At 46.5% G+C, this 140,553-nt stretch overlaps 7 protein-coding genes, 1 long non-coding RNA gene and 1 pseudogene across 19 annotated transcripts; 6 read left to right on the top strand and 3 right to left on the bottom strand.

Annotated features, from left to right (window-relative positions):
• The first annotated feature begins 11,586 nt into the window (after positions 1-11,586).
• Positions 11,587-15,172, top strand: LOC125963384 (cathepsin G-like). The gene is made up of 6 exons (XM_049705354.1): positions 11,587-11,934; positions 12,427-12,542; positions 13,280-13,427; positions 13,876-14,011; positions 14,160-14,414; positions 14,862-15,172. The coding sequence occupies exons 2-6, from the start codon at positions 12,488-12,490 to the stop codon at positions 15,021-15,023; spliced, it is 756 nt and encodes a 251-aa protein (XP_049561311.1). The 5' UTR covers positions 11,587-11,934; positions 12,427-12,487; the 3' UTR covers positions 15,024-15,172.
• Positions 15,173-26,744: 11,572 nt separating this feature from the next.
• Positions 26,745-93,430, bottom strand: LOC101287849 (LINE-1 retrotransposable element ORF2 protein). Of its 6 annotated transcripts, XM_049705353.1 has the most exons (7): positions 78,088-78,300; positions 32,569-50,592; positions 29,969-30,319; positions 29,361-29,476; positions 28,476-28,623; positions 27,892-28,027; positions 26,745-27,743 (listed from the first exon to the last, which is right to left on the bottom strand). In XM_049705353.1, exons 4-7 carry the CDS (start codon positions 29,413-29,415, stop codon positions 27,333-27,335), a joined length of 750 nt encoding a protein of 249 aa, XP_049561310.1. In that variant the 5' UTR covers positions 29,416-29,476; positions 29,969-30,319; positions 32,569-50,592; positions 78,088-78,300; the 3' UTR covers positions 26,745-27,332. The 6 variants fall into 6 exon arrangements, with proteins under 6 accessions (XP_049561310.1, XP_049561305.1, XP_049561306.1 ...); XM_049705348.1 differs by lacking the exons at positions 26,745-27,743; positions 27,892-28,027; positions 28,476-28,623; positions 29,361-29,476; positions 29,969-30,319 and adding exons at positions 78,355-82,231; positions 93,308-93,430 and having other exon boundaries at positions 35,488-50,592; positions 78,088-78,224; XM_049705349.1 differs by lacking the exons at positions 26,745-27,743; positions 27,892-28,027; positions 28,476-28,623; ... (1 more) ...; positions 29,969-30,319; positions 78,088-78,300 and adding an exon at positions 93,308-93,430 and having other exon boundaries at positions 35,488-50,592.
• LOC117197894 (ras-related protein Rap-1b-like) lies at positions 66,807-74,179 on the top strand (annotated as a pseudogene).
• Positions 78,381-81,154, top strand: CMA1 (chymase 1). Its single transcript, XM_049705357.1, is given in 6 exon segments — positions 78,381-78,438; positions 79,053-79,203; positions 79,943-80,078; positions 80,291-80,480; positions 80,483-80,544; positions 81,011-81,154. Coding segments are annotated over 6 exon segments (741 nt in total).
• Positions 93,431-93,598: 168 nt separating the features above from the next.
• On the top strand, positions 93,599-96,728 carry SDR39U1 (short chain dehydrogenase/reductase family 39U member 1). 2 transcript variants are annotated; one of them, XM_049705464.1, is made up of 6 exons: positions 93,599-93,674; positions 94,010-94,116; positions 94,213-94,295; positions 94,670-94,791; positions 95,558-95,701; positions 95,976-96,728. In XM_049705464.1, the coding sequence occupies exons 1-6, from the start codon at positions 93,614-93,616 to the stop codon at positions 96,386-96,388; spliced, it is 930 nt and encodes a 309-aa protein (XP_049561421.1). In that variant the 5' UTR covers positions 93,599-93,613; the 3' UTR covers positions 96,389-96,728. The 2 variants fall into 2 exon arrangements, with proteins under 2 accessions (XP_049561421.1, XP_004283159.1); XM_004283111.3 differs by having other exon boundaries at positions 93,622-93,702.
• KHNYN (KH and NYN domain containing) lies at positions 94,552-106,722 on the bottom strand. 4 transcript variants are annotated; one of them, XM_033411682.2, is made up of 8 exons: positions 106,568-106,722; positions 105,550-105,770; positions 103,612-104,732; positions 103,323-103,453; positions 103,142-103,238; positions 100,410-100,517; positions 100,101-100,202; positions 94,552-99,561 (listed from the first exon to the last, which is right to left on the bottom strand). In XM_033411682.2, exons 2-8 carry the CDS (start codon positions 105,748-105,750, stop codon positions 99,309-99,311), a joined length of 2,013 nt encoding a protein of 670 aa, XP_033267573.1. In that variant the 5' UTR covers positions 105,751-105,770; positions 106,568-106,722; the 3' UTR covers positions 94,552-99,308. The 4 variants fall into 4 exon arrangements, 3 of the variants coding, with proteins under 3 accessions (XP_033267573.1, XP_004283160.1, XP_033267574.1); XM_004283112.3 differs by having other exon boundaries at positions 106,433-106,716; XM_033411683.2 differs by lacking the exon at positions 106,568-106,722 and adding an exon at positions 105,860-106,400.
• Positions 106,723-106,808: 86 nt separating this feature from the next.
• On the top strand, positions 106,809-115,895 carry CBLN3 (cerebellin 3 precursor). Of its 3 annotated transcripts, XM_049705465.1 has the most exons (4): positions 106,809-107,930; positions 108,224-108,343; positions 115,103-115,168; positions 115,332-115,895. In XM_049705465.1, exons 1-4 carry the CDS (start codon positions 107,631-107,633, stop codon positions 115,524-115,526), a joined length of 681 nt encoding a protein of 226 aa, XP_049561422.1. In that variant the 5' UTR covers positions 106,809-107,630; the 3' UTR covers positions 115,527-115,895. The 3 variants fall into 3 exon arrangements, with proteins under 3 accessions (XP_049561422.1, XP_049561423.1, XP_004283162.1); XM_049705466.1 differs by having other exon boundaries at positions 106,815-107,930; positions 115,103-115,895; XM_004283114.3 differs by lacking the exons at positions 115,103-115,168; positions 115,332-115,895 and adding an exon at positions 108,683-112,593 and having other exon boundaries at positions 106,822-107,930.
• A 3,665-nt stretch (positions 115,896-119,560) lies between these two features.
• On the bottom strand, positions 119,561-138,338 carry NYNRIN (NYN domain and retroviral integrase containing). The gene is made up of 8 exons (XM_004283115.3): positions 137,827-138,338; positions 129,227-129,870; positions 127,644-129,122; positions 126,560-126,690; positions 126,323-126,419; positions 124,601-124,702; positions 124,278-124,379; positions 119,561-123,063 (listed from the first exon to the last, which is right to left on the bottom strand). The coding sequence occupies exons 1-8, from the start codon at positions 138,022-138,024 to the stop codon at positions 120,222-120,224; spliced, it is 5,595 nt and encodes a 1,864-aa protein (XP_004283163.1). The 5' UTR covers positions 138,025-138,338; the 3' UTR covers positions 119,561-120,221.
• LOC125963398 (uncharacterized) lies at positions 137,605-139,625 on the top strand. Its single transcript, XR_007475316.1, has 2 exons — positions 137,605-137,732; positions 139,438-139,625. It is a non-coding gene; the product is annotated as an uncharacterized LOC125963398 (long non-coding RNA).
• Positions 139,626-140,553: the final 928 nt, after the last annotated feature.

Genomic DNA, 140,553 nt, shown 5'->3' with positions numbered 1-140,553 from the left:
TATGGGCCTTAAATGACACATTAGACCAGATGGATTTAATTGATATTTATAGAACATTCCATCCAAAAGCATCAGAATACACATTCTTCTCAAGGGCACATGGAACATTCTCCAGGAGAGATCACCTGCTGGGTCACAAAGCAAGCCTTGGTAACTTTAAGAAAACTGAAATCATATCAAGCTTCTTCTCTGACCACAACACTATGAGATCATAAATCAACTATTAGAAAAAAACTGTAAAAAACCACAAACACTTGGAGGCTAAACAATATGTTATTAAACAACCAATGGATCACTGACAAAATCAAAGAGGAACTCAAAAAATACCTAGAGAGAAATGAAAACTAAAACACAATGTTCCAAAACCTATGGGATGCGGCAAAAGCAGTTCTAAGAGGGAAGTTTATAGCAAAACAATCTTACCTGAGGAAAAAACAAAAATCTCAAATAAACAACCTAACTTCACACCTAAAGCAATTAGAGAAAGAAGAAGAAGAACAACAATAAAAAACCCCAAAGTTCTTGAATGAAAGAAATCATAGAGATCAGAGCAGAAATAAATAAAATAGAGACAAAGAAAACAACAAAAAAGATCAATGAAACTAAAAGCTCATCCTTTGAAAAGGTAAACTCTAGCCAAACTCATCAAGAAAAAAAGGGAGAGGACTCAAATCAATAAAATTAAAAATGAAAAAGAGGTTACAACAGAAACACAAAGGATCTGAAGAAACTACTACAAGCAACTATATGCTAATAAAATGGACAACTTAGAAGAAACGGACAAATTCTTAGAAAGGTACAATATTCCAAGACTGAACCAGGAAGAAATAGACAATATGAATAGACCAATCACAAGTACTGAAATTGAAACTGTGATTTTAAAATTTCCAACAAAAAAAGTCCAGGGCCATATGATTTCACAGGTAACTTTTATCAAGCATTTAGAAAAGAGTTAACACCTATCCTTTTGAAAGTATTCCCAAAAAAATTGCAAAGGAAAAAATACTCCCAAACTCATTCTATGAGGCCACCATCACCCTGATACCAAAACCAGACAAAGATACTACAAAAAAAGAAAATCAATATCACTGATGAACATAGATGCAAAAATCCTCAATAAAATGCTAGCAAACCAAATCCAACAATACTTTAAGAGACCCATACAGCATGATCAAGTGGGATTTATGTCAGGGATGTAAAGATTTTTCAATATCTGCAAATAAATCTGTGTGATACACCACATCAACAAATTGAAGAATAAAAACCATATGATCACCTCAAAAGATGCAGAAAAAGCTTTTGACAAAACTCAGCATCCATTTATGATAAAAACTCTCCAGAAAGTGGGCATAGAGGGAAACTACCTCAACATAATAAAGACCATATACAACAAACCCAGAGCAAACATCATTCTCAATGGTGGAAAATCTGAAAGTATTTCCTCTAAGATTAAGAACAGGACAAGGATGTCCACTCTCGCCACTATTATTCAACATAGTTTTGGAATTCCTAGTCATGGCAATCAGAGGAGGAAAAGAAATAAAAGACATCAAAATTGGGTAAGAAGAAATAAAACTGTCACTGTTTGCAGATGACATGATCCTATATATAGACAATCCTAAAGATGCCATCAGAAAACTACTAGAGCTAATCAATGAATTTGGTAAAGTTTCAGGATAAAAAATTACTACACAGAAAACTCTTGCATTTCTATACACTAACAAGGAAAGATCAGAAAGAGAAATCGCGAAAACAATCCCATTTACCATCACATCCAAAAGAATAAAATACCTAGGAATAAACCTACCTAAGAAGGCAAAAGACATGCACTTGGAAAACTATAAGACACCGATGAAAGAAATCAAAGACTACTCAAACAGATGGAAAGATATACCATGTTCTTGAATTGGAAGAATCAATACTGTCAAAATGACTATACTACCCAAGCCAATCTATAGTCAATGCAATCCCTATCAAATAATCAATGGCATTTTTCACAGAACCAGAACAAAAAATATTAAAATTTATATGGAAACACAAAAGACCCCAAATAACCAAATAAATCCTGAGAAAGAAAAAAGGAGCTGGAGGAATCAGACTCCCTGACTTCTGACTATACTACAAAGCTACAGTAATCAAGACAGTATGGTACTGGCACAAAAACAGAAATATAGATCAATGAAACAAAATAGACAGCCCAGAAATAAACTTACACACCTGTGGTCAATTAATCTATGACAAAGGAGACAAGAACAGTCTCTTCAATAAGAAGAGTTGCTGGAAAAACTGGACAGCTACATGTAAAAGAATGAAACTAGAACATTATCTAACACCATACACAAAAATAAACTCATATGGAGTAAAGAACTAAATGTAAGACTGGATACTATAAAACTCTTAGAGGAAAACATAGGAAGAACAAACTTTGACATAAACTTCAGCAATATCTTTTTGATCCACCTCCTAGAATAATGAAAATCAAACCAAAAATAAACAAATGGGACCTAATTAAACTTAAAAGCTTTTAGACAGCAGAGGAAACCATAAACAAAATGCAACACACGGAATAGGAGAAAATATTTGCAAACAAAGCGACCAACAAGGGATTAATCTCCAAAATATACAAACAGCTCATGCAGCTAAATATCAAGAAAAAAATCAAAAAATGTGCAGAAGACCTAAATAGACATTTCTCCAAAGAAGACATACAGATGGCCAAAAAGCACATGAAAAGATGTGCAACATCACTAATTATTAGAGAAATGCAAATCAAAACTACAATGAGGTATCACCTCACACCAGTAAGAATGGCCATCAACAAAAAGGCTACAAACAATAAATGCTGGAGAGGGTGTGGAGAAAAGGGAACCCTCCTACACTGTTGGTGGGAAAGTAAATCAGTACAACCACTAGGGAGAACAGTATGGAGGTTCCTTCAAGAACTAAAAATAGAATGACCATATGATCCAGCAATCCCAGCCCTGGGCGTATATCCAGAGAAAACCACAACTTAAAAAGATACATGTAACCCAATGTTCATTGCAGCACTCGTTACAACAGCCAAGACATGGAATCAACCTAAATGTCTATCAACAAAGGAATGGATAAAGAAGATGTGGTACATATATACAATGGAATATTACTCAGCCATAAAATAGGATGAAATAATGCCATTTGCAGCAACATGGATGGACCTAGAGATTATCATACTAAGTGAAGTAAGTCAGACAGAGAAAGACAAATATCATATGATGTCACTTATATGTGGAATCTAAAAAAAATGATACAAATGAACTTCTTTACAAAACAGAAAAACACTCATAGGCATATAAAACAAACTTACAGTTACCAAAAGGAAAAGGAGGGGGGAGGGATAAATTAGGAGTTTGTGATTAACATATACACACTATTATACGTAAGATAGATAATCAACAAGGACATATGTAAAGCACAGAGAACACTACTCAATAATCTGTAATAACCTATATGGGAAAGCATCTGATAAAGAATGGGTATATGTATATATATAACTGAATCACTTTGCTATACACCTGAAGCTAACACAACATTGTAAATCAACTATACTTTAATATAAAACAAAAATTAAATTTAAAGAAAAAGAAAAATAACGCGTGTATAAGTGGAGCCAAGTGGTTCAAACCCACATCATTCAATTGTCAATTGTATTTAGCAGTCTATTTCTCTAGTTTTAAAAATATAAGGATTTTCTTCTCATATTCTTTTTAAGGATTTCTAGCTTAAACTCATTGTGGCCTATAACAAATAATGTATCATTTTAATCCTTTAAACATTTTTAGACCTAATCTATGGCCTAATCTATGGTCAACATCCATCTCTGCTTGTAAAATGTGTAGTCTGCCTTTGTTGGGTAAGATGTTCTATATGTGTTCATTTTTTTATCAGCCATTTTAAATTCTGTATCATTACTAATCAATTTATAAGATGTGTTTTTAAATCTTCCCAAATGACTATGAAAATGTTGCTTTCTAGGTAGCATCCACTCACTGCAGCTGTTGAAAACTTAGCTTTGATCTGCCAGTCACTTGAAAGTAATCTGCCTTTCTTTCTCTAGACGCTCTTAACGTTTCTGCAATATGATTTCTTGATATGGATTTCTTTTTATTATTTTGCTTGAGATTTATCTTTTTAACCTCTAATTAAAAGTTTTTCACCAGTTATTTTAAAAATCTTGGCCAATATCTGATTATATATTGCCTCTTCTCATTGTCTCTCATTCTTCTAGAACTTTAATTCAACATATGTTTAACCTTCTAGTTCTACTGTTTTCTATTTTTTTATCTTTATACCTGTCTGGGATCCATCCTTTACACTTCTTTCAGAACTAATTTATTTACTTTTTTAACATCTTTATTGGAGTATAATTGCTTTACAATGTTGTGTTAGCTTCCACTGTACAACAAAGTGAATAAGCTATATGTATACATACATCCCTATATGCCCTCCATCTGGGTCTCCCTCCCACCCTCCCTATCCCACCCCACTAGGTGGTCACAAAGCACCAAACTGATCTCCCTGTGCTATGCAGCTTCTTCCCACTAGCTAGCTATTTTACATTTCGTAGTGTATATACGTCAATTCTACTCTCTCACTCCGTCCCAGCTTACCCTTCCCCCTCCCCATGTCCTCAAGTCCATTCTCTACGTCTGCGTCTTTATTCTTGTCCTGCCCCTAGGTTCATCACAATCTTTTTTTTTTTAACATTCCATATATATGTGTTAGCATACAGTATTTGTTTTTCTCTTTCTGACTTACTTCACTCTGTATGACAGACTCTGTCTGTAGGTCCACCCACCTTACTACAAATAGTTTGATTTCATTTATTTTCATGGCTGAGTAATATTCCACTGTGTATATGTGTCACACCTTCTGTATCCATTCATCTGTCGATGGACACTTAGGTTGCTTCCATGTCCTGGCTATTATAAATAGTGTTGCAATAAATATTGTGGTACATGTCTATATTTGAATTACGGTTTTCTCAGGGTATAGGCCCAGGAGTGGGATGCTGGGTCGTATGGTAGTTCTATTTTTAGTTTTTTAAGGAACCTCCATACTGTTCTTCATAGTGGCTGTATCAATTTACATTCCCACCAACAGTGCAAGAGGATTCCCTTTTCTCCACACCCTCTCCAGCATTTATTGTTTATAGATTTTTGATGATAGCCATTCTTACTGGTGTGAGGTGATACCTCATTGTAGTTTGGATTTGCATTTCTCTAATGATTAGTGATGTTGAGCATCCTTTCATATGTTTGTTGAGAATCTGTATGTCTTCTTTGGAGAAATGTCTATTTAGGTCTTCTGCCCATTTTTGGATTGGGTTGTTTGTTTTACTGATATTGAGGTGCATGAGCTGCTTGCAAAATTTGGAGATTAATCCTTTGTCAGTTGCTTCATTTGCAAATATTTTTTCCCATTCTGAGGGTTGTCTTTTTATCTTGTTTATGGTTTCCTTTGCTGTGCAAAAGCTTTTAAGTTTCATTATGTCCTATTTGTTTATTTTTGTTTTTATTTCCATTTCTCTAGGAGGTTGGTCAAAAAGGATCTTGCAGTGATTTATGTCATAGAATGTTCTGCCTATGTTTTCCTCTAAGAGTTTTATAGTGTCTGGCCTTATATTTAGGTCTGTAATCGATTTTGAGTTTATTTTTGTGTATGGTGTTAGGGAGTGTTCTAATTTCATTCTTTTACATGTAGCTGTTCAGTTTTTGCAACACAACTTATTGAAGAGCCTGTCTTTCTCCATTGTATATTCTTGCCTCCTTTATTAAAAATAAGGTGACCATATGTGCGTGGATTTATCTCTGGGCTTTCTATCCTGTTCCATTGATCTATATTTCTGTTTTTGTGCCACTACCCTACTACCTTGATTACTGTAGCTTTGTAGTATAGTCTGAAGTCAGGGAGCCTGAGTCCTCCAGCTTTGTTTTTCTTTCTCAAGATTGCTTTGGCTATTCAGGGTCTTTAGAGTTTCAAATTGTGAATTTTTTTGTTCTAGCTCTGTGAAAACTGCCATTGGTAGTTTGATAGGGATTGCTCTGAATCTGTAGATTGTTCTGGGTAGTATAGTCATTTTCACAATGTTGATTCTTCCAATCCAAGAACATGGTATATCTCTCCATCTGTTTCTATAATCTTTCATTTCTTTTATCAGTGTCTTATACTTTTCTGTATACAGGTCTTTTGTCTACCTAGGTAGGTTTATTCCTAGGTATTTCATTCTTTTTGTTGCAGTGGTAAATGGGAGCATTTCCTTAATTTCTCTTTCAGATTTTTCATCATTAGTGTATAGGAATGCAAGAGATCTCTATGCATTAATTTTGTATCCTATTACTTTGCCAACTTCATTGATTAGCTCTAGTAGTTTTCTGGTAGAATCTTTAGGATTCTCTATGTATAGCATCATGTCATCTGCAAACAGTGACATCTTTACTTCTTCTTTTCCGATTTGGATTCATTTATTTCTTTTTCTTCTCTGATTGCTGTGGCTAAAACTTCCAAAACTATGTTGAATAATAGAGGTGAGAGTGGGCAACCTTGTCTTCTTCTTGATCTTAGAGGAAATGGTTTCAATTTTTCACCATTGAGAACTAGGTTGGCTGTGGGCTTGTCATATATGGCCTTTATTATGTTGAGGTAAGTTCATTCTATGCCTAGTTTCTGGAGAATTTTTATAATAAATGTGTGTTGAATTTTGTCAAAAGCTTTTTCTGAATCTATTGAGATGATCACATGGTTTTTATCCTTCAACTGGCTAATATGGTGTATCACATTGATTGATTTGCATATATTGAAGAATCCTTGCATTCCTGGAATAAATCCCACTTGATCATGGTGCATGATCCTTTTAATGTGCTGTTGGGTTCTGTTTGCTAGTATTTTGTTGAGGATTTTTGAATCTATTTTCATCAGTGATGTTCGTCTGTAATTTTCTTTTTTTGTGACATTTTTGTCTGGTTTTGGTATCAGGGTGATTCTGGCTTCGTAGAATGAGTTTGGGAGTGTTCCTCCCTCTGCTATGTTTTGGAAGAGTTTGAGAAGGATAGGTGTTAGCTCTTCTCTAAATATTTGATAGAATTCGCCTGTGAAGCCATCTGGTCCTGGGTTTTTTTTGTTGGAAGATTTTTAATCACAGTTTCAATTGCAGTGCTTGTGATTGGTTTGTTTATATTTTCTATTTCTTCCTGGTTCAGTCTTGGAAAGTTGTACTTTTCTAAGAATTTGTCAATTTCTTCCAGGTTGTACATTTTATTGGTGTATAGTTGCTTGTAGTAATCTCTCATGATCCTTTGTATTCCTGCAGTGTAAGCTGTTACTTCTCCTTTTTCATTTCTAATTCTGTTGATTTGAGTCTTCTCCCTTTTTTTCGTGATGAGTCTGGCTAATGGTTTATCAATTTTGTTTATCTTCTCAAAGAACCAGCTTTTAGTTTTATTGATCTTTGCTATCGTTTTCTTCATTTCCTTTTCATTTATATCTGATCTGATCTTTATTTCTTTCCTTCTGCTAACATTGGAGGTTTTTTTCTTCTTTCTCTGATTGCTTTAGGTTTAAGTTTAGGTTGTTTATTTGAGATTTTTCTTGTTTCTTGAGATAGGATTGTATTGCTATAAACTTCCCTCTTAGAACTGTTTTTGCTGCATCACATAGGTTTTGGGTCATCATGTTTTCATTGTCATTTGTTTCTAGGTATTTTTTTATTTCCTCTTTGACTTCTTCAGTGACCTCTTGGTTATTTTGTAGTTTATTATTTACCCTCCACGTGTTTGTATTTTTTACAGTTTTTCTTTTCCCTCTAAGTGATATCTAGCCTCATAGTGTTGTGGTCGGAAAAGATACTTGATATATTTTCAATTTTCTTAAATTTACCAAGACTTGATTTGTGACCCAAGATATGATCTATCCTGGATAATGTTCCATGAGGACTTGAGAAGAAAGTGTATTCTGTTATTTTTGGATGGAATGTCCTATAAATATCAATTAAATACATCTTGTTTAATGTGTCATTTAAAGCTTGTGTTTCCTTATTTTTTTCATTTTGGATGATCTGTCCATTGGTGAAAGTGGGTTCTATTATTGTGTTACTGTTGATTTCCCCTTTTATGGCTGTTGGCATTTGCCTTATGTATTGAGGTGCTCCTATGTTGGGTGCCTAAATATTTATAATTGTTATATCTTCTTCTTGGATTGATCCCTTTATCATTATATAGTGTCCTTCTTTGTCGCTTGTAGTAGTCTTTATTTTAAAGTCTATTTTGTCTTATATGAGAATTGCTACTCCAACTTTCTTTTGATTTCCATTTGCATGGAATATCCTTTTCCATCCCCTCACTTTCAGTCTGTATGTGTTCCTAGGTCTGAAGTGGGGCTCTTGTAGACTGCATATATATGGGTCTTGTTTTGGTATCCATTCAGCCAGTCTGTGTCTTTTGGTTGGAACATTTAATCCATTTACATTTAAGGTAATTATTGATATGTTTGTCCCTATTACCATTTTCTAAATTGTTTTGGGTTTGTTTTTGTAGGTCTTTTCCTTCTCTTGTGTTTTCTGCCTAGAGAATTCCTTTAGCATTTGTTGTAAAGCTGCTTTGGTTGTGCTGAATTCTCTTAACTTTTGCTTGTCTGTATAGGTTTTAATTTCTCCATCAAATCTGAACGAGATCCTTGCTGGGTAGAGTAATCTTGGTTGTAGGTTTTCCCCTTCATCACTTTATATATGTCCTGCCAGTCCCTTCTGGCTTGCAGAGTTTCTGCTGAAAGATCAGCTGTTAACTTTATGGGGATTCCCTTCTATGTTATTTGTTGCTTTTCCCTTGCTGCTTTTAATATTTTTTCTTTGTATTTAATTTTTCATAGTTTGATTAATATATGTCGTGGCATGTTTCTCTTTGGATTTATCCTGTATGGGACTCTCTGTGCTTCCTGGACTTCACTGACTATTTCCTTTCCCATGTGAGGGAAGTTTTCAACTATAATCTCTTCAGATATTTTCTCAGACCCTTTCTTTTTCTCTTCCTCTTCTGGGACCCCTATAAGTTGAATATTGGTGTGTTTAATGTTGTTGCAGAGGTCTCTTAGACTGTCCTCAATTGTTTTCATTCTTTTTTCTTTATTCTGCTCTGTGGTAGTTATTTCCACTATTTTATCTTCCAGGTCACTTATCTGTTCTTCTGCCTCAGTTATTCTGCTCTTGATTCCTTCTAGAGAATTTGTAATTTCATTTATTGTGTTGTTCATCATTGTTTGTTTGCTCTTTTGTTCTTCTAGGTCCTTGTTAAACATTTCTTGTATTTTTTCCATTCTATTTCCAAGATTTTGGATCATCTTTACTATCATTCTGAATTCTTTTTCAGGTAGACTGCCTATTTCCTCTTCATTTGTTTGGTCTGGTGAGTTTTTATCTTGCTCCTTCATCTGCTGCATGTTTCTCTCTCTTCTCATTTTAACTTACTGTGTTTGGGGTCTCCTTTTCACAGGCTGCAGGTTTGCAGTTCCTGTTGTTTTTGGTGTCTGCCCCCAGTGGGTGAGGTTGGTTCAGTGGCTTGTGTAGGCTTCCTTGTGGAGGGGACTGGTGCCTGTGTTCTGGTGTGTCGGGCTGGATCTTGTCTTTCTGGTGTGCAGGGCCATGCCCTGGGGGGTGTTTTGTGGTGTCTGTGAACTTAGTATGATTTCAGGCAGCCTCTCTGCTAGTGGGTAGGGTTTTGTTTCTGTCTTGCTAGTTGATTGGCATGGGGCATCCAACACTGGAGCTTGCTGACCATTGGGTGGAGCTGGGTCTTAAAGTTGAGATGGAAATCTCTGGGAGAGCTCTCACCGATTGATACTGCATGGGGCCAGGAGGTCTCTAGTGGTCCAATGTCCTGAACTCAGCTCTCCCACCTCAGAGGCTTAGGCCTGACACCAGGCTGGAGCACCAAGACCCTGTTAGCTACACGTCTTAGGCTTCTAAATATGTATCCAGCATCCACTACATAGAAGTCTGATTTTCTCCTGCTGTAATTCACTTTCCAGTCCTTGCAGATTGGCTCTGTTAGATCACTCTTCTGATGCTGAGTAAGGCTGCTCACTGTTCCAGTCGGCAGCTCATTTCCTTCCTTAAGCGGGAAGATCTCTGAAATATTTTAGGTTAGTAATTCTCTTTTCATCTTTGTCTAAACTGTTATTAACTCTATTCACTGAGATTTTAATTTTAGTTTTTCATTTTTTCACTTTTGAAAGTCGTATTTAGTTCTCTTTCAAATGTTATGTCACTTTTTTTAAGGTTCATGTTCCCTGGAATTCTTTTAAGGTTTGTTTTTATTTCAACATAATAAGTTTTTCAATCTGTATTTTATTATGCTAATAATATTATCCCAATAATTAACGGGTTTTTTCCCCCTCTTCTCTTATCTATTGTTTCTTAGTCATGGTGTCTTGCATCTTTGTTTGCTTGTTGATCTGTTTACATTTGACTATATGTTTATCATTAACCTTGAAAAATAAATTTTTAGGTGTCAAATTTTGGAATTAAGTGAATTTCCTCTAGATTTACATTTGACTCTGCCAAGTACTTTGGTACACAAGATATAACCACATTAACGGCAGTTCAATGTTTGAGAGTCCATAAAAAGTCCAGGTAATTACAATCTTTCACGAAATTATTTGCAAGAGCTAGCCCAATACCTCTTTTTGGTTACTTTGAGCATGTAGACTTTTAAGTTCCCAGCTTATTGTGGGGAGGGTTTGACCAGACCTGCTTGTGTGGGTCTTGGTCTTTCATTTCTACACCCCTCACCTTATATGGTCATCAAAACAAAAGTGCAGATTTTGTGGGTTCAGCAAATTACCTCAGAATAATAATAGCTACTGCTGGATTCCCATTATTCCTTCTGTTTTAACCTAATAATCTCTCTTGCTTTGGGAGTTCTTCAAGACTTCTAAGGTTTTTATACATTTTAAACAGCTTTGTTTTGGGTTGTTTCTAGTGGGAAAATTGGCATGGAATCCTAGTCACTGTTGATGAAATCCCCTATCCACATCTCTATTCAGATCATTGGGAGCATATATTTTACTCCTCTTTTTTCACATGGGCAGTCTGTTGTTTCTACTTTCCCCTTTGTTTAAGTTAGAGTAATAATTTTAAAACAAAATTAAGAGTTAAAAATTTAAGTAACAATAAATTAAACTTACCCAAATACTAAGGCACTAATAAAGCTCTTATACTATTTTTGCTTTTTTTCCATTTTCTAGATATTAGTTTTCAGATTCATGAAGAAATTTCATGAGGTTGCAATCATTGAGAGTGTAATAGAGAAGGAATTAAGATCTTTACAGCTTTAAAATTGGTGATAATTGATGTATATTTATATATAGGGAGGAGATCCTTAACTTTCATAAGATTTTCAAGTGGGTTATCACAATCCATAAAAGACTGAGAATTGTATTAGTTTTCAATTCTGATACTTTTGCAAAAATTTTACCATACTATAATGTTTTTCTGTGCCAACACAGTCTTCTAAGTATTTTTATGAGTGTCTCACAGCCCTCTGTGTTACTCTGCAGGACTATGCCGTGCCTTTCTCTCAATGATGAATGCCTGGGTCCACTTCTTCATGTGTTACAGGGAGCACAGCAGTGACGTACCTCCTTCTTAGGAGCTATCACCCCCGGGGCAGAGATGGGATTAAGTTGATGGGACTCTTATACCATGGATGAATAGGATTTGAGATGTTTTTCCACCAGGGTCTGATGGCTTGCAACAAAATCAAGTCACTAGGCCTTTTCTGCATGCAGAGAACCTTCTGGGACATAAAGGCCTTTGCCTTGAGTAGGAAGCAGGAGAACAGAAGTCGTCCACAGTGTCAGGATTTCACTGAGAGTTTGCTGGGGCTCAAGAGACCTGAGAGCATAATGGTCAGTGGCAGAGCCTCATTCTTCCCTTTCCTTTCTCTGGCAGTGCCCTCCACACACTCAGGAGAGAGAGCTACTCAATCTGCATGACAACTTCTAGAAAGAAGTGGGAGCAGCTAGGGTCTCAACAGGGGGCTAAGGCCAAAGGGTGAAGACATGCAGGCTCCAGTCAATGAGGGAGAGGAAGGAGGAAATAGACAGCTCCCAGCTTTGATGCTTGTAGGGATTATTGAATTCGGTGGGTTTGAGGTTCTGGGACACAGTGACCCGGTCCCCATCCCTGTTGCCCTGGGTTCCCATTTCCGCGGCCAGCAATGATTCAGCAGCTGTGCGGGATATTGCGCTGAAGCCTTGGGTTACTGTCTTCCCCCACATCACTGGCAGTTAGTGGGCAAGCCTCTTGGGCAGCCTTGGGTGATGAAACCTAGCACAGCAGCAGGAGAATGGGAATGCGAATTCTCAAGCCCCCACCCTCACCCTTCCTTCCTCTTTCAGGGGCTCAAAGTCTGGCAGGAGGAAGACCAGAAGCAACTGACTGGGCAGACTTCCCAGGACGATGCAGCCACTCCTGCTCCTGGTGGTCCTTCTCCTGCCTCCCAGGGCTAAGGCAGGTGAGTGACCGTCCCCATCCTCAGAGGCCAACCCCATCCCATAGACTCTGGAGCCAGACCACTCAGGCACTCCCTAACCCTGTATCATTGGGCAGCTTGTATGAGTTCAGAGTTCCTCAGCTCCATCATCTATAAAACAGGAATTATGTCAGGCCTGCCTCAGAGAGCTGACATGAGAGTTAAATGACTTAGTGTACATAAAATGCTTGGAGTCGTCCTGGCACGTACTACTTGCTATATAAACACGCTCTCTGCACTCATTCTGCAGCTCCTGTGGCAGAGCCTAGGAGATAAAGATACAGCAATAGGAGGCCCGCCAGCTCATCCTTAGAGCCTTAGATTCATGAGCTGGCCGTGAGCTGGACTCACAGGGATCTGGAGACTCCCTGAGGGAGAAAGTACGACGGGACTGCAGGGAGAGGCTGCTCAGAGGGCTCCGGATCTGCCATCCCCACAGCAGAGGAACCTTCCTCATTATGGGAGGCTGCAGCTGGCCTTGCCTTCTGGGGAGGTGGGAGGGAGCTGAGGCTGGGATGGGGAGCCAGCAGCGTTTCCTGCAGACTCCTGGAGCCTCCCCCAAGGCTGGTGCCCTGCAGACCCAGTTCTCATGAACCACCAGCTTCTCCGGCCCGTGTAGCACCTCTCCTGCCTCGCCATCTTCTAACATTTCTGGAGCCACCAAGCCGAAGCCCACACACCTGTCAGTGCAGAGATAAGTGCCTAATGCTTCCTTCCAGGGCAGATCATCGGAGGCCAAGAGGCCAGGCCCCATTCCCACCCTTACATGGCATATGTTCAGATCCAGAGACCAGTGGGTCTGACCACTTGTGGGGGGTTTCTGGTGCGAGAAGACTTTGTGATGACAGCAGCTCACTGCTTGGGAAGGTGAGTCACTAAGGGGCTTCTGGGCACCAGCAGAGCAGGTCCAGAAGATTTCATGAGAGGAGCCATTGAAAGCAGGGTTCTAGCAATAAAGGGGTGAAAAAAGAGCAGCTAGGGCTTGGGGAGCAGGGAGCAAGCCATTGTAAATGGGGAGAAAGGAGGACCTGATCAAAAAGAGCAAGATGGGGAGATGGAAGGCACGCATTGGGGCTCAAAATATGAATTCAAGCTCCTTTTTTATTGTAGGGGAGGCCAAATATAAGGTCGCTGAGTTTCCCACCACCCCCAGATCAGGGCTGTGGAGACCAAGGGCATAGAGCCCAGTGCCAGAGCCCTCCTGTCCCCACCTCCCTTGGCTGAGGTCTCGCCACCCTGGGCTGTCACGTGACCTGCATCGGGGAGTGCAGTTCCTGCAGCTCAGACCTACTTCTAGGCTCCCTTTCCTTTGCAGACAAATAAGTGTCATCCTGGGGGCCCACAACATCAGGAGGTTGGAAAGGACTCAGCAGCGCATACCGGTGCTCAGAGCCATCCCCCACCCCGGGTACAATCAGCAGAACAACCAGAATGACATCATGTTACTGCAGGTACCGACCCTCTGGTACTTCACCCGGGCGGCTCCCTCCCAGCTTGGGGGACCAGGGAGGGGGAAGCCAAGCAGACTCCCAGGGTGGTGGTAGGCATGGGGTGAGCATGGCATAGACAGTCCCTGAGTGCCTGCATGCTTCCTGCCAGCTGAGAAGCAGAGTCAGACGTAATCGAGCTGTGAGGCCGGTGGCTCTGCCGCAGACCCAGGACAGGCTGAGACCTGGGACCCTGTGCACCGTGGCCGGCTGGGGCCTTCTCGGCCTGAACAGGAGAACAGACACGCTCCAAGACGTGCAGCTGACAGTGCAGAGGAATGGGGAGTGCCGTAGACGCTTCATGTTCTACACTGGCCGAACACAGATTTGTGTGGGCGACCCAAGAGAGAGGAAATCCGCCTTCCTGGTAAGACCACGGGCATCTGCCGACACTGTCCGAGACAAAGGGACGTGGGCAGACTGGGCAGTGGGGACAGACTACATCCCCATGACCTCAGTCTGGGGCCCAGAGCAGAGTGAGGGGGGGGACTTTTCCCCGTCAATCCGGTCTCTGGGGGAATAGCAGGTGCACCAGACACAGGACGTACATGTGCAGCGTTTTCCTGGGGCCGGTGAAGGTACCTTGACCTGGGTTGTTCTGGAGAATAACCATAGCCAGGGCTGAAGCCCAGTGATGGAAAAATCCAGAAGCTCGACTTCTGCTGCCCCTCACCCTCCCATCTCACACACAGCCAGCAGTGGAAGGAGCCCACCCACGCCTGCCTTCTCTGAGGGCGGGCCTTAGGGCCGCAGGAGCGGGGAGGCCTGGAGAATGGAGGCCCGACTTAGTGTCCCTTCCTCTGCTTGCCCACAGGGGGACTCCGGTGGCCCCCTTGTGTGTAACAACGTGGCCCAGGGCATCGTCTCCTACGGAAACAGGTTTGGGACTCCTCCAGCAGTCTTCACCAGGATTTCCAGCTTCCTGCCCTGGATACGGAGAACGATGAGACGCTTCAAAGAGTGGGGGCTGGAGTGACACCCCCTGTCACTGACTCCCCTTCTCTGGGGCAGAGCCCAGATCCAGGGCGGTTCCCAGAGCCTTAATAAACATCCACATCTAGAGTGGAAATAACCGATTCCTCATTTGTTCATTAAACATGATTCAATACACAGCAAATGTGTGCCAGGACTGAGTGTGAGCTCCTCCAGGAAAATGGGGTCTCTTCCCCAGGACAAGTGAATCCCCGTCGCCCCCATCCTGGGAGTCAGGGTGAGCTTCTTCTCTCCTCCAAGCCATGCATTCCTCCATCTCCCCTCCACCCGCTCTGGGGAGTGATGGAAGGACCTATCTCTTCCCAGAGTAAGGCTCCTTATTCTCCACCCTACCAGAGACTCTCCTTTAGGTATTAAAGTGTACCCCAAAACTGTGTGCCACTGGCGTGGGTAGGACAGGCAGATCAAAGGGAGAATTGAAGTTCCATACATTGCCCAATTGAACATATGGTAAACAATTCTCAAATCACTGAGAAACAATTAACTTTTAATAGACGACATTGAAACAAAATAGAGAATCATTGGGGAAAAAAGATAAAGTTGGGTCCACACTTCTCATCATAATCCGAAATAACACTCAGATGGGATCACAGATCTAAATGTAAAAAAATCAATCCATACAAGTACTAGAAGAAAAAAAATAATTTACTTTCTTAAAAATATCTAACAAAACACCCATATCAAAGCTGTGCTATTCACAATGCCCAAGAGATGGGAGCAACCCGAGTGTCTATGGACAGCCAGAGTTTCTGAAACCTTTACCCATACCAGCCCTGAGTGTACTATAGACCAATGTTCTCATTTTCAATGTGATGAGGGTCTCCTTCTGGTTTCGTTACTCTAAAATTATACAGTACAGTATGTTGCCTAAAATAACTTGACTTTATACTAAAGATTAGCTTATGACTGATACATCAATATTATATTCAAATAATTGATTTCTGAAGTCACATAGCTTAAAACCGTGCTTTTAACACGTCAAGGTAACTGTAAAGAATCAGCTGGGAAGTTATTCTCTGTTCATCAAAATGGTAATTACTCCTCGCAGTGTGACATTTCCCACCTGAATTTTTGCAGTTTCCGTAATCTTGAATAATCAATGAACACATGTCAAAGCGACTGATATGCAGAAATGCTTTGGTAAATTCGATCATTCTTTTATAGCTATTTCTTGCCAGAAACTCATTTGCCTAACATTCAGTGTAAGTCACTTATCAACAAAATTTTAATCAATAATACATCTTTGAAATTATTCAGTCATTTTTCCTATATTTGCTCCCACCTAGCCATAGGAATTCTCTCTTGCTTGTATGTTCTGGGGGAAAACAGTCTCATTGTTAAATATTTGCATTGGCAGGTGGAAAGAATACTTGACGATGGAGGGGGGAGGAGAGAGCTGTGGAAGAGCCCTCGTCCAGCCCTTCCTCTCTGTGACATTTACTTAGAGCCCCAGAGCACCGCCCAGGTCAGGACTCAGTCCCCAGGAAACTCCCAGGGCAGACCCACTCTCCTCTAAGCCTCTCCCTGCCAGTCAGCACTTCCAAGGCAGCTCTCTGCCTCCAGCGGCCCTGCCGGAAACATTTCTACAGACCTCACCGTGCTCACCTCCAGAGGACAATTCCCTTCATGACCATCCCAGAAGCCACTTCCACCGCCTCTCACAGCTCAGCACCCTCCCCTGATAAGTAAACCGCAGCAGCAGAGCTTTGGCAAGAAACCATTTTGCACACCAAAAACTAGAGGAAAAGAGCACAACTCCTCCCACTTTCTTTCTCCACTTTCCACCTCTGTGCCTTGGAAGCCCTACTGACTTGTCTGGAAAGTCACAAAACCATGGCAAGCTCATGGACAGAAACCCCACCGGGAACTTCTCTCCTGACCCCATAGCTCAGGCAGGCTTCCGGTCCCCCAGAGGCCTGGTACCTGTGCCCTGGGGCAGAGCATCAGAGTCAGGAGAAGCTAGCCACTGGCAATTTGTCATAACTATAGCAACGTCACAGAAGTGAAGTCTGGTAACCTTGATAATGGTTGTCTGAGTTTGTCTGGGAAATGGTAGGTGCCCCAGGGGAAAGCCACCTGAACCTCGGGTTGGAGAAGAGAGGGCAGCCTAGGACTGCCTAAGGAAATGTCTTTCTCATAGAAATGTGAAAAAACTCTCAGAAGTGGATGAAATCTTCCAAATACATTGTGAACCATTTCAAGATTTTAGTTGGCATGACCCCCAGAACAACTAAAATACCCATTAGTCTGATACCCATCAAGATTGCTTTTTCGCCAGCAGTACCACTCCTGGGCATATATCCAGACAAAACTCTAATCCTAAAAGATACCTGCACTCCTATGTTCATAGCAGCACTATTCACAATAGGTAAGACATGGTAGCAACCTAAATGTCCATCAACAGATGAATGGATAAAGAAGATGTGGTACATGTATACAATAGAATACCACTTGTTCTTTTTTATGACTGAAATAGCACCATTTGCAGTAACATGGATGCAACTAGAGTTTATCATACTAAGTGAAATAAGTCAGAAAATGAAAGACAAAAACCATATGATATCACTTATATGTGAAATCTAAAATATGACACAGATGAACCTACCTACGAAAGGGAAACAGACTCAAACATAGATAACAGACTTGTGATTGCCAAGGGGGAGGGGGTTGGGGGAGGGGTGGAGTGGGAGGTTGGGCTTAGCAGATGTAAGATATTATATATGGAATGGATGAACAGCAAGGTCCTACTGTGTAGCACAGAGAGAACTACATGCAGTATTGTATGATTAACCATTATGAAAAAGAATATTTTTAAAAAATAATGTATTTATGTATAACTGAATCACTTTGCTGTACAAAAGAAATTAACACAACATTGTAAATCAGCTATACTTCAATTAAAAAAATAGGGCTTCCCTGGTGGTGCAGTGGTTGAGAATCTGCCTGCTGATGCAGGGGACACAGGTTCGAGCCCTGGTCTGGGAAGATCCCACATGCCATGGAGCAACTAGGCCCGTGAGCCACAACTACTGAGCCTGCGTGTCTGGAGCCTGTGCTCCGCAACAAGAAAGGCCGCGATAGTGAGTGGCCCCCGCTCACCACAACTAGAGAAATCCCTCGCACAGAAACAAAGACCCAACACAGCCAAAAATAAATTAATTAATTAATTTTAAAAAATAAGATTGCTGGGGCTTCCCTGGTGGCGCAGTGGTTGAGCGTCTGCCTGCCGATGCAGGGGACGCGGGTTCGTGCCCCAGTCCGGGAGGATCCCACATGCCGCGGAGCAGCTGGACCCGTGAGCCATGGCCGCTGAGCCTGCGCGTCCGGAGCCTGTGCTCCGCAGCGGGAGAGGCCACAAGAGTGAGAGGCCCGCGTACCGCAAAAAAAAAAAAATAATAAGATTGCTTTTTGCTTTTTCAAGTTTCCACCGAATTTTCAGAAGTATAATTTTCCCAGGCTACATTACAATCCACGGTTTTGTTGTACAAAACATTACTAAACCGTTTTGACATCCATAAATTTAACAGACCTCTCTCCAAACACTCCCCCCTACCCAGTATCCCACACTCACTTTGCCCTGGCCGGAGCAGATCAGATGGCTCCACCGATTAGCCACTGGCTCTGCCGGCTCAGGGACCTTCCTGAGTTACAAGCCCTGGGACGGTACTATGGGTTCCCAGAAAGACAAGACTTTTTTGCGCTCCTCACCTTCTGTCCCAGTGAGCCGCAGTCAGCACGAAGTTGTCTTATGCCAGGAAACCCCTACATCTGCTCCAGTCTTGTTTGTTGTCATAGAAACATACAGAGACCATGTAGGGTGGGGCTTGCGGTCTGGTCTTTCTGCCTCATTTGATCTCTCCTGAAAGAGAAAATTTCCCTGGATCTCTCTGTTCATAGGAAACAGGACGGGCACTGCCTGGTAACCTAAAACAATGGGATGTCCAGAGGAGAGTCTGCAGTGGTCTTCAGGGACTCAGCACAATGAGATGGGGGCTCCAGGCTTCCCTGGGCAGCATGGCGGGCTGGCAGCATGACCTGTTTCCTTGCTTAGCTCTTATCTCCCTGTAGAGATGAGGAGCTCAGCCCTTGTTCTGGAGCACTTCAAATACATGTGAAGGGGAAGGGATCTGTCTTCCAGATAAACCATCTAGAAGACCTGGAAATAAATCTCTCTGACCTACCCTGGTTATTTCTTTGTCCCTGAGATTTTCAGACCCCCTGTGTCCTGCTTACTTCCAGGTGAGACTGGTTTCTAAACCCTGAAAATTTGAGCTCATGGAGTGGAATGCTCTGGCTTCTTTCTCCCCCATCATGAGTCAGGCACATAGTAAGTGTCCCACAGATACTTGTTGGATAAGTGAATGAACAGTCCCCCAAATTGCTTTTGGTCCTAATGCAGCCTGAACCTCAGCACAGGTTTATCTTTTTAAGGAATTTAGCCATTAAGATAAAGAGGAACACCTGTACAGGATTAGAACTCAGAGTGAGGTTGGGAAATGGGAGGAGGGGGCCTGGGTGGAAGCCAGCTTCCATTAGGGCCATGATCAGTGGTGAGGCAACACTGAGAGGCCCACTTAGGTTCTGGATATATCTGCCCTGGTGGAGCAGGGTGCCTCAAGAAAGTGAGGAGAGTGAGAAGGTGACATCTAGGAAACAGTGTAAGATAGCTCTTTCATTCTTGGTCTAGACAATAGCTCTTGGGATAGAGCAACCCACTCTTAGCTTTGGAGAATGGGAAGTTATAATCCTCATTTTCAGCTTTCCCTCCACACCAGGATCCTGTGCCATCCTAATTATAAGTAACTTTCCACGTGCCAAGGTGTGACCTATGGAGAGGAGAAGACCCACCAGGTCTCCGTGGGAGTCTTTCCTGCAATCTGTGCACTATATACCCAGTGGCAGGTCTGGGGTTTAGCAAATTTCTGGGAACGGACTGAGGCAAGGAACAATCATAGCAATAGTCTTGCTGGGGCACTGGGGAAGTGCTGCTGCTGGAATAAGCCAGGCCTCTGAGGACAGGGAGAGTCACTTACCTCTTTCAGCCCTGGAGGTAGGAGATTGGCCACTAAGCACAGGAGCAGCAGCATATTCTCTGAAAAGCTGAGCAGGCCTGAAGTGGCATGTGATTTCTCCTTCCAGGTTTTTGCAATCCTGAGTTTCAAAGGGCAGGCTCAGGGCCCACCAATTTACTCCTGGTTCTACTGATTCTCAAGACATGAGCTTTCATCAGAAAAGTCTGTATGGTGAGGGTGTTGCAAGAACCCCATTCCTGGGCCCTTGGTAGTCAGCATGATCACGTTCACCTAGAGAAAATCCTGAACTCTGAATGGAGGAAGGGCTTTGGGTGGTTTGGGCATTAATCATAAATGGTGTCCCCTTCCTCTAAGTTCAATTCTCCAAGAGCATAAATCTGACCCCACCATGCTTTTTGTTTGTCATCAGGTAACTGTCTACTTCCTAGAAAAAAAAAACAAAAAAGCATACAACTATCCAGTTATACTCTTTGCAGAGCTTTGGAGTTTTTTTTGATAGCTTAAGAGGTTTTTTGTTGTTCTAAATGCAAAAGTACCAAGAAAAAGTCTTTCCTAAAACACATTAGCCAAGAGCCTAGCCATCCATCAATTTCTTGGTAGTTTCAGGCAACTGCAAACTGTTGGGGAAGGGGGTGAGGACCAGAGATTGAGGATGAAGTGGAGGTGGGGTATTGATGAGAGTACCAGGAAGATAAGGTGATGACAGAATAGGAGAGTTTAAGAAGAGGGGTTTGACAGACAAATGCACCTGAGTTTATTGTGTGGTCCAGTTCCAGGGAGCCCTTATAAAGCCAGTATTATTCTCAACTTGTTGATATTTCAAAGGTTTAAAAGATCCCAATATTAAAGTAGTTGGGAAGCATCAGGTAGAGACGGAAAGAGGATAAACAAACTTTGTCATTCATTCTAAGTTTTCCAGGTCACTCCTCTCCCACCTGGCCCAGGTAATCTGGGCTCCAGGGAAGACCATGATGTGGGCAAATGTTCTGCCCCCCAAGGCTCCTTGCTCCTGATGAGGAACCAGGCATATTTGCTCACGCAGTTCTCTGCACACAGGTGCTTAGGGTTGTCAGCCTTTAGAAGGGCAAGTTCCAAGCTATGATTCTACTTAGAATACAGGCAATCAGCCAGACAGTTTAGATTACTTCTATCTGTTCTTTTATAATTTAGTACAGATATGAGAAGACTTCTAGAATCTTATCTCAAACTGAACATAAGGTTTAAGCTGTTTTTGCATCATTGGCTCAGTCATTACCCACAAGGTAGAACATATATCTTCTCATTTTCATTCTCTGCCTCAAGAATGACAGTTCCTTAAAGAGGATATATTGCCTCTTACCTTTGATAATTTACCTCTCCTCCCCACCGCCAATTTGCAAACCACAAGTATGCTCAGCAATGTTGCAGTAACTTATTAAATAACTGTGTTGACACACTGGTCTTTAATGCACCTATAAACTATTATTTATGATGTTTGGGAAGTACAGAAAATCAACGATGATAGACTATAATTTTAGCCCAAAGGAGGTGTTTATCATTTTAACGAATCTTGTCACATAGAACCATGGGAGTTTTCACAGTTTCTGCAGCTGGTTTCCTGTGCATTTGGCAGTGCTCTCACATTTTTCTGATAGGCAGTTTTCCTCTGAGCTATTTGGACCCCACCTTGGACTACACTTCCACCCCACACATGGCTCAGGCCTCCCTTCTTCCAGGGTTCCCCATGGATGCACGTAATAGTGATCAGCTGTTGTCTCTGCTCTCCTTCCACTCCCCTCCTCCTCCTATCTCACCTGACCCACAGCTAGCTCTGCTGCACAGACCCAGGGCAAAAGGCACCTGTGTCTAAGCTTAGCGATCCTTCCAGAAGAGCAGCTGGCTGCTCTTGTGAAGTTAACACTAACAAATTTGTAATTGCTTCAGAACTTTTCAGTGAACAGAAGGAAAAAAGGAAGAAGGAAAACGAACAGGGTGTCAGATGTGTGGGACACTACATGCAACATATGTTTAGGGAGTCCCAGAAGCAGGGGAGACGGTTGAAAATTTCACAATATTGATGGAAAAAAAAAAACAAACCCTGAAGCATTAATGTTCAAAACCAAGAAGCTCAGTGAACTCCAAGTAGGATAAAGTATCATAGAAGAATGGGCAAGATTTCCCCCATGCCTCCTTCCCTTCTCTCCTAGATCTCATCATTTTATTTCCAGTCCAGCCCTCTCTTCAGATAGCACCTCTGGCTCACTCTCTCCCACAGCTGCTCCTTCTGTGTTATGTCCACATGTGAGAAGTGCTGGGATGGAGCTACTTCTGGGGTCTATGACATCATTCAGACATGGGGCCTCTTCTCCTTGATCTAGAAAGCTAAGTGCTCTTAAGGGAAAAGTAGCTTCAACAGTGCTGTCCATGTGCAGAAGAGGTAGCTGACCACTTTCTCCAAATAACATCTTCTACCATTAGGGCTTTTTTCAATTGAATTGCAAAAGATTCTTTTTTTTAATTACTGTTTAAATTACTAATTAAATTATGTGGTAAAATATACCTAATGGAAAATTTACCTATTAACCAATTTTAAGTGTGCAGTTCAATGGCATTAAGTACATGCACATCGTTGTGCAACCTTCACCATTAACCATCTTAAGAAATTTTTCACCTTCCCAAATTGAAACTCTGAACCCACTAAACAGTAACTCCCCATTACCCTTTCCCCCTAGCCCCTGGGAATCACCATTCTACTTTGTGTCGCTATGAATTTGCAAGAGATTCTTAAATAAATGCAAGAGTCTTGAGCACGGTCATATCATCGGTCTTATACCTCATTTATCACTTACACCTTAATAGGTAGTAGACAAAACCTATACAAATGGAGACTGTAAGAAAAGAAGAAGGGATGAAGGGAGAGCTGGGGAGGGGGCAAGTCATCACAAACAAGCCTGCCTGAATTCATCCTTCTGCCCCTGACCACCAAATTGAAGCCAAGGTTCCTCCTACCTTTTCCTGAATGTACAGGTACGCTAGAGAGGCCTAACGCTCCATACTTTTGCCCATTTTGTAAGCTAAAGAAAGAAATGAGAAGCAAATTTCCTCATCTGGGTGGAGTATCGACGGCATCTGGGACAACTGAAAGATGCCTGAAGCCTGGGGAGGGCCTCTGTTCTTGTTTTCAAGGAAAGAAGAGCCCCAGTTAAAAGTGACTGCCCCCACCTGGGCATCCCCCTCTGGCCTTTCTATAAAACTCACTGTATTGAGAAGAATGGGGATGCAGAGGAAATATTTGCGGAATTGCCTCCAGAAACCACATCCCTCGTCCTGACCCTCAGTGGAGCCACTCCCTAGAGTGGAGGATGGGATCTTCTCCCACTGGTCTGGTATTCTTCATTGCCTGACAGGTGAGTTCGGCATGAGGCTTGAGAACACTCAACTTGTGGCTTGGTCTAGGAGGTCCCAGCCTTAGGCTCTGAGGAGAATTTCCACAAGAGAGGATACAGAGATTCCAGAAGAAACTCAGGTTAGTCAAACACTGTCAATTTACTGAGACGTACGGATGACTGGAAAGCCCCAAGGAGAGAGATTTCATTTCAAAGAAACAGATGGGATGATCACTTGGTCCCGTGATACAAATAGATCTAAGAGCAGCAGGCTGAATGGCCCTATGGCCAGAGGGACTGGAAGAGAATACAGTTGAAGAACAGAACATTCTGATTGAGAGAATGCTGGCTGGGAGTTGGGAGACCAGGGTCCAGTTCCTGTGAAGAACACGCCACATGGCTGTGTTGGTCACTACCTGGCCTCGTAGTTTTTAATGGTTAGTGTCTATCAGTGTATTTCAAAATTTTTCTTTCTACAGTCATGAATATTTTCCTTAAGTAAAATTTGGACACATGCCAAATATTTAAAACAGATGCATAGCTCTGATTAAATGGTGTGGGGTGGAGGTTTGATCTCTTTCTTTTCTTTCCCTTCTAGGCAGTTCCACAATTTGAAAACCATGAGACATAATGAAACTCGATGGACAAACAGCTGGTCTACCAGAGCCATCCTGCAGACCATGGGGCACTTGCCGTTTTACCTGGTCTGGGTCTTTTGTCTGCATCAGGATGTGGGTTGTCTTTCCCCCCAGGGATTTGCTGTGGATCGTTTCCTCCTCCATGATGTTTTGGGCACCATGCTTCACAATTATTTGTGGTAGAAAAGGTGAGGTGGGTGCACTCCTACTGGCTTTCATTAGTCATCTGGTCTCTCCTTGCTTGGGAATTTGAAATCTCAGTGATGACTGTCATGCCAGCAAAGGCTTTCACTCTCCAGTGTCAATACCCGGAGGTGAGGTCATTCAGGCCATATCACAGGCTGGCTACGACTGAAACACATACTAACAGTCAACGTTGTAATTGTACACTCAAGCACTAACCCGGCAACTTTTCTGGATTGTTGAAATGATATAGAACTTTTCTATACACAAAACAGTGAATCACACTGTAGCCAGAGGAAATTATACTTCTGGAAATTCAGTAGAAACTTCAAAACGTAATCATAAAAGGATATCAGTCTAATGGGTTTTTTAGTTGTTCTGGGGGTCATACCAACTAAAACCTTGAAATGGTTCATAATGTATTTGGAAGATTTCATCCACTTCTGAGAGTTTTTTCACATTTCTATAAGAAAGACATTTCCTTAGGCAGTCCTAGGCTGCCCTCTCTTCTCCAACCCGAGGTTCAGGTGGCTTTCCCCTGGGGCACCTACCATTTCCCAGACAAACTCAGACAACCATTATCAAGGTTACCAGACTTCACTTCTGTGACGTTGCTATAGTTATGACAAATCGCCAGTGGCTAGCTTCTCCTGACTCTGATGCTCTGCCCCAGGGCACAGGTACCAGGCCTCTGGGGGACCGGAAGTCTGCCTGAGCTATGGGGTCAGGAGAGAAATTCCCGGTGGGGTTTCTGTCCATGAGCTTGCCATGGTTTTGTGACTTTCCAGACAAGTCAGTAGGGTTTCCAAGGCACAGAGGTGGAAAGTGGAGAAAGAAAGTGGGAGGAGTTGTGCTCTTTTCCTCTAGTTTTTGGTGTGCAAAATCGTTTCTTGCCAAAGCTCTGCTGCTGCGGTTTACTTATCAGGGGAGGATGCTGAGCTGTGAGAGGCGGTGGAAGTGGCTTCTGGGATGGTCATGAAGGGAATTGTCCTCTGGAGGTGAGCACGGTGAGGTCTGTAGAAATGTTTCCGGCAGGGCCGCTGGAGGCAGAGAGCTGCCTTGGAAGTGCTGACTGGCAGGGAGAGGCTTAGAGGAGAGTGGGTCTGCCCTGGGAGTTTCCTGGGGACTGAGTCCTGACCTGGGCGGTGCTCTGGGGCTCTAAGTAAATGTCACAGAGAGGAAGGGCTGGACGAGGGCTCTTCCACAGCTCTCTCCTTCCCCCTCCATCGTCAAGTATTCTTTCCACCTGCCAACGCAAACAACTAACAATGAGACTGTTTTCCCCCAGAACATACAAGCAAGAGAGAATTCCTATGGCTAGGTGGGAGCAAATATAGGAAAAATGACTGAATAATTTCAAAGATGTATTATTGATTAAAATTTTGTTGATAAATGACTTACACTGAATGTTAGGCAAATGAGTTTCTGGCAAGAAATAGCTATAAAAGAATGATCAAATTTACCAAAGCATTTCTGCATATCAGTCGCTTTGACATGTGTTCATTGATTATTCAAGATTACGGAAACTACAAAAATTCAGGTGGGAAATGTCACACTGCGAGGAGTAATTACCATTTTGATGAACAGAGAATAACTTCCCAGCTGATTCTTTACAGTTACCTTGACGTGTTAAAAGCACGGTTTTAAGCTATGTGACTTCAGAAATCTATTATTTGAATATAATATTGATGTATCAGTCATAAGCTAATCTTTAGTATAAAGTCAAGTTATTTTAGGCAACATACTGTACTGTATAATTTTAGAGTAACGAAACCAGAAGGAGACCCTCATCACATTGAAAATGAGAACATTGGTCTATAGTACACTCAGGGCTGGTATGGGTAAAGGTTTCAGAAACTCTGGCTGTCCATAGACACTCAGGTTGCTCCCATCTCTTGGGCATTGTGAATAGCACAGCTTTGATATGGGTGTTTTGTTAGATATTTTTAAGAAAGTAAATTATTTTTTTTCTTCTAGTACTTGTATGGATTGATTTTTTTACATTTAGATCTTTGATCCCATCTGAGTGTTATTTCGGATTATGATGAGAAGTGTGGACCCAACTTTATCTTTTTTCCCCAATGATTCTCTATTTTGTTTCAATGTCGTCTATTAAAAGTTAATTGTTTCTCAGTGATTTGAGAATTGTTTACCATATGTTCAATTGGGCAATGTATGGAACTTCAATTCTCCCTTTGATCTGCCTGTCCTACCCACGCCAGCGGCACACAGTTTTGGGGTACACTTTAATACCTAAAGGAGAGTCTCTGGTAGGGTGGAGAATAAGGAGCCTTACTCTGGGAAGAGATAGGTCCTTCCATCACTCCCCAGAGCGGGTGGAGGGGAGATGGAGGAATGCATGGCTTGGAGGAGAGAAGAAGCTCACCCTGACTCCCAGGATGGGGGTGACGGGGATTCACTTGTCCTGGGGAAGAGACCCCATTTTCCTGGAGGAGCTCACACTCAGTCCTGGCACACATTTGCTGTGTATTGAATCATGTTTAATGAACAAATGAGGAATCGGTTATTTCCACTCTAGATGTGGATGTTTATTAAGGCTCTGGGAACCGCCCTGGATCTGGGCTCTGCCCCAGAGAAGGGGAGTCAGTGACAGGGGGTGTCACTCCAGCCCCCACTCTTTGAAGCGTCTCATCGTTCTCCGTATCCAGGGCAGGAAGCTGGAAATCCTGGTGAAGACTGCTGGAGGAGTCCCAAACCTGTTTCCGTAGGAGACGATGCCCTGGGCCACGTTGTTACACACAAGGGGGCCACCAGAGTCCCCCTGTGGGCAAGCAGAGGAAGGGACACTAAGTCGGGCCTCCATTCTCCAGGCCTCCCCGCTCCTGCGGCCCTAAGGCCCGCCCTCAGAGAAGGCAGGCGTGGGTGGGCTCCTTCCACTGCTGGCTGTGTGTGAGATGGGAGGGTGAGGGGCAGCAGAAGTCGAGCTTCTGGATTTTTCCATCACTGGGCTTCAGCCCTGGCTATGGTTATTCTCCAGAACAACCCAGGTCAAGGTACCTTCACCGGCCCCAGGAAAACGCTGCACATGTACGTCCTGTGTCTGGTGCACCTGCTATTCCCCCAGAGACCGGATTGACGGGGAAAAGTCCCCCCCCTCACTCTGCTCTGGGCCCCAGACTGAGGTCATGGGGATGTAGTCTGTCCCCACTGCCCAGTCTGCCCACGTCCCTTTGTCTCGGACAGTGTCGGCAGATGCCCGTGGTCTTACCAGGAAGGCGGATTTCCTCTCTCTTGGGTCGCCCACACAAATCTGTGTTCGGCCAGTGTAGAACATGAAGCGTCTACGGCACTCCCCATTCCTCTGCACTGTCAGCTGCACGTCTTGGAGCGTGTCTGTTCTCCTGTTCAGGCCGAGAAGGCCCCAGCCGGCCACGGTGCACAGGGTCCCAGGTCTCAGCCTGTCCTGGGTCTGCGGCAGAGCCACCGGCCTCACAGCTCGATTACGTCTGACTCTGCTTCTCAGCTGGCAGGAAGCATGCAGGCACTCAGGGACTGTCTATGCCATGCTCACCCCATGCCTACCACCACCCTGGGAGTCTGCTTGGCTTCCCCCTCCCTGGTCCCCCAAGCTGGGAGGGAGCCGCCCGGGTGAAGTACCAGAGGGTCGGTACCTGCAGTAACATGATGTCATTCTGGTTGTTCTGCTGATTGTACCCGGGGTGGGGGATGGCTCTGAGCACCTGTATGCGCTGCTGAGTCCTTTCCAACCTCCTGATGTTGTGGGCCCCCAGGATGACACTTATTTGTCTGCAAAGGAAAGGGAGCCTAGAAGTAGGTCTGAGCTGCAGGAACTGCACTCCCCGATGCAGGTCACGTGACAGCTCAGGGTGGCGAGACATCAGCCAAGGGAGGTGGGGACAGGAGGGCTCTGGCACTGGGCTCTATGCCCTTGGTCTCCACAGCCCTGATCTGGGGGTGGTGGGAAACTCAGCGACCTTATATTTGGCCTCCCCTACAATAAAAAAGGAGCTTGAATTCATATTTTGAGCCCCAGTGTGTGCCTTCCATCTCCCCATCTTGCTCTTTTTGATCAGGTCCTCCTTTCTCCCCATTTACAATGGCCTGCTCCCTGCTCCCCAAGCCCTAGCTGCTCTTTTTTCACCCCTTTATTGCTAGAACCCTGCTTTCAATGGCTCCTCTCATGAAATCTTCTGGACCTGCTCTGCTGGTGCCCAGAAGCCCCTTAGTGACTCACCTTCCCAAGCAGTGAGCTGCTGTCATCACAAAGTCTTCTCGCACCAGAAACCCCCCACAAGTGGTCAGACCCACTGGTCTCTGGATCTGAACATATGCCATGTAAGGGTGGGAATGGGGCCTGGCCTCTTGGCCTCCGATGATCTGCCCTGGAAGGAAGCATTAGGCACTTATCTCTGCACTGACAGGTGTGTGGGCTTCGGCTTGGTGGCTCCAGAAATGTTAGAAGATGGCGAGGCAGGAGAGGTGCTACACGGGCTGGAGAAGCTGGTGGTTCATGAGAACTGGGTCTGCAGGGCACCAGCCTTGGGGGAGGCTCCAGGAGTCTGCAGGAAACGCTGCTGGCTCCCCATCCCAGCCTCAGCTCCCTCCCACCTCCCCAGAAGGCAAGGCCAGCTGCAGCCTCCCATAATGAGGAAGGTTCCTCTGCTGTGGGGATGGCAGATCCGGAGCCCTCTGAGCAGCCTCTCCCTGCAGTCCCGTCGTACTTTCTTCCTCAGGGAGTCTCCAGATCCCTGTGAGTCCAGCTCACGGCCAGCTCATGAATCTAAGGCTCTAAGGATGAGCCGGCGGGCCTGCTATTGCTGTATCTTTATCTCCTAGGCTCTGCCACAGGAGCTGCAGAATGAGTTCAGAGAGCGTGTTTATATAGCAAGTAGTACGTGCCAGGACGACTCCAAGCATTTTATGTACACTAAGTCATTTAACTCTCATGTCAGCTCTCTGAGGTAGGCCTGACATAATTCCTGTTTTATAGATGATGGAGCTGAGGAACTCTGAACTCATACAAGCTGCCCAATGATACAGGGTTAGGGAGTGCCTGAGTGGTCTGGCTCCAGAGTCTATGGGATGGTGTCGGCCTCTGAGGATGGGGACGGTCACTCACCTGCCCTAGCCCTGGGAGGCAGGAGAAGGACCACCAGGAGCAGGAGTGGCTGCATCGTCCTGGGAAGTCTGCCCAGTCAGTTGCTTCTGGTCTTCCTCCTGCCAGACTTTGAGCCCCTGAAAGAGGAAGGAAGGGTGAGGGTGGGGGCTTGAGAATTCGCATTCCCATTCTCCTGCTGCTGTGCTAGGTTTCATCACCCAAGGCTGCCCAAGAGGCTTGCCCACTAACTGCCAGTGATGTGGGGGAAGACAGTAACCCAAGGCTTCAGCGCAATATCCCGCACAGCTGCTGAGTCATTGCTGGCCGCGGAAATGGGAACCCAGGGCAACAGGGATGGGGACCGGGTCACTGTGTCCCAGAACCTCAAACCCACCTAATTCAATAATCCCTACAAGCATCAAAGCTGGGAGCTGTCTATTTCCTCCTTCCTCTCCCTCATTGACTGGAGCCTGCATGTCTTCACCCTTTGGCCTTAGCCCCCTGTTGAGACCCTAGCTGCTCCCACTTCTTTCTAGAAGTTGTCATGCAGATTGAGTAGCTCTCTCTCCTGAGTGTGTGGAGGGCACTGCCAGAGAAAGGAAAGGGAAGAATGAGGCTCTGCCACTGACCATTATGCTCTCAGGTCTCTTGAGCCCCAGCAAACTCTCAGTGAAATCCTGACACTGTGGACGACTTCTGTTCTCCTGCTTCCTACTCAAGGCAAAGGCCTTTATGTCCCAGAAGGTTCTCTGCATGCAGAAAAGGCCTAGTGACTTGATTTTGTTGCAAGCCATCAGACCCTGGTGGAAAAACATCTCAAATCCTATTCATCCATGGTATAAGAGTCCCATCAACCTAATCCCATCTCTGCCCCGGGGGTGATAGCTCCTAAGAAGGAGGTACGTCACTGCTGTGCTCCCTGTAACACATGAAGAAGTGGACCCAGGCATTCATCACTGAGAGAAAGGCACGGCAGAGTCCTGCAGAGAAACACAAGGGGTTGTGAGACAGTTTTCACAATACTTCAAAGTTTCTCTGTTGGCATAGAAAGCACTACAATATAGTAAAATTTTTGCAAAAGTATCAGAATTGAAAGCTAATACAATTCTCAGTCTTCCATGGATTATGATAAGCCCACTTGAAAATGTTATAAAAGTTAAGGATCCTCTCCCTATATATAAATATACACAGGTTATAGCTTATTTTCAGAGCTGCCAAGAACTTAATCCTTCCTCTAATGCACGGTTTATGACTGCAACCTCATGAAATTTCTTCATGCATCTGAAAAGTAATATGCAGAAAACAGGGAAAAAGAAGCGAAAATAGTATAACAGCTTTATTAGTGCCTTAGCATCTGGGTAATTTTAATTTATTGTTAATTAAAGTTTTACAACACTTTATTTTATTTTAAAAACTTTAATGTAACTTTTTTACAAAGTAAAGGATAAAGAGTAGCATGCGAAGAAATGGGAGTCAAATATATATGCTCCCAATGATCTTAATAGAGATGTAGATAAGGGATTTCATTAACAGTGACTAGGATTTCATGCCGATCTTCCCACCAAAAACAACCGAAAGAAACCTGTTTAAAATGGCTAAAAACCTTAAAAGCCTTGAAGAAATGCAAATGTAGGAGTGAATACCAGGCCCAAACTGAAGGAATAATGGGTGTCCAGTTAGACAGTTACTACTGTTCTGTGGAAATTTGCTGAACCCACAAAATTCAAACTTCTGTTTTAATGAGCATATAAAGTGAGAGGTATAGAAATCAAAGAGGGAGGAGATATGGGGATATATGTATATGTATAGCTGATTCACTTTGTTATAAAGCAGAAACTAACACACCACTGTAAAGCAATTATACTCCAATAAAGATGTTAAAAAAATAAAAAATAAATAAAATTTAAAAAATAAAAGAAATTAAAAAAAAACAAATCAAAGACCAAGACCCACACAAGCAGGTCTAGTCAAACCCTCCTCACAATAAGCTGGGAACTGAAAAGTTTACACACTCAAAGTAACAAAGAAGAGTTAATGGGCAAGTGCTTGCATGTAATTTCATGAAAGATGGAAATAGTACTGGACTTTCATGGACTCTCATACCTTGAACTTCGATTAATGTTGTTATGGACTGTTTGCTAAAGTACCTGGCAAAACCAAATGCAAATGTAGAGGAAATTCACTTAATTCCAGTGTTTGAATTACACCTAAATATTGTTTTTCAAGTACAATGACAAGCATATAGTCAAATATAAACAGATCAACAAGCAAGCAAAGATATAAGACACCATGACTAATAAACAATAGATGATAAGAGAAAAAATACTTTAATTATTGGGATAATACTATTAGTAAAATAAAATATAGATTGCAAAAAACATTATGCTGAAATAAAAACAAGCTTTAAAAGCACTCCCATGTTATGTCATAATTCTAGTTATTACTTTAAAATGTATATCTCAGAAATTACTAAATTTCCTTGTCAATTGCATTATTATGAACTTTCACCAAATCTTTAACCGTAGTCATTTTTAAGTCTTTTGTCATTTACAGACAGTTCTGGGTGTACTCTGATGCTTTTGCAAATATGTTCCTATAAAAGGGTTTCATCTTCAAGGAATTCATAGAAAAGACTCTGACAAGTACAGGTTTCTGGTAACTGACTATACTGCTGAACTGAATGAATAAGCATTTTCAGAACTCTAACGGAAAGCTGATGAATTCATAAAAGTGCTAACAAAAGATCAAGATGAAAAAAAATTAATTACACGGGACTGAGTGAACTGATGAGGATGATTATAATTTTTGTGACTTTCTGTTTGAATAATAAAAAAAAATCTCACAAGGACTCAGAGGCAAAAAATATACAAATCAATTTTTACTGCAAAGTAAAGGAGCTGTTCCAGTGGAGGATTCCTGGACTGAATGTCAATATTATGACATAGTGTGTTTCATGTTTGGTAATTGCAATCATTATTGCTTTTGTTGTGGTCATCCATTTACAATGCTTGGTGTCAGTTTATTTACCTCTTGTAAAAATAAAATATAGTGTGTGTGTGTGTGTGAAAAAAAAAAAAGCACTCCAGGGAACATTAACCTTAAAAAAATGACATCTGAAAAAGACCTAAATACAACTTCTAAAAGTGAGAAATATGAAAACACCAAAATTAAAGTCACAGTGAATAAAGTTAATAACAGATTAGACAAAGATGAAAATAGAATTACTAACCTGAAATAGCTCAGAAAGAATTGTCAAGAATAGAGCACAGGGCTTCCCTGGTGGTGCAGTGATTGAGAGTCCGCCTGCCGATGCAGGGGACATGGGTTCGTGCCCCGGTCCAGGAGGATCCCACATGCTGCAGAGCGGCTGGGCCCGTGAGCCATGGCCGCTGAGTCTGCGTGTCCGGAGCCTGTGCTCTGCAACGGGAGAGGCCACAGCGGTGAGAGGCCAGCGTACCGCAAAAAAAAAAAAAAAAAAAAAAAAAATAGAGCACAGACAGGCATAAAGATAAAAATATAGAAAACAGTAGAATTAGAAGGTTGAACATATGTTGAATTAAAGTTCTAGAAGAAGAGAGAGAGAATGGGGGAGAAAAGTAATATATAGTGAGATAGTGGTTGAGATTTTGTTAAAAGTGATGACAAAAATGCAGTTAGAGGTTAAAAAAAAACCAATAAATCTCAAGCAGAATACAGAAGAGAAATCTATACCTAGAAATCAATATTATAAAGAAACAGCAGAAATCTTAAGGACGAGTAGAGTAAAATAGATTACACACTTTCAAATGAATGGCAGAGCAAAGGGAGAATTTTCAACAGCAGCAGTGAGTGGATGCTACTCAGGAAGAAATATCTTCATGGTCATTCGAGAAGATTTTAAAGTACATCTTATAAATTGATTAGTAATGTTATAGAAGTTATGAATAGCTGATGAAAAAACGAACACATATAGAACATCTTACCCAACAAAGGCAGATTACACACTTTACAAGCACATATAGATGTTGACCATAGATTAGGCCATAGAGTAGGTCTCAAAAATGTTTAAAGGATTAAAATGATGCATCATTTTTCATAGACCACAATGAGTTTAAGTTAGAATTTCATAACAAGAATATGAGCAGAAAATCCTTATATTTTTAAAACTAACAAAATAGACTGCTAAATACAGAGGATCCTTGAACAACAGGCATTTGAAATGGACAGTTCCACTTACACATGGCTTTTTCTCAGTAGTAAACACTAGAGTACTACACTACCCATTGTTGGTAGCAAAACCACAGAACAGAGGACCAACTATAAGTTATACTTGGATTTTCCACTAGGTGAAGTGCCGATGCCCCTAAACTCCCACGCTGTTCAAGGGCCAAATGAATCATGAGTAAAAACATAATGGAAACAAAAAATGAGTTCAAAATGATTAATAATGATGAAAATAATTTATAGTAAAATTTGTTGAGTATATGTGAATAAAGATGAAACTTGACTATTTAACACTATACCTCAAATTAATTAATTTAAAGGTAAAAACTTAAAACTTTGGATATAGGAGAATTTCTTTATACATTTAACATTGGGAAAACAATTTTATACAAAATATACAAAGCACTAACCATCAATAATAATGCATAAATTGATCTACATTAAATGTTTGTTATGTATATACGAATAAAGATGAAATTCTGATTGCACAGGACACTTATTTTTGAATTACTGAATTTTATTTTATTTATTTTTTTATACAGCAGGTTATTAGTTATCCATTTAATACATATTAAGGTATATATTTCAATCCCAATCTCCCCATTCATCACACCACCAACCCCCGCCACCTTCCCTCCTTGGTGTCCATACGTTTGTTCTCTACATCTGTGTCTGAATTTCTGTCCTGCAAACCGGTCATCTGTACCATTTTTCTAGGTTCCATATATATGCGTTAATATACGATATTTGTTTTTCTCTTTCTGACTTACTTCACTCTGTCTGACAGTATCTAGATTCATCCATGTCTCTGCAAATGACCCAATTTCGTTCCTTTTTATGGCTGAGTCATATTCCATTGTATATATGTACCACATCTTCTTTATCCATTCGCATTTAGGTTGCTTCCATGACCTGGCTATTGTAAATAGTGCTGCAATGAACGTTGGGGTGCATGTGTCTTTTTGAATTATGGTTTTCTCTGGGTATATGCCCAGGAGTGGGATTGCTGGGTCATATGGTAATTCTATTTGTAGTTTTTTAAGGAACTTCCATACAGTTCTCCATAGTGGCTGTATCAATTTACATTCCCACCAACAGTGCACGAGGGTTCCCTTTTCTCCACACCCTCTCCATTATTTGTTGTTTGTAGATATTCTGATGATAGCCATTCTGACTAGTATGAGGTGATACCTTACTGTAATTCTGATTTGCATTTCCCTAACAATTAGTGATGTTGAGCAGCTTCTCATGTGCTTCTTGGCCATCTGTATGTCTCTTTTGGAGAGATGTCTATTTAGGTCTTTTGCCCATATTTGGATTAGGTTGTTTGTCTTTTTAATATTGAGCTGCATGATCAGTTTATATATTTTGGAGATCAATCCTTTGTCCGTTGATTCATTTGCAAATATTTTCTCCCATTCTGAGGGTTGTCTTTTCATCTTGTTTGTAGTTTCCTTTGCTTTGCAAAAGCTTTTAAGTTTCATTAGGTACCATTTGTTTATTTTTGTTTTTATTTCCATTACACTAGGAGGTGGATCAAAAAAGATCTTGCTGTGATTTATGTCAAAGAGTGTTCTTCCTATGTTTCTCTCTAAGAGTTTTACAGTGTCCAGTCTTATGTTTAGGTCTCTAATCCATTTTGAGTTTATTTTTGTGTATGGTGTTAGACAGTGTTCTAATTTCATTCTTTTACATGTAGCTGTCCAGTTTTCCCAGCATCACTTACTGAAGAGGCTGGCTTTTCTCCACTATATATCCTTGCCTCCTTTATCATAGATTAGTTGACCATAGGTGTGTGGGTTTATCTCTGGGCTTTCTATCCTGTTCCATTGATCTATGTTTCTGTTTTTGTGCCAGCACCATATTGTCTTGATTACTGTAGCTTTGTAGTATAGTCTGAAGTCAGGAAGTCTGACTCCTCCAGCTCCGTATTTTTCCCTCAAGACTGCTTTGGCTATTGGGTGTCTTTTGTGTCTCTATACAAATTATAAGATTTTTGTTATAGTTCTGTAAAAAATGCCATTGATAATTTGATGGGGATTGCATTGAGTCTGTAGATTGCTTGGGTAGTATAGTCATTTTCACAATATTGATTCGTTCAGTCCAAGAACATGGTATATCTCTCCATCTGTTTGTATCATCTTTAATTTCTTTCATCAGTGTCTTATACTTTTCTGCATAGAGGTCTTTTGTCTCCTTAGGTAGGTTTATTCCTAGGTATTTTATTCTTTATGTTGCAATGGTAAATAAGAGTGTTTCCTTAATTTCTCCTTCAGATTTTTCATCATTAGTGTACAGGAATGCAAGAGATTTCTGTGCATTAATTTTGTAACCTGCAACTTACCAAATTCATTGATTAGCTCTAGTAGTTTTCTGGAGGCATCTTTAGGGTTCTCCATGTATAGTATCATGTCATCTACAAACAGTGACAGTTTTACTTCTCCTTTTCCAATTTGTATTCCTTTTATTTCTTCTTCTTCTCTGATTGCCATGGCTAGGACTTCCAAAACTATGTTGAATAATAGTGGTGAGAGTGAACATCCTTGTCTTGTTTCTGATCTTAGAGGAAATACTTTCAGTTTTTCACCATTGAGAATGATGTTTGCTGTGGGTTTGTCATATATGGTCTTTATTATGTTGAGGTAGGTTCCCTCTATGCCCAATTTCTGGAGAGTTTTTATCATAAAAGGGTGTTGAATTGTGTCAAAAGCTTTTTCTGCATCTATTGAGATGATCATATGGTTTTTATCCTTCAATTTGTTAACGTGGTGTATCACATTGATTGATTTGTGTATATGGAAGAATCCTTGCATCCCTGGGATAAATCCCACTTGATCATGGTGTATGATCCTTTTAATGTGTTGTTGGATTCAGTTTGCTAGTATTTTGTTGAGGATTTTTACTTCAATATTCATCAGTGATATTGGTCTCTAATTTTCTTTTTTTGTAGTATCTCTGTCTGGTTTTGGTGTCAGGTGATGGTGGCCTCAGAGAATGAGTTTGGGAGTGTTCCTTCCTCTGCAATTTTTTGGAAGAGTTTGGGAAGGATGGGTATTAGCTCTTCTGTAAATATTTGATGTAATTCACCTGTGAAGCCATCTGGTCCTGGGCTTTTGTTTGTTGGAAGAATTTTAATCACAGTGTCAATTTCATTACTTGTGATTGGTCTGTTCATATTTTCTATTTTTTCCTGGTTCAGTTTTGGAAGGTTATACTTTCTAAGGATTTGTCCATTTCTTCCAGGTTGTCAATTTTATTGGCATAGCATTGCTTGTAATAGTCTCTTAGGATGCTTTGTATTTCTGCAGTGTCTGTTGTAACTTCTCCTTTTTCATTTCTAATTTTATTGATTTGAGTCCTCTCCCTCTTTTTCTTGATGAGTCTGGCTAATGGTTTATCAATTTTGTTTATCTTCTCAAAGAACCAGCTTTTAGTTTTATTGATCTTTGCTATTTTCTTGGTTTCTGTTTCATTTATTTCTGCTCTATCTTTATGATTTCTTTCCTTCTGCTAACTTTGGGTTTTGTTTGTTCTTCTTTCTCTAATTCCTTTAGGTGTAAGGTTAGATTGTTCATTTGAGATTTTTCTTATTTCTTGAGGTAGGCTTGTATCGCTGTAAACTTCCCTCTTAGAACTGCTTTTGCTTCATGCCATAGGTTTTGGATTGTCGTGTTTTCATTGTCATTTGTCTCTAGGTATTTTTTGATTTCCTCTTTGATTTATTCAGTGATCTCTTGGTTATTTAGTAACGTATTGTATAGCCTCTATGTGTTTGTGTTTTTTACTTTTTTTTTCCCTGTAATTGATTTCTGATCTCAAAGCATTGTGGTCAGAAACGATGCTTGATATGATTTCAGGTTTTTTTATTTAGTGACCCAAGATGTGATCTATCCTGGAGAATGTTCCGTGTGCACTTGAGAAAAAAGTGTAATCTGTTGTTACTGGATGGAATGTCCTATACATATTAATTAAATTTATCTGGTCTATTGTTTCATTTAAAGTTTGTGTTTCCTTATTAATTTTCTATTTGGATGATCTGTCCATTGGTGTCAGTGAGGTGTTTAAGTCCCCCACTATTATTGTGTTACTGTCGATTTCCTCTTTTATAGCTGTTAGCAGTTGCCTTAGGTATTGAAGTGCTCCTATGTTGTGTGCATATATATTTATAATTGTTATTTCTTCTTCTTGGATTGATCCCTTGAACATTATGTAGTGTCCTTTGCTGTCTCTTGTAACATTCTTTATTTTAAAGTCTATTTTATCTGATATGAGTATTGCTACTCCAGTTTTCTTTTGATTTCCATTTGCATGGAATATCTTTTTCCATCCCCTCACTTTCAGTCTGAATGTGTCCCTAGGTCTGAAGTGGGTCTCTTGTAGACAGCATGTATATGGGTCTTGTTTTTGTACGCATTCAGCAAGCCTGTGTCTTTTGGTTGGAGCATTTAATCCATTCACGTTTAGGGTAATTATCAATATGTATGTTCCTATTACCATTTTCTTAATTGTTTTGGGTTTGTTTTTGTAGGTCCTTTTCTTCTCTGTGTTTCCCACTTACAGAAGTTCTTTTAGCATTTGTTGTAGAGCTGGTTTGGTGGTGCAAATTCTCTTAGCTTTTGCTTGTCTGTAAAGCTTTTGATTTCTCCATCAATTCTGAATGAGATCCCTGCTGGGTAGAGTAATCTTGGTTGTAGGTTCTTCCCTTTCATCACTTTCATCACTTTCATCACAGTATGTCATGCCACTCCCTTCTGACTTGTAGAGTTTCTACTGAGAAATCAGCTGTTAACCTTATGGGAGTTCCCTTGTATGTTATTTGTCATTTTTCCCTTGCTTCTTTCAATAATTTTTCTTTGTCTTTAATTTTTGCCAATTTGATTACTATGTGTCTTGGTGTGTTTCTCCTTGGGTTTATCCTGTATGGGACTCTCTGCACTTCCTGGACTTTGGTGGCTATTTCCTTTCCCATTTTAAGGAAGTTTTTGACTATAATCTCTTCAAATATTTTCTCGGGTCCTTTCTCTCTCTCTTCTCCTTCTGGCACCCCTATAATGTGAATGTTTTTGTGTTTAACATAACATTGTCCTAGAGATCTCTTAGGCTGTCTTCATTTCTTTTCATTCTTTTTTCTTTATTCTGTTCTGCAGCTGTGAATTCCACCATTCTGTCTTCCAGGTCACTTATCCATTCTTCTGCCTCAGTTATTCTGCTATTGATTCCTTCTAGTGTATTTTTCATTTCAGTTATTGTATTGTTAATCTCTGTTTATTTGTTCTTTAATTCTTCTAGGTCTTTGTTAAACATTTCTTTCATCTTCTTGATCTTTGCCTCCATTCTTTTTCCAAGGTCCTGGATCATCTTCACTATCATTATTCTGAATTCTTTTTCTGGAAGGTTGCCTATCTCCACTTCATTTAGTTGTTTTCTGAGGTTTGGTCTTGTTTCTTCATCTGATACGTAGCCCTCTGCCTTTTCATCTTGTCTATCTTCCTGTGGTTGTGGGTTTTTTCCCACAGGCTGCAGGATTGTAGTTCTTCTTGCTTCTGCTGTCTGCCCTCTGGTGGATGAGACTATCCAAGACACAATTGACATAGTGAAAAGTAAAGCCACAGGGTGGGAGAATTAAGAAAGGGTTTATACCTGGGAGATATATGTTTATATATAAATCATATCTATGTTACATTACAGGTCACTGGGAAGCCAATAATTTTGAAATTATACATGGAATTGACAAATATGAGAGTTGCTACTCCAGCTTTCTTTTGGTTTCCATTTGCATGGAATATCTTTTTCCATCGTCTCACTTTCAGTCTGTATGTGTCTCTAGGTCTGAAGTGGGTCTCTTGTTGACAGCATATATATGGGTCTTCTTTTTGTATCCATTCAGCCAGTCTGTGTCTTTTGGTGGGAGCATTTAATCCATTTACATTTAAGGTAATTATCGATATGTATGTTCCTATTCCCATTTTCTTAATTGTTTTGGGTTCGTTATTGTAGGTCTTTTCCTTCTCTTGTGTTTCTTGCCTAGAGAAGATCCTTTTGCGTTTGTTGTAAATCTGGTTTGGTGGTGCTGAACTCTCTCAGCTTTTGCTTGGCTGTAAAGGTTTTAATTTCTCCATCAAACCTGAATGAGATCCTTGCTGGGTAGAGTAACCTTGGTTGTAGGTTTTTCTCCTTCATCACTTTAAATATGTCCTACCAGTCCCTCCTGGCTTGCAGAGTTTCTGCTGCAAGATCAGCTGTTAACCTTATGGGGATTCCCTTGTGTGTTATTTGTTGTTTTTCCCTTGCTGTTTTTAATATGTTTTCTTTGTATTTAATTTTTGACAGTTTGATTAACATGTGTCTTTGCGTGTTTCTCCTTGGATTTATCCTGTATGGGACTCTGTGCTTCCTGGACTTGATTAACTATTTCCTTTCCTATATTAGGGAAGTTTTTAACTATAATCTCTTCAAGTATTTTCTCAGTCTGTTTTTCTCTTCTTCTTCTGGAACCCTTATAATTCGAATATTGGTGCATTTGATGTTGTCCCAGAGGTCTCTTAGACTGTCCTCATTTCTTTTCATTCTTTCTCCTTTATTCTGCTCTGCAGTAGTTATTTCCACTCTTTTATCTTCCAGATCACTTATCCATTCTTCTGCCTCAGTTATTCTGCTATTGATGCCTTCCAGAGTATTTTTAATTTCATATATTGTGTTGTTCATCATTGCTTATTTCATCTTTAGTTCTTCTAGGTCCTTGTTAAATGTTTCTTGCATTTTCTCTATTCTATTTCCAAGATTTTGGATCATCTTTACGATCATTATGCTGAATTCTTTTTCAGGTAGACTGCCTATTTCCTCTTCATTTGGTAGGTCTGGTGGGTTTTTATCTTGCTCCTTCATCTGCTGTGTTTTTCTGTCTTCTCATTTTGCTTACCATACTGTGTTTGGGGTCTCCTTTTTGCAGGCTGCAGGTTCGTAGTTCCTGTTGTTTTTGGTGTCTGTCCCCAGTGGCTAAAGTTGGTTCAGTGGGTTGTGTAGGCTTCCTGGTGGAGGGGACTGGTGCCTGTGTTCTGGTGGATGAGGCTGGATCTTGTCTTTCTGGTGGGCAGGTCCATGTCTGGTGGTGTGTTTTGGGGTGTCTGTGGACTTATTATAATTTTAGGCAGCCTCTCTGCTAATGGGTGGCGTTGTGTTCCTGTCCTGCTAGTTGTTTGGCATAGGGTGTCCAGCACTGTATCTGGCTGGTCGTTGAGTGAAGCTGGGTGTTGGTGTTGAGATGGAAATCTCTGGGAGATTTTCACCATTTGATATTACGTGGAGCTGGGAGGTCTCTTGTGGACCAGTGTCCTGAAGTTGGCTCTCCCACCTCAGAGGCACAGCACTAACTCTTGGTTGCAGCAACAAGAGCCTTTCATCCACACGGCTTAGAATAAAACGGAGAAAAGTAGAAAGAAAGAAAGAGGATAAAAGAAAATAAAATATAGTAAGGTAAAATAAAGTTATTAAAATAAAAAAAGAATTATTAAGAAAGAAACTTTTTTTTAAGTTAAAAAAAAAAAACAGATGGATGGAACCCTAGGACAAATGGTGAAAGCAAAGCTATACAGACAAAATCTCACACAGAAGCATACACATACACACTCACAAAAAGAGGAAAAGGGGAAAAAATAATAAATCTTGCTCTCAAAGTCCACCTCCTCAATAGTGCCTCCTGAGATAGTGCCTCCTGAGATAGTGCCTCCTGATTCGTTGTCTATTCAGGTATTCCACAGATGCAGGGTACATCAAGTTGATTGTGGAGATTTAATCTGCTGCTCCTGAGGCCTCTGGGAGAGCTTTCCCTTTCTCTTCTTTGTTCGCACAGCTCCCGGGGTTCAGCTTTGGATTTGGCCCCGCCTCTGCGTGTAGGTCGCTGGAGAGCGTCTGTTCTTCACTCAGACAGGACAGGGTTAAAGGAACTGCTGATTCGGGGACTCTGGCTCACTCAGGCTGTGAGGAGGGAGGGGTATGGAGTACGGGGTGAGCCTGCGGCAGCAGAGGTCTGCGTGAAGTTGCGCCTGCCTGAGGCGCGCCATGCGTTCTCCCGGGGAAGTTGTCCCTGGATCCCAGGACCCTGGCAGTGGCGGGCTGCACAGGCTCCCCGGAAGGGGGGTGTGGAGAGTGACCTGTGCTCACACACAGGCTTCTTGGTGGTGGCAGCAGCAGTCTTAGCGTCTCATGCCCGTCTCTGGGGTCCGCGCTGTTACCTGCAGCTCACACCCGTCTCTGGAGCTTCTTTAAGCAGTGCTCTTAACCCCCTCTCCTTGCGCACCAGGAAACAAAGAGGGAAGAAAAGGTTTCTTGCCTCTTCGGCAGGTACAGACTGTTCCCCAGACTCCCTCCCAGCTAGGCATGGTGCACTAACCCCCTGCAGCCTGTGTACACACCACCAACCCCAGTCCTCTCCCTGCGCTCCGACAGAAGACTGAGCCTCAGCTCCCAGCCCTGCCCACCCCGGCGGGTGAGCAGACAAGCCTCTCGGGCTGGTGAGTGCTGGTCAGCACCGATCCTCTGTGCGGGAATCTCTCCACCTTGCCCTCTTCCCCCCGTTGCTGTGCTCTCCTCCGCACCTCCAAAACTTCCCCCTCCACCACCCGCAGTCTCCGCCCACGAAGGGGCTTCCTAGTGTGTGGAAATCTTTCTGCCTTCACAGCTCCCTCCCACTGGTGCAGGTCCCATCCGTATTCTTTTGTCTCTGTTTATTCTTTTTTCTTTTGCCCTCCCCAGGTACGTGAGGAGTTTCTTGCCTTTTGGGAGGTCTGAGGTCTTCTGCCAGCATTCAGTAGGTGTTCTGTAGGAGTTGTTCCACACGTAGATGTACTTCTGATGTATCTGTGGGGAGGAAGGTGATCTCCGCATCTTACCCTTCCACCATCTTCCAAGTGAGTCCAAAGCAATCTTGAGAAAGAAAAATGGAGCTGGAGGAATTAGGCTCCCTGACTTCAGACTATACTACAAAGCTGTAGTCATCAAAACAGTATGGTACTGGCACAAAATAGAAATATAGATCAATGAAACCGGATAGAAAGTGCAGAGAACCCACGCACCTATGGTCACCTAATCTATGACAAAGGAGGCAAGAATATACAATGGAGAAAAGACAGTCTCTTCAATAAGTGGTACCAGGAAAACAGGAGAGCTACATGTAAAAGAATGATATTAGAATACTCCTTAACACCATACACAAAAATAAACACAAAATGGAATAAACCTAAATGTAAGACCAGATGCTATAAACGTCTTAGAGGAAAACATAGGCAGAACACTTTTTGACATACATCACAGCAAGATTTTTTTGACCACCTCCTAGAGTAATGAAAATAAAAACAAAGAAACAAAAAAAACCAAATGGGACTTAATTAAACTTAAAAGCTTTTGCACAGCAAAGGAATCCATAAAGAAAATGAAAAGACAACCTCAGAATAAGAGAAAATATTTGAAAATGAAGCAACTGACAAAGGATTAATCTCCAAAATATACAAACAGCTCATGCAGCTCAATATCAAAAAAACAAACAACCCAATCAGAAAATGGGCAGAAGACCTAAATAGACATTTCTCAAAGAAGACACATAGATGGGCACAAACACATTAAAAGATGCTCACCATCAGTAATTATTAGAGCAATGCAAATCAAAACTACCATGAGGTATCTCCTCACCCTTGTCAGAAAGGCTATCATCAAAATATCTACAAACAATAAATGCTGGAGAGGGTGTTGAGGAAAGGGAACGTCCTACACTGTAAGTGGGAATGTACATTTCTACAGCCACTATGAAAAACAGTGTGGAGGTTCCTTAAAAAACTAAAAATAGAGCTACCATATGATTCTGCAATCCCACTCCTGGGCATATATCAGGAGAAAACCATAATCTGAAAATATACATTCACCCCAATGTTCATTACAGCACTGTTTACAATAGCCAAGACATGGAATCAAACTACGTGTCCATTGACAGAAGAATGGATAAAGATGTTGTACATATATACAATGGAATATTAGCCATTAAAAGGAATGAGATAGTGCCATTTGCAGCAACATGGATGGACCTAGGGATTGTCAAACTGAGAGAAGTAAATCAAACAGGAAGGACATGTATCACCTGTATGCAGACTCTTAAAAAGTGATACAAATGAACTTATTTACAAAACAGAAACAGACTCACAAACTTAGAGAAGGAACTTATGGCTACCAGGAGGGAAGGGTGGGGGGAGGGATGGTTAGGGAGTTTGGGATTGACATGTACAACTGCTATGCTTAGGATGGATAACCAACAGGGATCTACTGTATAGCACAGGGAACTCTGCTCAATATTATGTGACAACCTGAATGGGAGAAGAATTGGAAAAAGAACAGATACATGTATGTGTATAACTGAATCACTTTGCTGTACATCTGAAACTAACACAGCATTGTTGCTGACCTATATTCCAATAAAAACTGAAAAGTTTTTTTTAACCTCTTTATTGGAGTATAATTGCTTTACAATGGTGTGTTAGTTTCTGCTTTATAACAAAGTGAATCAGTTATACATATACATATGTTCCCATATCTCTTCCCTCTGGCGTCTCCCTCCCTCCCACCCTCCCTATCCCACCCCTCTAGGTGGTCAGAAAGCACCAAGCTGATCTCCCTGTGCTATGTGGCTACTTCTCACTAGCTATCTATTTTACATTTGGTAGTGTATATATGTCCATGCCACTCTCTCACTTTGTCACAGCTTACCCTTCCCCCTCCCCATATCCTCAAGTCCATGCTCTAGTAGGTCTGTGTCTTTATTCCCATCTTACCCCTAGGTTCTTCATGACCTTTTTTTTTTTTTCTTAGATTCCATATATATGTATTAGCATACAGTATTTGTTTTTCTCTTTCTGACTTACTTCACTCTGTATGACAGACTCTAGGTCCATCCACCTCACTACAAATAACTCAATTTTGTTTCTTTTTATGGCTGAGTAATATTCCATTGTATATATGTACCATATCTTCTTTATCCATTCATCTGTTGATGGACACTTAGGTTGCTTCCATGTCCTGGCTATTGTAAACAGAGCTGCAATGAACATTTTGGTACATGACTCTTTTTGATTTATGATTTGCTCAGGGTATATGCCCAGTAGTGGGATTGCTGGGTCGTATGGTAGTTCTACGTGTAGTTTTTTAAGGAACATCCATACTGTTCTCCATAGTGGCTGTATCAATTTACATTCCCACCAACAGTGAAGGAGGGTTCATTTTTCTCCACACCCTCTCCAGCATTTATTGTTTCTCGATTTTTTGATGATGGCCATTCTGACCGGTGTGAGATGATATCTCATTGTAGTTTTGTTTTTCTTTTTCTTTTTCTTTTTTTGTGGTACACAGGCCTCTCACTGCTGTGGCTTCTCCCATTGCAGAGCACAGGCTCTGGACGCACAGGCTCAGCGGCCATGGCTCATGGGCCCAGCCGCTCTGCGGCATGTGGGATCTTCCCAGACCGGAGCATGAACCTGCATCCCCTGCATCGGCAGGTGTACTCTCAACAACTGCGCCACCAGAGTAGCCCCTCATTGTAGTTTTGATTTGCATTTCTCTAATGATTAATGATGTTGAGCATTCTTTCATGTGTTTGTTGGCAATCTGTATATCTTCTTTGGAGAAATGTTTATTTAGGCCTTCTGCCCATTTTTGGATTGGGTTGTTTGTCTTTTTGTTATTCAGCTGCATAAGCTGCTTGTAAATTTTGGAGATTAATCCTTTGTCAGTTGCTTCATTTGTAAATATTTTCTCCCATTCTGAGGGTTGTCTTTTGGTCTTGTTTATGGTTTCCTTTGCTGTGCAAAAGCTTGAAAGTTTCATTAGGTCCTATTTGTTTATTTTTGTTTTTATTTCCATTTCTCTAGGAGGTGGGTCAAAAAGGATCTTGCTGCAATTTATGTCATAGAGTGTTCTGCCTATGTTTTCCTCTAAGAGTTTGATAGTTTCTGGTCTTACATTTAGTTCTTTAACCCATTTTGAGGTTATTTGTGTGTATGGTGTTAGGGAGTGTTCTAATCTCATACTTTTACATGTACCTGTCCAGTTTTCCCAGCACCACTTATTGAAGAGGCTGTCCTTTCTCCACTGTACATTCCTGCCTCCTTTATCAAAGATAAGGTGACCATATGTGCGTGGGTTTATCTCTGGGCTTTCTATCCTGTTCCATGGATCTATATTTCTGTTTTTGTGCCAGTACCATACTGTCTTGATTACTGTAGCTCTGTAGTATAGTCTGAAGACAGGGAGCCTGACTCCTCCAGCTCCATTTTTCGTTCTCAATATTGCTTTGGCTATTCGGGGTCTTTTGTGTTTCCATACAAATTGTGAAATTTTTTGTTCTAGTTCTGTGAAAAATGCCAGTGGTAGTTTGATAGGGATTGCATTAAATCTGTAGATTGCTTTGGGTAGTAGAGTCATTTTCACAATGTTGATTCTTCCAATCCAAGAACATGATATATCTCTCGATCTGTTTGTATCATCCTTAATTTCTTTCATCAGTGTCTTATAATTTTCTGCATTCAGGTCTTTTGTCTCCTTAGGTAGGTTTATTCCTAGGTATTTTATTCTTTTTGTTGCAGTGGTAAATGGGAGTGTTTTGTTAATTTCACTTTCAGATTTTTCATCATTAGCATATAAGAATGCCAAAGATTTCTGTGCATTCATTTTGTATCCTGCTACTTTACCAAATTCATTGATTAGCTCCAGTAGTTTTCTGGTAGCATCTTTAGGATTCTCTATGTATAGTATCATGTCATCTACAAACAGTGACAGCTTTACTTCTTCTTTTCCGATTTGGATTCCTTTTACTTCTTTTTCTTCTCTGATGGCTGTGGCTAAAACTTCCAAAACTACATTGAATAAGAGTGGTGAGAGTGGGCAACCTTGTCTTGTTCCTGATCTTAGTGGAAATGATTTCGTTTTTTCACCAATGAGGATGATGTTGGCTGTGTGTTTTTCATATATGGCCTTTATTATGTTGAGGAAAGTTCCCTCTATGCCTACTTTCTGAAGGGTTTTTATCATAATTGGGTGTTGTATTTTGTCGAAAGCTTTATCTGCATCTATTGAGATGATCATATGGTTTTTCTCCTTCAATTTGTTAACGTGGTGTACCATGTTGATTGATTTGTGTATATTGAAGAATCCTTGCATTCCTGGAATAAATCCCACTTGATCATGGTGCATGATCCTTTTAATGTGCTGTTGGGTTCTGTTTGCTAGTATTTTGTTGAGGATTTTTGGATCTATGCTCATCAGTGATATTGGCCTGTAGTTTTCTTTCTATGTGACATCTTTGTCTGGTTTTGGTATCAGGGTCATGGTGGCCTCGTAGAATGAGTTTGGGAGTGTTCCCCCCTCTGCTATATTTTGGAAGAGTTTGGGAAGGATAGGTGTTAGCTCTTCTCTAAGTGTTTGATAGAATTCGCCTGTGAAGCCATCTGGTCCTGGGCTTTTGTTTGTTGGAAGATTTTTAATCACAGTTTCAATTGCAGTGCTTGTGATTGGTCTGTTCATATTTTCTATTTCTTCCTGACTCAGTCTTGGCAGGTTGCGCATTTCTAAGAATTCGTCCATTTCTTCCAGGTTGTCCATTTTATTGGCATAGAGTTGCTTGTAGTAATCTCTCATGATCCTTTGTATTTCTGCAGTGTCAGTTGTTACTTCTCCTTTTTCATTTCTAATTCTATTGATTTGAGTCTTCTCCCTTTTTTGTTTGATGAGTCTGGCTAATGCTTTATCAATTTTGTTTATCTTCTCAAAGAACCAGCTTTTAGTTTTATTGATCTTTGCTATCGTTTCCTTCATTTCTTTTTCATTTATTTCTGATCTGATCTTTATGATTTCTTTCCTTCTGCTAACTTTGGGGGTTTGTGTTCTTCTTTCTCTAACTGCTTTACGTGCAAGGTTAGGTTGTTTATTTGAGATGTTTCCTGTTTCTTAAGGTAGGATTGTATTGCTATAAACTTCCCTCTTAGAACTGCTTTTGCTGCATCCCATAGGTTTTGGGTCGTCATGTCTCCATTGTCATTTGTTTCTAGATATTTTTTGATTTCCTCTTTGATTTCTTCAGTGATCACTTCGTTATTAATATTGTTTAGCCTCCATGTGTTTGTGTTTACAGATGTTTTCCTGTAATTGATATCTAGTCTCATAGCATTGTGGTTGGAAAAGATACTTGATATGATTTCAATTTTCTTAAATTTACCAAGGCTAGATTTGTGACCCAAGATATGATCTATCCTGGATAATGTTCCATGAGCACTTGAGAAAAATGTGTATTCTGTTGTTTTTGGATGGAATATCCTATAAATATCAATTAAGTCCATCTTGTTTAATGTATCATTTAAAGCTTGTGTTTCCTTATTTATTTTCATTTTGGATGATCTGTCCATTGTTGAAAGTGGGGTGTTAAAGTTCCCTAAAGTCCTCTACAATGCTTGTGTTACTGTCGATTTCCCCTTTTATGGCTGTTAGTATTTGCCTTATGTATTGAGGTGCTCCTATGTTGGGTGCATAAATATTTACAATTGTTATATCTTCTTCTTGGATCGATCCCTTGATTATTATGTAGTGTCCTTCTTTGTCTCTTGTAATAGTCTTTATTTTAAAGTCTATTTTGTCTGATATGAGAATTGCTACTCCAGCTTTCCTCTGATTTCCATTTGCATGGAATATCTTTTTCCATCCCCTCACTTTCAGTCTGTATGTGTCCCTAGGTCTGAAGTAGGTCTCTTTTAGACAGCATATATATGGGTCTTGTTTTCGTATCCATTCAGCCAGTCTGTGTCTTTTGGTGGGAGCATTTAATCCATTTACATTTAAGGTAATTATCGATATGTATGTTCCTATTCCCATTTTCTTAATTGTTTTGGGTTCGTTATTGTAGGTCTTTTCCTTCTCTTGTGTTTCTTGCCTAGAGAAGTTCCTTTAGCATTTGTTGTAAAGCGGGTTTGATGGTGCTGAACTCTCTCAGCTTTTACTTGTCTGTAAAGGTTTTAATTTCTCCATCAAATCTGAATGAGATCCTTGCTGGGTAGAGTAATCTTGGTTGTATTTTTTTCTCCTTCCTCACTTTAAATATGTCCTGCCACTCCCTTCTGGCTTGCAGAGTTTCTGCTGAAAGATCAGCTGTTAACCTTATGGGGATTCCCTTATGTGTTATTTGTTCTTTTTCCTTTGCTGCTTTTAATATGTTTTCTTTGTGTTTAATTTTTTATAGTTTGATTAATATGTATCCTGGTGTGTTTCTCCTTGGATTTATCCTGTGTGGGACTCTCCAGCACCAAGAGCCTTTCATCCACACGGCTCAGAATAAACCGAAGAAAAAGTAGAAAGAAAGAAAGAGGATAAAAGAAAACAAAATGACGTAAGATACAATAAAATAAAGTTATTAAAATAAAAATAATTATTAAGAAAACAATTTTAAAAAGTAATAAGGAAAAAAACGGACAGACAGAACTCTAGGACAAATGGTGGAAGCAAAGCTATACAGACAAAATCTCACACAGAAGCATAGAGATACACACTCACAAAAAGACGAAAAGGGGAAAAAATAATCTATTTTGCTCTCAAAGTCCACCTCCTCAATTTGGGATGATTCGCTGTCTATTCAGGTATTCCACAGATGCAGGGTACATCAGTTTGATTGTGGAGCTTTAATCTGCTGCTTCTGAGGCTGCTGGGAGAAATTTCCTTTTCTCTACTTTGTTCGCACAGCTCCCGGGGTTCAGCTTTGGATTTGGCCCCGCCTCTGCATGTAGGTTGCTGGCTCAGACAGGACGGGGTTAAAGGAGCCGCTGATTCGGGGGCTCTGGCTCACTCAGGCCGGAGGGAGGGAGGGGTATGGATGCGGGGCGAGCCTGCAGCGGCAGAGGCCGGCGTGACATTGCAGCAGCCTGAAGCGCGCCATGCGTTCTCCCAGGGAAGTTGTCCCTGGATCACGGGATCACGGGACCCTGGCAGTGGTGGGCTGCACAGGCTCCTGGGAGGAGCAGTGTGGAGAGTGACCTGTGCTTGCACACAGGCTTCTTGGTGGCGGCAGCAGCAGCCTTAGCGTCTCATGCCCATCTCTGGGATCTGTGCTGATAGCCACGGCTCACACCCATCTCTGGAGCTCCTCTTTTTTTTTTTTTTTTTTTTTTTGCCGTACGCGGGCCTTTCACTGTTGTGGCCTCTCCTGTTGCGGAGCACAGGCTCCAGACGCGCAGGCTCAGCAGCCATGGCTCACGGGCCCGGCCGCTCCACGGCATGTGGGATCCTCCCGGACCAGGGCACGAACCCGTGTCCCCTGCATCGGCAGGTGGACTCTCAACCACTGCGCCACCTGGGAAGCCCTCTGGAGCTCCTTTAAGCAGCGCTCTTAATCCCCTCTCCTCGCGCACCAGGAAACAACAAGGCAAGAAAACGTCTCTTGTCTCTTCGGCAGCTCCAAACTTTTTCCCGGACTCCCTCCTGGCTAGCTGTGGTGCACTAGGCCCCTTCAGGCTGTGTTCACGCCGCCAACCCCAGTCCTCTCCCTGCATCCGACCGAAGCCCAAGCCTCAGCTCCCAGCCCGCGCCCGTCCTGGTGGGTGAGCAGACAAGCCTCTCGGGCTGGTGAGTGCTGGTCGGCACCAATCCTCTGTGCGGGAATCTCCCCGCTTTGCCCTCCGCACCCCTGTTGCTGCGCTCTCCTCTGTGGCTCCGAAGCTTATCCCCTCTGCCACCCCCAGCCTCTGCTTGCAAAGGGGCTTCTAGTGTGTGGAAACCTTTCCTCCTTCACAGCTCCCTCCCACTGGTGCAGGTCCTGTCCCTATCCTTTTGTCTGTTTTTTCTTTTGCCCTACCCAGGTACATGGGGGTTTTCTTGCCTTTTGGGAGGTCTGAGGTCTTCTGCCAGCGTTCAGTAGGTGTTCTGTAGGAGTTGTTCCACGTGTAGATGTATTTCTGGTGTATCTGTGGGGAGGAAGGTGATCTCCGTGTCTTGCTCTTCCGCCATCTTCCGTGCCTTCTTTCGCCATCTTCCGTGCCTTCAAAAAGTTTTTTAAAAAAGAAAAAAAAAACCAATATGGGAAATGAACATTACAGGCTAATGTTATTTGAATATTGATGTAAGTCAAATCAGTCAATAAGCAAAAATGTTATATCATTTTAATTTGGGTTTATCCTAGGACGAGTGGCTTTTCATTCAAAACACAATTGATGTAACATAACACATTAATTTAAAATGAAATTTTGAAAACATTAACATTTAAATCATGAAAAGTATCAAATAACTAAACATAAATCTAAAAAAAGATGTGCATGACCTCTGGTGAAAACTACTGAATTGTATTAAGAGACACTAAGAAGACCTAAACATAAAGATATTCCATGTTCAAATTTGGAAGAGAAAATACTTTTCAAATGTCAATTCTCCAAAAACTGATCTACAGATTCATTGCACCCAAGAGTTACTTAACAGAACTTAATTGGTTCTAAATAGATGTGGAAAAACCAATGGCGAACATTAGCCAAGTAGTCGTGAAGAATGAGAAGAAGATGGGAGGTCTTGCTTTAGCAAATTAAGTCATAGTAATGAAGACAGTGTGGTATTGATGGGGGCATAGAGACATAGACTACTGGATAAGAAGTAGAGATCCCACACACATTTGGACACTGATACATACATATATGAACACTTGATTTATGATGGAAGTTTCACGGCAGAAATTAGGGGAAAGACTATTTTCTTTTTTCTTCTCAATAAGTGGTGCAAGGACAATAAATGTCTCTATGGTGTCCTATAAGGACACATTTTTTCTACATGGAAAAAAACTTGACCCTGTTTTTGTTGTGTCCTCTCCTGCCTCTTGATGTTGTGGGCCCCCAAGGTGACAATGATTGAGCTGCACAGAGAGCAGAGTAGGGGTGTGGGGAGCATGGAGTCACGGGAGACACAGACCAGGAGCTGTGACAGGCAGGTGACACGAGGCAGGGCTGCGGCTGAGGGCAAACTGAGGCGACACATGGTCCTGGGGCTGAGTGACACTGTTCCCTGTGCTCTTCAATGACATGAGGGCAGAGCTCCTGGGAGCTTTCTCAGCAATGTTGTGAAATTAACCTGAGTTTGCATTAGGAGCATATAGAGTTGGATCTTCTGAAATCCTCCTGTCCTAGGGCCTAACACAACCTAGGATCTCAGTAAATGATTTTTTGGCTGCAAGAGTGAATAGCCTCCAATTAGCTTTTGGCTAAGGTTTGGTGGGGATAGTGCAGGTGGGATTCAAGGCCACAAGGATGGGGGAATGGCACTGCCAAAGGCAGTGGGGCAGTCGAGGGCCTGGGAGGCAGGGGAGATTGGGCAGAAAATGGGCTGCTTGGGGACTGGGGCAGAGTCAAGGCACGCAGAGAGCTTTGGGTGCTGTCATCTAGCCACTTCTGAACAATCGCACCCTGAGCTCTGCTCCTGGGCAGGAGTGAGGGGTAGAGGGCACTGAGAAATTTCACTGGTTCTTAAGCTGGGTCCACTGACAACTCCCATACTGCAGACTGTTTGTCTGAGTTGCCCTTTCCTGGGATGGAGTGAGGGATTTTAATTCCTTGTGTTTTGTAGCTTCACATCCTCTGCCAAATGCACAACGCACTTTCCCAGTGGTAAGAGAGAGGCTAAGACCCACGAGAGCTTTTAGTGAACACCCTTCCTTCCTGCCATCCATCTTTGCTGAGTGTCTATGCAGCATCGAACTTGTTAGTCTGGGTTTGGGAAGGGAGCTGAGGTTCAGAAATTTGAGTTGGGCAGAAGGGTCAGAGTACAGGGGGTTAAGTGAGATGGGCTCAGGAATAGGGACTGTCACTCACCTATTCCAGCCCGGGGGAAAGAAGAAAGCCCATCAGCAGCAGGAGTGGCTGCAACATCCCCAAAGTTCTGCCCATGTCAGAGCTGCTGTCTTTCCAGACACAAAACACAGGGGAAGGAAGTAGGGGAGGCTCAGTGCCCACACAGACCTCCCACACTGGTGCTCCCCCGAGCAGGGTGTCAGCATGCAATGTGGTCATCCACATTCTCTGCCATGGGTTAGGTGAGAATGGCACTGTCACCACACTTGTACTCCCACTGCCGAGTCACAAAGTAAGAAGAAAGAACAACAAAGTGAAGGCTGTGATGCAGCCAGTGTTACCGAGTCCAAGCTCATACTGCTCACTGCACAACAGGCCAATAAATATAGAGATGAGTTGTTGAGGCAAGGAATAGCAACTTTAGTTGAAAAGCCAGCAGACTGAGAAGATGGTGGACTCATGTCCCAAAGACCCATCTGGCCTGAGTTAGAATTCAGGTTTCTTTTATACTAAAACGGGAGGGAGTGAAGTCAAGCATTTCTTGGTTCCAGTCAGCCTCTGGAGGGGATGTGTTAATTTCTTCCGTTCTGCAATCTTTCACAGGTGGGCCTGGTCAGGATGTTTCCGGTGAGCTAAACAAAGGTATTTTAGCTTAATGCTCATTTCCTGAGAGGCAGCATCCCCAGACATAGGCCATTATGTATAATTAAAGCTTTACAGGTAACATCCCTTTAGTGACTAACTTAATAGAATACAAGGGTTCTTCCCTATTACACCAGCAGAGGGGCTGGATCCCCAGAAGCCCCTCAGTGACTGAATCAAGAATATCTCCATTTCTCCATTTTTGGCTGTTTTTTCATTGTGATGAAATCACGAATAAATATTTTAAAGGCTAGGTCCAGGGATATGAAAGACACAGCTCTTGCCCTTGAGAAGCTGACAGTTGCTGGACTAGACCTAGAATCTGTGGTAAGAGAACAGGATGGTAAGAACTTCGGGGAGGGAGTCTGCTTGGTGCCATTGTGAGGTAGAGGCTGGACTTGCTTTAGGGGCGGATAGACCTGGACACACCCAAGTACCCCAAACGGCAACCTCATTTCCTATGTTGTCTCCATTTCAGTGTTGTATTTTTAAAGTGCTTAGAATCGCCTCTTTAAGTGTAAATATTCTGCAACAAAGAGTTTTTCTTATCCCACAATTTTGAATGAAAGTCCTGGGCTTGATGTTCACTGGACCAAAACAAACCATCCCTGGGTCCATCGGAAGTGAATGACCTGGTGGGATGTGTCAGAGCAGGCCAAATAGGGTCAGGTGGGTGGTACAAGGGGGCTGCCTGATGTGGATCACCAGAGCCTGCCTGTGGGCAGCAGGGAACACACTTGGAGAAGATGAGTGAGAGATATGTTATATAAATCTCTGTGGGGATTAATCAAATATGTAAACATATTAAGGCTAGTGAGCCAGGTTTCTCACCGTCTGAGGATTAGATGGTATTGGTGGCATCAACGTTAATTCCCTAGGTTTGATCATTGGACTGTGGTTATGCAAGAGTGTCCTTGTTTGTACGGATTACACTCTAAAGTATTTGGGAAGTTGATGGAGTACCATGTCAGTAACTTTAGTCTCAAATAGTTCAGGAAAACAAACATTTTTTGTATTATAATTGCAACTTTTCTTTATTCTTGAGATTGTTTCAAAATTAGAAGGAACTCCATAGCCTTCACATATATAAAGAACAACCAGTTTGAAGATACGAACTGTAAAGAAATATCTGTTGCAGTAGCAACAAAAAACATAAGATTCTTAAGAAAAACTTAATCAGAACTGTGAAAAACCTATTCAAGCAAAACGTTAAAGTACTCCTGAAAAATACAAAAACGGACCTGAGAAATAGCAGGATATTCTTAATTCTTGAATAGGGTGGATCTACACCAAAAAGGCACTGATTCTCCCAAAGTCCATATAAAATTTTAATGTGTCCAATAAAAATATTATTTTTTTCTCCTAGTGTTATACAAGTTCTAGATACTTTCTTAAATTTATGTGGAAAATAAGCACGAAAGAATAGCTAGTCAGATATTACAAACATCCTATAAAACTTCTTTTCTGAAAACAGTGTAATGTCCACTCCTGAGTAGACAGAGAGACCAATTAAACAGAATAGAAAATTCACAAGCATACCCAACTACATATGGAAATGCAGTTTATACTAAGGTGGCATTACAAATCACCACACATCAAAGATCAATAATAGATACACACAAAAAAAGAGACACACATCAAAGATCTATAATAGATAGACACACACAAAAAAAGAAAAGAATCCAAAGATAACACTAAAGACAGTCATCAAATCACAAGGGAAGGGAGTAAAAGAAGAAAGGAGCAAAAAAGAACCATGAAAAAAACCCAAAAACAATGAACAAAATGGCAATAAGTACATACCTATCAATAACTACTTTAAACATAAATGGACTAAATGCTCCAATCAAAAGACACAGAGTGGCTGAATGGATAGAAAAACAAGATTCATCTATATGCTACCTACAAGAGACTCACTTCAAATCTAAAGATACGCACAGATTGAAAGTGAGGGGATAGAAAAAGTACTCCAAGCCAATGAAACAAAAAGAAAGCCAGGATAGCAATACTTATATCAGAGGTAATAGACTTTAAAATAAACACTACTTATAAAACAGACTTTAAAACAAAGAGATAAATAAGGACAATACTTAATGATCATGGGATCAATCCAAGAAGATATAACAATTGTAGATATATATGCACCCAACATAGGAGCACCTAAATACATAAAGCAAATATTAACAAACATAAAGGGAGAAATCGATAGTAGCACAATAGTAGGGGAGTTTAACACCCCACTTACATCAATGGACAAATCATCCAGACAGAAAATAAATAAGGAAACACTGGCCTTAAATAACACATTAAATCAGATGAACTTCATAGACAGATAGATAGATCGTTTCACCCAAAAGCAGCAGAATACACATTCTTTTCAAGTGCACATGGAAAATTCCCCAGGATATATCACATGCTAGGCCAAAAAACAAGTGTCAGTAAATTTAAGGAAATAGAAACCATTTCAAGCATCAATTTCCAACCACAACACTATGAGACTAGATATCAACTACAAGGAAAAAAACTGCAAAAAATGCAAACACATGGAGGCTACACAATATGCTATAAACAACAAATGAGTCACTGAAGAAATCAAAGAGGAAATTTTAAAATGCCATGAGACACTGAAAATGAAAGGACAATGATCCAAAAACTATGGAATGCAGCAAAAGCATTTCTAAGAGGAAAGTTTATAGCAGTATTGTGTGGGCTACCCAGACAGGAAATAAACACTGGAAGGTCTGCAAGTCTACAAGGAGTGGTACTGGCAGAAGTATGGTGGTGGGCAGGGAAGGCAGTCATCCCAATACACATTCTTGAAACAAATTAGCAAGAACTTGAGTCCTTTGGTCAATTCCCTCCCTAGCCACCCTGGGACCTGTCTCTTCTTATGGGTCTTGAGGGAAGAAGGGGTGGTGGGAGAGGCATTTGATGAGTAGAGGCATTTCCTTGGTGGTCATTACAGAGATGTTTTATTTTATTTTTTTATTTCCATCACAGAGATCTTTAAACAAGGGAAGGATTGTTTCCTTGAAGGTAGGAGATGGAGGATACGTCTATGGACAAGAAAATTTGAAGGAATCAGCATGTTTAAGGTGCTTACCTGCTTCCATCCAAATGTGCCCATGAGCAGACAGACCAGCTCACCAGGACAGTGTTTTGAATACTTGTCAGAGAATGCCCAGAGGTTTTCTCTCTGGGGAGGTAGGTGTCTGATTAGAGGCTCAAGTCTTGTTCAGGGATGCCAGGAAATACTCACAAAGGCAGGGGTTAGAAAACATGGAAGACACCTTCACACCATAAACAACAATAAACTCAAAATGACTTAAAGACTTGGGACTTCCTTGGTGGCGTAGTGGCTATGACTCTGTGCTCCCAATGCAGGGAGCCCAGATTCGATCCCTGGTCAGGAAACTAGATCCCACATTCATGCCACAACTAAGAGTTTGCATGCCACTACTAAGGAGCCCACATGCTGCAACTAAGGAGCCAGTGAGCCACAACTAAGGAGCCTGCCTGCCACAACTAAGACCCAGCACAACCAAATAAATAAATAAATAAATTTTAAAAAAAACAATAAAGGGGTCAATCCAATAAGAGGATATAACATTTGTAAATATTTATTTTAAAAATGACTTAAAGACTTACATATATGACATGACACCATAAAACTCTTAGAAGAGAACATAGGCAAATCATTCTCTGACATGAATCGACCCAAAATGTTCTTAGGTCAGTCTCCCAAGGCAATAGAAATAAAAGCAAAAAAAAAAAACCAAAAAACAAATGGGACCTAATCAAACTTAAAAGCTTTTGTACAGCAAAGGAAACCATAACAAATGAAAAGACAAACCACAGACTCGGAGGAAATATTTGCAAATGATGCAACTGAAAAGGGGCTTAATTTCCAAAACATACAAACAGCTCATACAACACAATAACAAAAAAAATAACACATTGAAAGATGGTCAGGGACTTCCCTGGTGGACCAATGGTTAAGACTCTGTGCTCCCAATGCAGGGGGCCCGGGTTCAATTCCTGGTCAGGGAACTAGATCTCGCATGCCACAACTAAGAGCCCGCATGACACAACTAAAAGATCCCACATGCCACATCTAAAGGCCCTGCATGCCCCAACTAAAGATCCTGCATGCTGCAACGAAGATCTCGCACATGGCAACAAATATCCCGGGTGCCACAACTAAGACCCAGCAGAGCCAAATAAATAAATATTTTTAAAAAAGAAAATATGGGCTTCCGTGGTGGCACAGTGGTTAAGAATCTGCCTGCCAATGCAGGGGACATGGGTTCAAGCCCTGGTCCGGGAAGATCCCACATGCTGTGAAGCAACTAAGCCCGTGCACCACAACTACTGAGCCTGTGCTCTAGAGCCCGCGTGCCACAACTACTGAAGCCCGCGTGCTGCAACTCCTGAAGCCTGTGCACCTAGAGCCTGTGCTCCGCAACAAGAGAAGCCACCGCAGTGAGAAGCCTGAGCACCACAACAAAGAGTAGCCCCCGCTCACCACAACTAGAGAAAGCCTGCATACAGCAATGAAGACCCAATGCAGCCAAAAATAAATAAATAAATAAATTTATTTTTTAAAAAAAAGAAAAGAAAGATGGTTACAGGCAATGAAAAAGGGCTCAACATCACTAATTATTAGAGAAATGTAAATCAAAACTGCAGTGAGGTACCACCTCATACCAGTCAGAATGGCCATTATTAAGAAGTCTACAAATAGCAAATGCTGGAGAGGGTGTAGAGAAAAAGGAACCCCTCTGACACTGTTGGTGGGAATGTATACTGGTGCAGCCACTATGGAAAACAGTATGGAGGTTCCCCAAAAAACTAAAAATAGAGTTGCCATATAACCCTGAAACCCCATTCCTGGGCATATATCTGGAGAAAACCATAATTCAAAAGGATGCATGCACCCCAATGTTCACTGAAGGACTATTTACAATTGCCAAGATATGGAAACAACCAAAATGTCCATCAACAGATGAATGGATAAAGAAGATGTGGTACATATATACAAAGGAATACTACTCAGTCATAAAAAAAGAATGAAATAATTCCATTTGCAGCAACATGGATGGACCTAGAGATTATCTTACTAAGTGAGGTAAGTCAGACAGAGAAAGACAAATACCATATGATATCACTTATATGTGGAATCTAAAACATGACACAAACAAACTTATCTATGAAACAGAAACAGACTTACAAACATAGAGAACAGACTTGTGGTTGCCAAGGGGAAGGGTAGTGGGGGAGGGATGGACTGGAAGTTTGGGATTAGCAGATGCAAACTATTACATATAGAATGGATGAACAACAAGGTCCTACTGTATAGCACAGGGAACTATATTCAGTATCCTGTGATAAACCATAATGGAAAAGAATATGAAAAAAATGTGTATGTGTGTGTGTGTATATATATATATATATATATATATATATACACATACATAGAGAGAGAGGGTGAGAGAGAGAATATATATATATAACTGAATCACTTTGCTATACAGTAGAAATTAATAAAACATTGTAAATCAACTATTTTTCAATAAAATAAATTTTAAATAAATACAATCTTAAAAAAGAAAAAAAAAAGAAGAAAGAAAGAAAACATGGAAGGCCTCTTGCTGGCTTGGCTGTCAGGGAGCCTGGCTCAGTCCAGGCTCTGTCCTAACTCTGTGGTGCCTCCCGTCGGTCACTACAGCCTCCTGGGACTTTGTCTCCCTCATCACTCAAAGGAGGATGAGGGTCTGCAACAAAGATTCTTAAACCTGTTTCAAGCCACAGAACCATTTCCTCAAAATAAATGTTATACTTACACTGAACACGTATGTGGCTGGACAACTTTTTTAAATGCTATTTTTGTTTTGTTTCTGTGTTTTCCTTTTTGTCTTTTTCAATCAAGGAGCCAGGTCCTTAGTATGTCTTAGGGTTTTTTTCAGCTCTAAATCAGAAGCTGTGTGACATCATCGCTCTTCCTTTGGAAAAGTGCCCCAAGTCACTAGGAGATTGTGCCGCTGCATGATTTCTGCACAACAAGATGTGAAAAGGCGTGCTTTTGAGAGTTACATGATCCCAGAGTATGGACCCCGTGCCACAGAAGAACATGGTGCTGTGTGTTTGGGGCAGGATGGCACCTGCACAGAGCTGGAACTCACACTCAGCTCCCAGGCAGTGCAGCATAGCAGTGCAAGACCTTGGAGGGATGGCTGCTGGGAGTGTCTGGTGAGGTGAGCCCAGCACAGGGCGGTCCTTGCTCAGCAAAGAAGCACACACCCTGCGTGTGGCCTCTCAGCCAAGACCTCTCTAAGGTTGAAAAGTCTAGGTCGTCTTGGACCAAGTGGAGGCAGCAGTAACCCTGACAGCTCAAATAGCAGAGACGTTTCTCCATTTGTCCAGACCACGTGGGCCTCCTTGATTCCAGTTTGATTCTGCACAGGCAGCAGCTTGTAGTCATGACAGGGATCGTGTTTCTGCCCCGTCCAGCTAGATGAGCGTTTAGACTCAGATTCTAATTGCCTTCAAGCAAATACATCATATGGGTTTTCCTACCATCCGAATGTGTGCAATGACATTCCTACCTGCCACTTTTTTAGAGTAAAAGAAATAAGGCTGCCCTCGTTCCCTTGTTTTGAGGGAATTTTTAGTCCTGGTGGAGACTGGGGAAGTACTGACTAGCCTAACAATTTGCATTTAACAAACTGCAGGGTGGGAGTGGCCAGCCTTCTTTAGACTCCTTCTTGAACTGTGGGGAATCCTGGGAGTAACTTAGAATGAAATGAAACCCAGATAGGGATGTTGGTTGCTCCAATTTCATCCCTTTCTCATCACGAGCCTCATCAAGGCCGTGGAAGTTTCTGACTTGGACAGAAGTATTCTTTTCTCCATCCTCTCAATCAGCTGTTTTGGAGAGCTGATAAAGGTCACATTTCTTCCTAAAGGAAACATAAAACAGTCTCAAGGTAAGGATGACACCACAGGCCTGTGACTCCCTCATCGACCCTTTGTTCAAAACTCACTGTCTGAGAAGAATGGTGGCTGCGTTAGGAAGATGGGTCCCTTAGCTCACTCTTGGACCTGATCTTTACTTAAGCTTCCCTCTGGGACACAGAATGGGCCCTTCTCCCATTGAGCTTCTTTGCTTCATTGCCTTATCTGGTTATCTCAGCACTGGCTGGACAGAATTCAGGAGAACCTGGTCCACAGAGGGTCCCAGCCCCAGGCTCTGAGTACAGTTCACAGAGGATAGGGTCTTGTGTGGTGAATAGACTACCAGCTATCTCATGGGGAACAAATGAAGAACTAACCAGGGTCAGGGGTGAAGGGACTTAACTTACAGTGGAATTTCCCTGGGTTGCAACAAAGCAGCTGTGCATGACAGCTGTCTTTAAGCATTATATGAACTATCATACGGTATGTATTTTCTTTGTGCATGTGGTTTTATATGTAGGGCAGAAAAGGGAAGAGGTTGAATTCTATGTACTTTCTGTCCACATTGCCATCTGAGTAGTCATGGCCACTTGGCCAGGGATGTTGGGATGCAAGCTGCTGGTGAAGAAGTTGGCTAGGTGAACTTAAACCCTCTTGCTGCTCTTAGGGGTTACATCTTGGAGAGTACTGGCCTGGCAGTTGGGAGAGCAAGGTTCCAATCCTGACTCTGGGGAGAACTCTCAGAATCAATCAATCAACCCCATTATACTCCTTATTTCCACTAATATGTTCTATTGAAGAGAGTACTTGGTCATCTAAAGTCTTCCCATTGATTACAGATATCTACAGTAGGTAATAATTTAAGTAACAGATTTGCTGCTGTTTGCCATAAATAAGCATTTACAACTTATAACTAATATTTTTAACCACTTACAACAGGGTAAGTAGTACCTTTAAATTTAACAGATTAGAGAACTAATAGATAACCCGGGCCAATTTTCAAAAGCTAAGTTTAGGTTTCCCTGCGTCCTCTTCAAAACAAATACCTCTACTATTTAGAGTTCAATTAGGGAAGCAGAAGCACTATGAGTGATGTACAATAAGGGATTTATTATAAAAATTGTATCTTATAAAATTATGGGAACTGGTGAAGAAATCCTCTCTAGATCCTTCTTGATATGCTTGATCCTTCTTTTGATTTATTTTTACAGTCCAGGAAAGCCAGATGTTACATGGAAAGATCATGTGATTGGAGTCATGGCTATGAAATCTTGTCAAGTGACTCAAATTCTCTGAGCCTCAGTTTCCTCTTCTATACAATGGAAACAATAATATTTCTCAGGGTTGATGTTAGGGTGAATGGGACAAAGCTTCCACCTATAGTATACCATATTTCATTGATTCCAAGATGCACAATATTTCACATCTTAACCTCTTTACAACAGTAATGAATCTTGTAATCAATGGCATGTTATCGTCTAATTGAGAACAGTTTTTCCCTTTCTCAGTGTCAAATAAAATAATGAAAGCCCAGAGTAACAACTCAAATGATGCAGGTGCAGGTATCATTTTATTATGCAACTAAAAATGACCCTCAGTGCACAAGTGGAAACCCCAGCACCCCCTAGAGAACACACATGTTTTCCTTCATACATTGCATTCCTTTCCCCAGTCATTGGACTAACCCTTCAACTCCCATTTCTCATTATTCAGATTAGTGAAATGGAAAATATGAGTTTCAGAATCTGACATATTAAATGTTAGATCTTGCTGCTATGTGACATTCTGAGCTTCAGTTGTGTGTTCCATAATTTTGTATAATACTATTAACCCAAAAGGACTGTTAAAAAGATTAAATGAGATGATGTGTGTTAAGTCCTATCAGTGCCAAACATATTGTGCGTAGTCAACAAATTCTCCCTTTTTCCTTCCTTCTCTCACTGCCACATTCTATTCTTCTACTGGATATTTGGACTGAAGGAAGGATGGATCTTCTAGAACACAGTCACACTTGCTTGTTTACATATTGTGTATGACTGCTTTTGTGCTATGACAACAGAGTGGAATCGTTGCCAGAGAGACAGTATGGCTTGCAAAGCTAAAAATACTTACTATCTGGCTATTTACAGAAAAAAGTTTGCTCATCCTTATTTAGATTCTTACAGCATCTAAAAATCCCCACCTCCCCTCCATTTGTGTTACTTCTCTGGCTCAAGAGAGTTTCATTAGACGAGAAAGTGAATGCCTCATCCGAGGAGTCAGGACTCTTGGGCTCTGACTGAAGCTTCAGTACCAGCAGAGCAGAGAGGATAGTTGAGAGAATTTTTGATGAGGAAAACAGCCAGGCCAGAGTGAAAGGCAAAGATGTGATTATGTTGTTTCTGTGGTTTGCAGTCCTCCCGTTTGTTTTTTTTTTTAACACTCTTATTTTTCTTTAATTGAAGTGCAGTTTGTGGCAATCTCTGCTTACAGCAAAGTGACTCACTTACACACACAGAGACATTCTTCTTTATATTCTTTTCCATTATGGTGTATCACGGGACATTGAATATAGTTCCCTGTGCTATACAGTAGGACCTTGTTGTTTACCCTCCCCTTTTCTTTTAATTCTGGAGTTATAAAAGCAGGAGCGAGGGAGGGAGTGACAGAAGCAGCTTACAATGGGCAGCATCCCTGGGAAAATGCAAGTCCTACTCCTTCTACTGCTCTTTCTCTTGCCTCCTGAAGCTAGAGCTGGTGAGTCCAGGGTGGAACTTTTCTGTCCTCTGGGTACTCTTAACTTACTAAGCTGAATCAAAGAGGACCCTAAATTGACCCTGCAAGATCCTATTCCAAGCGTTCCAGGGGGGAACCTCTATCTGGAAGAGTCATACCCTTTCCCTGCAGATGAGGACAGTGTCCCAGGGACGGGAAGTCTTGGGTGGAGGAAGAACAGGAAAATGGCTTTGGAAGTTCCTCTCTACCTTTCCTCAAAATATCCATGATTCTGATTCATGGTCCTTCTCTGGCCTTGCTCTCATGTGGACGTCAGGATGGGGATGAAGAAATGTTTCACAACAACTCAGAATCAAGACTAGCCACTGTGTTCTCAAAAGTATGATGAGGACTGACAGGGTGCATTGGAGAAGGGGAAGCCAACAAAATGACACGTGGAGAGGTCTGAGCTACTTCAGAGGTAAGGGTGAGGATGCAGGGGATTGTCGCACATCATTCATCTCATTTTTCTCACCTAACGCTCTGTCTGACAGTTCGGTGAGCCTGTGTTTGAGGATTTGGATTCTCTGTTTCAGAGGAGATTATCAGTGGCATTGAGTCCAAGCCACACTCCCGCCCCTATAAGGCCCATCTGGAAATAATCCCTGACGAGGAATACGTTGCCACCTGTGGTGGGTTCCTCATAAGTCAAGAATTTGTACTGGGGACTTCCCTGGTGCCTCAGTGGTTAAGAATCCGCCTGCCAATGCAGGGGTCATGGGTTCGAGCCCTCGTCTGGGAAGATCCCACATGCCGCGGAGCAACTAAGCCCATGCACCACAGCTACTGAGCCTGTGCTCTAGAGCCCGCAAGCCACAACTACTGAAGGCCACACTCCTAGAGCCCGTGCTCCACAACAAGAGAAGCCACTGCAACAAGAAGCCTGCGCACCACAACCAAGAGTAGCCCCCGCTTGCCACAACTAGAGAAAGCCCATGCGCAGCAACGAAGACCCAATGCAGCCAAAAATTAATTAATTAATTAATTAATTTTAAAAAAAAAAGAATTTGTGCTGGGACTTCCCTGGTGGTGCAGTGCTTAAGAATCCGTCTGCCAATGCAGGAGACACGGATTCAATCCCTGGTGCGGGAAGATCCCACGTGCCACAGAGCAACTAAGCCTGTGTGCCATAACTACTGAGCCTGCACTTTAGAACCTGCAAGTCACAACTATTGAGCCCACGTACCGCAACTACTGAAGCCTGCACACTCTAGGGCCCGCATGCCACAACTACCGAGCCCAAGTGCCGCAACTACTGAAGCCCATGCTCCTAGAGCCTGCGCTCCACAACAAGAGAAGCCACCACAATGAGAAGCCCACGCACCACAACGAAGAGTAGCCCCCGCTCGCTGCAACTAGAGAAAACCCACATGCAGCAGCAAAGACCCAATGCAGCCAAATAAATAAAATAAAATCTTAAAAAAAAAAAATTTGTGCTGACAGGTGCTCACTGTTAAGGAAGGTAAGAAAACTTTGAATAGCTCTCTTCTCGTGTGAGGAGCTGTAAGAACCAGAGTTATACACACCAAAGCAGGGATTCTTGTGCCTGCTCCTCTCAGGATGATCAGCAATGTACAGTGGGAGGAGCCAGGCCAGTTTCATTTGTCATGTCCATTTCCAGAGGCCAGGGCATCATTCAGGGCAGCCCGGGTCAAGGCAGGCCAACGCTGCCTCCTTATCCTGGTGCTGGCAGAGCTCTCGCAGTCCATGTAGCTGCCTGGGCCTGGGCCTTCCTGAAACGGCTATGATCTCTGGGGGGAGCTTCTGCCCTGGGCAAGATCTGCATTCCTCAGGTGGCCCTGCACTGGGGCACAAGTGGGCCTGGGGTCTCTTTGCTCACACTGGTCCCTTCTCCAGAGACCAGCACCTTTTCCTGCCTCTCTCCTCCCTCTCTGCAGGCATGTTAGGGTCACTCTTGGAGCTCATGACACGACATAGAAAGAATCCACATGGCAGTAGCTGGAGGTCGAAGAACAGCTTTTTCAGCAACCTCAGTGACATGTTACTGAAGGTGTCATCGTTCTTTCACTTCTCAGCCCCTCCTTTACCCATTCTCCTGAGCTGTGCATTTCTCATTCTAAGCCAACCCATTTCCTTGGGGCCCCTCCACTCCATGTCATCACCACCCCACTGGGGAGAAGCTCTAGGCCCTGCCTGGGGACCTTCTACCACACCACTCCCTCCACTCTCCCTGGGACTGGCAATCCACCTGCTCTTCCTCCCTCACGGCTACGAACAAGAGCCGAGCTGACCCACACCACAGGGACAATCCCCCTGCCTACCCATCTACCTTCATTCCACCCAGGAGGATGCGCCAGGCAGCTGGCTGGGGGAAGACAAGGGTGACAGAGCCAGTGTCACATACTCTGAGGGAGGTGAAGCTGAGACTCCTGGATGACAAGACCTGCAACCACTTTCTTTTGCCCAGTCATAACCTCCAAATCTGTGCAGGCAATCCCAGGAAGAGAAGATCAGCATACAAGGTAACCACATACCTACACCTCCGTCTCCCAACTCAGTACTTGGGAGACAGCGTCCTCCTCGGCGGCGATGGGGTCAGGAAGTCCCGAGTACAGTGAACTTGTCTGAGTTCATGGGTTTCTAGGACTGTGGAACTGGACTCCTCCTTCCGGGTGCCATCCTTCCATAGCCACGTCCTGCTTCTAACCCTCCCGTCTATCCTGCCATACAGGGCTCCAGGAGAGAAGTGAAGAAGATGGAAGGGACAGGACTAGAGTTGTGGTTCTATGCCAGAGAGAGAATGAAGACAGGAAACCCCTGTCTAAGGACTCCGTGAGGAGCCAGGATCCCTAGCCAGATTCTGGGGTATCTTGACTGGGGTGCTGAGAGAACCAGGATGACGTGACAGAAAGGAGAGAAGAATGCCTGCTGCTCAGGATCTGCTTTCTCTAACCCACAGGGCAATTCTGGGGGCCCCCTTCTGTGTGCTGGGGTGGCCCAGGTACTGAGTCTTACGGAAGTACAGACACAAAGCCTCCTGGTGTCTTCACTCGAATCTCCCCATATGTGTCCTGGATTAACGAAGTCCTAAATGGCAGTTAGCCACAGAAGCCTGGTCAGTCTGCAGAACCCCAAAGCCAGAGCCCTCCCTGGTAGTCCCTGCATTCCACAGGAGCCTGGCCCCGCCTGTGCCCAGGAAGGCTCTCCAAGAACAACAAAGCCCCTGCTGGTTGTATCCCCAGCAAACTTCAATCAGGATGCAGCCTGCAGTGTGTCTGTGGGACTCTCCTCTCTCCCCCCAGAGCTGCTCTGCTCTGCAAGGAGGAGTCCAGCTCCGCCTTTCTAGCTTGAATGAACACTAGCACTGGGCTCCCTTCTTGCTAAGTAATAATCTTTCCTACCAATTCCCTTGTCCATTGTGTGGTGTTAAGAATTATTAAAGAAAACATTTTCACCTGCACAACAGGATTTACCATCCAGAGTAATACTAGCACTGACTTACCTTCTTCCTCCACCACCACCTCTTCCTCCTTCTCCTGTTCCTCCCTCCTTCTCCTCCTCTCCCTTCTCTTCCCACAAACCTTGTGCCTCAGCCAGTACAATTCAGGGCATAGATGTGCCGTAGCAAACTCTCCATAACTATTTCTGGAGACGGTCCCAGGCTTGGGCTGTTGATACCTTGCATTCATCCCTCTCAATAATGTGTCTGGGGCTTCCCTGGTGGTGCAGTGGTTGAGAGTCTGCCTGCCAATGCAGGGGACACGGGTTCGAGCCCTGGTCTGGGAGGATCCCACATGCCGCGGAGCAACTGGGCCCGTGAGCCACAACTACTGAGCCTGCGCATCTGGAGCCTGTGCTCCGCAACAAGAGAGGCCGCGATGGTGAGAGGCCCGCTCACCGCGATGAAGAGTGGCTCCCGCTTGCCGCAACTAGAGAAAGCCCTCGCACAGAAACGAAGACCCAACACAGCCAAAAATAAATAAATAAATAATACTTTATAAAAATGCAAATCTGAGTATGTTCATTACCAACAGGTAACCCTAGAGCACCTTCCTGTTGCTCTCAGGATTTAAATAATTAATTGATTGATTGATTAATTTAAAAAATAGTAATAATGTGTCTGCAGCCAGAGAAGCATCTGTCAAGTGAAAAAGGAAAATTTCCCAAGTACAAGAGCTCAGGACAGCGGGGAGGGATGAGCCCTGGAAGTCTTCAGGACGGGTTTGTCAACTGCAACAGTCACCACGAAGTAGGGCCATGCCAGTCCAGAAGAAAGTTCCCCTAGAATGTCAGAGTGAGTCTGGCCCCTGAACTACATCAGAGTCACCCAATTCAACTGTCATCTTCCTTTGGAAATGACACGGTGTCTCCAGTCTTCCAAAAGAGAAATCTGAGTTAGGTCAAGTTCTCCAAAATTTCCTCCTGCAAGTGAACTGCAATGCTCTGAATGCCGGACCCGCCAGCATCTGAGATGGAAGAGTGCACTCACAGCCATACATACCCGAATACAAGGCAAATTGAGCATAAACTCCAGCTAACTCTCAGAAGCCTGCCATTAAAGGGCCCTCATACAGGTTTCACCATGGTCCCGAAGAGGCCTAAGAAGATAGGCCTGGCCTGTGCAAGAAGGAGCTGCTACTCCTGGCCCAGACCAGGGACCCATAGCTCCATCTTCCCCACTGCCTGTCAGCCCACAGATCTGGGCTTCCAGCTCTGCCACTGATCAATGTAGACGTAAGATAAAGAAATCGTGATAAACATAAACATCTGATTATAAACACTAACCCTATGTAGAAAACAGATATATGTACATAAATTTTTTTAAAAAAGAAAAATCTTGGCAGGATCTCAGAAATGAAAGAACTTATGCTGGAATGACAATAAACAATTTTTACGCCCTAACTCTTGTTTTATATTTATGTAATTAAATAAGAGTTTTTAAATGTGAAATACAAGGAGCAGAAGCCCTATGGGTAATGTTTGCTTGGGAAACCAGCACACATACTGAGCTGTAGCTCGGGCCCCACCCACTGTTGACCCCCAGATCCTGAGGACAGCACATCCACAGGGCAGCCCTTCTTTCCAGGAAGCTGGACAACTGGAGACATGGGGAGAACAGTCAGCCCACCCTGCCAGCCTGGCCCCCAAGAAGTGGTAGGGCTGGTGGAGACTGCAAGGAGCTGGACTGAACCCACAGGATGAACTGGACCCCAAGGGGCTGACAAGCACTGACTCTAGCTTGGCCAACACTGAAGACCAAACAAGCATCACATGGACCCCTGACACGGAAATAGCAGTTGCTGGCCCAGCCTCCCAAAAAAAGATAAGCACATCAGCATCACTGCAATGTTTATTCTGTGATGCAGAGGGTAGGGTCCAAGGAGTGGGCCCGCCTAACCAACACTGAGAGCAATAAGAGAGTCTCAGCACCACAGGGTCAGAAGGAGAAACGGTCTAGATAAGAGGGCTTTGCTCAAACTCATGGGAAGAGGGCCTCTGTACAGCTGATGCCAGCACATAGGGAAGTGCTACAGAGCCAGTTCCTCCTGGGGTCACAGTTGTCGGGGCCGAGGTCATAAAGCCCAACAGGAAAATATCTGCTCTTCCCACCCCACCCCAATGTTCATTCCTTCCCCAGGAACCTGGTGATTGTGTCTCCCACACCCACAGCTCCTCTGACAACTTTTACCCTCACATAGTCATACCCTGTGTAGTGGCTTGGCATGTGGGTATAATGACGGAATAGTTATGGTTGTACTGCATCCTTTAGAAACTATATAATGAAGTCCTAACCCCCAGTACCACAGAATGTGACCTTATATGGAAATAGAGTCATTGCAAATGTAATTACTTAAGATGAGGTCATACTGGAGTAGGATGGGCCCTTAATCCATATAGCTGTCCTTATAAGAAGAGGAGAGGGGGGACTTCCCTGGTGGTCCAGTGGTTAAGAATCCACCTTCCAGGGCTTCCCTGGTGGCGCAGTGGTTGAGAGTCCGCCTGCCGATGCAGGGGACACGGGTTCGTGCCCCAGTCTGGGAGGATCCCGCATGCCGCAGAGCGGCTGGGCCCGTGAGCCATGGCCGCTGGGCCTGCGTGTCCAGAACCTGTGCTCCACAATGGGAGAGGCCACAGCAGTGAGAGGCCCACGTACTGCAAAAAAAAAAAGAATCCGCCTTCCAATGCAGGGGACGTGGATTTGATCCCTGGTCAGGGAACTAAGATCCCACATGCCGTGGGGCAACTAAGCCCGCATGTCGCAACTATTGAGCCCCTGTGCTATGGAGCCCACACGCCGCAACTAGAGAAGCCCATGTACCGCAGTGAAGATCCCACGCGCCACAACAAAGACCTGATGCAGCCAAATTAGTTAATTAATTTTTTAAAAAAAAAAGAAGAGGAAAGAGGGAATTCTCTGGCTGTCCAGTGGTTAGAACTCAGCACTTACACTGCCAAGGGCCCGGGTTCAATCCCTGGTCAGGGAACTAAGACCCCACAAGCCGCATGGCACAGCCAAAAAAAAAAGAGAAGAGGAGAGAGACACACGAGGAGAAGGCCATGTGAAGACAGAGGCAGAGATTGAGTGATGCATCTATGAGCCAAGGAACACCAAGGATTGACAGGTGTAAACAAAATATACGGGAGAGGTGTGGGACAGATTCTTCCTCATAGCCCTCAGAGGAACCAATCCTGCCAGCACCTTGGTCTCAGACTAGCCGCCAGAACTGTGAGAGGATAAATTTCTGTTGTTTTAAATCACCTCGTTTGTGGTACTTTGTTATAGTGACTTTTGGAGTCTTATACGAGAGTCAAGGCAGAGTTTTGGGAATTTAAGGTTTTCTCCAAAAATTGCTATTTATTTTAATAAGTGATTTATATTGAGTAGGCTTTAAATTCATAAAAAGCTTTGCCATTCAAACATCATCAAGGAAAGGATCTATGATGAGTGGGGTGAAGAGGTCATTAAAACCACATTTATAGGGTGTAACTCCAGCTTGCTTGAGAAAAAAAATTTTTTTACTGTAATTAGAATAACAGGCCCAGGACTTTACTCTTGCCTTGTCCTCATAATCCACTGCTCCCTGCTCCTGAGCCCACCCCATGGGCTGCTCCATCTCTAAGACCTTTCCCTGTAAGAAACTGCCACCCTGCTGGAAACTTGCCTCAGAGTGAGTCAGGAAAGACCCCTGGGTGTGATTTACAAATCACAAAGCTGACAAATTACTTGTATCCAGAATATATTAAGTACTGACAAACCCAACTCCATTAAAATATGGACAAAAGACATAGACACTTCACCAAAGAGGATTTACAGGTGGAAAATAAGCACATGAAAAGATGTCAACTTCATTAGTCATTAGGAAATTGCAAATTAAAAACACAATGAACTACCACTACACATCTATTAGAATGGCTAAAAATAAAAGTACCAAAAGTACCAAGGGCTTGCATGGATGCAGACCAACTAGAACTCTCATACATTGCTGGGGGAAATGCAAAATACAGTCACTTTAGAAAATAGTTTAGCAGTTTCTTACAAAATTAAATATACACTTATTATACGACCTAGAATCCTACCCCTAGATGTTTACCTTCTAGAAATGAAAACTTAAGTTCATGCTAAAATCTGTACACAAATGTTAATAGCAGCTCTATTCATAATTATAAAAATCTGGAAACAAACCAAATGTCTTTCAACAGGTGAATGAATAAACAACCTGTGATGCATGCATACAATGCAATACTACTCGGCAATAAACAGAAGCAAACTATTGCTCATGCAACAACTTGGATGAACCTTAAAGGCATTATGTTGAGTTTAAGAAGCCAGCCTCAGTAAGTCACACATTGTATGATTCCATTTATATGGCATTCCCAAAAAGGCAAAACTATAGTGATGGATAACAGATCCTGCCTATGCTTTCTGGACTATTCATTTGAACATTCAAGGCATGCAGCAATAAAGAGTGCAAAGATTTTGGACTTCCCTGATGGCGCAGTGGTTAAGAATCCACCTGCCAACGCAGGGGACACAGGTTCTATCCCTGGTCCAGGAAGACCCCACATGCCATGGAGCAACTAAGCCCGTGTGCCACAACTACTGAGTCTGCGCTCTAGAGCCCACGAGCCACAACTGCTGAGCCCATGCACCACAACTACTGAGCCTGCGAGCCGCAACTACTGAGTCCGCATGCCGCAACTACAGACGCCCACGTGCTGCAACTACTGAAGCCCGCGCGCCTAGAGCCTGTGCTCCGCAACGAGAAGCCACCGCAATGAGAAGCCCGTGCACTGCAACCAAGAGTAGCCCCCACTCGCCGCAACTAGAGAAAGCCCACGTGCAGCAACAAAGACCCAACACAGCACCCCCCCCCCCAAAAAAAAAGAGTGCAAAGATTTTGAACTTTAAAATTAGATGAGCCTGGGGCTTCCCTGGTGGCGCAGTGGTTGAGAGTCCGCCTGCCGATGCAGGGGACAAGGGTTCGTGCTCCGGTCCAGGAAGATCCCACATGCCGTGGAGTGGCTGGGCCCGTGAGCCATGGCCGCTGAGCCTGCGCGTCCGGTGCCTGTGCTCCGCAGCGGGAGAGGCCACAACAGTGAGAGGCCCGCGTACCGCAAAAAAAAAAAAAAAAAATTAGATGAGCCTGTGTTTGAATCCATGCTCTTCCATTTTCTGACTTTGTGCCTCTTTAAGCCCAGTTTCCTCATCTGAGGAACAGTGGCGACAGTGAACTATGGTAAGAAATTTTTTATTTTTAAATCATCATGACTTCTTTTGGTATATAGTGCTATGAATTTTAACACACATATAGATTCATGTAACCGCCACCAATATTGAAATACTCAACAGTCTCATCACCTCCCCAAACTCCCTCACGCTATTCTTTTATAGTCACATCTCCCTACACTCAACCCTTGTGTAAAAGAACTTCAGGTTGAGGATGGAGAAAGGAAGTAATGGAAGGAAGGAGAGAGAGGGAGAGTAAAAGAGAGAGGAAGAAAGAAAGGAAGAGGGGGAAAGAGAGAGATTCAGAGAGAGATTTTCCTAGCGGTAATTCAGAGTAATATACAATTGAGATACAAGGTTATGTATACATCTCTCCCTGACCACCCACCACACTTCCTCCAGATGCCAACCCATTCATTTTCTCTTCTCTCTGAACAACCTGGCTTTGGTCCCCAGGAAAAGAAGCATTAACGTTGTCCGTGGTCCTGATTTCCTCCCTCTACCCTTCCCCAAATGTGGTTTGGGGAAGCTCTACTGAAAAGAGTTCTACTGAAAAAAATCCCTAAATGACACGTGGAGGGTTGGTCCAACCCTCTGACTGTGGAAAATGTACACTATCTGTCTCATTCGTCTCACATAACTTGCCCCTTCACACTTTCCCAACTGCCTTACCAAAATCATATCTGCAGCTGGACAGCATTTGCCATTCTAGAAACAAAAGAATATCCTTGCAACCAAGAATGTAGGATGTGGAGAAATGACTAGACAAAGGAGACATCCTTATAAGCCCTCAACAGAGTACAACAATCCCAGTAGAAGGAGAATAACAGGCCATTCTAGGACCACCTAGAAGACAAGTCTCTCCCAATCCAGGAACTATTCCCTGATAGTATGACCCGTGTAAAGCAGGGGTGTAGACTGTGACGAGCAGCACTGAACCTGAAAGTGCTGATTCTACCACTGGCAACAACCATAGATTTTAAAAAATCATGTGGATTCCTGGATTGGAAGTAACAGTTGTTGCCTCACCAGTCTCCCCTACAGCCCATGCAAAAAAGATCAGATCATCATAGCTACAGTGTTAATTTTGAGATGCAGAAGGTGATGGCCCATGAAGTGGGCCTGTCTGACTGACAGTGCGAACATTGAGTGGTAGCATCACAGAGTCTATAGGAGAAACTGTCCAGGTAAAAGATCTTTGCTCAAACTCATGAGAAGGGGCACCCTCCGACTTTCCCTCCTCAAATAAGAGCCTATTGCAGGAATGGTGAATGGAAAAGAGAAATATCAGAAAGAAACTCCAAAAAAGCATGATTTGGGGGTTTCTTGCTGAAGAGGCTGGGACAGAAATAAGGACACACAACCATGACATATCTTCCTCCCGATCCAAAACTTGGGATCATCTCAGAGGACCTCTCTATTCATCATTCTCCTGGATACTCTGTCTACTTTAAAAAAACAAATGTGCAGAGTGCAGGAATTCTAAAAGGAACTACTGTGTTAGGAGTTAAAGCACGAATATAGTAAAACAGGCGCACCCGCGCGCCCCGAGGCTGAACGCTTGATGTCAAGGCGACACCGCCAAACCTCGCCCAGAGTCAGGCGTGTAAGCCAGCCGGAGCAGCGCCAGCGGGTAGCGGCGAGCCGGAGGGAGCACGAGGCGACGCTGGCTGCGGGGACCCGGTGACAGCGCGAGAGGTACTAGAATTTACAAGTTTGCACCATGTGTGAGTATAAAGCTAGTCGTTCTTGGCTCGGGAGGAGTTGGAAAATCTGCTCTGACTGTACAATTTGTTCAAGGAATTTTTGTTGAAGAATATGATCCTACGATAGAAGATTCTTATAGAAAGCAAGTTGAAGTAGATGCACAACAGTGTATGCTTGAAATCTTGGATACTGCAGGAACGGAACAATTTATAGCAATGAGGGATTGAAAAACGGACAAGGCTTTGCATTAGTTTATTCCGTCACAGCACAGTCCACATTTAATGATTTACAAGATCCGAGAGAACAGATTCTTTGAGTTAAAGACACTGATGATGTTCCAATGATTCTGGTTGGTAATAAGTGTGACTTGGAAGATGAAAGAGTTGTAGGAAAGGAACAAGGTCAAAATTTAGCAAGACAATGAAACAACTGTGCATTCTTAGAATCCTCTGCAAAATCAAAAATAAATGTTAATGAGATCTTTTATGACCTAGTGCGGCGAATTAGCAGAAAAACTCCAGTGCCTGGGAAGGCCCGCAAAAAGTCCTCATGTGAGCTGCTTTAATATATTAAATGCATTGTAGCTCTGAGCCAGGTCTGAAGAACTGCTGCTCAATTCAACAGTGCCAGCATTCCAACTTTGTTAAACCTACCAACACCTTAAATGGACTTTCCGTGGTGGCACCCTTTAAGAGGCGGATGAAAGCTACTACATCAATTTGCACAGTCTAATCACTCTCCAGTTTCACAAGAGAGATTTTTACTTATATAATAGTCCTAGAGTATGCAGCTGATAAAACCAGAGGCTACAATCCAGTATTACTGCTAAGAGACATTTTTCATCCACCATTGTTGTACATGTATGAAAATGGTGTACTGTATACTTTAACACACTGCATACTTTGTATTGGAGAGTACAATAATGTAAATCCTAAAAGTACCACTATTTTAGCATAATAAAAGAAAGTCCAAAGGGGGGTAAAAAAAAAGAATATCGTAAAACGAATCAGCTTTATCCTTGCAAATTACTTTACAGATGTTGAACGTAAGCTGTTAAATTTAGACTTTAAATTTAGGAAAACATACTCATTTGGAAACATCAACTACAGAAGCATATAGAGCTTATTGTAAGGGAAAGCACAGAGTGAGCTCCAGTCCACTTAGGAAAATGCGGCCCATGTGCTGTTCCGGCTCCACTGTACTGCTGTCTCAATCTAACGCAAGGTGGCACAAGTCCCTGCCAATTTTCCTTTATGCGTTGTATTTCTTAAAAGACACTTCAACATATATGAAACTTTATAGGTGTTAAATCCCTACATGGCAAACTAGGGGTAAAACCACTTTTAAGACATGTGCTCAATTGAAAAAGACAAGCCATTACTCAAAGAACAAGGTTAAGAAACAACCTGGCAGCCTGAAGTTCAATGAATAGAAACAAGATGCTGTGCAAAACATACCATAACTGAAGTCTGTAAATCTGACTAATCGTAAGGTGTTTAGGGGAATTCAAATGAAGTATAATATTTATTCTTTACACAAATAAATATATAGCCTCATTGAGGACATATGCATCATATATGCATCAAACGGTTATATGGCAGCACAAGGTATGACACCATTAAAAGAACAAACCAGCATTTATTAAGGACCAATCATGTGGCATTTTATACTTAGCACCACATTTAATTCTAAAACAAAACAAAACAAAACAAAAAACCTGCTTCATATCATTCTTCGTATTTTACAGATGCAGTAACTAAGGCTGAGAACCTAAGGAACTCTCCTAAGATCAATAGATCGTTAAGTGGCAGAAGCAAGATTCAAGCTCACCCCGTCTAACTGCAAAGCCAGCCTCATGACCTAAATGTCAAAGTGAATAACAGCACAGATAATAAATGTTTCAGAAGTTCAGAGAAGGGATGATCCCTCTGCATTTAGTAGCTGAAGAATCACTGCCATAATTAAAATGCCATTGCTTTTACATCAAATCCACTCTTTCCTTTCCACTAAGTGTGAATCTTAAACAAGACTCCATCCAACCTCTACTTGAATATCTCCATCAATGGGGAAATTACCTCCCCTGACCACACATTCATGTTGTAACAGTTCATTATTAGTATAGTCTCCCTCCTATAGAGTCAGTATCTGCTTCCTAAGATGTTGCAGAATTGGATTTGGAGGCTACCTAGCCAGAAACAATGTCCCAACTCCACCACAGGACTGTTGGCTTGACCCAGGCATTGTAGGAAACACCAGACAACTGAACCATAACCAATTCTTCCCCCCAAGCCAGACTTTCTACCACTCACCCTCACTCCAAAAGTTAATCCCAGGGCTTCCCTGGTGGCGCAGTGGTTGAGAGTCTGCCTGCCAATGCAGGGGACGCGGGTTTGAGCCCTGGTCTGGGAAGATCCCACATGCCGCGGAGCGGCTAGCCCCGTGAGCCACAATTGCTGAGCCTGCGCGTCTGGAGCCTGTGCTCCGCAACAGGGGAGGCCATGGCAGTGAGAGGCCCACACACCGCGATGAGTGGCCCCCACTTGCCACAACTAGAGAAAGCCCTTGCACAGAAACGAAGACCCAACACAGCCATAAATAAATAAATAAGTTAATCCCACACGATGTCTCCTCCCTCATGTTACCCCCTCCTAAATCAAATTTTATACCCATTCATCTGATTGGCAGAGTCTCGGTCACATGATTGGGCCCTAGATGCAAAAGAATCTGAGGAAGGAGGTTGTGGATTCTACCTTAGGAAGGCAAGAATCATAACTGGGAATTCCTCTAATACCGGAAAGGTGCTCAAAAGACACTAAGGATCCACCACGTACATGGTAAATGTCCACTACAGTCCATCACTGGCTGCCCAACATGAATGTGCACTATTTTTTCACACCTAATCCTCCTAAAAACAAAAATTCTCCCATTGAACATAATTTTCACTACCTTTGGTACAAAGGAAAATGAGGCTTAACTCTCCCTAGAGCTGAAATGACCCAGTCTCTTAAGTTACCACTTTCAACTCCAAGTTCAGGATCTCTAGGTGATAGCCATTCCACCTCTAACTTAGTCACACTCCCAAACTGATATCCCTAAACCATAGACTAAATGTAAAGTTCACCACCAACAACATACCACATATAAAATAGCAGAAGGACGACAGAGGAGAGAGAAAAAGGAAATCTGTTAAAGTATGCAAAAACAACGAGGACAGAGCAGGAAGAAGATACGGGCGAATAGTGCAGACTTCATTTCTGAAGCTCTATCTTTTCCATTCCCTTGCCCTCAGCCAGTGCAGGTGAAACAAAACTTGAGTATAGGTGGACCTGAACCTTAATGATGCTATGAAGCTATCTGACTAGCCCTGGACTACCTACCTCTCAATTTCTAATTGCATGAGTGAAAAACAGGAATCCTTCATTTGTTTACACCTCCACTTTTTGGTCTATGGGGTGCATGGCCACGGAACAGAACTTTTCCACATCCAGATTCTCCTCTGTTCCGCTGATGCCAGAGTAATACTGACAGCTTCAGCAAATAAGAATACAGGACCCACAATTAAAGTTGAATATTAGAGAGACAACAGTTTATTTTATTATAAGTATGTCCCATTCAATACTGGGACATACGTGTACTGAAAAATGATTTCTTGTTCATCTGAAATATAAATTCAACTGGCACTCTTTATTTTATCTGGCAACTCTAGAGAGTGAAAGAATTGGTGCAGAGGCTCCTCAGACATTGGGAATATGTGTAAATGTTGTACTCTAGAGATGGTCAGAGCTGAGGGCAACAGAGCACCCAGCCAGTACATACTAAGGAATGGATCACCTCAGCCACAAGCCCAAGATGAGACCAAGGGCATGACAGAATGATTTGGGGAAAGTATTCATCCCCTGTGCTTCACCATCTCTGAACTAAATACCCTATAAATTTCCAAGAGAAATGACACTCCACCAAGTTATCCCACTCTTCCCTGGACTCGCTGCTTCTCGAAGTCTGGGGAAAACAACAGAAGTGCTTGAAACCCAGTTATGAGAGCTACGAGTTGTGTGATATGGATCACGTTAATGTGTCTGACTCTCAATTCTACATTTGTAAAGTGACAGTAATGGTAATTCCCAAGGTTGTGGTGGGGAAAAAAAGAGTCAAACCTCAGATACTGACATCTGTGTATATTCTATTTCAATCAAACAAGCTTGATTCCTAATGTGAGAGTAGGAAACCCCAGCACCCCAGGAGCAAACCATCCTTCTATATCTACATTCCCATTAGCAGGACTCTATTTCTCTATTTGTCTTTGGTGGTAGAACAGAAAGGGCCCTTCATTTGAAATGAGGAAAGTCTGATTCTGAACCGTAAGCCTTGATAGACAGATTCATAAAATTGAGATACTACTACCTACTTCACAGGGTTGTTATGAAAATAATAATATATCTAAGATTATGACAATGAATGATATGCATACTCTCTCAAGAAATGCTAATTCCAATCCCCTTTGCTCTTGTGATAAGGTATGTAAAGTCCAGTCGTAGGGTTTGACCACTTCCCGCATCTAATCTTCTTGTATCATTCTCTTCTTCCAGTGAAGTTTTGATTTGGAGGAAGAGAGAGATCCACATCAATATTTTTTCAAATGGCAGGTAGTCATCCTTTAAGCGGGGCGCAGCTTCTGTTTTACTATGGAGTGGGATAAAATGGAATGGAGTGGAGTGGGAACTAATGGAGAGCATTGCACATAAGGATAAACACTGTTTCCTGAAACTCTTGATCCATTCACACGCGTGTAAGTTTATGTTCATGTACTCACACATAAATATAGTATGCGCATTGGGTCGTTCTGCAAAATGTATTTCCTACTGTGGGTCATGGCCATAAAAGCGCACGTGCTTTCTGAATGCGCAGCGTAAAGACTTTCCCCCACCCATGTCTCTGATGGGGCTTTAATGAGCTTCCCTACCTGGGAAAGACATGATCCTTCCATCTCCCACCACAGATGAGGCACCAGGCTCGAGAGCTCATCCCTGAAGCCAAGACTCAGGAGTTCAGGACTCAACCTTGTCTCCAGCAAAACAGAGGGCATCTCTGGGGAAACTTCTGATTAGAAAGATAACCAGCTCAGAATGAGAGAAGAAAAGGTGACCATGCAGTTCCTGTGGGTACCAGCCCTGCCCTGCCTTCACTTGCTGGGAGTTATAAACCCAAGACTGGAAAATAGAAGAGGCACCTGTCCTGGACAGCCTCTCTGAGAAGATGCATCATCCTCCTCTCCCCTCGCTGCTCTTCCTCCTCTGCTCCAGAGCTGAAGCTGGTGAGTGTTGGGTCATTCCATCTGGAAGCTGCAGCATCAAGACTAAATAAGATTTTAGTCTGAAAGTAGCTGACTCTTAAACAGAACCCCAGATCTCTCCCCAAGAGCCCAGAGTGAATTTCCACTGGGGTTGTGGTCACCCATTCTCTGCAGCCTGTGGTAGTTCCCAGGAACGAGGAACCCCACTTTGATCGGGGGAAAGCCCAGAGCAGGCAGGATGAAGAGGGTGTCTTCTCTTTATATAACGTGTGACACTGTGCTTAAAGTCCTGTGTTGCCTTCGCCTTCCGGCCTTGTAATTTGGCCGATCTGTGAGCACTCATGGGATATGGAGACGGTTGAGACAGGAACCTGGAGAGCTTGTCCTGCACGGTGACAGAGGAGAGTCGAGCAGGTGCAGAATGGGAGTGGGGGAAATCCGAGGTGAAACACGACGGCATGGCATCTGAGGCCGAGCTGGCTGCTGTGCCTGGAGGAAGAAGAGCAGGTACCAGAGGCACCAGAGAGGAAGGGTGGGCAGATCACAGCAGGAGGATGCATTCGAAAGAAGCCTCTCCCAACTTTAACCCAGCTTGTGCATTTTCTGTTTTCAAGCCCTGGGGTTCTCTGTTCCAGGGGACATCATCGGGGGCACAGAGAGCAAGCCACACTCCCGCCCCTACATGGCCCACCTGGAACTTGTCCCTCCCCAGGACATGCTGGTGCCTTGTGGTGGTTTCCTGATGAGAAGGAACTTTGCCCTGACGGCTGCTCACTGTGCAGGAAAGTGAGACAACAGGGTCCTGTTTATCTCCGAATGGGAGGTAAACAGCCAGGGGGCAACCAGGGACACCCCCTGGGGGGCCTGAGGGGGACCTCCTGGGTCTGGGTCTCTTTAAGGAGAGGCAAGACTTGGGCTTAAGGAAATCGGTCTCATAATTGAATAGCTCCCCTGACACTCAGTCACTGTGAGCTCAGCTCTCCTCAAAGGAAAGGAGACCCCATCCCAGCACCCCTCTTCCAAAAGTAGCTCCCTCTCCCCGACCCCAGCACATGAGATATGGACTCACTCTTCAGGGTCCCACCCAGTTCTCTGGGCCACTTCCTCTATGTCCTTTTCAGGAACACTGGCCTTCAGTTCCCAGGGACCTGAACCCATCCTTTCCATGGGAGACAGAGAACAGCGTCCACCTGAGACACCAGCACTTCCCCCTTCCCTCTGACACCCCTGGCTCCAAAGGGCTGGCCCTGATTGGGAAACGCCAATCCTGTCCCCTGGGTCCTCCATGGCCCGCTCAGTCCCCAGCAAGTCCCAAGGGTCTTGGAAATTGTCTCTGTTCCCTGGGAAAGCTCTTCCCTGAGTAAAACCTGAGCCCCTCCAATACCACAAGTGGCCCAGATAAAGGAGGCTGGGAAGAAACCATTGACCCTGGGAGAGACTCTGTCCCCTTTTCTCAGAATGGGCATATCTCAGGAGAAAATCACACTGTCACTGTTTTACCTTGTCCTTCTTCTCCCTCACAAAGGTCTATAATGGTCACCCTTGGAGCCCATAACATAAAAAAGAAAGAAGACACATGGCAGAAGCTTGAAGTCGTACAACAGTTCCCTCACCCAAAATACAATGACTCTATTGTTCGCCATGACATCATGTTACTGAAGGTGGAAATTCTTCTTCCCCTTCTCCACTTCCTGTTCTCCAGGGCTTCTCCTTCAGGTCCCATTGCCCTGACATTTCCCCAACCTGCCTCTACCCCTCAACTCCCCCCTTGGAAGCGGCTGTAATGTGAAGCAAGTCGCCCTATCCCTCCCTGATTGTCTCCAGTTGCCCCCAAGCCCATTTCTAGTTCTGACAGCCCTCGTTTCCTTCACAGCTGAAGGGGAAAGCCAACCTGACCCTGGCCGTGGGGACACTCCCCCTTCCACCCCAATTCAACTTCATCCCACCCGGGAGAATGTGCCAGGTGGCTGGCTGGGGAAGAACAAATGTTCAGGAGCCGGGCTCCAACACTCTGCAAGAGGTGAAGCTGAGACTCATGGAGCCCCAGGCCTGCAGACACCTCACTACTTTGACCACAATCTCCCGCTGTGCATGGGCAATCCCCAGAAGACAAAATCTGCACTTAAGGTGATCCTCAGCCTAGGGTCTTCTCCACAATCACTGTGCAGGGTCCGGACATCTCCTGGAAGGAGATGGAGTCAGAAGAGTGTCAGCCAGTGACAAAGTTTGAGATCATAGGACTGAGGAGCTGGAACTGTCCCTGGGCTGATCATCCTCCCGCGGCCCCAGGCAGTCTCTGACTATCCCTCCCAGGCTGCTACACAGGGTCACGGGGTGCCAGGAAGGAAAGCAAGAAGCAGCATCAGACAGAGACATAGAACCTCATGAGGAACCAGGGTTCTCGCCGCTGATGCTATTGGGTTGGCCAAAAAGTTCATTCGGGATTTTCCATAGATATTATGGAAAAATCTGAACGAACTTTTTGGCTAACCCAATAGGTCTGACCAACTCAGAGTTGGTCCATGGGGAGGAGTGGGTGGTTCCCTGGCTCACCTTTCCTCTCTCTCTCTCCCTTTCCCTCTCTGTCCCACAGGGAGACTCAGGGGGCCCTCTTCTCTGCGCTGGGGTGGCCCAGGGCATTGTCTCCTATGGACAGTCGGATGCAAAGCCCCCTGCCATCTTCACCCGGATCTCCCATTACTGGCCCTGGATCAATAAGGTCCTGAAAGAGAATTAACCTGGAACCTGGGCCAGCCTGAAGGGAAATCTGGAACTGGACCCAAGCAGGTTCTCTGTGCCACTCACTCTGGATCTGCCTCTGGTTCCTGCTCAAGTCCCACCACACCCCTAAGCCTCAGGAAGGCTCCTCCAGATCACAGAATTCCCAATAATTCCCAATAAATCCCCACTTCCAGAACTGAGTGTGTGTCTCCTCTCTCTGCTGCTGTCTCCTGCCAGCGTCAGGCATTCCGTAAGCCTTGAAAGGGGTGGGTGTGTGATGTGTGTGTGAGAGAGACAGAGACAGAGAGGAAACGGTGAAGAAAAATAGGGAAAGGGCTTCCCTGGTGGCGCAGTGGTTGAGAATCTGCCTGCCAATGCAGGGGACACAGGTTCGAGCCCTGGTCTGGGAAGATCCCACATGCCACGGAGCAACTGGGCCTGTGAGCCACAACTACTGAGCCTGCGCGTCTGGAGGCTGTGCTCCGCAACAAGAGAGGCCACGACAGTGAGAGGCCCGCGCACTGTGATGAAGAGTGGCCCCCGCTCACCGCAACTAGAGAAAGCCCTCACACAGAAACGAAGACCCAACACAGCCAAAAGTAAATAAATAAATTAATTTAAAAAAAAAAAAAGAAAAATAGGGAAAGAAAGAAAAGAAAGGGATTCCCTGGAGAGGCAGGACCCGTATTTCCAACATAAAGAAGAAACTACACCAGATCCTTCCTTGCCTTCAACGTCAACTCAACACCAACTCTGATTTATCTTTAGGGATATTCAGAATCACTAAGAACATTTTGAATTGTAGGATGTTTAGAGCACCCCTGACCTCTCCCCACTAGAGGTCAGTAGCAACAGTCTCGTCTCAACCAACTTATGAATCAAAACTATCTCCAGGCTTTGCTATATGTCCCCTGGGGGTGTGGCTGGGGAGGGGTGAGGGAGCTGGGCAGCAATCACCCTCCGTTGAGAACCCCCAGGTTAGATGCATTTGGCAGCGCGCTGGGCCCTCCTCACAGTCCACCTCGATAAGAAAAGATCTGCCATCTGTGGAGCTTTGATCTGAGACGCAGAGAAGACCATCTGTCACTCACTTCTGCAAAACAAATACATGGAACAGATAAGAGGAGGGACAGCATCACAAGTTCTGCACGAACGACAGCCACAAACGGCTGCTCCGTAACCAGCAGGAAGGTGAAGGCCTAGAGCCTGCTTGGCCTCCAACTCTTGCCAGTTGAGGGACTGGCCGGAGGAGAGAAAAAGGGCGGGACAGGGACAGACACAACCGGAGCCTGTGGCTGATACCACTCCTCGCTTCTGAGGGCATGGTGATTCCCTTCAATTAAGTGAACTCTTTCCAGAAATTCATCTTTAATAAAGAATCAGAGATATACACAAAAGTTTATGAATAAAAATTTTAATCTCAGCATTTTCAGTAGTAGAAAAACTAGATTCCCAGCCATGGAACAAAGTTTAAATAATAAAGTCATATGATTGAATATTTTGAAGTTATTAAAAATTTATTTCAAAACATTGAATCATGTAGGAAAATGCAATATAACAGAATGCTTTTTAAAAGCAACATAAATATCTCCCTGTAGTAGAATCTCAATTTTTGTAATTATATATTGTATGTATGCATAGAAAGAAAACTAGAAGAAATTAACATCAAAATAATTATGGTGGTTACTCTAGATGCTGGGATTAATAACTATATTTATTTCCTTTATATGCTGCCTCCAAACCCCTGGTATTCTAACTATTGCTGACTCAGTACCACACATGGACCTACCTATGCATAAGCACATACACCCATTCATTCTCCGCTGGTCAAGGTTTGCTCTGTTGGGGGTAAATATCCTTGCACTTCCAGATCGCATCACTCAGCCCATATCCAGGATGTGGCTAAAGAAGCTAAGCCTTCATGGGATCCCTTGGGTCAGTGCACAGGCATGGTGGTCTCTCCTTGTCAATTAGTGCCTTGCATGGACGTTCTTTTGCCTTTAGCAAAGGTAGTGGTGGCTAGGGATTTATACCCATGGAAATGGTGTGAGCTGGGAAGTATAGCTGATTGAGCTGATCAGAGGTAGTGGATAAAATGGTCCTGACGAAGCCTTCCCTATGCCACCCAAATCCACTTGCACCTTCTTACAGTATCTGGACCTTGCCTGAGACCAAGATGCCCATCCTTCTTTCCTGAGAGGGAAGGTACAAGTTCAAACCTTCAGTGTAATAGCCAATCACAGTCTCCTAAAAAGACTTAAAGAGGGCTGGCAAATCAAGATACAGGGTCCTGTGCTGCAGCTGCTCCCGGGTCTTAATTGATATTTCTCATCTCACCCCTCTACCACCCATTCTAGATTTCCCTCCCCTTTGGCCAACACTTGAGTTGGCCTGGGTTATATGTCTGCTGGGGTTACCCAGACGTCTAACCCTGAGGGGGCTGAGTCTTTAGCTGCCTTATACTTGACAGGTTTGACTAGTTGCTGTTGCCCATTTGTAATGATCACTGAGCACTAAAGTACAAGGGGTGTCCCCAGCGAATCCCCTGGGTTCAAGTCATACTCTTCTCTTCACCCTTTGTACAGCAGCAACCCTAGCTTCTCACAGGCAGCGTGGTCAATTACTCCAGCCAGTATCGTACCTCCTTTCTTTGCCTGCTGGTCCACTGATATGAGGAGCCCAAAATGGCCAGGTGAGAGTCACAACTTCCAGTTCGTGGAGCCTTTACCACCTCCCCTGGTGAAAGCATTTTCTTCCTAAAAATTCGGACTCACAGCAACATGGCTTTTAACTTCACTCACTCCACGTAGCTCCAGTGAAAGCTGCAGTAACTAAAAGAGCCATGCTTTATGGAAGTGAGTGCCCTCTCTCATTCTCCTACTCCTTTTCTAACTTTTCGTCCACCTTCTCCTTTCCTTCCATCTCTTCCACCATCCCCACACCTACCCAAACCAGGCCAGGTCACAGATAAGCCAAAATCAATTCATCAGAAGTGTCCCTAAAGGTGATCCTCAGTCCCATGGCTTCTGGCAGTCTCTATCCCTTATACCCTCTCATCTACACCAAAATCATGTTTGTGACAAAAAAAACAGAGAGGTCTCCTGAGCCCAAGGCCTTAGGACAAAGTGGGAAGCATCATGGGCCTACAGGTCTCTGGAATCTCAGGTCTAATTAAGTCATCCACAGTAAATGAAAGGTATCAGGCCAATGAATGAGAGGCCAGTACAGGGTAGGATATCTCCAACCCAGGAAAGGGATGCTTAGGCTTCAGCCAAACCTGGCCCTAGAGCCAACTCTGAGTGCACCTGAAATCCAGCCTGTCACTAACACCAGAGTGACCCCAAATTTCTAGAGAATTCTAGGCAGAATTTTTGAAATTAAGCCAAGCCTTTTCTTAACATTCTTTGCCACATACTTGATGCTTATCACCACCTACTGCTGGAACCAGGACTGGGAAACCAGCACAGAAGCCCTCCAGTCCCAGGATACCTGACAAGAGCCTACGGCGAATGCCGGGCCACAGTTCTGGGATCATCAAACAGACTTCACTCTAATTTACAGGAGACAGGAGGACAGGCCTTCCTGCCTGGCTCCTCCTTCTGAAGTGACTCTCCTGTCTCCATAGCCTCCCACACCTAGGCTGCCTACACTGAGGGACTGCCAACATCTCCCGCTTGCTCCTGCCTCACGGCTTGGGAGTCCTAACTCCAAATCTAGTTAGAAATGCAATACAATGTGAATTGGAGAAAGCAGAATCAAAAATGTGTATTCACTCTGACTGCGACAGTGTGGAATACTGTACGTTTTGGGAGAAAACTGGACAGAATTCTTCAAAAATGGAGATAATTGTGTCAGAATTATAATTAAATAAATGGCTTATCCATTCTCTATAAAATTATTTCTATATTTTTACAAATGACCATAAACATGAAAAATGCAGAGAAACAAAAGTGCTTTCTGAAACTGCTTAGATGCTCAGCGAATGATCTTATCCCTGTTACTCCCATACACAGCAGAGTCCCCAGGGAGCAGGGAAACCACATGACACAGTGCCATGCTGTCCAGGAAAGAAGATGGGGGAGGGCAGACTTCCTCAGGATTGTCCAGAGGCTGTGCTGGGAGGGACCACCTATGGGAGAACTTTAAGGATGCCCTGAAGGCAGTGTCTGGGTCTGCCCCGGGCCATGAGCCCAGAAAATAAGAAGCTCTTCTTGGACACAGAGTGTGAAAAAAGCTTTTGATGCCACACTGATCTCTTCAACCAGCTCACCCAGAAAAGACAAGATCAACCACCAGTGCAGATTTGATTCGGAGATGCAGAGAAAGTCATGGCTCCAGCTGTCAGATGCTGGGGTTTGATAAGAGGAAGGAAAACTTTACAACATCTGCAGGAGAATTAGCCCAGATATAAGAGGATTTCCCCATGCCAAGGAAAAGAAGAGCCTAGGACCTGCCCAGCACAAACACTACACAATTACAGTCCAAAGCAGACAGCTTCCCTGGGTTCTACCAAAAAGGCAGGGACAGAAGTGAAGAGGCTAGGGATTTCCCTGACGGTCCAGTGGTTCAGCCTCCACACTTCCACTGCAGGGGGCGTGGGTTCAATCCCTGGCCAGGGAACTAAGATCCCGCGTGCCGCGAGGCGCAGCCAAAACATTAATTAATTAATTAAATTTTTAAAAAAGAAGTGAGGAGGCTAAACAGTGTACCTCCACCCAGAGCTGAGCCTTCACCTAAGGCAATGGGAGCTGTCTCCCTCCCTCTCTGCCTCCCATCATTCCCCTGGTTACCGTGGCGCCCTCGCCATCCAGCCTGATATAGAGAATTGGTGGATAAACCTAAGGAAATCTCCCAGATATTAGAGCAAAAAAAAGACTGACAAAAACTAGAGAAATAAAAAGAATATTGGAGCACCAGTCTAGGAAATTCAACACCTGAATGACAGAAGTTTGCGTCAGCATAAAATTAAAACATTTTCAAATAGTTTACTTCCCAGCCGCCTTTCTCAGCACTGGAGGATGTGCTCCACCAACACAAGAGAATAAACCAAGAAGTGAAGAGAGATCCCAGCATGACAGCCTTTGGGGTGGGGAAAAATCAAAAGTGGGGAATGGGGCTAGCATTTTCATAAACGTTCTTGCAGAATCGCTTAACGATTTAACTATCTGCGTGCACATTTGATAATAATAAAGCACGCAAAAGGCAGGTGTCGACTAGCTATTTACTGGGGAACAGAGCATTCCAAATGAAGAGGGCTAGGAAGGGGTACATGTCCGGCAGATGGCACCACTGAGCAGCAGGCAAGACAGCGTGGGAGACAACCAAAGAGCTTGTATGTTGGGTGGATGGTGATAGAAGACAGGCATTCCAGGCACTGCAAGGTTACCTGGTTCTCATTTTAGATCTGGTGGGAAGACATGTCTGTGCATCACCAGCAGAGACGCGGGTAATGATTGCTGTAAGCGGTGCCGTCAGCAGCCAATGGCCTTTGCACAGAGCTGCAAACCAAGAGCGGCTGGAAGGCTACTTTATGCCTCCACAGAAGTCAACCTGGGCGGGGCGGGGGGTTGTCCCACCTTCTTCCAGGGAGGCCAGCACCACCTGGCTTGGAGAGCCAGATGTCCAAGCTCAGGGCAGAGGATGGGGGGGTGCAAGCAGGCAGGTTTTGTTTGACCTGGTCTCCTCTCCCTGCCAGGCTTCACCTCCTATGTCGTCCCAAAAGTCCCCGCCTTGCTCAACACTCAACTTACAGTGCTTTTCCTTTCCTCCCGCTTTTTTCCTTCTGCTGCTTGGCCTTTGTCTTCACAGAACCCAATTCAAGGTAAAAAATATGATTCGGACGCCAAACCAACCCATGAGTCTCAATAAGGGCACTTGGTCATTCACTCACAGCGGAATGTGTGATTGGCCTATCTGCCTGTAAGTATTGATATTATAATATCAAATTATATTATTATGATGATTTATCATCATATCGAGCATCATCAATGTTGTTAGTCATCATTACTGTGGTTGTTACTGTTATTATTACTGATTGTTGTCATGGTGATTGTTATAAAATATTGAATAAAGTTTCTCTATCTGTGACCAAAAAAAAAAAATGTCAGCCCTAAGCCAAGGAAAAGCAGGCTCAGTGCCAGGCAGGGCTGGGCAGGCAGTCCTCAAGGTCCCCAGGTGCATCAGAGTCCAGCCCAGGTCCCAAGGGAAGCACTGACACTCACCCCGCAAGCCCAAGTCTGTGTGATCTCAACAATGCCCAGCACTTGTGGGGAGGCACAGAGGAGAGAGGCAGTAGGGCACTAGTAGGGCAATGTCCCCTAGCCTGGCTGAGAGGGGATCAGACCCCTGATTTAGACAGGGCCTCTTCTCAAAAGCAGCCCAACCCTTCACATCCAGCCCAGCCTCCCGCTGGACTCAGAGCCCACTGGAAGTCCAGTCACTAGGCAGCCTTGGCTTCCTTCAGCCTGCCCTGGACTTGGGGCTAGGACACCCCCAGCTGGCCACCTTTTGAGCAAAAATGTGCCTCTCTGCCATGGTCCTGCCCTCAATCCATAAACAAATTGTGCTGTGCACCTACAGTGTCCCAGGCACAGGGAGACAAGAGCAAATAAGACAGGTTCAGTGCCTGCCCTATCAGAGCTCACAGTCTATGAGGCTTTGCCTGATTCATGTAATAATCTCATTTTGAAAAATTACAAGATGTGAAGTATCATTTGTATAGAATAATGCAAAGTTCACAAATATGATTTCGTTTAACCCCAAAATCAGAGTATGATTAGAGCTGGAACACTAAGACTTATTGCTGAAAAGCTGTATGGTTTCGTGGTTAAGCATGCCAGCTCTGGAACTGACTGCCTAGGTTCAAATCCCAGCTCCACCACTTAGTAGCTATGTACCGACCACAGGCAAAATAATGTCTTTACGCCTCGGTTTCTTCATGTCTGAAATACAGGTAATTATAGTTCCCAAATCATACAGTTGTTGTTAGCATTAAATGAACCAATATTCTGCTTAAAACACAGAAGAGCTCAATATAAGTTAGCTATCATTGCTATCACCTAATCCAAATTCCTAATTGTGTAATTAGAACCCAGAAAGGTAAAAGGACTTCTACAGTCATACAAAGTTTCTGACCCTTAACCAAGGTTCTATTCTCTCTGGCACTGATCTTCTTAGGAACTAGAAAATTCACTCAAAGGAACTTAACTTTCCCACCCGCCACTCTAACCAAATGCTTAAATCCTCCTACCTCATCCTCATCTGGTGATCACCAAGCAAGGTGGCTACTCCACTTTCTAACCATTCAGATAAGAAAGTTCTCGAACTAAAATCTGCTCTTTGCAAACATGGTACAAAAGGATACATGCACCCCAATGTTCATTGCACTGCTGTTTACAATAGCCAAGACATGGAAGCAATGTCCATTGACAGAGGAATGGATAAAGAAGATGTGGTACTTATATACAATGGAATATTACTCAGCCATTAAAAAGAATGAAATAATGCCATTTGCAGCAACATGGATGGATCTAGAGATTATCATACTAAGTGAAGTAAGTCAGACGGAGAAAGACAAATATCATACGATACAGCTTATATGTGGAATCTAAAAAAAAAATGATACAAATGAAGCAAAAGGTGGGTAACAGAGCAGGGAGGAGGGTGGATCTGAAGAGGTGAGTGGAGAATAGGGCCTTTTTCCTGTCTGCACCCAATCCCTAAGAGAACCTTCCATTGAGTCCTTTGGCCTGTTCTGTCTCTCACGTCTTTGGTTGACAGTCCTAAAGCCACACCCCTTCCAGGAATCACATCACAAATAAATTACTCGCACTCAAGTCTTTGTTATCAGGGTCTGTTTCTGGGAAAACCCAAACTAAGATACCCCCCGAAATCAAGATTTATTAAATCTACTATAATTAGTACAATGTGATGTTGATGCAAAGACAATCAATTAGAGCAATTAAACAGAAGGAGTCCAGAAAAAGACACATTCATCCATGGACACGTGGTTTATGACAAAGGAGGAAATACAGGGCAGTGGGAAAGGACACTCATTTCAGTGCATATTGCTGGGTCAAGTGAATATCCATGGGGAAAAATGAAATTTGACCCCTATCTCACACACACACACAAACATCAGTTCCAGGTGTCCCACACATAAAAAGTAAAATAATAAAACTTCTAGACAATATGACAGGAGTATCTTTATCACCTTGGGGTTTAGACAGATTTCTTCAAGGCACACAAAAATCACTAACCTTGGGCTTCCCTGGTGGCGCAGTGGTTGAGACTCCGCCTGCCGATGCAGCGGACACGGGTTCGTGCCCCGGTCCGGGAAGATCCCACATGCCGCAGAGCAGCTGGGCCCGTAAGCCATGGCCGCTGAGCCTGCGCGTCCGGAGCCTGTGCTCCGCAACGGGAGAGGTCACAACACTGAGAGGCCCGTGTACCGAAAAAAAAAAAAAAATCACTAACCTTAAAACAAGTTTCTCAACCTTGCACTATTGATATTTTGAACAGGATAAATTTTTGTTGTGGAGGAATGTCCCGTGCATTGTAGGATGTTTAAAAGCATCCCTGGCCTCTACCCACTGATGCCAGTAGCACCACCACCAGTGCCCCAGTTATGACGACAAAAAATGTTTCCAGAACATTGCCAAATGTTCCCTGGGGGAAATGTTGCCATGTTTGGTGAGGGGGGACAGACACACAGTTAGAATTGAATCTCAGATTCAACAACAACAAAAATAGTGTGTGTCCCAAAAATTTCCTGGGAAATAATTAAATTTTTTCATTGTTTATCTGATATTCAGATTTAACTAGAGGTCCTGTATTTTATCTGAAATTCACCCCCAGTTGAGAATTACTGTCTTAAAGGAAAAATGATTTGATAAATTGGATTACAAGAAGGACTTCTCATCAAAAGACATCTTTAAGAGAGTGAAAAGGCAAGCCACCCTGTGGAGGAAGATCCTTACAGCACATATGCCAACAAAGGGCTCACGTGCAGAATTTATACATAATGCCTGTCGATCAATAAGAAAAAAAATAAGACAACCCTAAAGAAACACTGACAAGAGACTTGAACAGGAAATTCACAAAATAAGATATCCAAATGGCCAACAAACATATGAAAGGCACCCAACCTTATTAGTAATCAGGAAAATACAAATTTAAACTACAGTGCAACTGGGACTTCCCTGGTGGGACAGTGGTTAAGAATCCGCCTGCCAATGCAGGGGACACGGGTCTGAGCCCTGGTCCGGGAAGATCCCACATGCCGCGGAGCAACTAAGCCCCATGCGCCACAACTACTGAGCCCGCGCACCACAACTACTGAAGCCTGGGCGCCTAGAACCCGTGCTCCACAACAAGAGAAGCCACCACAGTGAGAAGCCTGCGCACCGTAATGAAAAGTAGCCCCCGCTCACGGCAACTAGAGAAAGCCTGCACACAGCAATGAAGACCCAACGCAGCCAAAAATAAAATAAATAAAAATTAATTAATTAAAAAAAAAAGTCTATGGGTTCAAGTCCCAATCTAGGTTTTGGCCAGGTTCGAGTCCCAGCACGTGGGTTCAAGTCCCAAGTTCACTTCTATCTCCACAAACTCTGGGGTCTAAGGAGACTATGTTAAAAAGGGGGACCAGAGGGGTTCTAGGCTCCTTTATCTGTTGGATCTCCATGTTAGGATCTTGGTTGATTGGTTGATTGGTTGGTTGGTCCTATCATACTTTAATTAGAAACTATGTGAAATGATGATGTGAATAGCATTTAGCAAATTACATGCCAGAGCCTGAAAGAAGTTGTAAAAATCTGCCCAAGCAAAATGAAGCAGGGGGCATTCACACAGAGCTGGCATAGTGGAAGGTGCAGAGTTGCCAGCAAACCCCTCATCCTGCCCTGCCCCAGCCCACGCTGAGAGGAAGATCCCTCCCTGAGTCCTGGCTTCCTGTCCCGCCCCACAGTGATGGCCTGACCACCCAGAGGGACTGTGCTCAACGCCTTTTGCTGTTTCAGGAAGCAGCTGTGGAGGAAACTGTCCCATTTCAATGAAAGAAGTCCTTGCGATTGCTATAGACTCAGGAGGAACCCTTGTCTTCTGAAGGGCACCAGTTGCACTTGGCCCTACACCCAGATGTGCAGACAGAAATTTCTCAGGTCTTGCTGTCTGGCTCGGATTTGAACGTTTTAACTGCCAAAGTGTCAGATGGGGGCTTCCCTGCTGGCGCAGTGGTTGAGAGTCCGCCTGCCGATGCAGGGGACACGGGTTTGTGCCCCGGTCCGGGAAGATCCCACATGCCGCGGAGCGGCTGGGCCCGTGAGCCATGGCCGCTAAGCCTGCGCGTCCAGAGCCTGTGCTCCGCAACCGGAGAGGCCACGACAGCGAGAGGCCCGCGTACCGCAAAAAAAAAAAAACAAAAAAAAACCCCTAAGTGTAAGATGGACTTTGAGATCTGCGAGTGGTTTAACTTAACTAGATCAGTTGTCAAAGGAGAGGCTGAGGAGGAGGGAGAAGCTGACCCACCCATCTCCAGAACCCCAGAGCAAAAAGACTCTAAGGCATTACAAACCTGCTCTCCATCAGCCTCCCAGGGGAGGAGGAGTGGTTGCTGGGATGAGAGCGCTGTCCCTATGTATGTCCCCTCTTACAAGGGGCACAAAGCTCTGGAAGGGATTCCCACCTCACTTCCATGAGGATACTGATGGACCTCCACCCTCCTGAATCTGTGGTCTAAAGGCACCTGATTTAGCAGACTCTCCTCCCCCTCTCCCCACAACTCCCCACCCCCGCACTGTCCCAGGTATTGTCTCCTGTCAACCAGGCCTCTGGGTTACAAAGACTGACTGACAAAGCGCAAGATAGCCTCAGTCCCAAAGCACACTTTGTTTTTGGTCTCTGGAGAGTTCTTTTATTTTCTAGCTAACTCGACAATGCATTTAAGTGAAGATGTGTTCAATTCTATCCAGCATATCCATTTGTAACGGGAGTGTTTCAGGATACATATGCCACAAAGTGTTCCTTCCACATATTTCTTTATATATATATTTTTTTTAAATATTTATTTATTTGGCTGCGCTGGGTCTTAGTTGCGGCATGTGGGATCTTCGTTGCTGTGTGCAGTATCTTCGTTGAGGCATGCGGGATCTTTAGTAGCAGCATGCAGATTCTTTATTTGCGGCATGCTAACTCTTAGTTGCCGCATGCATGTGGGATCTAGTTCCCTAACCAGGGATCAAACCCAGGCCCCCTGCACTGGGAGCACAGAGTCTTAACCACTGGACCACCAGGGAATTTTCCCCACATATTTTTAAAAGACCATTCCACTTGCAGTGTGTGGAACAGTTTGGAGAGAGAAAAACATGCTGAAGCAGAAATCTATTAAAGAGACTACTGCAGAAAATAGACCAAAGAGGATAATAACTTGAAGAACAGTCATGGTGGCAGAGATAGAAATACATGGATCTGGGAGATATTTAGTAAGTAAAATCAAAAGTGTTTTAGATATCCAAGAAGATATATCCAGTGGGAAGTTTTTATAGGATTCAGGAGCTCTTGAGGCTCTCCTATAGTTCATAGGCGATTCGGGAAGTCTTCTTTGAAAAAACTGGTAACCGAATTCACCGAGGTAGATTCTTGGGAGAAAGTGCACAATGGGAAGAAAGGAAGATCCGTAGGACCCAGCTTTGAGGAATATCAACATTGTAAGACCTTAGAGGAGGTGGAGCAAGCAACACAGACTGAATAAAGTTGGGCGAAAGACCCAGAAGAGAGTGTGGCTTTCCTTGAGGCCGAGAAAAGAGCATTTCCAAAGGGAGGGAGGAGTCAGCAAGTGTCCAGTGATACAGAGGTCAAGAAAAACGACTGAAAACTAGGCGTTAGTTTTGGTGACACGTGGGAAATTAGTGATATTGGCGAGAGGGACAATGAATGATAAAGGCAAAGCCAGATGGATGTGAAGTAGAAGTAGAAAATGGACACCACTCTTTTAAGAAGTTTGGCTATGAAGGTGAAGAGAAAGATAGGACATTAGCGGAGGAAGAGGGCTGGAGAAGGGTTATTTTAAGTCGAGGGGAACTTGAGAACGTTTAAATGCCGACAGGAAGGAGCCGGAACAGGGAGAAGAAAAGGTGAAATAATAGGCCGGGTAGAGAGAAATCCATTGTACCTCTGGACGGATTCTCTTGTACTACGTATCCACCAAACTGAAGTGACAGCCATAATTCGGAGGACTGAGCAACTTCGGGCTTTAGGTCAAAGGTTTTTTCTACACTAAAACCTACCCTCTTCCGCCTCCTCCCCTTCTTTCCCCGCCCCCTCAGTCTATTTCCCCACCCCCGGCCTCCTTGCTAAGATCCCCGCCTCTCCTTGCAGTGAAATATACAGTCTTCACTACGAATTCTTCCGGGTCTCCAGGCAGGACCACGCCCAGTCCTACCCACCCCACAAGTGGAGGGCGCTTCCCGAAAGACGCATGCGCAGAAAGGCTGCAGTCGTCCTAGAGGTAGACTCTAAATCTTGCGCAGGCGCGTTAGGTCCTTGTCGCTATGAGGGTTCTTGTGGGTGAGGGAGGGCAGGAAGGGGGAGTGGGAGGAGGCCGGTTTATACGAAGAAAACATAGCCAGAAATTGAGGGGTAGGAGGCCGTTTCTGAGAGAGGGCACCGTCTCGTGCACAGGCAACCTGGCCTTGGCCTCAGAGCCCTAGAAGCCGAATCTCCCTAAACTCTGTGACCTGTGTCACCTCTGCATCGCGGGGAGGGGGCGAGGAGGGGAGAAGTCTGGCGTCAGATGGGAGGGCACCGGAAGAGGGGGCCACGTGGGGACGGAAGGCGCCCCCGGGAGGATAAACACCTCTCATTTTCTGATCAGGTGGCGGAACGGGCTTCATTGGGACAGCCCTAACCCAGCTGCTGAAGGCCAGGGGCCACGAAGTGACGCTGGTCTCCCGAAAGCCAGGGGCCGGTCGGATCACGTGGGTATGTCCAAATTCTGGAAGCATGGGGCGTGGGGGTGGGGCCTAGTTTGGTGGCGCAGGGCGAGGGCTCGCGGGCACTGTGTGCTTTCTCCAACAGGATGAGCTCGCTACGTCGGGGCTGCCCCGCTGCGATGCCGCCGTCAATCTGGCGGGAGAGAACATCCTCAACCCTCTCCGCAGGTCAGCCGGGCCCTGAAGCTGACATCCTTCAGAGCAGAGGGAGGAGAGGGCCGACTCTGAGGATTACTGTGAGCTGTGGAGAATGGGACTGCCAGATTGAGAACTCAGCCCGTATACCGGACTGCTCGTTCCCCCACCCCCACTCCTCCACAGCCACTTGCCCTTCTTCCCGCTCAGCTGGTGGACCTTGCTCCCCACTCAGGATGCCCAAAGTAGATGTGCCTTTTCCTTCTACAGAAGAGATGGACCATTCCTCTAAGCTGCAATGCAGGGTTTTATTAGAAACGGATATGGATGGGCCCCAGGGAAAGAGAGGAAAGGAAGGGTATGTACATGTATTTAGTGGCATTTTATTTCTCCTGTTTCTCCTGCAGGTGGAATGAAGCCTTCCAAAAAGAGGTTCTCAGCAGCCGCCTGGAGACCACCCAAATGCTGGCTAGAGCCATTGCCAAAGCCCCACAATCCCCCCAGGTCTGGGTCTTAGTCACAGGTGTAGGTATGTCCCACACCACCAACCCTTAGACTAGCCAGGGAAAGGAGGGAGCACAGTGAGGAGCAGCTCAGGCCCCAGAGTGCTGGTCTTTTCCAAGCACGGGATCTACCTAGGGCCTCATTCCATGCATATTTCTCCTGACTTTTGTGTACTTTCACTGAGAAATGGGGACCTCAGAGAAAGTGAAGGGAGTGGCACTGCTCCCAGTGCCAGGGAAGTCCCACCTACTTCCAGGTCCCTTATTTCTTATAGCACAGTTCTTTAGGAACAGAATTCTTGATGCTTGTATTTTACCTTTGGGACCAAATAAATACACACACACACACACACACACACACACACTAGCCACTATTCTAAGTGATTTGCACATATTACATTTAATCCTTACAAGAAACCTATGCAGTAGGTACTATTATTCCCATTCTAAAGATACAAAAATTCTGCACAGAGACATTATGTAACTTGCCTTTAGTCAGAGTTAATAAATGGTGGAGCTGAGATTAAAACTCAGGCAGTCTGGCACCCAAGTCTTTATTCTTAGCTTCTCACTCTAGCACCTCAGCTTAGCCCCATAACGAAAGATAAGAATGACTCCAGGGCCGGAACAGGTCAGCTCATGGAGAAGATCAAGGGGAAAATATCCATGGCTCTGAGTTCCCGTGGGGAGATCCCAAGGGCCAAGGAGGGTGAGGCCAAGGGGAGCCTTGACTGCAAAGGGCCAGACAGGACCAAGGACACGCAGAGCAAACAAATGCTGTTCCACCGGCAGCTTACTACCAGCCCAGCCTGACTGCCGAGTACGATGAGGACAGCCCAGGAGGGGATTTTGACTTTTTCTCCAAACTTGTAACCAAATGGGAAGCTGCAGCGAGGCTTCCTGGAGATTCTACACGCCAAGTGGTGGTGCGCTCCGGTGAGAACCAGGGCCCTGGGTATCAGACAGGGTTGGAATGCCTTCTCTGGGCTGGGAGGGTGGGGGGATAAGGGGAGCTGGGCTTACAGAGGATGCCTCCACTTCTAGCTAACCTACAGGTGGGAGGGCGGGACATCCCAAAGAGAGCCACACCCCTTGCCTGCCACAGAGCAGTCAGCATGGGGAAAAGGTGAGGAAGGGGAAGCAGGGAGGAACAGTGGGACTGCCTGGAGGCTAAGGGGCCTTCCTGTACCGTCCTTCTTGCCCGCTCTAGGGGTTGTGCTGGGCCGTGGAGGCGGTGCCATTGGTCACATGCTGCTGCCCTTCCGCCTGGGCCTGGGGGGCCCCATCGGCTCAGGCCACCAGTTCTTCCCCTGGATTCACATCAGAGACTTGGCAGGAATCCTAGCCCACGCCCTTGAAGCCAGCCACGTGCAAGGGGTCCTGAACGGAGTGGCTCCAGCCTCCTCCACTACCAACGCTGAGTTTGCCCGGGCCTTGGGCGCAGCCCTGGGCCGCCCAGCCCTCATCCCTCTCCCCAGCACGGTGGTACAAGCTGTCTTTGGGCGAGAACGTGCCGTCATGCTGCTGGAGGGCCAGAAGGTAGTCCCAAGGCGGACACTGGCTGCTGGCTACCAGTATTCCTTCCCAGAGCTGGGGGCCGCCTTGAAGGAAGTCATAGCCTAGGTGGGGGAGGCTCAGGGAAGGGCCTGAGGCCTGTCCCTCAGCGGGGGCTTTCCTAATGAGAAACTATGAGCTCAGGTTCTCCTCTGCTTGAAACCTGAACCATCTGGTTCTTAGGGAGTCCTCTTTCTCATTGTCCTGTTGCCTCACCTTATTTAACTTAGAGACTGTCCGCTGTTTCAAGGCTGCAGTCTCATCGAGTTGGGACCTTAACCTCTTCAACTGCTCCTAAATAAATTCCCAAGTTTGGTTTCCCTGCATGTCCTGTTCCTGGCCCATTTCTCCTTTTTGCTGTGTAGAGAATGTTCCACAGTTTAGGCAATAAAGATAAATTATCTCACTAGCTTCAGCTCATCTCTTTGGCCTAGGTTCTGAAATTTATTTCAAGGAGTGCCATCCTAGGAGACCCTTTACTTTACATGGGGTTTTGAAAGTTATAATGTGCAACATCTCCCTTCTTGGTCCCTCCATTGCCAAAAGAGTTGGCAACAAATTTGAGGCACGAGGTTATGACAAAGGTAGAGGCAAGAAGAATGGTGATCCACTTCCAGTGGGCTCTGTGGTCACCCTGCATACTTGTTTCACGCAGTGCCATTAGGATGCCAGCAGAGGAAGGGACAAGGTCCAAGTCCAGGACAGCCTTCAGTCTGTCACTGAACAGCAGTGAATTGATAAAGCAATCACACACTGGCCCCAGTTCATCAGGCTGCAGCAGGACAAAGCTGTGCAAAGCTTAGGACTGTCAAAAGATAAGGACTTGCCTCTCATCTGACTGGGGCCACTTAAGTCAACCAGGATCCCTAGCACAAAAGGGCAGAAGATACCTCGAAGCCCACTGCATACCCACCAGCATTGAAAGTGAAAGGTACAAGGAACCTAACAAAAGTTACAAACTCAATCCTTTCAGGGAAAAAGCGTCCCAAGTATTCATCAAGGAGCCTCCCCCTTTTTCTCGACCCTGGTTTCTGCCACAGTTTGACCAGAAGCAGTTCCCCTAGCCCCCAATTCAGGCCATATTAACCAATCTCCTTTCTTCTGAGGAGACTATGGGTTGTCCTTGAATCACTCTTACCACCCCGACTAGCCTCTCCAACTCGCCTGCCCAGCCCAGCTCAGTGCAGTGTAGTGGTGGACCTCACCAATGGGGAGGGGCAAAGACACTGGGACCCTAGGACCCTCTCCATCATCATTCAGCTCCACATGCTAGTTGCTGATACAAGGATCTGGGGTGATTTCAACTCCCTGTGCCACTCAGGGAACAGAAGTCAGCCTAAAAAGAGGGCCATGTCCAGGGACTTGCTGCAGGGCCCAGACAGCACAGAATCCAGGAACACCTGTCTCACTTCTTTATCTGGTTTTGGACTCTTTAGGAAGTTGACTGGCTCTGTACTGTTCCTGATGGAATGACTGGCCTCAAAGGTAGAAGTAACAGAAAAGCATATTTGGGGATGCACTAAAGGAAGGACTGACTAGTACTGTCCACGGATGGATGTGCTGCCTCGGAGGTAGTAAATTCCCTTGTACAGGAGGATTTCAAGCAGATACAGGACAACGACCTGTAGGAATCAAAGAGGAAAGAGAATGTCCTGAGGTGACAGCAGCTGGTCTGGTGGCCAGTCAAGTACCTTCTGACTCTGATTCTTCCATTTTCGTTTTCCAGATTGGTTCCTCTAGATACAAACTCTATAAACCCTCCCATCCGCATACACGCACACACAGAGCAGAAGTGGGTCTCGCTTTATGCAACATATATGTTCTGTAAAGAAGATGCTAGGGTCAGGTCACATGAACGTTTTGCTCGCAGAACATGGCTTCACTGGTTTGGTGACTGCTCAACGCTCGAGCAAGTGCATTAACTGGGGACTGCGGACTTTCTGACACATTCGTTCAACTGTAAACAAACACCTGAATGCAACAGGAGAGCTGCCATTGATAGGAAGGAACCCTGAGAGTTTTCTGGTAATGCAAACAGTCACCCCTAATTAACCGTTTTGTAAATGTGGATTTGGCGGGGGAGGGGGGTTGCCCAAAAGGGACGCAGCCATTATAGGGCACATTATACTGAGGATGCAGTGTTAAAACATCTAGGGCACAGGTCCTGCGGACAGAGGACCCTCAGCTCTCTAAAGTGAGGTTTTGGTTAGGAAGCCTGTGCAACCACAGACAGACACACCTGAGGCTTGGTCCAAGTACCTTTCCTCCAAGGAGCTTTCCTCCACGTTCTCATCTCTCCTCCCAACAGGCTTTTTTACCCCTGACTTGTAGGCGGAAGTAAAGACCAAGATCAATCAAGGTCACAGGCAGGCATAGCTGAGACCAGAAGCCAAGTCTCCCTCTGCCTTCTCCACCAGCTCCCCGCTGCCCCACTGTGACCCAGACCCCGTAACACTAGCCTTTCCAGGGCCCAGCATTCCCTTTGATGCACCCAGGAGCTCAGCCAGGCCTGGGACTCGTCCTGTCCTCTGGCCATCAGAGCAGCAGCCAGGAGGAGGAAAGGCTTAGCTTCCTGGCCACCTGTTCTACATTCCCCTCCCACCCACCCTAGCCTCCATCCCCAGCTCAGCGTGGAGGAGGGGCCGAGAGTGCCCATCTCCGTGACCCACCCTTCCCAGCAGCCCCCATTCCCTACAGAAACCCTGCATAAAGCAAGGTTAAGAAGTTAAGGCTGAGCAGAACCTCCTGAGAGCTGGTTGAGGTCCTGACTCAAGGTGAGATCAGGTCACCTTACAGACCTGTCCCCAAAGTGCCCCAGGCAAGAGCATTCCCCACACACGAATGCACTTCCTTGGTGCTTCCCTGACACAAAGCACCAACTCAGGGTGAGACTGGGTCAGGGTCTGAGCAGCAGAGGGACCCTCACAGAATGAGCTGAGCTGGATGAGGCTGGAGCTGACGGGGTGGCAGTCACTCAGACAGGTGAGGCTCAAAAGTTGAGACTGAGCAGGGCCTCAGAGAGCTGGTTGATGTCCCGGCAGTACGGCTCCCGCTGCAGGATGAAGTCCACCTTGTGATCCTGGCCCCAAAACACCTCCAGCAGTTGGCGCCGGAGCCGCTCTGTCTCCCGCGTCTTCCGAATGCCACCACTGCCTTTCTCCTCTTCTTTTCTCCCCTGCTGCTGATTACTGTGTTCTGTGAAGCCCCTGGCAGAATGCTGCGCCTTAGAAGATCCCTGTGCCCTGGGAAGAAGCAGAGGGAACAGGAAGAACTGATGAGCATCCTCGAGGGAGGTGAGAGCCCAGTGGGCCTCCCTGCTCTCCACTCCCAGTCAACTGCCCTGCCTAGTCTGGGCTCTGGGGAGTGACCCTGAAGTTCCAGAAACTGACCACTGAGGGGCAGTATCAACCCACTTCTGAAGGGAAGATGGCCTGTTCCTTTGGAACCTGGAAGGTGAACCTGCCACTATCTAGTTCTAGTCTAATAAATTAATCACTGTATGTCCAACAGAGGGCATGCTCAATGCAGCTGGCTATAAGTAAAAGCAAGCACCTTCCAAATAACTCCATCCAACACACTGATTAGGGAAAACAGGAAACAGGAGCTTCCCTCCCAGCCAGGAGGGTCTGAGTCAGGATTCCTTGGGCCAAGCCCAAGGCAACTTGAACTACTACAGAATAAAGCGGGCCCAGATTGAGGTCATTCTTCCCCCAATTCTCCAGGCCTGCAAGGCTCCTGCAGAGCAAAAGCTAGGGCTGCCTAGGAGAGTCTGAGGCATTACCTGTCCGGCTTCTTCAGGAACTCATCCAGTGTAGGGCCATTTCGCCCCAGTGGGTCATCAGGCACCATGAAGAGGTTTCCCACGAAGGTGAAGGGCAGCAGGCTGGATGGGCACAGAGAACGTGTGGTCACAGAGGGGCCTTTGCCCACCTCCCGGACAGTTAAGACCAACACCATCAGAAGCTGCCAGCTACCATCCTTCGCAAAGAACGTCAGCCCCTTCCCAGAGTCCTCACCCAGTGGCAGAGCAGAGCTGGTTTTAGAGAAAGGTCTGAGTCCGTGCCCTGTGCTCAGGGGAGGGCTCCCTCACCGCTCTCTAATGATTGCCATCCACTTCTCAGACTCCTCTGCCAGGTCCCGGAACTGGTCATTGGAGACAATGATCCCATCGGTCTCTTCAGCCAGCTTCACCATGAACCTGTCACGAAAACCACGGCCACCATATTGGGACTCTCCAAGGTCCCAACCCCAAAGAGCGTTATCGACTCCCGTGACCCACTTCCGGTGATGGAGTTCTGGCCCCCTCACCTTGATCCAGCCCCCAGGTGACTGACTGCATACAGGTGCCACGGGTTAGAAAGGAAACTCATGAAAGATGAATCCATCGTGGTTCCCCAATAGCATCCCCTCAAGTCACCACAATCCTCCACTCAACACTTCGTGCCTCATTAGCGTGAAACAGAAAGATCTGGCTCTGGCTCTGTCTTCTTCCACCGTGCCCCCATGAATCAGTCACAAATCCATCGTGCTCCTCCTCTGAAAGGCTTTCCACTCTGCTTCCTTCTTTTCCAGTCCCACCATTACCATCTGAGCTACCTGGACATTACAAGCATGGTCCTACTGCATAGCCTCCTGATGAGGGGGTCCCCTGCCCCCAGCCACTTACCACCCTCCAGTCTCTCCTGACCTCCCCCAAGAGAATATGCTCTTCCTACACAAAAGTCTTCCAAACTTGCCCTTTATCTACCGAATATTTCCACATGCCCAGGCCTGGCAGCCAAGGCCATCTAGAACCCAGCTCCAAGCCACTCTTATGGCCTTATCTCACCCCATACTCCCTGCTGTACTCAGCTCCTGCCAAAATCAATGATCAGATTACACCCTGTTCTTCAAACATGCCCCGTGCTGTCCGACTTCCATCTTTCTCAAACTATTCCCTCCATCTGGAAGGTGCTTCCCCAACCTCACTGATGAACGGAACCACCAGGGGAACTTTAAAAAAATAGATGCCTGGGCCCCACTTTAGTAATTCTGATTCCACAGGACCGGGGTAGGACTCATGAGGTGAGTCCTTTTTAACAGGTTTAAAACCTAGAGCTCCAACGCATCCCATGTCCTTGTCAATCAATCAACAGAAGCTCTCAAAGCTTTCTCTTCCCACAAAACCCCAGCCAGAAGGGGGATCCCTTTCCTTTCCATTCTGTACTGTTGGTTTACATTTTCTTTGGGCTCTTTGAAGTCGAGAATCAGGTCTTCCCTGATTCCCTGCATTCCTGCTTCCTTCGGCAGGCCACGCACCTAGTACTAAGCAGGCAGTCAGTATTTGAAAAACATTGTGGTATAGAGGGGACTAGTAATCAGGATTCGGTGTGACAGGTGTCTGGTTCTGAGTTTCTGTCCGGGAAACAAATTAAGAAGATGACATAAAAATGTATATGGTATCATATAAGGTACAAAAGGTATTTTCAAGTTAAGCATATTTTACTATTATCACATTACATCATACGTTGTTCCGCAGTATTCAGTAGGCCTGTGCTACGTGCCACTGTGTTTTTCACTGTAACTAGGCAAAATTCCAAATTCATATTGTGCTGTCTGCCTATCAGGACGTACACCACTGTACAGACATGTGCCTTCAAAATTTATTACAACTGACTCAACCTTCAGTTTTAACTGTGTCAGTGCTGGCGTGTAAAGAAGATTCCATAGCGCAGATAACCTGTGAAATCTAGACATAAAACAGAATAGCATCGGGAGAACGTGAACTTTTTGTAGAATACCATTTTCCTGTTAGGGAGTAAGAGCTAAGTATTTGAAAAAACAAAATATATAATCACTTCAGTTTGGAAACTTGTTTTTAATTTAAAACCGAAAATCCTAGAGAATAAAGAACTTGTCACTAGTTTTTTTAAATCGGTTAGTTAGCTTTTAAAATCCGCCCATCTCCCACACTGTGTGCACACTGGGGAGGGAATGTGCCCCGTGTTTTTCAGTTAAACCAGCTAGCAGCTTTAAGTTCTCATTTTCCCTTTGCTACTTCATAGCCTTTGCCAAGAAAATTAACTACTCTGACCCTCCGTCTCCACTTCTGTACAAGAGGTAGGCCCTCTGCCACACTTGATTGGATCCATGAAAAACTAAGGAACATCACTGCCCTCCTGCCCAGCACCTTGAGTGAGACAAACACATACCTTAGCTTCTTTTGACATTCACAAGGAGGATGAATAAATGGAAGAGGACCTTGAGACAAAGAGATTAATCCACTAAGAGACTCCACAGTCAATGACTGTGCAACCTGGGACTCAAATCCAGACCTGCAAATTCTAAGACCAGTGATCTTTCACTGTCTTTTATTATACCATGTTTTGTACAGTCTTACTATGCATGGAATGTGTTTTTTCATTTATCGTTATTTTGAACATTGATTCTGGTTTTTCCAGAAGGTTGGGGAATTTCTCTATGTGTTTGGTCATCTAGGTTGTAAGAGGCATTTGTCAGCTATTCACGTCATTGGCTTTCCCATCTTTCCATTAAACCAGTATTTTCTAGACAGTAAGGCACTGTATAAATATGAGGCATCCTTTAGTTTGATGAGTGAAAAGTGAAGGATGAGTGGACAAACAAAGCTGTCCACCATCCATCTCATCCTGCCTGCGGGGCAGGTTTACCTCCCCAGTCATAGGGGCACACGGAGGAGAACTGACCCTTGTCCCACGACTCAGGCTTACAGACAGTGTGAAGGGTCAGGAGCTTCTGTCTCTCCCTCAGTCTCCCACTTGGCTCCTTGAATGTCCAGCCTGTGACCAAGAAAGAAGCAAGTACCTGTCGTCATAGGAAGAGATCCTCTTGCCATCCAAGACCCGGGAGGGAGTGAGGGAGAGCAGGCTGAGGGAATGCAGCTTGTGCAGGAAGTGACCCTCTAGAGAAAGAGGAGCACAATGGGGTTATCCTCAAGGTGGAAGCAGGGCCCATCCCCGGACACAAAAGACCAGTCCCAACTCACCTCTGACCTTGGAGTCCCTACTGAAACGCCACTGAGGCACAAAGACAGTTATGTCGCGGTGGCCACGGTCCCAGAAGTACTGCACAGCAATGGCAATGCCCCGGCTGGAGAAGTAGTGCTGGAGGCCATGCCTGCAGTGGAAAGGGGTCAGCATTCTGGGACCCCCAGGGGGGCCTGGCAGCCTGGCTGTACTGCCCCCCACTTCGCACATATCCCCAAGGTGAATGCAACTGCCCATCTCGTCATCTCATCCCCCTCCCCAGGACGCTCAGCCCCACCAGGTACTCACACCATGGCCACGTTGCTGCCATCGATGACAATATGGCGGAGGTCTGGCTTGCCTGGCACATTGGCAAGGCACAGGGTGAAAGGGTCCTGGAGGGCCTCCTGGAAACGCTGTGTGCCAGTCACCAAATTACCCCCCCGGGTGCCTCGTTTCCACGGAGACCCCCGACCTCGAGCCACGACCTGCTGCTTGTCTGCCCTGTCTCCTCTGTCCCCTCGATCTCCGCAGTGCCAAGGGGGTTCAGGCGCCGGTGGGGGGCTGGGCACTCTTGGAGGTGAGGCTTCCCCATTATGGAGCCGCTGCAGGAGGGAGGCTCCCCGGGGCTGGGCTGCCTTCTGACAGGGGCCCTGGGTGCCAGGAGGTGCGCCCTGGACCCAGAACCTTCCTCTTTCCTGAGGCACCCCCTCCTTCCCCAGGGCCTTCCCTTTCAGAGGCACTGCCTGCCCTGCCTCTCCTCCTCCTGACTGTGGCCTGAAGGCCACTTGTCTCTCCGAGGCCTCTTCCCCGGGCCACTCCTCCCACCCCAAATCCATCTCCCTGGGACCACCGTGCTTTGTCCCCTCCTTCTCCATAGCACATCTCTCTCCCCTTGACTCCTGCCACCCTGCAGGTCCTGTGTCCAGAGACTCCCTGCTGTCACTCAGGGGACTCCTGACTCCCTGGTGCTGAGCACCCAGCAGACCTGGGCTCCCCCACTCCCAGGACGGGAATGCTTGGGGCCCCTGCCCCCTGGATGCCTCTTGCACCAGGCTCAGCAGTTCTTCCTGGACAGCAAGGGGCAGCTGCAGCAGGGCCTCTGTGTGGGCATCCCCCCGGGACTGCAGCAGAGAGGAGAATTCTCTCAGCACTCCAGCACACTGAGAGGCTCCAGGGGATGGCCCCAGCCGAAAGTCCCAGCTCAGCCGCTCCACCAGCTCCTCCACTCGGCTCTGGACCATGACAAAGGCCTCGGTCAGGCCGCTGACCATCAGCGAGCCGGGCGCCCCCGGCACCAGGTGGGCTGATGTGCTCCAAGTCAGGCAATCAAGGAAGAAGCCCTGGGCTCCCAGAAAGATGCAGTGCAGTTTGGGTGGGTAATGAATTTCATTCTGTAGCTCTGGGCTGCAGAGACCCTTCAGGTACTCCTGGGGGAAAAGGTGGGGAGGGGAGGTAGGAAAAAAAAAAAGAGACTGCTGGAATCCTAAGTGGCCCAATAGCTCCTTCGGGGCCGCTGCTCTCCTCTGAGCTCCAGGATGCCTGAGGAGAGCTATGGAGCCCTACAGATCCTGAAAAACGTGGTGGTTAAGAGGGGAGCGAGAAACTCACTTCTTTGCCTTTTCAGTTGACAGCCCGTGGCTGAATTTCCATTTAGAACTTGCCTCAACTTAAGAAACTGTTATAATTAATTGGTTAAAAGGCTGTCTCTTCTAAACATTTATGTGTGTGTATGCGTGTTGTATATTTCCATTATAACAATCATCATTGACAACTTTTACCGAACTCACGCTTTACATGCTTTATCTAAGTCAAAATAAGTTCAGTGAGGTGGGTACTGTTATTATTCACATTTTATAGATAAGGAAACAAACTAGGACCACAAGGATGGTATTTGGTCGTGACTTACCGTAAGTCCTGACTAACTCCAAAGGAATCAGTGTGGCCTCCCACCCCACAGTGAATTCCTTGGTGGGGCCTGCCTGCCCAACCAAATTCTCTCTTCTCCCCCAAAGAGTAAAAACTGATTTGAACTGAGTCACTAATCTCCAAGCCCTGGCAGAATCTGGGTCATCGCAGCAGAAATGAAACCAAAACTCTTGACAAATAGAGAGTTTGGAAGTTCCTCAAAGCTCAGGGCCAGTGAGACAAGCAAAGAGTGGAGATCCTCCCCAGCCCCTCCTCTCTTCTGCCTCCTCGGGGGAGGGAGTCATTGTTTTCCCAGAAGGGTCAGGGAGAGGTGTTCACCTTGGCTCTGCTGGCATTCTCCTTGGGGCCCTCCAGCTGCAGCCAGATGTGAGGGTTCTCAGGACAGTCCTTCGGGAGGACGCTCATCCCCACCCTGAAGATGCGCTCCACATAGGGTTGCTGTTCCCGCACCTTGTCCTCAGCCTCCGCAGACACCGCAAAACGGTCAGGGGACGGGGAGCCAGCCCCCCAGGTAGGCATGGCTCCTTGGCCGCCCAGCCCTGGAAGGAGGGAAAGCAGTTCAGAGCCTCAATGTCCCCTCAACCCAAATTTGGTCTCCTGGCCTACACCAGCTATCAACAGGTCGCACCTAGTTACCAAACTGGTAAACCCAAGAGGTAACCAGCACTTCAGTCCAGACTGGGGATAGGGAGGGAATGTCAGATTATCTGGACACAAGGGCCTTCTCTCCGGAGACAAGTCATGGATAAACAAGGAAGGCTGTCTCTCTGGGATGGGTGTGTGGCCTTTGGAAAATGACCACAGCCCTGAGCAGGAAGCGGGGGCGGGGCGGCGGGGGGGGGGGAGATCCAGCTGGGTCTGGAGGCCAGAAGGAGGGGACAGGTGACGAAAGAGTCCCTCTCCTCCGGGTCTCTGCAATCTCCGAGTCCAAGACGGCCTCTTAAAGATGAATCCTCACCAGGGCTTGAACTGGGCTGTCCTCTGGGTCCCTTGTCAGCCATTTCCAAGGTTCTAGCCACTCCCACCCCTCCCCCTTCCTCCGCAGTCTGCTACACCCCTCGGTCGGGCCACGAGCCCCACGCGGGGCCCAGGGGTCGGACCGGGCCCCGCCCATAGCCGCTGGCGGCTGCCGCCCCCCGACTGCGCTCTGCACTGCGGCCTCTGGCTCCCGCGGCCCGGGCGCGGGGGAGAGCGCGCCTACCCGCCTCGCCGCCCGCTGCGGCCTCAGTCCCGCCGGCGCCGCTCGGTGCCCGCCGGCCCCAGCTTCGCCCGCGCCCCCGGCCCAGGGAAGAAAGGCGGGGGGCCCGAATCTGGGCGGGCCTTCCCGATTCCTCACCCAACGGGGACCTCTCTTCCCCACATCACGAACAGTTTTTTGAGTCACTTCCTGGCCGGGGGCGGAGTCAGCTGGGCCCCTCCCGGGGCTGGGCCTGCACCGAGCCCCGGCGCGCGCCCGCCCCCGCCAGCTGCAGGCTGCTCTCCGCCGGCGGCCGGAGCCTCGGCCCGGGCCCAGGCCCCAGCCGGGTCCCCGCCCCCGGCCCCGCCCACAGCCTACTCGTCCCCACCCCCCCGGCCCCGCCCTCTCGCCCGCTCTTGCTCCAAGCCTGCGGGTCACGTCTGCGCGCTCTTCTGAGTTTTAAATCGCTCCACGCAGTTGTTTCTCAGGAATGAGGAACCACTTCATGGAGAGATGGAGGTGAAGAGCGCCTTAAACGGACTAATGCAGTCCCTTCGGATGAAGATCTAGAAGACCAAGGAAAGAAAGAGACGGGCCCAGGGTCACAGGACAGTGACACTGTTGGGCCAAGCACTTTTCACCAAAACAATTGCAGGGAAAACACAAAGATACTCCCTTTTTTCCAACGGTGGAAAAGATGCTGCTAAGAGGGCTGCTGACTTGCGACGGATTTTGAAGAGGGGAGGAGTGAGGGGAGGAGCTGTAGGAGCTGTCTCACACATACGCACACACTCACACACATACACATACAAGAATTCACAGTCTCACACAGACACCCATGTTCTCTGTCGTCCCAGTTCCAGCCTTCAGTGCTCTCGGGAGGGGCTGCCCTGGGGTTTTGGCTGTAGCCCTCCCGTATGGCTGCCTCATTTCTCCTCTCCCTCCCAGAGCCCAGCTGCTGTCATTTTGTGCCCTGCCGAGGAGGCAGGAACTGCAGTGACAGCAGGAGTAGGAGGCAGGAACTGCAGTGACAGCAGGAGTGAGAGGCAGGACAGAGTCGTGGGGCACAGAGAGGGATGGAGAGGGAGATGCCAAGACCAGGTGACCATGAGTCCCAGAGAGGGCTGAGAAGCAGCGTGAGGGGTGGTGAGAGCCTGGAGGAGAGGTGGACAAAACCAAGGAGCAAACAGAGAAGGCTTGTGGGTCACAGAGCCACTCAACCATGCTGGGAGCAAAGCGACACTGGCCACCAGGTCCCTCACTCAGCCCCTGGCTGATCTTGGCCCTGACACTTACGGCCCTGAGGACAGGGTGGGCCCAGGAGGGGACAGAGCCAGTCCTCCTGGAAGGTGAGTGCCTGGTGGTCTGTGAGCCCAGCCGAGCTGCTGCAGGGGGGCCAGGGGGAGCAGCCCTGGGAGAGGCACCCCCTGGAAGAGTGGCATTTGCTGCAGTCCGAAGCCACCACCACGAGCCAGCAGGAGAGATCGGCAATGGCACCAGTGGAGCCATATACTTCGACCAGGTAATCCCTCTATCCTGCAAAGACCTGGAATCACTGTCCAAACCCACTCTGCTGCTAAGGAAAGAGCCCTGCTGTGGCCAGTTGCCCCCAAGCCTTCTGCCCATCTCCCTTCCCTTCATTCCCACCACACCCTCCTTGCCCTTTCTCACCATTGCTTTTGAATCCGTGCATTCCTCCTGTTTGGTCTACTTGCCACCCCTTCCTTTCCTTACTCACTGCCCCTTCCCCCCAATCCTGGTTTCCCCGAGCCCCAGGCATCCCCAAGCCCCACTCAGTAGGGTCGCTTCTCACAGGTCCTGGTGAACGAGGGCGGTGGCTTTGACCGGGCCTCAGGCTCCTTCGTGGCCCCTGTCCGGGGCGTCTACAGCTTCCGGTTCCATGTGGTGAAGGTGTACAACCGCCAGACTGTCCAGGTGACCTGAACCCTAGGCCCTGTCCCATCCCCGGCTCAGGAGGGGAAGGGAAGGGGGAAATAAGTGGAGCCCAGGGGATCCGCAGGCAGACCTCCATTGGCCTGCATCCTGGGGGGCCAGGAGCAAGGCGGGAAAGGGCCCGCCTAGCAGAGACTGTGAAGGAGGCACAGAGTCCAACACCGGCCACCTCTCAGCCCTCCCAGGAGGGTGCTCTGAGCCTCAGGTTCCCAGGTTCCAGAGTGTCCCTCTGGGGCTGCAGAGAAGGAAGGAAGCCCTCAGGAAAGTGGGGGTCCCGGGACAAGGACTAAGGAGAGGTACTAACTGGGCTCCCCTCCCCAGGTAAGCCTGATGCTGAACACATGGCCTGTCATCTCGGCCTTTGCCAACGACCCAGACGTGACCCGGGAGGCAGCCACCAGCTCTGTGCTACTGCCCCTGGACCCTGGGGACCGGGTATCTCTGCGCCTGCGTCGAGGGAACCTGCTGGGTGGCTGGAAATATTCAAGCTTCTCTGGCTTCCTCATTTTCCCACTCTGAGGACTCAAGCCTTTCAAGGAAGGAAATCTAGCCCCTGACCCCTGCCCTCTGCCCTCTCCTGCCCCAGAAGTAGCATCTTCAGGGCAGGAGAGAGACTCCCTCTGGCTGCCTTTATTATTCCACGTCCTTGCATGGGACCCTGTACCAAACATCCAAGGTGAAGAGTAGAGCTCTGGTGTCTCGGGACCTGCCCCTCTTAACCTGCCCCTCACAGTTGCCTCTCACTGCATCTCTTTCTGCCTGCAGCCCTAGCATCAGGGCAGGGTTTGGCAGGTAGGGAGGCCTGTGCTACTTTGCAGACTCTGCTCCTCCTGTCCCTCCAACTCCAACCCAGCTTCCTGCTCAGTGCTATTGGGGAACAGGTGGTACAGGTGAGCCTGACAGGCCCCTACAGGGGACCAGATGGACCAGCCTCAGCATACCCAGCAGGCTCCTTCCTGTGAGGAGTGCCAGCATCACAGATCTCGGCCAGCACAGTCAGAAGCTGAGCCAGCACTGTGTGGACTAGAGCAGGAGGGAGACTCAGCCAGTAGCAGAACTGTGGGGAGGGCCACAGAGCAGCCCAGAGCCTGTGGCTGGTGCGGCAGGAAGGGGGCATGCACCCAGCCTGAACACAGTATACATTTTTCACGTACATTGGGGCAGCCAGCCGACGGTGAACCCGGCATCTATTTGTGGAAGATCCCAGATGGACTCTGGCCCTCATCTCCCCACCCAAGACATGGGTGTGTATGTTTGCTTTGGCCGAAAGTGGGTATACAAAGGTTCCTTTGGCAGCTGGAGGTGGAGGTAGGTCACATGTGGGCAATTGTAGATCTCCAGGCATGGAACACATCAATGACCGTGGCCCCCTCCTAGAACTGCTCCACCTTTGTAGTCTCAAGTTCAATCACTTCATGCTCTGACCACCACCTCCTTCCTCCCAGCTCTCTCAGGGACCTTCACTGTACCTGTCCCACACTATCCCACAACCTCTCTTCTTTCTCCTGATTTGTGCTGTCTTATCCTCCTCCTTAAAATTCCTTGGATTCCATAATTCATCCTTTCAACCACTCTCCTGCCAGTATTATAAACTGTGTCTCACCTCTCTGTCCCATTGGCCCAGCATGGATGAATCTATCAATAAAGTAATTAGAGAATGATGCTCAGTGAGACCCTGTAGGATCACTAAAGAGAGAACACGACATTACAACTGGATTCAGGGGTTACAGGATACAAGCAGGTATGCTGTAGGGAAAATAAATGTAAAACTGTATGTCAGAGTCAAATAAAAAAGGATTTGGTAGGGCCTGAGTTAAATAGGAGATACCAATTGTGAATTTGTGGTTTTCAAAAGAAATAACTTTTTCAAATTTTGTCACTAAAGCGGCATAGAAACAACATCAGGAAAAAATCTGATATGCATTCTTAGCACCTGAAGCTTTGCCTCAGATATTATTCTCCTTTAAAAGGACTCAAGGTCCCTTGAGAATAGCTCCATGTCATAAATAACTCTAGGCCTGGAACCTATTGGTGAAGACAAAAAGCAAAGGTGCTTTCTTAAATGTAGGGTAGAGCTGAGAAGGCAAAGGAACCAATCTTAATAGGCTTCCACAAATTGACATTCTGTGACAATTTGATAATCAAAAGGAAAATAATATTGTTAATTGGAACAAGGTGAATTTTTAAAATCCACAACTCTGTTGTGATTTTCAAAAAGGAAGAAGTAACTATACAATGTACAAAAATGTAGTTAGTCTACTGAGCGAAGAAGTATGACTATAATAGGATATTTTTAGGTAATTTTGATAAGTAGAAGAGTATAAGTAGAGCAGATATTATATCTATGCATAAGGTGCATTTATTTTTCTTTATCTGCATAAGTAGGGAGGGGTGGATCCAGAGAGCTCTCAGTAATTCCAGAAAACGTTGGAACTGTACCAAAAATGAAAGAGACTGATTGGCACCATCTGGTCATACATTACAACTAGGAAGAAAGAAGCTCCCACAGTGTGTTACATGAACATGAATTAGGCAAACGTCCAAAAGATAACTGCTCACTGCTCAAACATGATCCTTCATTTCTTGGGAAAGGGGGCCTCTCTACTACCCTACTAATTATAATGAGATTACAGGAACAGTAAAACCCAAAATAATAATGGCTTAAACAAGGTGGCAGATTATTTCTGTCTCACATAGAAGAATCTGCAAATAAAGACTGCAGGGTTGGATGGCAGTTTTATGATCGCCACAGCCCAGTTTTCTTTCTTGCTGTTCTACCACCTTTAGCATATCACCTCCTGACCCAAGATAGCTCCTTGAGCTCCAGCCATTACTTCACCCTTACAGTCCCAGGAAGGAGGAAGGAAGGGCACACCCATTTCCTTTTAAAGAAGCTTTCTGAGAGGCACCTCCAACAGTTCTGTTTGCATCTCATTGGCTAGAATTTAGTCATATCTAGCCACACCAGGCAAGGGAGAGAGGCTAGGAAACAGAGTCTTTATTCCAGGCAGCTATGCCCAGCTAAAAGTCGGGAGTTATATAATAAGGAAGAAGAGGAGACTGGATACTGGGGAAAACAACAATATTGGGGATATTGGGGAAGTTTGTAAAAATGAAAATGAGCTAGATAAATTTGTAAATAATGTCAGTAAAGTTATTGTATTAGTTTTTCTATTGCTGTGTAATAATTACCACAAAGTAGTGTCTTAACACAACTTTGACCTATTTATTATCTCAGTTTCTGTAGGTCTGAAGTCCAGCAGAGCATGACTGGATTCTCTCCTCAGGGTTTCATTAGGTCAAAAGAAATGTGTAGGAAGGGCTGCCTTCCTTACTGAAGTAGAAGAATCCACTCCCAAGCTCATTCAGAATTCAGTTCCTTATGGTTGTAGGATTGAGGTTCCTTGCCATCAATCTCCGGGCCGAAAACGTCAGGCCAAGTCCTTCTCACAGTTTGAACCTCTCTGACCTACCCTTCTGTCATGTCTCTGACCTTAAAAATTCTCTGATTTTAAGGGTTCTTGTGATTAGATTGGGCCCACACAGATAATCCAGGATAAGCTCTCTATTTTAGGGCCCATAACTTTAATTACGTAGAAAATGTCCCTTTACCGTTAAACATAAGAGGTTTGGGCATGGACATCTCTGGGACATCTGCATATCATAGTCATTAAACTTAAAGATGACATCGTTTAAAGAAAAGGCATCCAGTTACAATACACTAATCCATGGGAAAAGTGTGGACTTGAAAAGTTCCAGTGATATATAAGGTAAGCACTGGCTCAGATTTTCATCATCTTAGAAGGTAAAGTGTTTCCCAGGTCCCAACCAAGAATTCATTGATTAATAATTCAAAACTTCATCTGCACTGAGATATATTCTTCTTTTGGATATCCAAATTCAAAAATTGGTCTGAACTGAGATAGTGTCCTTCTCTTGGGTCTACAAACCCATTTTTATAATGAGTATAAGAGTAGGTGTAAAAAATTTTATAATCCTTGTAAGATGTGTGTGCTTTACCAAAATGCTTGATGCTTTTAGAGAAGCTGACATATTATACTGATGATTTGATTGAAATGTATAGGAAGATTTAAGTCTGCAATCAATGTTTAAATAATTTGATTTGTAAAATGTGTAGATTTTGACTTGGTTATATAGTGTTTAAATGTTGAGACAGTTTTTTGCTTAAGTAGATTTATGAAGTAAATAAATTAAACAATAAATAAAGCACAGATGGTGGCTAGTGTTCCTCTTCAGGCACGAAAATCTCCTAGGACTCTAAGGATCCTAAGAATAGAATCCAACTGTCTGCCTTCCCTACACCCACGCCCTGGTAGCTGATTGCTACAGAGAAAAGTCCTGCTGAAGGATATGCTGTGTATCTAAATCCAGGGTCTCCAGCCACCCCTGGAGCAATTCTCCAAGCAATTCTGTGGTTTCCTTTGTCAGCTTCTTTCCTCATCTTCCCCCAATCCAGCTGAAGGCTTCTGTTCTCTCCTTAAAACTTTTACTCCTCCAACTGCCCCCCGCTGCCAGCAGCAGACTCTTCACCTTCTGCTTCACTGAGAAAGCAGAAACCCCAGGAGGAACCCTTCCCACCAGCGCACCCGAAAACTCACCTTCCTTATCTCTCCTTCCTGTCTGGCTCAGTAGAAGTCGTGTCCTTCTTTCTGTCAAGGCGGCTATCTTCATCCACCAGTTTTGGATTCCATTTCCTGGAAACATACTCTTTTCTTTGCCTCTCCTCCCTCCTGTATGTTCAGTGTCTCCCTCCCTACTCACTCCTTCTGTTTAGCAGTTAAATAGACTCAAGTCTCTTAAGTCTAAAACAAAAAACAGATGGATATGGAAACAGTGGTAGATATATGGTTACCCTCAGCTTTATATGCTAGTTAGCGTCACCTCTCCTCCCCTTTAGAGCCAAATATCTATGCTTACCAGTTGCTCACCCCTTAAGTCAACTGCAGCCTCTGCTACCCCACCTAAACTGCCCTCAAGCTAATCACTCACAACTTCTTCGTCACTAATGTCACTATCATCTAGTCTTCTGTCACTCAGGCTCTCCCTAACATTTGACCCTGTCGGCCACACCCTCCTTCTAGAAGCGCTCCCTGCCCTCATTTCCCTGACTGTGCACATGCTCTGGGCTCTGCTTCCACCTGTCTGCTGAGGCCACTTTCTTTTTCAGCCTCCTGTACCTCTCTGCCCATCTCCTAAATGTCAGTTTCCCTCAAGGTTCTGCCCTAGGATTCCTTTCATCCTGACACACTCTCAAAAGCCTGAATCTCCATCCATATGCTGACAACTTCCACATTTTTTATCTCTATCCAGGACCTCCCTCCCAAATGTCAGATTCCTACTTTGCCTAGCCCACCTTAAAGTCAACCTGCTAAAATTAGAGTCTTTCCTCCCGAAATCTGTTTTCTCCCTTATTCTCTGTGTCTAAAAGTGGAACGTCCCTGTTGCCCTAACCAAACACCAGCCATGTTCCTCGACTCCTCCCTCTCCCATAACCCCCATAAATCAGTTCCATCCATTGTTTTCCATCCATCTGGCTTCCAATATCTCAGAGTTCTACGAAAGCTTCCTAATTGGCCCCTTGGCCTCCAGTTTTGCTTCTCTGAGTCCATTCTCCACACAGGGGTTGCCAACTTCACTGCCTAAAGCCCTTTAGGGTATTGTGGGGAAGGCAGAGGGTCTAGGATTAAATCCGTATTGCTTAACGTGTTTTTTTTTTTTTAGGTCCTTTGCAATCCAGCTGCTGCGATCTCCCCTGATTCATTTTTCACCATCTATGGGAACATGAAAACTTACAAAATAGCACTATTTATTAGCTGAGGGAAAATGGTACCCCCTTGTGTGTTGCGGGACGCATAGCTGGTGTATTAACTTAAGGATGTGCAGATTACGATCTGCTGAATGCGGAAGCACAGGCCACCACATGGGGTCAGGAGGTAGCTCCCTCGGTTCCCCATCTGGGGAAGTAAGAACCCTGTAGTCATTTTGATTGAAGGTGTAGCACACTCACACAAAGGAAGTAAAGTTTAAAGATTTATTACTTACAGACCCCAGAAACCAGGAGGGGGGAAAGGGAAGCAGTGAGCCAGGAGAAGGGCAGTCCTCTGTCCCAGTTCACGTGTGAGCAGGATAGCAAGAACCTATTATGTGTAAGGTAGTTGGGGTGCAGGTCACTAACTTTACCCGGACTCAACTATAAGTGGTCATTTCAAAGGGCGCCCCAGGAAAAGCAAGTGAGAATTTGGGGCAGGAGTCCTAAACTCAGGTCCTTATCTAAATGTCCAGACTCTGGGTGTGAGCAGGGTCATTGTACTGTAAAATGCCTAAGCGGCAACTCAAAATAGAGATTTTCTCATTATAGCTCAGAAAACGAGGGCATGGCATTCGCGTCAAAATTTATCAGGGCCAACAGAATTGTTCTTGGACCCAACTGAGGTAAACCAGGCTCTGTTTTAGTTTGTAAATCATCTTAATCTGGACCAAACTGAAATGGAGAAATCTTAATATACAGTATACTAATGTATATTAATATCATACATTAATAAAGGATAGAGAGGCCATAGATTAGTGGGGAGAAAGTAACTCTAGCAACAAAGTGAATATACTTGCATGAGAAGGAGTGAGCATAGCGGTGAAGGTGGTGGGCACTGGAGCCTCTCACTTAGCTGCACGTGACCTTCAGCAAATAACTCAAACTCCCCCTGCCTCATTTTCTTCCTCTAGACAATGAAGAGAAACATGGTATATATCCCACAGCGTTGGAAAGCACAGAGCAAGTACCCACTATATGTAAGTTACTGTTACCATATGAATTAGGAAACAAGTTAAAACTGGTACATGTCCCAAGGATTCTTGGACAATCTTTAAAACGTGGGTAGGTCTTTAATCCATTTTGAGTTTATTTTTGCGTGTGGTGCTAGGAAGTGTTCTAATTTCATTCTTTTACATGCAGCTGTCCAGTTTTCCCAGCACCACTATTGAAGAGGCTGTCTTTTCTCCACTGTATACTCTTGCCTCCTTTATCAAAGATAAAGTGACCATATGTGCATGGGTTTATCTCTGGGCTTTCTATCCTGTTCCATTGATCTATATTTCTGTTTCTGTGTCAGTACCATACTGTCTTGATTACTGTAGCTTGGTAGTATAGTCTGAAGTCCGGGAGCCTGATTCCACCAGCTCCGTTTTTCTTTCTCAAGATTGCTTTGGCAATTCGGGGTCTTTTGTGTTTCCATACAAATTGTACAATTTTTTGTTCTAGTTCTGTGAAAAATGCCAGTGGTAGTTTGATAGGGATTGCATTGAATCTGTAGATTGCTTTGGGTAGTATAGTCATTTTCACAATGTTGATTCTTCCAACCCAAGAACATGGTATATCTCTCCATCTGTTTGTATCACCTCTAACTTGAGGACACGGGGAGGGGGAAGGGTAACCTGGGACGAAGTGAGAGAGTAACATGAACATATATACACTACCAAATGTAAAATAGCTCGTGGGAAGCAGCTGCATAGCACAGGGAGATCAGCTCGGTGTTTTGCAACCACCTAGAGTGGTGGGATAGGGAGGGTGGGAGGGAGACACAAGAGGGAGGGGATACGGGGATATATATATATATATATATATATATATATATATATATGCATATAGCTGATTCACTTTGTTATACAGCAGTAACTAACATAACACTGCAAAGCAATTGTACTCCAATAAAGATGTTAAAAAAAAAAGTGAGTAGGATTTTTGTTTTGTTTTATTGTAGCCATTTACCTGTTATAATGCTGCTTTCTTTCAGGTGTGTTCACTTCTACCCAGAAACACAAGGACATCATAAACGGTCCCTAGGAAAACATGATATAGCAAAGCTTAGGGGGTCCCCATCTCACCAGATAGTTAATGTACATTTTTTTTAAATTTTTATTTGAGCGTAGTTGATTTACAAGATTGTGTTAGTAGTTTATGTACTTTTTAACATGAGAATGAGATACACTGCAGGACGTTCTTTATATAATATTTTTGCTTATGTCTGGGACTGTCTGCCTACTGGTGACTTTATAATTTCTCTGTCAGAGACTTGGGAAGCTCACCTGCCAGTGCCCCAAATGAGAAGGGGAAATCGTGATGGTATAAAGGAGAGAAGCAGTGACTAGTAGGCTGCACTGCCCATGGTGCTCAACTGTGGACACATCTTTATTCACTCCGCTAAAAATATGTCAAATCAGACCTTGTAAATTGTTCAGCCCTGAAGAAGAGAAATCTCACCAACAGAGGGCTCAGAAGCCAACGTGGATAAATTCTGAGTATTGCTTAAAGTTCTCTTGAGTAGAAAGTAGAGGTTTTGCTAAACCACCTTCCTGATCAATCTTTCACTTAGGAGTTCCGAACCTTTCACTTGCTGCCCTGTCCTAAGAGCATGTGCATTCTTTTCAGTGAAGGGGGTCAGGAAGACAGGCCTCACTGGACTGCACGTGAGCGGAGGCTTCAGACCCCTGTGCTGTGGGCTCCTATGCCGTGTTCCTTCCCTTACCACCCTGCACTGTATTTGCTTGTTGAATTGCCTCCCTCACCTAACAGTGGGCCCCAGAGGGGCACCATGCCGTTCCCATTACCTGCCATCCACTCCACACTAGACAGGGCCTGGCACACAGTAGGTGCTCTATAAATACTAAGTGACCATGTGCACGTGAGCCGGGGAGTTCTCAGGAAGGACAGTTCCTTCCCGCCACTCCATCCCCCTGCCAGTGCTGAACAGACATTCCGTCAGGTGAGAAAACAGCAAGTAGCAGACACCCGAAGTCTGGAAGCTTGGCCAGGGTTAGGAAGGTTTCTGAGCCTAGGGGGCAATAACAGCAAGCACTCCAGGGGCAGGAAGAAAAGCAACGTTAGCTAGTATGTGATTGTCTTTATCGGTTCGGGCTGCTGTAACAAAAACCCCATAGATTGGGTGGCTTAAACAACAGAAACTTAGTTCCGGAGGCTGGGCATTCAAGATCAAGGTACCAGCAAATCAAGTGTCTGTTAAGAGCCCACTTCCTCACTTGCAGATGGCCATCTTCTCATTGTACCCTCAAGTGGTGGAGAGAGAGGCAGCTCTAGTTTCTTTCTCTTATAAGGACACTAATCTCATCTTAGATGCTCCACCCTCACGACCTTATCCAAACCTGATTAACCCCCCCAAAGCCCCACCTCCTAATACCATCCCACTAGGGGGTAGGGTTTCAACATATGAATTTGGAAGGACACAAACATGCAGTCCATCACAGTGAAGAAGGCTTACTCCATACCCGGCACCACAGTAGCCTCTTGGCGCGATTATTTCATGAGATCCTCGCACATCCATAATTTAGGAATTGTTACCCTGCACCTGATAGGTGGGGAGACCAAGGCCCCAGGAAAAGTCTTCATAGGTAGCAGCCATGGATTCAGTATTCAAACCTGGTTCTATTGTGTTTCCGATACAGCCAAGCTGGTCCAGCACTGATGCCATTCTTACACCAGCCTTCATTCATCTTCATTCCCACCCTGCCCACTTCTAAGGCGTGAAGGGAAAGAGCACTAGCATGGAAGCCCTCAGCCTGGGCTCTCCTCACAGCCCTGCCATGAACCAGTAGGGAGAGAGAGGTTGAGCTGTATCACTACCTGGGCGCTGGTCTCCTCGGTAAAATAAGAGCTCAGGGGCTTCCCTGGTGGCGCAGTGGTTGAGAGTCCGCCTGCCGATGCGGGGGACGCGGGTTCGTGCCCCGGTCCGGGAGGATCCCACATGCCGTGGAGCGGCTGGGCCCGTGAGCCATGGCCGCTGAGCCTGCGAGTCCAGAGCCTGTGCTCCGCAACGAGAGAGGCCACAACAGTGAGAGGCCCGCGTACCGCAAAAAAATAATAATAAAAATAAATAAGAGCTCAGGTCAGATGTACTTGGAAAGTTACTATCCAGGCTGTCAAATCTGCAAGCCTGCCTGGAAAACATGCAGCACCTGTGCCCCACAACTGCCTCCCACCCTTCTCATAATTGAGGCTACAGCTAAAAGAAAAAAAAATTTTTTTAAACTGGATATTAGCTCCATTTTGATCCGTTTATTGACAAATCAAATGGGGGGAAAAAAGGTCACCAAAAGGGGTATAAGGTCCTAAATGTGGTTAACAGGGAATGGATACAGCACTGAGGAGCGAGAATGAGGTTGAACAGACCATCAGAGCGAGGAGGGGGAAAGAGATATCTGCTAAAAACCCCACACTCACCTTTCAATTTGTCAGCTGTCACCCAATCATTCTTTCCTGGACAGAATTAACAGCTAGAAATGGTTTGAGGGCAACACCTAAGTGGTTTATCTGCAAGATCTGGGAGATGAGCTGGAGGGAAGATGGGTATAAGATTTTGAGACCTTCTCTCACTTGAACCCCATCTGTGGTGAACAGAGAATCAGGAAGCTTAATCCTGGTCCCAGCTCAGCCACCAACTATCTCTGTGACTTCAGGCAAGTCACTTGCCCTCTCTGGGCCTCTTTCCTCGGCTGTAAAACAAGCTAATTGGACTCAGCGGCAGGCTCTACTCTGGCTCTAGCAATGTCAAGCGTTTTTGCAACTGGAGCTAGGCCAGGAGACTGGCTCAGTTTTGGAGAAATAAAACTACTTAGAGGCCCAGCCAGAGTGACCCAGTGCTGGTCTCCACCTGGACCCCCCTCTGTCGGCGGCAGCAGCCATTCGGAGGGAGAGTGAAGGAACACACACCTGCGAAGAACACACTCTTGCAGCGAGTGATCTTTGCAGAGCGGCTCTGGGGGAGGCCGGGATTCTCTCTACCCAGAAGGCAGGGTCCAGGGGACTAGGGTGGTGTCTGGGGAATCCAAACAGAGCAGTCGTACACCATGTAGGGTCTGGGGATGCAGGGTACAGTGGCAGTGAGAGGAGCGGGCTGCGGGCTGCGGGGTGGGATTGGGAGGTAGGGTCACGCCAGCACCTCACCCGGTGCCAGACCACTCATTTCAGTCACCCTCCCCCTGAAGCCGAGGCCTGGGCCCCTCGGTCTAGTCGAAGCAGCTCTTCAGGTAGAGACGCCACACTTGGCATCGAGATCCTTGACTCCTGTGGGCTCGACATCATCGAAGCCGGGGTCAGGGAGCATCTCCATTGGCTGGAGTCAAATGAGGTAGGCTGACTCCGTCTCCCCCTTGCCCTTCCCATGCTGACGGGCAGGATGCACCTACAGGATGGCTGGCCGGCCGTCCTCCCACCCCGGTTCCGAGCCTCGAGGCCCAGGACTGCCAGCCTTTCCTTAACAGCTGGGCAGGCCTAGCCTGGTCTGAGAAAGCGAACCATGAGATAAGGGACGGGCTGCCTCTCCACAGCCCGCATGGATTTGGGTCAGCTGTGACAGATTCACGGGCAAAGGGTCCCCACTCAGAGACAGCAATCGGGGGAGGAGCCCACAATCGAGGTTTCTGTTTGAGAGGGGAATGTGGTTTTGATTCTGAGGTCCAGAGCCACACTGTTTCATGGTAAAGACAGCCAGAAATAAGATTCTGGGCTACGTGTGTATATGTACACTTTCACCTGGGGAGAGACATTGAACCTGGCCTGCCCCAGGAAGGGATACCTGCCAGGGTAAAATTGTCAGAGGCCCACATCTGACAGCCTTTAGCAGATTCTCCCAATACCCCATACTGGGCATGTTTCCATAGGGACGCTGGTCCCCAGTTCAAGACAGTTCAGCAAAGCTTTATGAAGTAACTTCTCTACAAAAGGCACAATGAAGGGCCCCCAGGGGGCTGTGAGAGCATTGCTGGGGTTAAGGGGAGGCCTAGCAGCAGAAGCCCAGGACCCTGGGGCGGGGGGCTCCCCCACAGCTCCAGCTCACTGCTCCAAGACCTTGAAGGACAGCGGGGTGCCACTCTTGGCAAAGGTCTTCATCAGACTGCTAGGATAGATGCACCCAAGCTTCTCTGGGGTGGGGAAGCCCCAGACCCTGTAGAGGGACAGGCTTAGCCGGTCCCCGATATAGAAGGGACCCACCCACTTGGCGCTGCTGCCGTTCCTGGGGAGGGACAGCAAGAGGACCTGGTCACCCACATTCCACTCCTTCTCCTGGCTCTCCCGCTTGAAACGCCTATTCTCAGCCTTTTCACTCGTCTTCTCAGCCACCCTCCAATGGAGCTCCAGCAGCTCCCCCATCAGCTGTAGCAGGAAGACATCCATCTTGAGCCCTTCGATGTTTGCACTGCTCATCTCCCACCACAGGGGCTCGGTCAGCCTCTCCTCGCCCCCCGTCAGGATCTGGAACGGCGTGGCCTGGCTGGAGGAGGCCCTGAAGGCCAGGTGCAGCAAGGGCAGGGAAGCTGCCCACTTCTTGCCATGCAGGAAGATGAACTCCTTGAGGGCCCTCTTGAATTCCCAGTAGGCCCCGGAGCTCGTCAGGCAGGGGAACTGGAGGTCCCTACTCAAGGAGGCCACCTGGGCTCCCAGGGCCAGCCCACAGCTTACCAGGACATGGCGGGCAAACTGGGGGCCCTGGGCGGCCTCCAGCCTCACCGGAACACCCCACCTCGCGAACAAGTGCTGAAGCAGCACCTGGGCCACAGCCATGTGTGTGTAGGGCTTCAGCGGGAATGCCTCTACCCACCTGGTGTTGGGGTCCGCCACAATCAGCACGTGCTTGTGGCCCTCCTCGCTGACAGTGACCGGGCCCACCACCTCTATCTGCAGGTTGGACCAGGGAGCGGTGGACCTAAGTGGCCACAGGGACTCAATAACCTTCAACTCACTGCCTGTGAGATTCCGGGGGATACAGAACAAGCAGCTCCTACAGTAATCTCTCACGTGCTCCTGCATGCCCGGCCACCATCCCAGCAACCGCAGCTTCTTGTAGGTCTCCTCGGGCCTCTGGTGGGCCCCCATGGGGAGGTCGTGCACAGCAAAAATCAGATCCCTCCGGAGCTGCCTCGGGACTACCCAGACCCGGGGCCTCTTGTCTCCCTTGAACATAAGCAAGCCACTCTCTTTGTCGAGACTGAGGGAGTTAAAGGCAGAACTGAAGGGTGAGGAGCTGGATAATTTCTGCCCGGCCTGCAGCTTGGCAATGATATCAGCCAGGGTGCCGTCGCTCAGCTGTAACGCCAGCAAGTTGAGCCTCTTGCCCGTGGTACGGGGAGACACCACAGGGACTGGCACATCGTTTGGCAAATTCCACCACTGGCCGCCCCCCTGGGCTCCCTGCTTGGCCAGGGTGTCCACCGTCACAGCAAACAGGGAGCCCCGGTAGGAGGTTCGGTAGATGAACGGAAGGGATGAGAGGCCGGAGGTGAGGGCTATGATGTAGGAGAGCAGGCTTGGGTGAGGTAGCGGAGCCCCGTCGGAGGAGAGGAAGCCCCGAGCCCTCCAGAGGGGAAGGAGCTCCCAGAGGAGGCTGAAGATCCAGTTGCAGTGCGTGAGGAAAACCACGGGCAGGTGGGACTGGCCAAAGCGCTCCAGGCCACAGGCCACGGCCGCCAGGTGGGCATAGGTCGGGGTGTAAGGGGAGCAAGAGAAGGAAAGGGAGACAGGGGGGCTGGTGGGAGATAGAACGTAGAGACCGAAGCCAGCACACCACTCATCCTCCCGGTAAAAGCAATACCCCGACATGTGGATGCAGACAAAAGTGGACAGGTCGGAGAAAGGAGGCAGAACCTGGAAAAAACGAGGCATGGAAGCCGCAGGAGTCAGCAGCCGGTTTTCCCCCAGCAGGCCCTGGAGGAGGGTCAATTCCAGTGCTCTCTTACCCTTGTCCTGTACCAAGAGGGACCATCTGATCAACCATGCTTTGGCAACCCTGCGGCCGTCCCCTGCCCCAGGGTCTACAGTGGTCCGGGAGGCATAGGAAAGGCCCAGGACCACTGGGGTGTCTCCAATGCAGCGGGAAAAATGCTTGAGGGCCCAGGCCATGGCATAGGGACTGTCTCCCCCTGACTGCGGGCCCTCGCTCTCCTCGTCGGGGAGGAGGGGTTTCGAGGTATAGGCTACGGGGTGCTTTCTCCCTGAGCACTCCTGGTACACGACAGCCGTCAGGGCCACTTGGCTCACCGTCACCTCCAGGCGGAAGGGCAGCTGGGGGTTGGGGGCCGTCAGGCAGAGGGCGGACACCAGACCTCGCTTCAGGGCCAGAAAGGCCTTCTCATGCTCCCAGTCCCACTGCCAGTCCGGCTTCTGCTTGAGGAGCCTGTGCAGGGGCCCCACAAGGGCTTCATAGTCAGGGATGACGTCCCGGTGGGAGTCCATGAATCCCACGAAGAAGGAGAGCGCGGTGAAGTTGCTGGGGATGGTGAGCTGGGCCAGCTGGGCAAGAACCTGCTGGCAGGGAGCCTTCCCATCCCAGGGGATGCCCAGGGAGGGAGAAGGTACCGCCGGCAGGAGATCGATGTCGAGGGCTTCATCCTGGGGGTCGTGCAGGCTGAGGCACCAGAGTATTTCCTCTGAGAGGGAAAAGCACTCAGCCCTGAACACGGACATCAGCGAAGAGTCCAGGTCCTCCTCCTTCTCGGCCGGCTTCTGCATCTCCTGCTCTTCTCCCTGCCTCTCCTCCTTCTCCTCCCTGACTTCTTCCACATTCTGCAGACTCTCCGGGGGCCCAGGGTCAGCCTCCTCACTCAGCTCAGAGACACTGGCAGAGCTGGGAGGAAGGGTCTTCCACACCTTCAGGAAGTTGCCAATGTCAGTGTCCAACCTACACCAAAACAGCAGGACAGAGGAGTCTGATGGAGGAGGTGGGGCACAGCCCGCCCCGAGAGGCCATCCAAGGCAAAACCACATCTGTGGAAGCCCACAGAGCCTCACCCCATTGCTGAGTTTCCCTGAGGCTGGGCCGAGGGCCCGCCTCCAACACGGCACAGCCTCAGAGAGGACCTGCCCGCAGATATTCCCTCCACTCCCAGCATGTGCCGGATGGCAGTGTTAGAGGTTAATCTGGGCTTTGAAGCTTATCCAATCAAAACCTCATTGACCAAGTGACATGTCCAACCAGTTTTAAGCCAATGGTTTGATAAGAATTAGATGACTGGTACTTCCAATCGGACTCCAGGATGAGCCAGCCAGGGGAGGTCCAGAGAGGAAAGGAGGCCTGACATGGGGCTTGGGAGCACACAGCACACAAACCTCGGCCACATCACTTTTCTTCGAATTGGAGAAATGGGACTGGGGGACCTGGCCCGGGAAGCAGTGCCCTGCCCAGAAGGTCCCTGCCAGGCCCAGGGAGCTGGGAGGTGAGCAGCAAGGCGGCCCAGAGTGGGTGGAAGCCAGAGGAACTGAGTTACTGCAAATCAGTTCTGCTGGCAGCAGCACAATGACCTTGGGAAAGTACTTGAGTCTCAGATTCCTCATTTGTAAAACGAGGACAGTGGTCACGTATGTCTAACTCGAGCTGTGAGGATCAAAGTGGGTAAGAAATGTGGAAAAAGTTCCGCTTGGTATATACTCCAGACACAGCTCCCCCTGCACACAATGAAACAAGAACAAGGCGGTTCACCGCAGCACTGGTACCAACAGCATAACATGGAAACTGTCGAATGGCCCTCCACAAAAGACCCCATAAACCTGTTGGGTACTCACATAATGGAACAGAGCATGGACATTAAAGCCAGCCACAGGAACTAACATGGCATACATCTGGGAAAAACAATAAAACATGGCGACAAATGCCAGTTGTGGAATGTTACATATAGTATTGAAGCATGTGTGCAAGACTGTGAAACTGTAAAACCATATTGTAAGTGGTTTACGGACGTGCAGACGTGGGTGGAAGTACGAAGACCTGAAAAACTCAAATCACTCTGCTCACTATTAAGCACTAGACAAACGTTGGCTAGCACCAAGGGGAAGCTTCCAGTCAGCCCCAGGAGCGGCTGGGAGGCGGGGTGTGGAGGGGGGTGCCTGGCCCATTACCTGTTTGGCTTCTTCAGAAACTCATCCAGAGTGGGGCCATCACGGCCCAGAGGATCGTCGGGCACCATGAAGAGATTCCCCGCAAAAGTGAAGGGCAGCAGGCTGGACCCGGGATGGAGGAGCAAACGTCACAGAGGGGCCCTTGACGCACCCACACCCCACTGCCACCTGGTAGCTCCACAGGGGCTGAGACCCACATCTCCTCCCAGCAGGTGCTGATGAGCACCGCTCCAAGGCTCTTCCCCCTGCCCAAACCCCTGCTGCCAGGGACTGCCCAGCACCCGAGGGGAAGGAACAGCCCAATCCCCTGGGAGCTGCCTCACCGATCTTTGACCATAAGTTTCTTGGAATTATTCATCAGGACATGGAGCTGCTCGTTGGTGACGATGATGCCATCTGTCTCTTCTGCCAGCTTTACCATGAACCTGCAGGGAGAGGGGAAGTCGCTAACGACCCGGTACCCAGACCCTCACCTCCCCAGTCCTCTGAGAAAATGAACTTGCAGCTTCCTGTTGAGGTGTGTTGGACAAAAATGCTGCCCTTGATAGCCGGGGAGCCAAGACTCAAGAGCCCATCCTCGTCTATGCAGTCGACTGGGATGTCCACTCGCCCCGGGGAGGGTGAACTGGGATGCACATCCCCCAACTGTATATGCAAACACAGACCCCTATTTTACACACAGGCATTCACATACACAGGCTCAGACACGCACACAGAAAGCCATGCACTTGTCCACATCCATACATGCATTTTTACTTCTTCGGTTTCCACATCTGTCAAACTAACATAAAATACCTACCCTCTATTGCTGTGAGGATTAAACTGAATGAGACAATACACTAGACACTGAAGAGTCTAGTTCAGTGCCTGCCACACAGCGTGTATCAAGCATTCCATGATTACTCTTCACCAATGCACAACATTCAGGTACATGCCAAGACACACATACATACATATGGATATGTGTATACACGTATAAAAACACATACCTGAATAAACAAATCCATTTTTCCAAGGATCACTTCTCGAAAGAGGGCTGTGATCAGGAAAGAAAGCAAAGGCCACCCACTTCTCGGCATTCCCTGCAGAGTGCCATTCTGGCAGCCACGAGCATGCAATTCCAAAAGTGACCAGCAGAGGGGCCTTCTGCAGGAAAGCTACCTTCCCTCAAACCCAGGCCTGAATTTAAAGGCTCTTAAAGACCTTACCCAGGGGGGCCAGCTCTTGAAGGAAGGATGCCTGAGCTGCCCTGCCCAGACCTTCCCAGGCTTGAAGGCTGAGTGGGCGCCAGGTCTTGGGGAGGAACAGAACTTCTCCCTGCCTGGCATGGGAGGTGCCTAAGTGGAGGCAAGACCTGGCCTGCTGGACATCGAGTCCAGCACAGGGTCAGTGACCTGGACAGGGCCTTCTCGGCCCCATCAGAGGCAGCATCACAGGCACCCGTATGCTCACTGGTCCTGCAGCCACGCTGGGGAGTGGGTGCTGAGCACTGGCAAGTAGGGAGGCATTCAGGCTTTAGCTAGGAGACAGGGCCAATCTGACTCCATTTTCAGAGCCCAGCCAGGGCTCCAGTCACATACAGCCACACACATACCTCCTCCCAGGGCCAGGGCGGGTGGGAGGAAAAGACTGCAGCAATTCCTTGAGAAAACCTGAGCTTCAACCCAAACTGGCACCCAAATCAGCTGCTGGGGGAAGCAGCTGGCTTGAAGCACCAGGAGTCACCTGGGCTAGTCCCATCCAGAGAAAGCAGAGCACCCCATACTTCACGGGGGAGAAAGCCTCTTAGCTCAGGTAAATTGGGCTGCAGAGTCCCAAATTCAGGAACATCTCTTGGGTTTGAATAGGGCCGACCTTGGAGCCCTCTCCTCTCTGTGTCTCTCCCTCTGCCTAGAGGGCTGGTGCAGCACACCACCCTCTCTGACATGACCCTCTGACTTATTTGCTTCCATCTCCCCAGAGCAAATGCGGCAAGACTCCACCTGACACACCAGCCCAGCCCAAGCCCCAGGGCCCCACAAGAGAAGGCCTGCAGGCCAGCACACCTATAATCGTAGGTAGTGATCTTCTTGCCATTCTCGAGCTGAGACGGGGTGATTGAAAGCATCTTGAGGGAGTGTAGCTTCGTCAGAAAGTGGCTCTCTGGAGGTGAAAGGCAGAAGACAGCGACGGTCAGAGGAAGGGCTAAGTGGAAAAGGCCATGGTGGGGACAGAAAGGCAAGGAAAAGTAAGGCATAGAGAGTAAGCCCACTGGAGGGGCTGGGCAGCTGGGGACAGCTCACCTCTCACCCTCCGGTTCTTCTTAAGCTGCCAGGTGGGTACAAACACAGTGACCTCTCGGTGTCCCCGGTTCCAGAAGTACTGCACTGCCATGGCAATGCCCCGGCAGGAGAAGAAGTGCTGGAGGCCATGCCTGGGGTTGGGGGGTGGCGGGTGGGGAGATGGGCGGAATTAGTGAGGTAGCAATTTTCTGCCCTAGGAATGGCCCTGCCTCTCTACCCCTCCCTCAGAACCAGCCTAGGGCAGCACATCTGGCAATGTCAGGGCATCAGCACCACGGGCACCAACAATGCCCCCTCCCCTCTCACCATCATCAAACAGTGAGCACCTACTGGGTCCACTCACCTGCTGTGTGCATGTGTGTGTGTGTGTGCGTGTGTGTGTGTGTGAGCGTGTGTGTGTGTGTGTGTAGGGGCCTCCGGGGCAAAAGGAAGGAGAAGAGCTCAGTTTAGGACTGGAAGCAAACAAACATTTGCTGACCAACTGTGTGCTGGGAGTGTGCTCAGCACAGATAACTATTCTACTGTGTGGGCAAATGAAGACATCCTGCATGTATTTCTGCTAGCACATGTACAGCAGTAAGTGCTGTGCAGAGAGAGTGATCTCTGAGAGTTGGCATGGTTGGGAAAAGCTTCACAGGGGAGATCAGTGCTGGACCTTAAGGGTTGGGCTAAACATTTGAAAACTGGCCTGAGGTTGACAGACCCCATGCTATGTGAGGCAGGCTGAAATGGGAAGAGCATGGGCCTGGGCAGTGAGCAGATCTGAACCCAAAGGCCAGCTGGGCCCCTTACTGGCTCTGGGACCTTGGTCAAAATTAATCGCTTCTCTGAGCCTGTTTCTGCTTCTATGAGGGAAGGAGAACAGAAACCTACTTTTGAAGGCTGCTGGGATGATGCCATGACCACCACCCAGCATGCAGTAGCCCCTCAACATGTACCACTTCCCTCCCATCTTTCCCCCATTTGAACCCCATGTCACCTGTATACAGCGGTCAAGAAAGGACGCCCACAGTCTATCACCCCAGGGACACCCTGCCCGAGCCCCCCAGTATCCCCACCCCACCCCAGGTCCGTGGCTACTCACACCATGGCCACGCTGCTGCCGTCAATGACCACTCGCCTCAACCCCTGGTTCCCCGGTTCTTCTGACAGGTTCAGCTCAAAGGGTGTATTCAGGGCCTCGTGGTACCTCTGGAAGCTGGTTACTGTGCTGTTCGCCTGTGGGTGGCGAGGCGGCTGCCTCGGAACCCCCTCCCGAGCCCCTAGGAGCCCCTCCACCTGAGGTTGGCGCTTACGACTGGGAGCCAAAGTGCCGCTGGACTGGGGCCCCTGCCTTCCAGCTTCCCCCTGGCCCTTCAGGAGGGAAGCACTGCCCCTTGACGAAGGCTGGCCCTCACTTGGGAATCTGGCTGCGTCCGGGGCTGGCCCTGGATCTGTGGGTGCCTTCTGAGCTGCAGGCATCTTTGGAGCTCGGCAAGTTCTGGGAGCTGCAGACCCTGTTTTAGCTGTAGTCCCGGTCTGGGCTCTGGGCGTCTGGGGACCTGCAGGCGATGTTTTTGCCACATGCCTTTTCTGAGTTGTGGGAGTTTGGGGAGCTGCAGGCCCCATCTGAGCGGCTGGCTTTGTGGGAGCCAAAGGCACTTTGGGGGCTGCAGGTTCTTCATGGACTGCCGGCACAATCTGGGTTTCAGGCACTTTGCGGGCTTCAGGCAGCACGGGATTTGTGGGTGGGGTTTGAGCTGTGGGCACTGCTGCAGCCATGGGCACTTTGAGAGTTTCAGGCACTGTTTGAGGTTCAGGTCCTGAAGGAGCTGTCAGCCCCCCTTGAGTGGCGGGCCTCCCCTGAGCAGTAGGCACCCCTTGCCCTGTGGAGGGCCCTGGAAACGGCCTCTCTTCGGGTTCCTTACAATCCCACTGCATATTTCCTCGATCCCCCGGCTCACTTCCAGCTTGGAGTTGGGGTGTAGAGGTCAAAGGTGGCCCTATCTGTGGAAGTCCTGGGCTAGCCTTGTCCGTTACCCCCGAGCCTCCTGAGACCACCAATAAACTCATTACTTTTTTAGGGGTCTCTGGCCTTGGGCAATTCCGTAGGGCTGCCTCTCCTCCTTGCCCCCCATCTGGTCTACAATCTGGGCTTTCCACACTGGGCAAAGGAACCAGCTCCTTCTGTTTCCATCCCAGATTTAAGGGCAAAGGATTCTGCCCTGGCAGCTTGAACTGAATGGGGCCCAGTGGCCTCTGCCAGAAAGGGAAACTGAAGCAAGTCTGGGACAGGAGCCAGGCCAGGTGGAGAGAATGCAGTTCATTGATCCTCCAGAAGGTTGCAGCAATAGTCCCCGGCCACAAGGGCCCGAAGGCTGGCCCCGGGGTCCAGGACTTCCAGGGCGAGCACACACTCAGGGCTGACACTGGAGGCTGGAGAGGGAGCTTGTCTTCCCCCCTCCGGGCCTGCCGCTGCTGGGACGAGGCTTGTGTGCGGTCCGCAGGGTCCTGGCTGCCGCTGGCTTGTACTGACCCTTCCTCACAAGCACTGTCCGTACCACCTTGGTTGTTGGAACCAACCCTGGAGGAAACCCAAGTTTGTTGGAAAGGTGGTAAGGCCAGTTAGGTCCCAAACTCTTTCCCTGGGGTTGGGCAGAGAAGCCAAACGGATTCTCCAGAACTTACCGTACCAGCTGGTTTGCTGTCTCCAGCTGAGCGTTCTGGCCTGGGATGAGGGCCCCCATGGCGCCTAGGCTGGTTAACCTCTTTGAATTTTCTGGGCTCCCCATCTCCAGAAAAGGCCCGGGACCGTCTCCCATGGACACCATGGCTGGACCTTCCTTCTGCTGGTGGGCTGGGCAGATCAGGAGCTCGGGGTCCGAGCGGGAGTCGGAGGCGCCAATGCAGCCGAGCCACTGGATGATGTCCTCCTTGCCCGCAGCATCCCGCACCAGGCTCAGCAGCAGCTCCTGGACTGCCGCGGGCAGCTGCAGCAGGTCCCCTGCATACTGGTCACCACGGATCCAGACCAGAGCCCCAAAAGCCCGGGTCACCTCGGCTTCCCAGATGCCCCGGGGGGTGAGCAGAGGGGCAGGGCCCCAGCGCAGCCGCCCTACCAGCTCCTCCAGCCAGTTCTGGGTCATGATGAAAGACTCGGTCAGCCCGCCCACCATCAGGGAGCCCGGCGGACCAGGCACCAGGTAGGCCAGCGTGCTCCAGCACAGGCAGTCCAAGAAGAGGCCCTGGGCCCCAAGGAAGGCGCAGTGCAGGGCCGCCGGGTAGCGGACCTCCTTCCACAGCTCCGGGCTGCAGAGGCCCTTCAGATACTCCTGAAGCCGGTGGGGAGAGCACAAAGGAAGCCAGCCGTTACAGGCCTGCCACTGGCACTCACTCCCCTCACAAGCACATGCCCTGCCCCCGCCCACCATAAGCCAAATGACGCCCCCGGCCCAACACTCTCTCCCTGGTCCTGACTCCTCACACACTCATCTCTTTCCAGGGAGCTCTGACAGGTGTGGGGGGCCGGAGGGAGGGCGAGCACCTGGGCTTAGAGTCAAGGGCCCTGGTTCTAGTTCCAACCTGACCTCAGTACGTTAAGGTTACTGTGGGAAATTTGTCATCTTCTCAGGGCCTCAGTCTCCTCACCTATAAGATGACGGATTAAATTAGATACTCCTAAAGTCCAGTCCTACCCTGGCGTTCTAGAATTGTGAACTAGCTGGGGGGAGGGAGGTGGCACATTACTGAGTACCCTCCACATGCCAGGAGCTTATGTGACCTGGAGCAGGTTATCTACTGTCCTTATGCCTATGTTTCCTCATCTGTAAAATGGGGATAATGGTTCCCACCTCATTAGGCTATTATGAAGCTTCAGTGAGATAATACAAAAGAAGTGCTTAGCTTATGCCTGGCACAGCCTATTCCCATTTTGCAGGCTCAGAAAGGCTCTCTTGCTGACCCAAGGACACACAGCTAGGGTGACTGGGTAAGGACCACAGCCCACACCCATCTGACTCTGAAAGCAGAGCTCTTTGCACGTCCTTGGGCTGACTACACAGTGACTCCAGGGTAATCCACTGAGATTCTGGTTAATCCCCCTGCAGAAGGTCTCCAGCACAACCTGTACCTGTAACCATGGTAACTCTGCTGCCCGGAGGGGACAGAGGAAAAGGTAAGTCGCTGGGCCAGTATCCAGGGGATCCCCACAGATACGCACAATGGCTGAACCAGAAGGGAAGCCTCTGGCCCTCTGGGCACCAGGTCCTTGTGTTTCCAGGGCTCACACACTCAGTCTTTAGCAGTCACTGGGACAGGAGAGGTTGGGTTCCTCCACCCTATGGCTGAGTTCCACCAGCATGACCCCATGAGCTCCAAGGAGCCATGGGCACTGCCTCTTAATCAGCCAACCCTTGATGACTGTATTAGCCCTCAAGTCCCTCCTCATGCCTGTGTCAGTGATAGTCATCCCTCTTCCCGCTTCCCCATGACAGTTCCATTATGGAACAAATGCTCCATTTTGGATCTCCAGCAGCCAGCCCAAAGACCGTTCTGGCCCCTCTGCTCAGTACCCAGGCCATCCCTCCCTACTCAGGCTTAAGCTCATCTCTGACACACGGCCAGGCTATGGACCTCCAACACCTTCCCCAAAGGGCCTAAGGTACACCCAGGCACTTAGGCCCATGTCTAACCCCTTTTCAGTCAGTCCAAAATCAGCTCAAACTCTGATAGACATCCCAGGCCAACCCCTCCCACCCAGAACCTCAGCTGGTCTGCACTGCCTGGCAAGGGTGAATCTGACCAGGTGGAATAACTCTCATAGACCTGAACAAACTCCCCCACCCCATGCACCCCACGTTCTAACTACATGAAAACAATATGTAAAAATGAAGAGAGGTGCTCGGCAAGAAGATGGTGGGTGGTTTCTTTCTACTTCTGCAAAGACCTTAAAATATTCATTGTTCCATTAACCGTCCATATTTTTAAACAAAAAGATATATTGGAAATGAGATAATTTTCAAAACTGCTATTTATTGAATACTTACTATGTGCCAGGCTCTTTACATACATCAGCTCACTGATTCCTCTCTCAGCCCTATAAGGAAATTACTATTATCCCCATTTTAGGTGAGCAAGGGAGGGCACATGTCCGAGGTCACACAGGTCGTAGGCTGGGACACTTAGGCACTCTGACTCCGAAGTCTGGGGTCTTAACCATGATGCTGTCTATACTTTAGAGCAAAAACCGATATGGAAACAACAGGCATTTACATCCAGAAAATATCTGAAGCAATTTTCCTGCTTAAAGCCCACCCAGACCTTTTTCTCCAAAAGGAGAAAAAATAGAGAAGAGGCAGGAACAAAATAAGCACAGAAGAATGTGCATTTGTTAAGATATGTTGCCCGATGTCCCGCAAGTCATTTTTCAACTTGTAAGTTAAATAAAAACAATACCACCAGGTGGTTTACTACTGCTCTATACTTGATCAATCCTGACTTAGGATTCTCCCTTCTGCTTTCCAGAACCACCCTACATTACACCGCAGGATACTCAAAAAGCTCAAAAAAACGGCAGCACCAAGAAACTCTGGAATTGGGAATGAAAGAGAACATTTTTTAAAAGGTGAACTAAGATAAAGTTGTTTGAGGAGCAGTTAGATCTGGGAGCCCACCCACCCCTCTACACAAAGGCTGAGCAAGTACCTCCCTACCCACTGGAGTTTGTTCTGTAGAAAGTAAAAGACAAGGTCTTAGGATCAGAGGTTGATCAGCATACCTGAGGGTGTGGGTACCATAAAAATCATGAAGGAAGAGAGGAAGGCCAGTAGTGAGGTCTACAGTGAGTGCTGAGTGCAGAGAAACTCATTCTTCCCATATAGAGACGCCGCAATAGTAACTGATGATGGATGAAGACAGATACTCACACAGAGGGGTCTCACTGGGGCACCTCAGAGCAGTGGGGGAAACTACAAGCTTCCAGAGAGAAAAAAAACTTCTCATACAAAGGACCAGGGACCAAGAATAGCTTCAGATATCCCTAAAGCAAGAAGTCAATGGATTCATGCCTTCTCATTTCTTTTTTTTTTGGTGGTACGCGGGCAGCTCACCGCTGTGGCCCCTCCCGCCGCGGACCACAGGCTCCGGACGCACAGGCCCAGCAGCCATGGCTCACCGGCCCAGCCGCTCTGCGGCACGTGGGACCCTCCCGGACCGGGGCACGAACCCGCGTCCCCTGCATCGGCAGGCGGACGCCCAACCACTGCGCCACCAGGGAAGCCCAATGCCTTCTCATTTCTGAAGGAAAATAATTTTCCATGTATAATTTGATACCAGCCAAATTGTCAATCAAATGACCATCAGATATGCAATGTAGACATGCATGTATGCAACCCCAAGAGTTTACCTCCTATAAAACCTTTCTCAGGAAGCTACCAGAGAGCATTTTCCAGCAAATCAATGAAAGAAACCAAGAAAGGAGACCCAACATAAAAAAAAAAAGCAAAGACAATCTCCAGGAAGACTGTGGAGAGAAATCTCAGAATGTATTCATCCATTCAATAAACACTACTGAGCACGTACTACCTGTCAGGCACTGTTCTAGGAGGCACAGAGGACGACTAGTTCAGATTGGAGAGTGAACTCTAGAATCAACATGCTTGTTTCGGCACCATCTTTCTAACTTGATGACGCTACTGAAGGACGTGCTCCACCAACTCAAGACAAAGACACAGCGTCCAGGAAACGAGGTATCTAACAAGGAAAAAAGGCAAGAGGATGCCAAGAATGACAGCAAACAGGAGTCTCAGGATGACAGCTGTGCAGTCCTGACCAGATAGAAAGAAGGCTGCCCCCAGGAAAAAATCTGGAACTGACAGACCATCTTGAATCGATAGATTGTCCTTGTAGAAAACTGTAGTGAGAAGCTACTGAAAGTTATAAGAATTAGCAATGGGTACGAAGGAAAACAAGCAAACTGGAAAGGAGTTGAGTTCTTTACCTCAGGGAACTCGAAAAGTAAGAGAGAAAACCTAATCATAGGGGCTTCCCTGGTGGCGCAGTGGTTGAGGGTCCGCCTGCCAATGCAGGGACGGGTTCGTGTCCCGGTCCAGGAAGATCCCACATGCCACGGAGTGGCTGGGCCCGTGGGCCATGGCCGCTGAGCCTGCGCGTCCGGAGCCTGTGCTCTGCAGCGGGAGAGGCCACAACGGTGAGAGGCCCGCGCACCGCAAAAAAAAAAAACAAAAAAAAAGACCTAATCATAGTGCACTTCAACACTTAGATGTAAATGATATTTGCAAGGGCATAATGTTGCAAATACTAAATACAGATTTAACAGAAAGATGAAATATAACTATACTGGGAAGAAAAAAGGGATGGCAATATAAGGGAGATAAATCCTCATCTATAATTAATAGAAAGTAAAATGATATCTAAAATTGATTAATCAAAAGATATAGTAGCTACATATTTTTTTAGGAATGTGGAGGTGTAGAAATGCCAGAGTAGATATTTTCTACGGGGAAGAGCACTGAAGAGGGAGTTGGCAGGGGCAAGGCAAGGAATCACTGCGTTATACTGTAAGCTTTTTAAAAATTATTGGACTTTTAAATTATGTATTATTTTGATAAAAGAAAAATTAAGTTTAAAATAAAGGAGAAGTATAAGGTGCCCACAACACAATTAGATGTGCTGGTAAGTGTTTAACAATCATCCAGTTATGGGGGAAATAGTCCCGATTTGTAGCATTTGCCAATTTCTGTGGTGTAAATACTCCTTCCATGGTTGATTTCAAACTACCAACAGGACTCCATTGGCTCAAAAACTTCCTGAATTTTCAACGATGGGTCAGCAGGAGTTGGTTCCTGCACAACCCTGGCCACTACCAGCTTCCGTGGTACTGCTCAGTCATTGTGGGCCAGGGACAGATCAACTTCCACCTGACAGCAAAGCCCAAAGTCAGCAAACCACACCCTGTCCCACAGCTCCCCACCCCAACCTCTGGCTCCCCATAACCTCCCTCCCTCCATCGTGTCCAAAAAGGGGAGAATCAAGCTGTCACCTGTCCTCTCTGCACCGGACCATTCTTTACATCGTTGCCAAGGAGGACAGAAGAGCTGAGCAGGGCTCGTCTCTGGGCAACTTTGATCATTAGTAAAAACCCTCCTTTCCACTCTGAGGTGAGGCTGATTTCACCTCAGAAAGGCCAGGCCTCCCCAGTGTTTCTTTTTGCTGCCTAGGAATGTGATTTCCAGCAATGTCCTCATTATTTTTTAAATCCCAATTATTTTTTAAATTATTTTTTAAATCCCACAAGAAAACTACTTAAAGGCACTTCCGAGTTCTACAGAGTTTTTCCTGGAAAACCAGTGCATATAATGTAGAAAACACCCGGGCTCTTCTCCAGAGAAGCCTGTATCCTTCTTGACCCCTCCTCCCCTCACAGACAAGACACCCCCATCCATCACCCCTTCCCCATCCTACAACCTCCAGTCTCACTGAGCCCCCTCTGCCAGCTGGCCTGTGTATATTAGGCCATTATCCAGGTGTGTGATTCTGTGCCCCTACAGCTGGGATTGGGGTCAGCCACAGCACCTCCACATGGAAACCACAAGACATCCTTATACATGGGAAATTTTCCTGTATCAGATTGTTGGGCCTTAGAAAGCATTTAATCCAAGCTTCTCGCTTTGCAAACAAGGAGACCAAGACTCAGAGAGGGAAAAGAGCTCATTCTAAGTTATACAGCGAGTTACAGAAACAATAACTGATATTTCTACTCTGTAACTCTCCACGTTTGTGCAAGTCCATAAGAACGCCTTATTTCAATTGACTCTCACAACTCTGCCATGAAGTGGGTATTATTATATTGTTTTATAGATGAGGAAATAGGCTTGAGAGAAGGTCAATGATTTGACCAAGGTCAGCCAGTTAGAAGGTAGCAAACCCCAACCTCCAACTCTCTCCACCACAACCCTCTGTCCCAGCAGTAACTTGGTGACAGCAAATTGCACCCAGATCTCCTAACTTCTGGAACAAAACCTGATCCTCCCCACCTTCCCTGCTCTCCTGCTCCAAAGCTCCAAAAATCTCTTCTTTCTGCTCATTCTGTGCAGTAAGGGAGGGAGTTACCCAGACCCCCTCATGTTGTTTCCATCTTAAATCATGCTTTTCCCCGGCGGAAGACAGAGGGGAAAGAGATGATAAGATGGGGGGAATGGGGCTTCCCTGGTGGCGCAGTGGTTGAGAGTCCGCCTGCCGATGCAGGGGACGCGGGTTCGTGCCCCAGTCCAGGAGGATCCCACATGCCGCAGAGCGGCTGGGCCCGTGAGCCATGGACGCTGAGCCTGTGCGTCCAGAGCCTGTGCTCCGCAACAGGAGAGGCCACAACAGTGAGAGGCCAGTGTACCGAAAAAAAAAAAAAAGATGGGGGGAACGGAGAAAGCCACTGGTTACACTAGCAGGGCCTGAGGTGTGAGGGAAAGCCGGTGGGCCCAGGAACTCTGAGGCAGCAGTGGTAGCAGGAGTAGCCCAGCCTGGAGAAGCTGATGGAGGATGTAAGCGGGGGACAGGCGAGCTAGACACTTCAGAAAGCACCAGTCCCATAAAAGGGTGAGCAGGTGTATTTCAAATTAACAAAAAGATTAAGAACCTGGGACTTCCCTGGTGGTGCGGTGGTTAAGAATCCGCCTGCCAACGCAGGGCACACGGGTTCAATCCCTGGTCCGGGAAGATCCCACATGCCGCGGAGCAACTAAGCCCGTGCGCCACAACTACTGAGCCTGTGTGCCACAACTACTGAAGCCCTCATGCCTAGATCCCGTGCTCCGCAACAAGAGAAGCCACTGCAGTGAGAAGTACGTGCACCACAACGAAGAGCAGCCCCCGCTCGCCACAACTAGAGAAAGCCCGCGTGCAGCAACGAAGACCCAACGCAGCCAAAAATAAATAAATAAATAATAAACAAAATCACTCTTACTTAAAAAAAAAAAAAGATTAAGAACCCAAAACAATCCAAAGGCTCCTCGTGTTAACCTACCCTATGCCAGCTACTGAAAAGTCTCCATCTCAAGGGTTCCTGCACATCTGCTCTCCAGGCAGGAACCCCTCCCCTCCCCCAGTACCTTTGTCAGAACTGGAAAAACTGCTGACGAAGCAGCCTAACAGAGGGGCTGAGGGAGGAACTTTCCAGCCTGCCTGCCCACTGGCCAGCGTGTTCTGGGCCTCCCCCACCCATGGCCTTGACCAAAATTAGGAGATTGATAGAGACCCCGCTAGGGAAGGGGTGTGTGTTGGGGTGGGTGGGTGCATGGGGGAGCAGGTGGTCTGGGGCTGAGGGAGGCTATAGCATTCCTACCAGGAAATGATAAGATAAGGGAATCTAGGGGAAGAGGGAGACCTTGGCCACGACTGGGGAGTCAGAGGGAACCTGAGAGGCCCAAGCGGAGGAGAAGCTTATGAGAGAAGCCAGGGCACATGCGATAGAGGCACACTGTGACCTGGCCTGTCCAGCGTCCAGCCCCACACAGCAAGCCCTTTCATCTGAAAGCCCACAGCCCTCCTCCCAGATTCCCACCCATCCCCTAGGGCTGCTGCCTTCCAGGGCTGCTGCAGCCCCACCTCTGAGCCCCTGCAAGAGGCTGCCTAGAGCATCAAGAGTGGGGGGTGCGGAGCCCAGAGCCCTGGATTCTGGTCCCAGCCCCTGCCACGCCCCACCTACCTGACCCTGAGTGCTCAGGGAGGCCCCTTACCCTCTCCAGCCCCCAATTCCTCATCTGTAAAGTGCCCGCATTAACCTAGAAGCATCTTTAATGGCCCTTCCAGTCCCAGCACTCTGAGAGGCTCCAAGGGGCAGCCCAGGATTTAAGGAGACTTAAAAGGCGGCAGAAAGACCTGGGCCTTCCAGGCTCTTGGTGGAGAACAAAGAGGTATGTTGCACAGACTACAGAAATACAGGACCTTAAGTTGCTCCCCAGATGGAGGAGCAGGCTGTAAGTGCGGGGCCCTGGCCAGGGAAGGCTCACGGGGGGGTCACACGATGCCGAGCCTCTCTCAGCGCACTTGAGGGACAGAAGTGACACGCAGGAGAGGGGTGGGGCAGAAAAGAAAGAAGGAACCAGAGGGAAGGACCCAAGGCTGCAGATCTGGAAAGGCAAGAGGATGGCCCAGTACCTGCCCGCCATACTGCCGAATCCAGGTCGGGGGACCTCAGGGGACCCCTGAGGGGGCGGGGGGGCGAGGAGCGAGAGAAGGGTCTGGCTGGAAGCGATAGGTGGGGAGAAGTTGTTTACCTTGGCTCTGCCCATGTTCTCCCTGGGCCCCTCGAGCTGCAGCCAGAAGTAGGGGGTGTCCGGGCGGCTCTGGAAAGCGTTCAGCTTGACCCTGAAGATGCGCTGCACTTGCAGCCGCTGCCGCTGCACCCGGGGCTTCGACTTGGTCTGCACCATGAACCATTCCTGCGCCGGAGGGTCGCCCCCGGACAGGAGCATGGCTGGCTCGCCCGCCCCAGGAAGGAGGGAGCCGACAGTGCCACCGGGGTCCCCCGGCCGAAGGCGCCTAGGCCACGCCCCCTCCTCCCGGCGGCGCGTCCCCGCCTTGGCGCGGGTCCTCCCGGCTCGCGGACCCACCCGCCGCGGCTCGGGCGCCCTTCCTCCAGCGCTCCGAGCCTTTCAGCGGCGGCTCCCGCTACAATCTCTTCCTGCCAGGGGTTACAGCCGGGGGTGGGACCAGTCGGGCTCCCTTCCCTCCGCCCCCAGCCTTCCCCCTTCACCACTGCGCCAGCCCCTCCAGGATGAACTTTAGCTGAGTCGGCTGGGTAGCTTCAAGGGGCGCGGAAGGAGGAGGGAGGCGGCGGGGATGGGGGTGGGGAGGGTCTTGGAAACCTCTGCCTCCCACTCGAGTTTTGGGCCCAGAGCCAGAATCCGGGGGTCAAAGTTAATCTCCTTCCACATTCCCCTTTCCCCAGTGGGAGGGAAAGGGAAGGAGGGGCAGTCGGGTGGGGGGAGAGGGGGTATGGTTTCAGGGACCCGGCCTTTCTCTCCGTTCCTCCTGCCCACCCTGACGCCTCCCAGGCCTCCCTGGAGAACAGAGACCTGCGCCCCTCCTTCCCTCTGAGGAAAGGGTTAAGGGAGAGCAGGGTGGGGAGCCTGGGAGGCTGGGGCCTGTGGAAACTCTGGGCCGGAGACCGAGCAGGAAGGAGAGGGTAACAGCACCGCCCCCCGACTCCCCATCCCCAAGTCTGGGGACAGCCCGGGCTGGCAGGCTGCCCAGACCCTCCCGAAGCCCCCAGGGCTGGAGGGGCGGGGAGAGCGCCCGAGTTTTCAGACTTGCGTTGTTTATGAAAGCCTTTTTGAGCAAGTTTGAGCTAAGCCAAGAGGGAAAGCTTTAGGATAGGAGTAAGGGTCTGGTTGGTGACAACCTATAAGGGTTCCCTCAACCCCCAACCCACAGCCAGTCCGCTGCTTGGCATCGGTGGTCAGACACCAGCCCTGGCCTGGGGGACCGCCTCCAACACCCTGCCCTGGAGGCATCCCCAGCACAAAGAACACGTTTTGCAGCCCTGTGGCCTGAACAGAACCTGGCTCTGTGGAGGGCAGAGTCTGCATCCTGGGCCTCGGTGAGCTTTCTTTTCCAAACCCAAACCCAGAGCTGCTGTCTGACAGGGACAAGTGTACCTATGGGGACAAAGGGAAGTGGACTTCAAATTCGTTCCGCCCTGGCACCTCTGGGCTGCAGGGGCCGTGGCATGTTTGTGTGCAGGTGCAGGCAGAAAGCCAGGTGCACCCCACTGCAAGGAAAGGGTCCAACTGGGGCAGGCGAGAGGGGCTCACACTGAGTCCTAGTCTGGCCTGGACTCAGCCCCTCCTGTGCCACCCACTTCCACTCCTGCTTCTTCTCCATAGATTGAAGTCCAGAAGAAGAAAAGGGTATCTGTGTCACCTCTGGCTCCAAGGTCTGCCCACTCTGGTGTCCCTGTGCTGCCCCTCCATAGCGCCTTGAAGAAGAAGACCCTCTGGAGGAGCTTCCATCTGTCTCCAGTCTTCCCACGTCTAGCTGTTCTCCCTTTATCAGAAGAAGCTCTTTCCTTATTGCCTTATTGTGCCTCAGTTTCTCCTCTGAAGCAAATGAGAGTCTCGTACCTGTGCTCCCTACTCCTTCCCTGAATAAGCACTTATGTCTTGTTGCCCTCTTCCAACTGACGGTGGACTCCATGCGCAGTGGCATCTTGAAAACTCTCAGGTTTAACCCTATGTTCAAAGAGGCAGTGTGGAGGGTGGGAAGAGGTCAAGCTTAGGCATCAGGTACTTGATAAGTGGGCAAAAGAGGGTAATTTATTTGAACTCTTGTGCCTCCATTTCCTTAGCTCATAAAAATGGGGATGATGGTATCTATAACACAGGTTACAAATCAGACCACCCAGGTATCACACCTGGCACACTATGTGGAACAGAGTAGGCACCCAATTCATTTCATTTTCCCTTCCTTGATCTTGCCTCTTCTCCCCACCTCACCTCTGGCCAGTACATCACAATACCTTCCCAGAGGTCCCCTCTTTCCCATCCTTTTACATCTCACTATCACCAGCCCAGCTCCTAGATCAGCCTCTCCTCACCCTTCCTGCTAACCCATCCCCCCCACTCCTTCCTCTCGCGGGGATATAGCAGATTTAGTTAGATACCCTGGTTCCAGTCCCAGCTTTGCCCTTGATGAGTTGTGTGCCCTAAGCAGGTAACTAATTCCCTTGACCTCTCCAGGCTTCCTCATCTAAATTCATTCATAGGGCCAAATTCATTTACTCACTCAACAAATTCAACACATATTTATTGAGTGTCTACTATGACCCAGGCCCTGGGAGTATAGCACTGACTAAGAAAGATATCTCCCTGCCCTCATGGAATGGGTGAAGAAAGAAGAAAACAGCTCTGATTTCAGGGAATGAGAAATGCTCTGCTGGAAATAAAACAAGGTGTGGTGATGGAGAGTTCCCTGAGGGGGCCTCTCTGGTGAGGTGATATTTC

The sequence above is a fragment of the Orcinus orca genome, chromosome 2, assembly GCF_937001465.1.
Source record: "Orcinus orca chromosome 2, mOrcOrc1.1, whole genome shotgun sequence".
NCBI classification, from domain to species: Eukaryota; Metazoa; Chordata; class Mammalia; order Artiodactyla; family Delphinidae; genus Orcinus; species Orcinus orca.
The sequence above is the reverse complement of the archived record's forward strand: the minus strand, read 5'-3'. Positions and strand labels throughout refer to the sequence as shown.

What these genes read in the sequence shown, in the direction of transcription:
- LOC125963384 (XM_049705354.1), top strand. Translation starts at nt 12,488, where the DNA reads ATGCAGCCACTCCTGCTCCTGGTGGTCCTTCTCCTGCCTCCCAGGGCT. An exon ending in GCCTCCCAGGGCTAAGGCAG is followed by an intron (nt 12,543 to 13,279) that starts GTGAGTGACCGT and finishes GCTTCCTTCCAG; the next exon opens with GGCAGATCATCGGAGGCCAA. An exon ending in ATGACATCATGTTACTGCAG is followed by an intron (nt 14,012 to 14,159) that starts GTACCGACCCTC and finishes GCTTCCTGCCAG; the next exon opens with CTGAGAAGCAGAGTCAGACG.
- CBLN3 (XM_049705465.1), top strand. Translation starts at nt 107,631, where the DNA reads ATGCTGGGAGCAAAGCGACACTGGCCACCAGGTCCCTCACTCAGCCCC. An exon ending in GAGCCATATACTTCGACCAG is followed by an intron (nt 107,931 to 108,223) that starts GTAATCCCTCTA and finishes CGCTTCTCACAG; the next exon opens with GTCCTGGTGAACGAGGGCGG. An exon ending in AGAGCAAGTACCCACTATAT is followed by an intron (nt 115,169 to 115,331) that starts GTAAGTTACTGT and finishes TTTTACATGCAG; the next exon opens with CTGTCCAGTTTTCCCAGCAC.
- LOC101287849 (XM_049705348.1), bottom strand. Translation starts at nt 46,838, where the DNA reads ATGAGCATAGATCCAAAAATCCTCAACAAAATACTAGCAAACAGAACC.
- SDR39U1 (XM_049705464.1), top strand. Translation starts at nt 93,614, where the DNA reads ATGCGCAGAAAGGCTGCAGTCGTCCTAGAGGTAGACTCTAAATCTTGC. An exon ending in GGGCCGGTCGGATCACGTGG is followed by an intron (nt 94,117 to 94,212) that starts GTATGTCCAAAT and finishes TTTCTCCAACAG; the next exon opens with GATGAGCTCGCTACGTCGGG. An exon ending in GGTCTTAGTCACAGGTGTAG is followed by an intron (nt 94,792 to 95,557) that starts GTATGTCCCACA and finishes TTCCACCGGCAG; the next exon opens with CTTACTACCAGCCCAGCCTG.
- KHNYN (XM_033411682.2), bottom strand. Translation starts at nt 105,750, where the DNA reads ATGCCTACCTGGGGGGCTGGCTCCCCGTCCCCTGACCGTTTTGCGGTG. An exon ending in AGAATGCCAGCAGAGCCAAG is followed by an intron (nt 104,733 to 105,549) that starts GTGAACACCTCT and finishes CTTTTCCCCCAG; the next exon opens with GAGTACCTGAAGGGTCTCTG. An exon ending in ATGGCAATCATTAGAGAGCG is followed by an intron (nt 100,203 to 100,409) that starts GTGAGGGAGCCC and finishes GTGCCCATCCAG; the next exon opens with CCTGCTGCCCTTCACCTTCG.
- NYNRIN (XM_004283115.3), bottom strand. Translation starts at nt 138,024, where the DNA reads ATGCTCCTGTCCGGGGGCGACCCTCCGGCGCAGGAATGGTTCATGGTG. An exon ending in AGAACATGGGCAGAGCCAAG is followed by an intron (nt 129,871 to 137,826) that starts GTAAACAACTTC and finishes CACCGGCTTCAG; the next exon opens with GAGTATCTGAAGGGCCTCTG. An exon ending in TTTCTGAAGAAGCCAAACAG is followed by an intron (nt 123,064 to 124,277) that starts GTAATGGGCCAG and finishes GTTTTGGTGTAG; the next exon opens with GTTGGACACTGACATTGGCA.